Source organism: Carassius gibelio, chromosome B2, assembly GCF_023724105.1.
Source record: "Carassius gibelio isolate Cgi1373 ecotype wild population from Czech Republic chromosome B2, carGib1.2-hapl.c, whole genome shotgun sequence".
NCBI lineage: Eukaryota > Metazoa > Chordata > Actinopteri > Cypriniformes > Cyprinidae > Carassius > Carassius gibelio.
This window is the reverse complement of record NC_068397.1, coordinates 7,572,095-7,716,273: the sequence shown is the minus strand read 5'-3', so window position 1 is coordinate 7,716,273 and position 144,179 is coordinate 7,572,095. Positions and strand designations below refer to the sequence as shown.

At 38.5% G+C, this 144,179-nt stretch overlaps 5 protein-coding genes across 15 annotated transcripts in view; 3 read left to right on the top strand and 2 right to left on the bottom strand.

Moving 5' to 3' along the window:
* Positions 1-1,887: 1,887 nt before the first annotated feature.
* Positions 1,888-8,467, bottom strand: rab18b (RAB18B, member RAS oncogene family). The gene is made up of 7 exons (XM_052549398.1): positions 8,301-8,467; positions 7,625-7,680; positions 7,348-7,409; positions 7,046-7,118; positions 6,551-6,669; positions 4,498-4,564; positions 1,888-3,479 (listed from the first exon to the last, which is right to left on the bottom strand). Exons 1-7 carry the CDS (start codon positions 8,366-8,368, stop codon positions 3,307-3,309), a joined length of 618 nt encoding a protein of 205 aa, XP_052405358.1. The 5' UTR covers positions 8,369-8,467; the 3' UTR covers positions 1,888-3,306.
* A 36,078-nt stretch (positions 8,468-44,545) lies between these two features.
* On the top strand, positions 44,546-48,272 carry LOC127951224 (patched domain-containing protein 3). The gene is made up of 4 exons (XM_052549025.1): positions 44,546-45,333; positions 45,771-45,892; positions 45,981-46,126; positions 46,676-48,272. The coding sequence occupies exons 1-4, from the start codon at positions 44,614-44,616 to the stop codon at positions 48,190-48,192; spliced, it is 2,505 nt and encodes an 834-aa protein (XP_052404985.1). The 5' UTR covers positions 44,546-44,613; the 3' UTR covers positions 48,193-48,272.
* Positions 48,273-49,129: 857 nt separating this feature from the next.
* On the bottom strand, positions 49,130-57,937 carry yme1l1b (YME1-like 1b). 3 transcript variants are annotated; one of them, XM_052549023.1, is made up of 19 exons: positions 57,773-57,914; positions 56,443-56,597; positions 55,992-56,105; positions 55,635-55,815; positions 55,299-55,391; positions 55,072-55,181; positions 54,629-54,779; positions 54,313-54,396; positions 53,885-54,058; positions 53,439-53,591; positions 53,213-53,345; positions 53,068-53,130; positions 52,798-52,910; positions 52,532-52,687; positions 51,487-51,638; positions 51,183-51,309; positions 50,906-50,979; positions 50,396-50,482; positions 49,130-50,255 (listed from the first exon to the last, which is right to left on the bottom strand). In XM_052549023.1, exons 2-19 carry the CDS (start codon positions 56,458-56,460, stop codon positions 50,112-50,114), a joined length of 2,127 nt encoding a protein of 708 aa, XP_052404983.1. In that variant the 5' UTR covers positions 56,461-56,597; positions 57,773-57,914; the 3' UTR covers positions 49,130-50,111. The 3 variants fall into 3 exon arrangements, with proteins under 3 accessions (XP_052404983.1, XP_052404982.1, XP_052404984.1); XM_052549022.1 differs by lacking the exon at positions 56,443-56,597 and having other exon boundaries at positions 57,773-57,937; XM_052549024.1 differs by lacking the exon at positions 56,443-56,597 and having other exon boundaries at positions 55,323-55,391; positions 57,773-57,937.
* Positions 57,938-61,788: 3,851 nt separating this feature from the next.
* mib1 (MIB E3 ubiquitin protein ligase 1) lies at positions 61,789-115,994 on the top strand. Of its 8 annotated transcripts, none has more exons than XM_052547882.1 (22): positions 61,789-63,082; positions 64,095-64,266; positions 66,728-66,857; positions 68,692-68,796; positions 69,375-69,441; positions 71,293-71,497; positions 71,920-72,103; positions 73,545-73,689; positions 74,234-74,367; positions 77,062-77,169; positions 78,680-78,877; positions 79,376-79,527; positions 99,963-100,095; positions 101,151-101,237; positions 101,717-101,875; positions 105,680-105,861; positions 106,043-106,232; positions 106,317-106,395; positions 107,920-108,039; positions 109,907-110,065; positions 110,441-110,541; positions 114,295-115,994. In XM_052547882.1, the coding sequence occupies exons 1-22, from the start codon at positions 62,854-62,856 to the stop codon at positions 114,433-114,435; spliced, it is 3,180 nt and encodes a 1,059-aa protein (XP_052403842.1). In that variant the 5' UTR covers positions 61,789-62,853; the 3' UTR covers positions 114,436-115,994. The 8 variants fall into 8 exon arrangements, with proteins under 8 accessions (XP_052403842.1, XP_052403848.1, XP_052403846.1 ...); XM_052547888.1 differs by having other exon boundaries at positions 61,813-63,082; positions 74,201-74,367; positions 107,920-108,006; positions 109,997-110,065; XM_052547886.1 differs by having other exon boundaries at positions 61,813-63,082; positions 74,201-74,367; positions 107,920-108,006; positions 109,994-110,065.
* Positions 115,995-143,808: 27,814 nt separating this feature from the next.
* The window catches only part of gata6 (GATA binding protein 6), a 6,457-nt gene continuing 6,086 nt past the window's right edge, over positions 143,809-144,179 (top strand). Inside the window, exon 1 of one of the 2 annotated variants that reach the window (XM_052548811.1) lies at positions 143,809-143,967. The gene's annotated coding sequence lies outside the window, so the exon portion shown is untranslated. The other variant, XM_052548813.1, reaches the window with a different exon arrangement.

Below are 144,179 nucleotides of genomic sequence, written 5' to 3'. Positions count from 1 at the left end.
GGCCGGGACATCCAGCGAACCTCCTCACACAGCCTTGTTTATGTGAAGGCGAGGTCCAGGAGAGGAGGAGGAGGCCTCCATGGCGAATTATGTAGGAGGCCAAAATCATGTTGTTTGATTCGGATTAGCACATGGTTATCTTTTAGGACTGGCAGAAAGAACTGACAGGCTCAGCATACTGTTAGAATTTCCAGGCAGTTGATGTGGAACCCTTTTTCTGCCTTCGACCAGTGGCCGAAAGTCAGTAAACCCTTGCACAGCATCCCCCAACTTGAGTTGGAGGCTTCTATCATGACAACTGTCCTTCTGCAAACCATGTACTTCGTAAAAGTGTGTAGGGCCAGGGACAGCCTAAAGGGAAGGACCATATATTGATAAGCCACTCTCTCAAATGCGAATCTCAAGAATCATCTGTGACAGGGGGCTATCTGGAGGTGCAAGTAGGCATACTTCAGGTCCAGAGAAAAGAACCAGTCTCTCTCTGTTTCAGTGTAGTCATCCTGAATGACCTTTTCATGAGGGCATGATTCAGGTGTCTGAGATCAAGGATGGATCGAGGAAGCCACCATCCTTTTTGGGGATGAGTAAGTAATGGCTGTAGAAGCCTAACTCGAGTGACTAAAAGAAGAATGGAAGAGGAAGTTTCTCTCTGTACCCAAATTTGAACAGGGTGTCCTTCGACCGCCAGTCCAAAGAGACTCTTGGGAGAGACTGGAGCATCGAGGAAGGGGATCTTATCCACGTCCTTGATCTTTGTTAGCGTCAGCCACAAATGGCGCTCGAGCACCACAAGTCTGGCCATCTATCTCCTGATCACCTGAATGGTGGTCTTGGTGGCATGCAGAGCCAGGTCGGTTGTGCTCCTCAGCTGCCTGAGGGTAGGGGGTCCAGGCCAGATCTTGGCCTGAAAGACCCGGAGGATTGCCATTGGATGAAGCGCCAAAGCCATCTGTCCAGCTGAAGTGTAAGCGTGTTCAGCAAGAGCAGAAGTGGTCCTACACGGCTTGGATAGGTGAGCGGCCTTTTCTCACCAGCCGATGGCCATGGACAGCCACTGTCTCATCTAGGGGAGGTGGATTATCGTACCCTTTTTCTTCAGGCTGTTGATGTAAGTGAGGGAGGATAAAGAAGCAGTATGGAGACGGGCAGAGTAAGGAGCGCGCCACAATGGGATGTGCTCATCATGAATCTCCGAGTAGAACGGAGGTGAACGCTGATGAGGGGCCTGGCAGGAACCACTCATCCAGACAGCTGTGGGAGGGCTCCTCTGGTGGAGACCACTCTAAATCCAGTTTTTCGACTGCTTTGAAGAGGATACTTCCACTCTCTAAAAATAAAGTGATTCATGAGCGGAGAGGCATAAAGTTATTGCAATGAGAACAAATAGTTCCCGTGTACGCAGCTTCTGCATGGGATTTCCCCAAGCAGGAAAACGACTCCGTGTGGCCGTCATCGGTGTGCAAGGGAGACCCGCACGAACCGCAGTAATGGTTTGGCATTTGCAACAATGCCAAGCTCTTTTAGTATCAGATAGCAGCAGAGGAAAAGGACTGGAACTGCTGCGTCACTGATGCTGCGGAGAAGCAGGTCAGCTGTGCTGAGAGGTCCTGGCTAAAAAGCTCTGACCAAGTTCTGAGTTTTTTTTACCTGACAATCAAACATCTGTATAATCAGAGCTGATCTTTCAATGAAAGGAGAGATTGATGTCTTAGGCCTATGGTTTCATTAAATGACCCGAAATGCCACTTTAGTTTGAAAACTAGTGACATTATTTTGTTATGATTAGCAAGTCTTTTACAAGTCTTTAACAATTTACATACTAATAATTAATGTCATTTTAAACAGACATTCACACATACTTTAACAAAAGACACTTCGCTGTGGCAGTTCAGGGTATGAACAATTTTGCAAGTTAGATATTTTAATGCAAAAAGAATGCAAGATATATGACTTCTCTTGCATGATTTCTTGGTAATTTTTCACTCCATAGCAGAAAATGGCATAAAGAATAGAACATTGAAGTTGAAGGACAACAGCCAAAATGAAAGAAAGCATCTTCAAAACTGAGAATAAAGGATGTATGGAAACAGAACTGCTTTATGTGTATTTAATAAGAAATCCTAATTAGGGTGTTGGTTAGTGTATGGTTTTGTGGCTACAGGAAGTCATAAGCATTCTTCCTATGATTGAATAAATCTCTCAGCAGCAGAACAAACACACAGGAATAAGTCAAACATATTAACACTCATACATTATGACCAAGATATGTTTATAATAAAATGAAATGACCACTTCACCAATGTACCACTGGCCATTTTGACTGGCTACAATAACACACTCTCTCTACATTCACAGTGAAAGCCATTAGTGCAGACCATGTCACACATGCAGATCTAATAAATATTAAGGCATGACCAAATCTTCCATTTCAAATCACTATGTGAATAGAAATGAATATCCAGTCAGAAGACGGCTTTGTGATGAATGAACTTGAATACAGAAGTTATTTTTGGTATCCATTCACATTTATGTAGAAAACAAAATTTGAGTCAAAGGTTAAAACACAGCGGAGTAAAATGGATCATCTCATGTGTTATCCAGACAAAAGTCATCATAGATTATATTATTTAAACATGCTTAATGTATCGAGAATTTCAGAGATTATTGTGTGAATTGTGATACAGAACAGCTACTGAAGATGTATTATTTACAAAATAATATTTCAAACTCTTCAAGAAGGTAGTATCATGCCAAATATTATAAAAATAACATAAAACTAAATTTAAATAAAAAGCTGGAAATTAAAATGAGAGCAGCAGGGAATATGTTAAGAAGATGAAATGTAATACAGGTACAAAGGACATTTGATAACATCCATGTTGAATGAGTTCATCATGTGTTTCTTTTGCCCCTCCCAGTTTAGTATCCGATTGGTCTACACACATCAGGTCAAAGGCAGCACTCCCACTGAGGGGGAAACGTGCCGTTCTGCCGCGGGTGGGGTAGGGCATAATATCTGGCATATTTCAACATGCTTAGGGTGTTATCTTCAAAAGGACTTATTTTTCATAATAATGGTTTACACTGGCTACTGGTAATGTAGAACTTTGATACATGGATGGAAAATAACATGACAGAATCCTGGGACAGAATAAAACATAGTGACATAGAGTGTGCAAACTGCAAAGGTCCCTTTGACCAGCTCTAAGGGTGCAGACCATTCCCCCTCAGAGGAAGCTCTCAGTCAGAAGGAAGAAAACGGTGCTTTCCATCCCAGTTTGTGGTTCTTGGGTCGAAGTGAGGATGTTAAACCAGGGAGCAGTAACCTCCACAGGCGCCCTGACGCTGCTGTTCATGATCGGACAGCTGGACACCGTATTTCTGCATGCTGCTCTCCCAGAGCCCCGGTGTCTGCAGGATCTTTTCAACCAGTTCTTCAAAGGCACACTGAACTCCATCCCGAGTCTTTGCGCTAGCCTCTGTTAATGGAACCACATGGGTTAAGAAAGGAAGAGAGAAGGAAAAACACAGTAAGCTGACTTTTGAAGTAAACCCCCCAATAAAAACAAAAACATGTGCGATCCAGTCAGAGTCTAAGAGTACAAACATTCATTGATGAACTTGAAAAAGACACCACTGACACCACAATCAAAATCAGGAGTGCCCAAACCAGTTGCTGTAGGACGGACCACCGTCCTGCAGAGTCTAGGTAGTCCAACCCTAATTAAGCAAATTTGAACCAGCCAATTAAGGTCTTCAGATTAACTAGAAACCTCTAGACAAATATTTTAGAGCTGATTCTAGCTAAATCTGCAAGATGTTGGCCCTCCAGGAGCAGGATTGGACACCACTGACCAAAACTAAACAATCTGAAATTAACAGAATGCTATTATACCCAAAAATTTAATTTTACTAATCTGGCATGTGCTTTTGTACTAGCATATACTACCTACTGATATAAAAAATAAGACAAATATTTTCTGAAATAATATGCATTGTGTCAACTCAGCACATTGCAAGTTTTTGTAAAGAATGTGAAATCTTTTGACACTCGAGATCAAACAGGTGTTGGGGGGGTAGGTAACTACATAAATATATAAAAAATATATATATTAATTAAATCAGAAATAAGCAATCACAGAGTAGTGCTATGGCAGAAAAAGACTTATTGTCCTTATGTTCCATAATCTCATCAGGAACAAAAGTCAATGTAATGCTATTTTAAAAGCATATGTTTAATACAAACTCACTTTTTATAACTGAAAACCATTCTGACATCTGTAACTTTATTTCAAAGAGCCAGGAAAATATAAAGAAAATCCTGGCAAGACAGGATTGTCTGGACACAGGCAGACCATCATGCTCACTCACATCCTCTGATGGCTAACAGGAGACTTTGCTGCCAAAAAAACGAATTAGCTTAAGATCCAGGTAGGACTATCCAAAACATCCAATCTAACTGAAAACAAAATGAATGATGATAAAAAGGAAACATACCAATAAAAAGCATCGAGTGTTTTCGTGCAAACTTCAAGCCTTCGTTCCGGTCTACTTCAAGGTTGTCCTGAAACAGATAGGTCTTTCGAATTATACGCTGAGTCACCCCAAGACAAAGCAACTAAAAAAGTTAGTTCTAGGAAACTCCCAATGTCTGCACACATTACTTCAACACTTGTCTTTAAGGTCACATCCCATTACTTTTTTGGCAACTTTCCTTACCAAAAATACAGGAGCTCAAGTTTCTATTTAAATCGTTTGTAAATAATGGTTTCTAACTTGTTTCCATATTTTACAATAAACCAGAGGGAACTGTTTAAAATCTGCATTTTTTTTCCTTCAGAAAAAGAAAACATTTTGATTTACATTTTTTTATTCTGAATGTTTTGAGTAAAAAAAAAAAAAAAGGAAGAAACTCATGACATGCCAAATAGACCCTGGCACACAGTATTTAGTGTTTTCACGTGTCTGGAATGACTGACAGCATCCAGAGCTGAAAGTGTCTGTAAAATAATTACCAATAATCTGTTAGAAAGATTTAAGGCTTTAACTGAACATTTAACTGAAGCCAAGGACACAGTGGGACTTTATACAGAGTTCACGCTGCATGATTTTCGCCCAATTTTTCACTCACCGACAGGTTTTGCGAAATCGCGACTAATGCATCGGAGGCAAATCGGTGCTTATTCACGCGAGTGACAATCACGCAGTGTGAATTAATAAAGATGTGATCTGAGGGAATCGCCGACACCCATAAAATATTTGTCATGCTAAATATCTGGAGCTGTTGGTGATTCACAAATCACTCTGTGTGTAATGATTTCTGACTGAAAATTAAATCGGCGATGACCTACAGCCAATGACAGACCAAGATACAGGGCAGAGGGAAGTTCGGGGAGAAGTTATAGACCAGATTATAAGTATTTTATTACATATATCATCAATTATATTATATAGAAACAAGCACAAAAGTTTGCTTGACCAGCCTCAACATCAGCATAGGAACACACTTCCCTGTTCCCTGCATGTTTTTCTTTTTCTCCTTGTAGCTAGAAAACAGCTCACAGAAAATTTGCGAGCTATATATATAATTTTTTATTATCCAGTCTCATTCGAGAACTCCGGTCTGATGCACGCGGGTTCTTGCATTATTTCCTTATCACTTCTCGCGTGCGTTTTGTTTTGAAATGTACTTTGTGGACCAGTCGGAGTAGTCGGTGATTCTTCCTATTCTATTCTATTCATGCAATGTGAAACCCCCTGTCAACTATCCATCGTGCAGTGTGAACACAGCTGCAACTGAATACTACCCCATATAGTCATGCAGTGTGAAGGAAATGGTGATTCGACGAGTTTGAAAATCGTGCAGTGTGAACTCGGCATAATTAATCTCCGCCCATGTATTAAATGTACGTCCTTCAAAGCGTGCAGTTAAAACATAGCCTAATTCAGATGTGTCTCAAGTTACAAAAACATGCACATAATCATTTGATCAAAATTATTGCTAGGAACTATTTGATAGTCGCTGGATATTTGTAGAAACATGTCCCTAGCGTCCCCATTTAGTTCAACGCTCCTGAACGATCCCCTTTTCATCATTACTTTAAAATTTGAGTTTTCTGAAATTGAGGCTAGACATGAAATTCCAGACCGAACATTAGTCCTTTATGGAATAATATTCAGGACAATTTTCAAAATGAATTGCAAATTGTATTTTCAATTGCATTTTCCATATGTGGACACATAAATTGCAACAATCCAAACAAATTTGCAAATCATGCATGACTGTTTGCGTTTTCTGAATGCACAATGCCTGCTGAATTTCTGAAAATTGCCCTGAATAGTCTTCCATAATCCTTATTTGCCTAGAGATCAACAACAACAACAAAAAACCCATCTGCATTAACTAAAGTGATAACACACCTAATGTTTAAATTTCATATATACATCCCTTCAAGACATTGTTAATATAAAACAACCTTCACAGCAGAGCTATACGCCAAAACATTGTATCAAGCAGCGTTACATACAGAATAACATTAATCAAACAAACCTTGTCAATTTTGTTTCCAACAAGCATTTTCACCAGGTCATTGCGTGTACAGTACGTCTCCAGCTCATTAAGCCAGTTCTCGAGCTTTGTAAACGTGTCCCGCTTTGTAACATCATACACTAAAGAAAAAAGAAAAAAAAAGAGAAAGAAATTCAATTTTACATTCACCAACTAGTACAAGAATTTGACTGATTTTGAGAATTAATATAACGTCTTGTCTTGTAACAACATTTGGCCAACTGTAAATTCTTCTATACATATTACATGACTAATTACTAAATTAATAAGGACATTAAAAAGATACACCTCAATATGATCTGAGAGACATGAAACCCTCACGGCTATGTAGCGGTGTCTGAGACAATCATAAAATTTACTGGTCATTATAAATTATACAAAATATCTGTTTGTAGAACTCCCAACTGACCAATCAGAATCAAATATTCCAAAGAACTGTGTGATACATAAAGAAATCAAATATTCAAAAACACTAACCCAAAATGACACCCTGGGCTCCTCTGTAGTAGCTTGGTGTTAGAGTTCTGAACCTCTCCTGACCAGCCGTGTCCTAAAACAGAAGTTCAAGAGGATTTCAGCAGCTTTCTAAACATACTAGTCACTTTATTCTACAAAGCGAGATAGTGACATCTAGTGGAACAGGACAATTCTAAGAGTAGTGAAGATGATAATAATAATACACAAATAATTTAAGCATTTAAGCCACTACTACATCCATGTACTGAGTGTTGTTGAGCATTTATAAATGATTTGGATTTTTAGATTCCTATAACACTTACCCATATGGCCAGCTTTGCTCTGTTGCCATCTATTGCAACAGTTTTCACTTTAAAGTCCACACCTAAATAACCAATGAAGAATACAGAAATTGAGTATACTTTAAAATACACAAGGATTAAAGTATATTTGTTAAGGAGGTAAAACTAAATATTTCTTCGTTGCTCAGTAAGGTTTAGTTTATAAGCTCATTGGTTTTGAACATTAACTGATTACAGGCCTGTTGATAATGTCTGGTTACTACTGTACCTGTAATATATTCACAAACACATGACTCACCAATGGTCGCTGCTAATTCTGGATCGAATGTGTCATCTGTGAAGCGTAGGAGCAAACTGGGGAAATAACGGATAAATAAAAGACAATCAGCATTAAAAGGGAAAATAATTGTTCAAATTAACTCATATTTCATCACATTATTGTTTTCTCATAAAATTACACTTTCTTTTCTGTAAACATGACAACAAATCCAATGATGAAAAACACTTTCACTTAGCTGAAGCGTTAGCGTTACGTTAACTGCCACAGCACACAATGAGCAGATAGCATGACTGCTACAGAAACAGCTGCCAGCGAACTACTCTTATTAAATATTTAAAGTTATGCGACAAACACTAACAGTATACGAAGTATTAATTACGAGAATATTTTAAAAAGTCAAACTAAATGCCCATGGCTTTAAAATTATGAAGATAACAATCGACGGTGCTTAGAAGACAACACATCTGAAGGCTAAAAATACCACGAGGGGCACAATATTGCGCATTTTCTTTTGTTCTTGAGGCCAAAACAACATTTAAAAGTTAAGTTTAATGGCTGAATAGAACTGGCAAAGTCTGTGCACAGGCGACAAGCTTTGCTCGTTCAGATGAGGCTAACGCTAACATTAACAACTCATCCTACCGTACGAGAAAGACAAAACGGAAGAAGAAAAAATAGCGGATTCGGACCTCACCTTGATTTACCGACACCACTCTCACCGATAATTAAAATCTTCAAAGTCGTTAACACGTCGTCATCCATGGTCTGGTTGTTTACACTAAAGCTGGTTAGACTCGGCGTTCACTTGCTGCTGCGCTGGAACTTCCGACTGGGGCGTGACGTCACGAGAATCACGTTAGATGTTGCGTAAGAAATCCAAGCAATAATGTTGAAATACATTTTGAATGAGGTAACTATGGCTACTTTTAAATATTTCATAAATGGTTCATAAGAAGATAAGAAGTTGAATAACTACTCATGATGAGGGATTGACTGACAAAATAAAGCCCAAAACTCTCATATCTCCATCTAACATTTGATCACACTGAAAGGTGAGATAAATGTCCAAAGTCCATTGAAATAGCTTGTGTGCCCTGTTAGAACGTCGGGTTGCATTTATTTCTATAGCCCATTTTAGACATTCTACTAACTACAAGTTATCATAAATCTGTGTAAGTCGATCCTTCCCAGCATTGTTATCAGGCCTCTCCCACTCTTTGACATTACCACAAGTGCTAACTGTGCACATCCACCACAACCTGACCTTGAATTCCTCAGTGGTGACACTGCACCTATTAAAACATCTCAGTACAGCCTGCCTAACTTAACCCTCCATTAAGCTTAACAACAAACAAGGTAGTCTGGCATTGGTATAACTTAAGCATCATGCATGATCAGAAATCCATAGACTGTAAAAAAGCAGACATCACATCAAAACCTTGAAATCAGAAATTCAAGAAATGTATTTGCCTGAGTTATATTTTAAAAAAAAAATATTTATAATACAAAAATGAAAATTCAACAGATTTTGTATATGTTTGGTAAAAAAAAAATAATAATAATAATAATTAAATAAAAGGATTAAAATAACATGCTGGAATTAACATTAAACCACAAATTATGTTGTTTGAGCTTATGTTCTATTATAACAGAATAGTTAAGCAATATCACTCAAGGAAAAAAGATTACAAAAGGTCAAAGAGCCGGACTTGGGGCACCCATAGTGCAATGTATCATAAATAACAGCACTTCTGTTAAAACTTGTAAAACTTCTGTTAAAAGTTGTAACACTGGATATAACTGTACACAGAAAATGCCATTTTCACACTAAAATCATGTTAAAAGCAAGCGTAGTGTGGCTATACTTGCTTATTTTTAGGCTTAGAGATTGGTCCCATTTACAGCAGTCATAACTGCCTCAATGTCAAGCAGCAAATGCATCAAATAAAGTTTGACCATTATAATGCACTGCTTTGTTTGCTCAGTAATCCATACTTATACTATTTCATTCATAACACTATAAAAAAATTACTGTAAAATTTACTGAATTGTACTGGCAAAAAAGTTGGCAATAAAATCCTGTAAATATTATGTTAAGTGCTGTAAAATAGATTACAGTATTTTACTGCAAAGCAAATTACAGTTCATTACTGTATGTGAAATACAGTATTTTGTAGTATTTTTACAGTAACATTGAATTAAACTTGATGTTTATTTTACAGCAATATTTTGTAATTTCCCTTAAGTACAGAATTTACCTGGCAACAAAAGTTGCTAATAAAATCCTGTAAATATGATGTTGTAATAATTTAACAATGAAAATGCTGTAAAGAATAGTAAACTGTAAATAAAATACTGATATAAATGCATTATCATGAGCACTATCTTAATACATTTACAAATTAATAAAAATCAAGTCAATTATGTTGCAAATAAGTATTTATTAAAAGTGGCAGAAAGACAAGGCTTTTACTGGTTAAATACAGTTTTCAGTTTTTTTAACAGTTAAAATGTTAACACAAAAATAACATAGCATTACAAAATAACTACAAATACATGTTAAAAAAAAGCCATATTCTGAGTAGAACATTAACTTTCTATAAAAATGAAGGTCAATCAACAGAATTTGTATATGTTTGGTAAAATAAATAAATAATAATAATAATTAAATAAAAGGATTAAAATAACATGCTGGAATTAACATTAAACCACAAATTATGTTGTTTGAGCTTATGTTGTATTAAATTAAGAATATTCCTGCAAAAGACTATTTAATAAATACATACTGAAAGTCCATCAACTTTCTGAGATGAGCACACACATGAGGGTTGTCCCTCTTCTGAGACTTTTCCACTTGTTTTGCCTCTATGTATCCGTCTTGTATCCAGTGAGTGTTGTGATTCCAAGAAAACATCTGCACATAAAAACTAGCAGAATCATCAGGATAAATTTAAGTATTGAATTAAACTAGCTCAATAAAATAAATGTCAAAATGCCATTTATACAATACAATAAGCATTTACCCCTACTTAAAGGGTTAGTTCATCCAAAAAATGAAAATTATGCTGTTCCTAACATGTAAGACCTCCTTTTATCTTCGGAACACAGTTTAAGATATTTTAGATTTAGTCCGAATGTGGCTGACACTCCCTCTGAGTTCAAACAAACCAATATCCCGGATTAATGCATGCACTCAAACAGTACACTGACTGAACTGCTGTGAAGATGAACACCGAACTGAGCCAGATAACGAACAATAGACTGACTCGTTCACGAGTGAAGAACCGGTTGCATCGGTTTTCAGATCACCAGTAGTTCTTTCGGACAGTTCGATTCAATAAACCGGTTGAAGAAAACGGTTCACCGGTTCTTTTGCGCTCGACGTAATCGCGTCATTTGCGATGATTGCTCTTGATTCAAGCCTTCGGTTTACCAGCTCATAACACTAGCACAGAATCAGTTCAGAATCAATCATCAAAAGAATCAGTTCAGTTCAGACGCTCTGTGTGTCGGTCTGCTTCACGCTGAATCACACATGCATGCAGTATCATCAGCTCCTCGGTTCCCGAATCGGACGCGTCTGACAGAAACGGTTCTTCACTCGTGAACGAGTCAGTCTATTGTTCTTTATCTGGCTCGGCTCGGTGTTCATCTTCAGTTCATCTTCAGTTTGGTGAACTTAATGATTCGTTCGCGAACCGGATATCCAGACTGCTTTGATTTGAACTCTCTCTCACAACAGACACGGAAGAGAAGACAATGCTTAATAAAGTCGTCGTTTTTGCCATTTTTGGACCAAAATGTATTTTTGATGCTTCAAAAAATTCTAACTGACCCTCTGATGTCACATGGACTACTTTGATGATGTTTTTCTTAACTTTCTGGACATAGACAGTATACCGTACACACAGTTTCAATGGGGGGACTGAGAGCTCTCGGACTAAATCTAAAATATCTTAAACTGTGTTCCGAAGATAAAAGGAGGTCTTACATGTTTGGAACAGCATAAGGGTGAGTTATTAATGACATAATTTTCATTTTTGGATGAACTAACCCTTTAAAGGGTTACTCCACCCCAAAATAAAAAAATTGCCATTAATTACTTACCCCAATGTCGTTCCAAACCCCTAAAAGCTTCGTTCGTCTTCAGCACACAATTTCAGATATTTTAGATGCAACTGGGAGGTTTGTCACTGTCCCATAGACTGCCAAGTAAATACCACTGTCAAGGCCCCAAAAAGTATGAAAGACATCATCAGAATAGTCCATCTGCCATCAGTGGTTCAACCATAACATTATGAAGTGACAACAATACTTTTTGTATGCAAAGAAAACAAAAATAATGACTAACATTTAGCTCATGTATTTTCTGTCAGTGTGTGCCGTTAAGAGCTTTAATGTCGAGTACAACTACAGAATATACACGATTACTCATTTACATGTAGTTACTTATTATAGAAAGGCAGTTCGCATTGGGCTTTATGTTAAAAGTTAGGTAAACACTACTTTAAATGCTCTCAATAAGAAAATTTAACAGAATTATGCAGAATTTGGTCTAACAATTTCCAGCTTATAGGCTATTGTGACATGATTAATAATGTCACATAAAGCATGATTAATGCTTCATTTAATATCAAATGTTTGCTGAGTTATGGTACTTGTGATGCTCCTGTGGAACAATTTTTACACAATGTAGTGAGCATCCTCAGAATGTCCCACTCAGGCCTCTGGCTTTCTGATCCAAGAAGACCCATAAGGACCCCTTCATGTAACAGCACCTTCGAAGCTTGGAACCCTACCTAGAATTTTTGTATACAAAGTAAAGCCATGAATTGCTTGAGGAAAGGGAGTTTCTTAAGCTGTTTCTTGGAGGCAGTGACGGTCACAGTAAATTGAATGGAAGTGAAGGAAGGTTGCAGAAAGTACTTTGTTGTGATCGAACCACCAAACTGGAACCACTCGTTGGGGGGAGCATACAATGTCTTGTCAAATATGGGAGGTCATTTGGTTATGAGGACAGGTGAATGGACAGTTGAAAGGGACATCAGTCTTTGTGAGAAGAGAGAATGAAAACAGATCTCTGAGGCCAATGGCTGGTTAGGGTGTAAAGAACTCATTACTGATGGTCGCCAGCTTATTACCGAAAGTGATGCCAATACAGTTGGCTGTCAGAGAAGAACCCAGAGCTGGGAAGACAATAACTACTGCTCTTGACATGAAATTTTTACTAGTGTTCAGTGTTCTTACTTGTTAAACATTTCAGGAGCTCACCATTTCTCCAATTTAACAGTTCCATGCTGAGTCCAGAACACAACTACAGCGCAAATGATTTGCTAACAGATCCTGCAATATCATCAGTGGTGACTATGTCAAGGTGATGTCAATAGGGCAGAAATGTAGAGTTCTAGGATAGTAAAAATCATGTACACTGTTAGCAATTGATGTAATTTTTACAATAAATTTTACAACAACGCACTGTATTCATGTTTTTGTTGTAAATCCAAATGCATGATGGGAAATTAACGGACAGTCCTGTAAAATTATTGTAACTACACTGTAGAAGCATTTTTTTACAGCAACCGCATAGCATTGTGGGATCGCTGCTGTTTGAATTTTGAAATTACGCGGCCAACGGACGGTACCAGAAGTATTTTAACATTTTTTTGGAAGAAAGAACATGTCTCAGGTATGTAACATAAAATTTGTTTTATAAGTCTTTATATATTAATACTGGTGATCTGAGTGAGTGCTGATTGTTTCATTTGGTATAATTCAGTGTAATTGGGTGATGTTAGTTAAAATCGCGTCTTCATACTCTATCCAGATTTACATCGCAAGAACTTTACCCAGAAACTATGGACTTTGAGCTGGAACTCGGTGTGCTTCCACCGCAGCTTCCATGATCTAAATAAAGTTATGGGTAAAAAAAAAATGCCCCTCAGAAAGGCCCTGCTCGCGAGGTACTTGTTCAAAGGTAACGTTACTGAGCTTTCGGGAGTGGCAATGCAGCATTGTAATTTCAACCGCCATTTCTTTTGATAATTTTTGAAATATTACTGTCATCGTGTCATGAAAGGTATAGTGTTTTAACTATTTCAGGCGAGAATGTAGTTGTTTAAAACTCAAATATGCGGTTTATTTATAAAGACTGCGTCTATAAAAAAATGTGTTTCGCTGATGTCGGAGACGGTCAACTCCACGCGATCAGCGGGAGCTCAGTGATCATTAATCCGTCGGGAGCACTCCCAACTCGGCTAGACCTTCTGACATTTGCCGCTGGCTGTGATGTCTCTTTAGTGGTAAAGCATAAAATATAATTCGTTTTGGGTGAACCGAACAGGTAATCTTTGGTCTTTATTCAGTTAATCTTTTAATATGTTAAAATGAAAAAAAGGAAACAATAGGGTACTGTTTGGTATAATATTTTGTTTTATATTATGAAGGCCTAACGTTACACATTTCCCTTAACTTCATTTCTGCGGCTATTAATATGTTTAACGAATGAAAATGAGAACGAAAGGAGGCAGTGGTGTTTGATATCATATTTCGTCTTATTGAAATGAGGGGGGGTCGGTGGAAACGCGGCATAACTGTACCACGGTCATGAACGGTCAAGGCAGAAGGAAAAGACTGAGGGGGAACAGCTGTAGACCGTCCGCAGGATCAGCTGCACACTGAATGCTAGATGGAACATACGTTTGCTTGCTTTAAGCCCTGTAAATAATTGTCATATGGTTATATGTCAAAGAAGAAAGGAAAGGCTGTAATTCAACATAATCCTATTGCATCCTTAAAATGCCTAGTCTAAATTAGGAAAAACCATACCATAACTTTGTTTCCCACCTGATAAAATTGGTACTTTTGCCAATTCTGCCAATACTGCCACTCATGCGTGTGTAGTGAAGGGTTCTAGTGCTCTTTTAGTTATCATATTGTGTATGCATTTCAGGAGAGGCACTAAGTGCAGACAAATGGATGATGTCTTTGGAAGGGACAACTGTGATGGTGCCCCACAACAACCTTCTGAATGGAGGGCAGCGACCTTCGCTGTCTACGTGTCTGACTAACAGTATCCTAAAGAGGCCTCAAGCACTAAAGGTATGTTAAAACTGTTTGCACACTTATAAAGAAAATAGACTCTATGATATACTCTATGCATTGATGTCAAAAGACAGGTTTCCATCCAATTCCTTTGCACCTTTTAAGCGCATTCGTAGAAATTTGGCAAAGAAACCCTATAACTGGAGAGCATTTCCATCAGATCTGTTATGTAAATTAGAAATGGACAGGAGAGTATTCATGAAACGATGTGGGATCAAAACTTAAGGGGCAACTTAAAACAGCCGATAGAGTTGCAACAAATGTGCATTTATGTTGCATTTATTAGCAAGTCAATCCACATAAAAAGTTTTATTCACATTAGAATATTTTATGTGAATTTGAACCGTTTCCATTCAGGATTATTTTGTTTGTTTTCAAAATGTTAAAATGTGCATTAAAAAGCTGGATGGAGACAAAGCTAATGCTATTAAGTGTCTAATATAGAGTTGGTATTGCCCTCCAAGACATTTATGTAAACACAGAAAAGTCTGACAGACAGCAGTTTAACATTACAATTTTCATTAAGTAAATTTTGGGGGTTAAAGTCATTAGATGTGATTTTACTTTTTCCTTTCTCTTTGGAGTGTTACAAGCTCTTGGTGAATGAAGAAGATCTGTTCAGGGTGGCCATATGCACCGTTCATACGGGACACGTCCCCGTCAGGATTTTAATATTGCCTAAAACATCCAGGTCGATCGAGAGCTAAAGAGAGCAGAACAGACAGCTCTTTATGCTTTTGAAATTGCTCTCATGTGTTTGTTCGTTTGAATTGAAGCGTCACTCTTAAACACGGTTTCTTTAAAAAGGGAAACTACTTTGTTTGGCCTTCCAAAAGAGAACACGACTAGAAATCATGTTTATATCACATTTATAATGGGTTTTGACATTATAATGAAATAAACATTATATTTAAATGTTTGTCTCGTTGCTTCGGCCGGACAGGGCACAGTATGTTAAGAGGCATTACATTTCAGTCACATGATAGATAGATTGGATAGCTGGTCAATCAGAGCACACTTCGCTTTTCAGAACGATGAGCTTTGTAAAAATCAACACGTTTCAGAAGGCGAGGAGAGGAGTACCTGTAGAGGAGAAACAATAATGTGTTTTTTTAACCTTAATCCGCTTAAACATTTCATTACACCAAATACACAAAATAATGTTCTTTTTAGCAACGTCATATGACCCATTTTGCAGACACCTTTGTCCAAAGCGACATTCAATTTACAGTGCATACAGTGACATTATAAATTTAAGAAAAACAATGTAAAAGCCAATGTAATTCTAAATGTTATGTTGTTAAATGTGTTCTACATCTAATTAAATGTGTTCTAAATAACTACATCAACGTCATTTTTTTTCTACAAGCAAGTTTACTTATGTTTTTTTTTTACACAGTATTTATCATTACCTGATATGAAAACTTGTTTTCACTCTCTTTTTTTCAGAGCTTTTTGTGGAATCAATTCCAAGATGTCAGCAAAGCAGTGAAGAGACGGGGGATCAACGCACCTGTCTGCACCTTATTAAGAAGACTCCTGGGCTTTGAGTTGATGGGCTAGTATTGATGCCCACCCACACCCCACAGCTTCCCCAGTTCAAGACTGGTTGGGACCTTTTGTTATTTATTACCATCTTCCCCCTGATGATAGACTGTCTGGACGTCTGGAAGTGAGCTAGATTCTTCAGTGAAATTGTAATTTTGTTTGTATGAAGAAAAAAAGATAAAATAAGTTTGTAATATGTGATGTTGCATAGTGTGTTAATAAAAAAAAAATAATAAAAAGTTGCCATTGTTTTGGTTTTAATTTTGGAAGATGGAAAATTGCAGTATTTTATTATATTTAGAAATTACTATATATTTTGAATTACAATATTGTAATTGTCTCCTGTAAAATTACAGGAAATTCCTGGCAACTGAGTTGCAGTAAATATACAGTAAATTAAAATAAATTACAGCATTTTACTGTAATAATGCTACTTTAATCACAGTAGCACTGCTGTAAAAATACAGGACTCTATTGTATTAAAAAAACAATATATTACCTGTATATTACTTGCTGTAAATTCACGGCAATTAGTTTACAATAAATTACAATAAATTTTTAACAGTGTAGTTAGTTAATGACATATTCAAATAGAAATGGTGCACTGTAAAAAGATTACTGTGAAATTTCCAGTAACTTGATGGCAGCAGTTGGCAGTAATATATTCCACAGTATGCTGACTGTAAATTTTAATACGTAATTGACTGTAAAAAAATGTACAGTAAAAATCACATTACTTTAAGTGCAATCAGAGTAATATAATGCTGTTTAAACAGCAAATATATTTGAATATTGTTAATTAAGTGTAGTGTAAAAGGAAGTTTTTTTTGTTTTTTGTTTTACACAAAAACAACATTTATTGACTTTAAAATGTGAAAATACATAAAAATGGCATAAAATAATATTTTGTATTTTTCAGTCCGTAAACCCTTTTTATTTTGCATAAACCTTCAAATGTATATATATATATATATATATATATATATATATATATATATATATATATATATATATATATATATATATTTTATTTTATTTTTTTACTATAAAAGGTAGAAAGCTGCGTAAAAGGCTAACTTTTTTTCAATATCAGTGAGAAGAAAAATAAAAAAACATTTATATATCAATTTTCAGATTTAGACTTACATTCAAGTTTACATGCACCCCTGCAGAATCTGCAAAATGTTAATTATTTTAACAAAATAAGAGGGATCATGCAAAATGCATGTTATTTTTAATTTAGTACTGACCTGAATAAGATTTTTCAACAAAAAGACGTACTTAATGAAACAAGCAATTTTTACACATCTTTTTGTTAATCTTCATTTTGTGAAAGTCCCCAACCAAAGGCTATCTTCATGGCAAAAACTGAGGTACAATAATACAAGTTTCATAAAACAAAAACCAGGCAAACAATAATTAAGCAGTTAAATTGTATGATAAATATATTTTCTGATAAAATCTTACTAAACCAGTCTTTAGTCATGTGCTCAGTTAAACACAATCCTTCAACATTATTAAAGTGTACATTCAAGAATTTTCAATCCATTTTGTGTTGTTGCAATGTTTGTAAAATATGTAAAAGAACAATGTTTATTCTTTCTCTGATACCAAGTTTATTTTAAAGACAGCATTTTTCATTTTTATGCTGCAAAAAGTTTATTTTTGTAATTTTGTCAAAACAAGTCATTTTGCATCATCCTGCAGAGTGCTGCTCACAAATAGAAGGGGACATATAGGTACACATAACTCCATATATACTCCCATATGACCACTATATGCAACAAATGGATAATATTAGGCAGTTTTGTATGGCCATTTACAGTTGCCGTCATCTGAAGTCTTTGTGATCATTGGCATCATAAGAAGTCTTCACAAGTGAGGCTGGATCCAAACTGGAGCTGGTGTAATCTCTAGTAATGTTGAGATGGACATCCTGAGATAGAAACAAGAAATCAAAAGGAGAAAGTTTAGCATAGCTGTTCATATTATTTCAGACAAAAGATTATTTATTTCATTGCGTATAACTGGAGTGTAAGGTTATCAGATGTGTTGTGTGAATACTTGGCTAAAAATAGGTATTTTAATCTAATTTAAAAATAAAAGATTGTGTTTGAGCCCCAAACATGATAAAGAAGGCCATTTCGAAGTAAAATAGCAAATAGCTCTAGCTCCTTTAGTGGACTTTGATAAATCCTTGGTATTATCAATAGTCCAGAATTTTGTGACCTCATTAAAGACCAAGCACCATAGCTGCTGCTGCCCTCGTTTGTGCAAAAATCGGCACACTGCCACTAATGCTCTCAAAAATCAATGTTTTGATTAAGTGTTCGTGTTATCCCTTAAATGTATTATTTATAGTTGTAAATGTATTATTTATCCTCATTATTAAGAATGGACTGCACATGCCAAAGTATAATTTAAGTGGGTACACCATAGCTGTAATTTACAGTTAAAAAATATGGAGTCAGTAAGATATTTTACATCTTTGAAAAAAGTCTCTTCTGCTCACCAAGGCTGAATTTATTTGATCAAAATGAAGAAAAAAACAATAATACTGTAAAATAGTATTACAGTTTAACACCAGTTTTCTATTTGAATATATTGTAAAATGTAATTAATTTCTGTGATCTAAGCTGAATTTTAATTACACCACTCTTTTGTGTCACATGATCCTTCAGAATCATTCTAATTATATAATGATTTGCTGTTCAATAAATATTTCTGATTATTATCCATGTCTTATCACTTATCAAAAGTTAATACGTTAAATAAATGCTATACTTATTAAATAATTGTTTATTCATCAAAGAATCCTAAAAATGAAGCAGCATGGCTGTTTTTGACATTGATAATAATCAGAAATGTTTCTTGAGCAGCAAATCAGCATATTAGAATGATTTCTGAAGGATCATGTGACACTGAAGACTGGAGTAATGATGCTGAAAATTCAGCTTTAACGATTTAATTTCATACATCAAGCTGTGTTGTGCACAGAGGTGGAAAGAGTACAAAAATATTCTACTCAAGTAAAAGTACCATTACATGAATGAAATTGTACTTAAGTACAAGTAAAAGTACCAGTCTAAAAATCTACTCAAGTAAAAGTAAAAAGTAGCTTGTTTAAAATTTACTCAGAGTAAAAATTACTTAGTTACATTTTAACAGTGATGGGGAGGCAAAAATGGGACCAAGGGTGTCAGACTCAGTTCCTGGAGGGCCACAGTCCTGCACAGTTTAGATATAACCCTAATTAAACAAACCTGATCCAGCTAATTTAATCATTTAAAGTGAAGTGACATTCAGCCAAGTATGGTGACCCATACTCAGAATTTGTGCTCTGCATTTAACCCATCCGAAATGCATACACACACAGAGCAGTGAACACACACCCTATGTTTGGAATTATTTTTTGTTGTAAAAATAGAGCAAAAACAGGCAATATGGTATCTAAAACGCAAGTCTCTTAATTAACTTGTTAGTTACTCTTAGTTAACTTAATTGACCTGTTGTAATATATATATATATATATATATATATATATATATATATATATATATATATATATATATATATATATATAATCATGATGATTTTTGGAGGAAAAGACGGCATTCTTTGTTTGATTTTGATTTACTATATGAAAATTATATATGTAAATTTTCTGCCCCTATATCTTCAATTTTGTGATCAGTTTTAATGCATTTTAACAGACTGAATCACACAGTGAAAGAACGCACTGTAAATGCGCGCGCACATTGTTAAAACAACAATGATATTATAGCAGACGATATCGCACACTCCGCACCAGTCTTTTTGGCTAATTTGTGCAAAACCTCTTGCTAAAATGTCAAAGCTTCTTTTTAACCACCAATGCAACGTTGCAATTATTCAGCTTACCTCTACATGCTTGCGAAGGGTCGATGTCGAGATTTTATAAGCTGCTAGTTTGGTCTCTCTAGGTAAGCACAGCTTACACTGCATAGAGCATAAATATGGCCAGGGGTTCACTTCATTTCCTTCGAGTTCAACTTCAGAATATGACTGGGTTTCGTTTTCAGCGGTGTCTGCACCACTAACGCCTTTTTGTCCGTCTGCATCTTTCTTGTGATTTTAGCGCCAGTTTGTTCTCCTGCCCATTATTTACTGACGTAGTTTCCAGGGAGCGAATTATTATTATTATTGTTTTTATTTGTTTTACTCAGTAATTAATGTGTTTTAAAATGTTGCGAAGTACAATGCTTCAAACAAAATATACTTAAGTAAAAGTAAAATTACATATTTTAAAAATTACTTTAAAAAGCTACACAAAAAAGCTACTCAATTACAGTAACGGGAGTAAATGTAATTCGTTACTTTCCACCAACTTGTGCATAAGAGACTTACAAAAACATAAAAAATCATACCAACCCCAACAGGCAACAGGCCATCAGAACTGAAGGCTCTAAGTAACAAAACAAGCAATTTGACACAAATCCGACAATTAGTTTGCATTTCCAGTTCTATTAGAAGGAAACAAGCTAGAGCAGAGGTAAAATGCAGATAAAAGAAAGAATAATATACCATAATAACATATGTGAGCACATATAACTCTAGAGCACAAAAGCAGTCGTGGAGCACATAGCCTATATTAGCAGCAATAACCAACATTACATTGTATGGGTCAAAATGAAAGATTTTTCTTTTATGCCAAAAAATCATTAGGATATTAATTAAAGATAATGTTCCATGAAGATATTTTATAAATGTCCTACTGTAAATTTATCAAAACTTCATTTGTGATTCATAATATTCATTACTAGAAGCTACGTTATGATGCCTCACCAAAAAAGGACACGCTGATAACATATAACGCTGAAATTAATCAATGCACCGACAACTGAAATGTTACTAAAGTGTAACCATTAGCCTAAATAAGAAAAAAAGGGGGGGGGGGGGGGGGGGTACTCATTTTCACTCAATCTCCTGTTAATCTTGAGTACCTATAGAGTAGTACTGCATCCTTCATATCTCCAAAAAGTCTTTAGTTTTGTTATATTTATAAGAGAAACATAGTCTGTACCGATTTTTTTTTCGGAAAAATACAAGCGCCTGGAGGCGTGACGTGTGGGCGGAGCTAAAGAATCACAAGCACGAGTAGGCTTTTGCGTTGAGAGCGTCTGGAAGCTGTGACATTACCGTGAGGGGAAAAAAAAAACATCCAAAAGAAACCATGGCTAACTGTAAGATTCAGCCGTACATTTATGATCCAGAATCAGATCCCGAGGCTGAAACTGAACTAGAGCAGCAGCAGCAGCAACGACTACAGCAGGACGTCTCTATGTAGTATGTATTGAAACTGTATATATTTGCTTAGCTGTTTTCGAAAATGAATAAGTTCCACTTTATGTTGTCTTTTTTTCCTTTTCTTTAAAGGTGTACACGCGGAAAGTGCAGTTTGATGCCAACTGAGGTGGAAAATGTTTGCTGCCAAGAAGTAGAACCGGTTATACTTATGTATTGCAATGCATTATAATGTTTAAAGTTGTTTTTTTTTTATATAAGACTTAATATGATAGCATACAATTAGCTTACTAAGTGCACTTTAGCAATGTCTTCTTAAAATATTTTACACATTATTCCTTCACCTTCGTTTATAAACTTTTGGGATCATTATATAACATTTTAGGTATTATCTAACCAGTGTAGTGCTGTAATAGGATGTAATTACATGAATGCATAGTCCCTATGATATCTCATCATAAAATTAAAATCGCAATTAATGACAATGTAAACTACATAGCTGACATAATTAAAGGTAAGGAGACGGTTGACTCATGTGCCAACCTCTCTACAGTGTATGACAGAACATCCAGGACTGGATGCAAACTGCCTAAATGTCTATACACTTCAGAACATAAATAACATTTACAGAGCTGACTATGGCCCACTTAGAAGGAGAAGAGAGGAGGAGTGAGTAATTATGAAAAAATATCTCAGATTTTATCATTATGTAATAATACAGATCTAAAAACAATAAACTTTGTAAATTGTGTTTATTTATCTAGCAAGGTGCGCATTGTAATGAAATAAATTTAAATATCAATAATTGGAAAAATGTATTTGCAGGGACATATAAAAATATAGCATACAAATGTACAAGAAGTATTTGTTGAACATAATACAAAATGCTGCATTACAGACTATGTAACAATTCCACCACTCTGCCAGACGTTTCAGGTATCTTGCCTATCGTAGTTTTGTCAGCTGGTGCTGGGGATATCTTGGCAGACATGAGCGCGTGGTCATTCCATCATGTGTTGTCCTCCAGATTCGGCAAGAGTTTCCTGATGCTGGTGGGAATTATGTTGGCTACCGGCCACCACTAGATTGAACCTAGACACATGTCTAGCAATGAGATCCTCCTTTGTCGGCTTGTCAAACTGTTCTGATAAGGAATCTGGAATGGGTACTTTTCGTAGTTCCTCAACATAATAGGCAGGGTCTTCAAACACCTCTACAAACATGGACAAAGTCTCATCAGATCTTTGACGTATCCTGCCATAAAAAAAACTCTTATTTACTATTATTTGTTTGCTTTACTGTCTTCACAATTGGTTGCCCCTTCTTAGATTTTGGATACATTATTCGATAGACAGCTTTGCCTTCCAAGTTCATTGCCTGTTCACGATCAGCATTCTCGTTAAAATGCATTGCCACAAGATACAGCCTAGAAAGATAAAGTGAAAATTAAGTTAAAAAAAAATTACTAATAAGCACATGTACACGGTTAAAAAATAAGGTGATATATGTATTCATCAATTTTGACTTCCATTTACCCTTCTCGAGGTGCCAAACATAGTACTGTTTGATCTCTCTCTCACTCAGATATTTCTGCACCTGGGTGTGGCGATCAGTCACAATGTAATCTACTTGTAAATGGTTGGACTCTAGATGATCCAGACCTCTTCTGAGTCCTTCCTTCTCCATGTGTGCACTTCCTCCAACTTCATTGCTCTTAAAAAAAAAAAAAAAAAAATCACAATCAAAATCACCTTACCAAATGCAAAGTCACATAAAAAAACATGAAGCACTACTAAAGACTGCAAGAGAAATTTACCTGTATTAGTTGAATGTCCAGAATTTTATTGCTGTCAAGATGCAATAAAGTATAGCTGCCATATTTGGCAGAATGTCCTAAATATAGAAAACATTTGTAAGTTAATACAATACTCTGCCGAACCAAAAATATGTACATTTACATTAGTATGATTACAAAGTATTGTTAACATAGAATACATATTATTTTAAAAATCACCTGGAGAATCAGCACGCATATCGCCACTCAGTGCAATTTTGCCCAACGGTTGTAGTGACTGGAACATGGCCTGCTGATCCATCTTCCACTTGTGAAATATGGCTGGTTCAAGAAACATCCGAGCACGCATTCTGAATGATCTGAAGTGGTGAATTTGTAGATTCATAGCTCTGCAAATCTGGCAACATAGGAGAAATGGAATTATGGGTTGTTTCCTTTGTGAATTCTAAAAAACAACGTGCACATAATAATCCTAAAATACCTTATGCATTTGAATAAATGATCCACCAGTGAAATACACTGCTGCTGACATTTGCAGGTTTCCAACTGGGGTGCTTCCTTTCACAGGCTGGCTCTGCCATTTTTTGGTATATTGACAGTGTTCGCAGACCTGACAGAATGACACAAATGTCCCAAGCCGACGTCGCTGTACATTGCAGTTATTCTTGCAAAAAGGACATGTTTTAAAAAGCTCTCTGAGAGAGCTTTCGAAAACAGTGTACTTTGCATCGGTGTAATCACAAGAGATGTCCATCCCACTATAAGTAATGGCAAAGTATGGAATATTAATGATAAATTAACAACAAACTTAATGAATAACAATGTACATTTGAAAAACATTACCTTGTTTCAGAAGGCTCTGCAACAGAGTCACCAGGCTCATATAAGGAATGTTGAATTTCTGATAAATTTGTTGGAATCTCTTCCTCATCCAGCAATTCTGTCTTCGGCCTTTTAACTGGTGTTGGACCGAGTCCAGATGTTGATGCCTTTATTGGTGTAGATGACATATGCCTCCATGTTCCAACCGGTGTTGTCTCAGTACTAACACTTGTAAAGGAAACTGTTTCCTGTGTGCCTGACAGAGTAAACATTTATATTTGATTTAGGTACACCTTCATATATATATAACAGTGCCTTTAAAATGATCTATAAGGTAAAGATAGTAAGAACCGTTTCACATTATATACATACCTTTGCTCCGTACATGTCCTGTCTGTTTAGTGAAAGATAACTGTGTGGCAGCTGTCTTTTGAGATGGAAAAATAGTACACTGAATTCCTATAGATTGCATTAGTGGTTTGGCTTTCACTTCAGCAGACACAGTTGTTTTATGTTCTTTTTGACATTCCGTGTGCTTGACAGAAAGTAAGTCCTGGCTGGTAGGAACATATGTAGATGTGCTCTATAAGTAAAGAATAATTGAATAAATAAATAAACAAATAATTAAATAAATTCCAAAATGTGGTTCTTTACTGGCAACATGACTTTCAGAATAATCACCTTGCCAAACTACAATCAAATAGTAATTCCATGCAGAACAAGGATCTAAACAATACTAAGGGCTCGTTCATACAGAATGCGTTTTTGCTTAGAAAAACGTGAGATGGGCAGTGAAAAGGGGGAAAACACAAGGTCTCGAGAGTTTTTTTAAAAGTAGAAATTATTTTAATTTGAGCGCAGTGTTTTTAGAACACCATGTCATGCACTACTTTTACAACATGTGTGTGTTTACTCGTGGTTTATGAGGACATTAATTGATTTATGGATTATTGTATGTGACTTATTAGTACACAAGTGGAACCGTTTTACACATCAGACTAATATTTGCATAGAAAAACTATGGAATAGTAGCGCATTTCAATGAAGAAGCGCGCTTTGTGATTTATTATTAAATAATTTATTTTTCATTTACATTTTTTTCACACGCATTGTGTATTGTTGTTTGGAGTGGTTTAACAATAAACAAACAGAAACCTACAGTGGCCAGACCATACATCGCATGTTGTTTACTTGATGTGCTTACGCGCTGATAGCTAAGTTAACAACACAGAGATATTTGAAGCAGTTTTACTCACCGCCTGCGGTTCCAACACACGATCGTGACCCTTTTTCGTTGGAACTGCATCATCCTTAAGAAATAAACGCTTTGCAAATCTGGCGTCAAACTGGGCCTTGTTTGTAAAACAAGCATCTTCGAAATGCAGGGAACAAACAAAAACACTTGCACAACTCCATTGATGCTCTGTAGTAAAAATAAACTCCAACCACTGGTCCCTTAATGCTGTTCCTTTTGGTAATCTGTGCAGGGTTGTCTTGCCCTGGCAACCAAAAACACACTTCTTTGGGGACATTTCGCCTTTTCGCTCTGGTCAGTGAATGTATCTGCTCTGGTCTACGGGCGCGCGCGCGCTCTTCCAGGAGAAGTGCCCTTAGAACCCATATAAGGAAATTCCACTCCATCTAACGTCACACAGACCCATACTCAAAAAAAACACTTTCAGAAACAAACCAGAAGGAGTATTTTTGGAATTTTTGAAACTTTGTACATGTTAAGCATGGGAATCCAACTCTTTAACAGTGTAAAAAACCCAGTATGCATGAAATAGCATTTCACCCCCCCTTTAAGCATATGAGAGACTGATATCTAAGTTACGAGATCTGATGCCTTTTAGTCTGAGGCTGTTTCGCTGATTACCTTATTTCTTCTGACACGGTTTTGTTGAGAACTGGTGTCTTTAATCTACATGATGAACTCTGAAAGTGAAAGATGTGTAACATTAACTTCAGGAGTGAATTTTGCAAATATAACAATATATGATAAAAAATAATGAGCAACTTTACCTTTCTAAGGGTAAATGGAAAAACATAGGTGCATCTAGTTGGATAATCCAGCAGAGAAAAAAAATCCTGCTCAAAATTACTGTACTATGATTCATAGCAAAAAAACTTTTACTATTGCTGCTATTACTGCTATTGTAATTTTACCCATGATGCTTTGCAGATTTACAGCAAAATACTGTAAACATTTTCTACAGTATGAACTTGTTCATTTTACAGTAATAATGCTGTGAAAACTACAGAAATTTGTTACAGTGTATACTACTATACTATGGCCGTTAATGTCGAGTACGACAAACTGCTTCCCGTTTTGAGTGTCTCTCTTCCAGAAATTATTTGTAGGACTCCTGAGAAACGATGTGGCCATTTTTAATTTCTGCATGCCAGCTGGGTCTGTCTGCAAGTGCCTCCCAGTTGTCCAAGTTGATGGAGAAGGCCTGAAGATCCCTCTTAATGACGTCTTTAAAACGTAGTTGGGGGCAACCATGTTTGCGGGGGGGCATTTGCCAGCTAATCATATAGCAAGATTTTTGGGAGGCGGGTGTGTGACGGCTGGTGAAAGGACAGTCTGGAAACAATAGCGAGTACAGATATTTAATGAGAAGATATGATGATGGTACAAAGACACACAATGACGATGATACAGCAACACTCCAGAGGGATGGTTGTGGTGGTGAGAAGTCCAGACGGTGGTGGAAAGAAGGTGAGGTATCCGGGTGTTGACGGCGTGAGGCAGCAGGAGAGAGTAGCACAGGAACTGCGGGGAACAGAGCCGAAGGTAAGTGTCCGTGGCTGAGTGATCGTGCGGAGAGTGGATGAGGTTCTGGGGAAACACAGACATCCAACGCAAACTACACAGAAGCCAGACGGGGGTAAACACAACAACATGAAACAACGATCTCACAAACACAGGACGTGAGACAAGCCAATATATAGTGGATGAGTAATGAGTGGCAGCTGTTGCTGATACAATTAACAGAGACGCCCACAACTAATCAGTGCAGACGCGGAACACACAGAATTCACCACAAAGTGTAAACAACCCGAGATCACGGTTTACCAACCGTGACAGTACACCCCCCCCCCCCACCCCACTCTAAGAACTCCTCCTGGAGTTCCCAGAAGGGCCTACCTCCTGATTGAATTCATCAATAAGGGAGTGATCCAATATGTCCCTAGCAGGTACCCAACTCCTCTCCTCCGGACCGTAACCTTCCCAGTCCACCAGATACTGGAATCCTCGTCCCCTCCGTCTCGAGTCCAGAATGCGATTAACCGAATATGTCGGTTCCCCATCTACGAGACACGGCGGCGGGGGAACCGGAGTAGGCGGATTAATAAATGCATAAAACACGGGTTTAATTTTGGACACATGAAAGGCGGGGTGTATCCTCTTGTACGCAGGAGGTAGTTTGAGGCGGACTGTCACCGGACTAATGATCTTGGTGATAGTGAACGGGCCGATAAATTTGGGAGCTAGTTTATTAGAAACGGATCGCAATGGAATGTTACTGGTAGAAAGCCACACTCTTTGACCCACGACGTAGACGGGAGGCTTTGACCGGTGGCGATCGGCCTTGGCCTTAGTGCGCTCCCTCACCCGGAGCAGAGTCTCACGGGCTCAAACTTCAAAACAAAAACAAAATCGCGGACATCGCAAGCCATACGTGGCCACCAGAATCGTTGTCTAACCAAGCCATTAGCTCTACTTATCCCTGGGTGACAAGCCATGTTGGAACAGTGACCCCACTGGACAACTTCGGACCTTAACTCTTCCGGCACAAATAAGCGGTTCGGTGGGCAACCGGACGGAGGCGTTACCCCTTCTAAGGCCGTCTTGACCTTCGAGTCGACCTCCCATACGAGTGCTGAGACTACTAATCTCTCAGGCAAAATACACTCGGGAGTAGTGGGACGGGCGGAGGGATCAAAAAGACGTGACAAAGAATCGGGTTTAACATTTTTGGAACCCGGGCGTTACGATAGGGTAAATTCAAAACGGCCGAAAAAAAGTGCCCACCGAGCCTGCCTGGAATTGAGTCTTTTGGCAGTTCTGATGTACTCTAAATTATTGTGATCGGTCCAAACAATAAAGGGAACCCCTGAACCCTCTAACCAGTGGCGCCACTCCTCCAACGCTAATTTGACCGCCAACAACTCTCTATTGCCAATGTCATAATTACGTTTGGCAGGAGATAATCAATGAGAAAAAAACGCGCAAGGGTGTACCTTATCGTCTGAAGCAGCACGTTGGGACAACACTGCTCCTACCCCCACCTCTGATCCGTCAACCTCCACCAAGAACTGCCGTGTGGGATCAGGGGCGACAAGGATGGGAGCCGAAACAAAGCGGTTCTTGAGGTTAGAGAACGCAGCCTCAGCTGCATCAGAACACCTGAACGGAGTACTGGGGGAGGTCAAAGCTGTCAGAGGTGAGGCTAGTTGGCTGTAATTACGAATGAAACGCCGATAGAAATTGGCGAACCTGGAATGGAATACGCACTTCTCTGCCTTGACAAAAAGCCCATTCTCTAATAACCTCTGGAGCACTCGTCTGACGTGTTGAACATGTTCCTGGAGAGATGAAGAAAAAATCAGTATGTCATCCAGGTAAGCATATATAAACTGATCTACCATATCTCTCAACACGTCATTCACGAGTGCCTGAAAAACCCCGGGCGAGTTGGAGAGCCCGAACGGCATCACCAAATATTCAAAGTGCCCTCTAGGGGTATTAAAGGCAGTTTTCCATTCATCCCCCTTCCTGATGCGGACCAAATGATAAGCATTACGTAAATCCAATTTTGTTAATACAGATGCTCCCTGCAACCTCTCGAAAGCTGAAGACATGAGTGGTAACGGATAAGTATTCTTAATAGTAATGTTGTTCAGCTCTCGGTAATCAATGCAAGGTCACAGAGATCCATCCTTCCTACCCACAAAAAAGAACCCCGCCCCCGCTGGAGAAGAGGAAGGACGGATGAATCCAGAGGCTAAGGAATCAGAAATATATTTCTCCATGGCCTCCCTCTCAGGGATAGAAAGAGAGTATAACTTGCCTTTAGGTGGAGATTTACCTGACACTAAGTCTATGGCACAGTCGTAGGGACGATGCGGAGGAAGAGAAGCAGCCCGGGACTTACTGAACACTTCCTTCAGGTCCAGGTACTCAATGGGCACATTTGGCAAAGCCATGGTCTCCTTCTGAAAAACAGAAACAGGAACAACAGGACAGGCAGAAACCAGCCAAGACTCATGACAACTTTCACTCCACAATGTGACAGTGTTAGAACCCCATTCCACTCGTGGATTATGTTTGAACAACCAGGGGTGACCTAAAACAATGGGAGCAACAGGGGAGTCCATGAGGAAAAAGGAAATGGTTTCTTGATGGTTGCCAGATGTGATGAGTGTGATGGGTTCAGTATGGTGGGTGACGTGAGGCAGTTCCTGGCCGTTGAGTGCGGTGACATGGATGGGAAGAGACACAGGAAGGACGTTCAGGTGATGAGCAAGTGAAGAATCAATGAAATTACCTTCGGCTCCGGAGTCCAGAAGGGCTTGGCATTCATGATGGTGATTCTTCCACCGCAGTCTCACCGGAAGGAGGGTCGATGATGTGGGTGAGGACTTCTCAGCGGAGATCCCCCCCGATAGTAGCCTCAGGTTTACTATCGGGCTGACTCTTTTACCGGGCAAGAGTAGTTGTTATGGTCAGAGCCTCCACAGTATAAACATAGTCCTTGGGACCTCCGCCGTTCCCTCTCCCTCCGGGACAGCCGAGCTCGACCCACCTGCATGGGCTCGTGATCGTCGACAGAACCGACCGCGTTCTCTCGACTCAAGCGCCCCCTACCAGGAGAGAATGGATGTCTTGAAGGACTGTGTTGGCGGCCCAGGCGATTAAACCTGGCCTCCACCCGCAATGCCAGGTCTATGAGTTCGTTGAGAGTAGGGGGCAGCTCGAGAAGGTAGATCTCCTGCTGAACACGGTCGGATAACCCATGCAGGAATCTATCCCACTGCGCCGCCTCGTTCCACTAGCACGCTGCAGCCAGGGTACGGAACTCGATGGAATACTCGGTGACAGATGAATGTCCTTGCCGGAGTTCCGAGAGGCGATGGGCGGCCTCCCTGCCGGTCGCGGCCCTGTCAAAGACTCTCTTCATCTCATCTGATAGGAGGTGGAACGAGGCACAACACGGATGTTGATTTTCCCACACCGCCGTTCCCCATAAGGCAGCCTTGCCAGAGAGAAGTGTGAGCGTGAACGCTGTTTTGGATTCCTCCGTAGCGAAAGTGCGGGGCTGCAGAGCAAAATGCATCGAGCATTTGTTAAGGAATGTTCTACAAAAAGTTGGCTCACCAGCGTAGTTCTCCGGCGCCAGAAGTCGCAGCTCTGGCCGGAAGTGGTCCTGGGGAATCCCCGGGGGAACGGACGGCGCAGGCGGTGTGATGGGCGCATGGGGAGACGTGAGCTGATGGATCTGCTGGGTGAGCTCGGACACCTGTGCCACCAGCGCTTGGACAGCGCATCCGGTGTTCGAGATGCTCTCCTGCTGCTGATCCATCCTTTTGACGCTGTGGTGCATGAAGTCGGTGAGGGTATTGGTGCTCGCTGCTTCCATGTAGGTGAGATCGTTCTGTGACGGCTGGTGAAAGGACAGTCTGGAAACAATAGCGAGTACCAATATTTAATGAGAAGATATGATGATGGTACAAAGACACACAATGACGATGTGTCAGGGTGTCATTCATTCGATAAATATGCCCAATCCAGCGGAGGTGGCATTCACGAAGGATGGTGTACAGGTCACTGGAACCAGTTACCTCAAGTATGAAAGAGTTTGGCACGTGATCCTTCCAGCATACACCCTGTATAGAGTTAAGGCAGCGAAAATGGAAGGCGTTGAGGCGATGTTCATGCCTCCTGTATATTGTCCATGTCTCGCTTGCATATAGTAAGTTGCTAAGTACACATGCATGGTATACACAGACTTTGAGGAGCAATGAGAGGTACTTGTTGTAGACACGCTTGCTCAGTTTTCCAAACAGTGATGATGCCCTCCCAATGCGCATGTCAAGCTCTGCATCAAGGTTATTGTTGTTTAATACTGTGTAACCCAGGTAGGCAAATTTTGAACTCTTCAGAGCGAGTGCCTTCAGACTGTATGGTTGCCTTCATGCCCTCATGAAACTCAGTAACCACCTTCAGTGACTGCACACGATCACACAACTCCAACCTCTTTATTAAAGGTGCAATATGTAATTTTTCTGCTTTAAAAATAGCAGAAATCACTATATCTATGTTATATATATTTTTTAGTTTTGTGCTTACATTATTCGGACAGTTTCCATGAACTTTCAAATCCGGAGAAAATTATAGTTTAATTAGAAGACACGGCACGTTTCTTTATTTCCGTTTTGTCGCCCGTCTATGGCGTCATATAAACTTTGACCCCTCTAGTTTATTTAACTTCCTGCGGAACCCCCAAATACAAAGGTGAACAGAAGCAAAGATGAGACAAAGAAGAAAAAGTAGTAGCTAGCCTTGATCGAGACTATTATATCTTATATTTATATTGTTTATATTCATATTTATACCTCAATCAATAACTTAGTTATGGATCATGATTATGCTTTGCCTGCACGTTCTGTGAAGCGCAAACGTACGGGTGAAATAAATGACCCGAGAAGGTTTTGGGACAAGATAAGAAACAAGACACGGGTAAATATTGGAGTTGCATTTCCAAGATAGAGTTTCGTGACAAACTGAGACTACAGAGAGATACCGAACTTGTTTGAATTCTGATAAACAGGTATGCATTCAGCTAACTGTATCTATCCGTATATTTTGTGAAACGATGATGTCTTGTGTAAAACGCAGACAGACTAGCTCTCACGTATAGTATAATGTAAATCTACATTTTTTCTATATCTAGCTGGATAAAGTAGCTTCATTCGAAAAGACGTGATTGTCAAAATACTAAGTTAGAATGAATGAGGAATGATAGGGAGCGACAGAGCGTGTGTTCCAATGAACAACAACTCCCATGAGCCTACGCTCTTTCCCGACGTCATCAAAGTACATCTTATGTAATTATTTTGATTGAGTGACCCCTGGTGGCCAAAAATCCCATACTGTTCATTTAAGTTTGCGGATGACACGACTGTGGTGGGTCTCATTAGCAACAAAGATGAGACAAACTACAGGAGCGAGATGAGTCGCCTGGCCGGATGGTGCAATGACAACAATCTCTCTCTGCATGTGGAGAAGATGAAGGAGATTGTTGTTGACTTCGGGAGAGCGCACACTCACCACATTCCTCTGACCATCAACGGTACAACTGTGGAGAGCATGAGCAACACCAATTCCTGGGTGTGCACATTACAGAGGACCTCTCCTGGACCGACAACACTGCAACACTGGCCAAGACAACACATCACAACAGCGTCTCTACTTCCTCCGCAAACTGAGAAGAGCCAGAGCCCAGCTCCCCATCATGTACACCTTCTACAGAGGCACCATCGACAGCATTTTAATGAGCTGCATCACTGTGTGGTTTTGCGCCTGCATGCGTCCAGCCGAAAGACTCTGCAACGCATAGTGAGAGCAGCTGAGAAGATCATTGGTGTCTCTCTCCCCTCCCTGCAGGACATTTATGGAACCCGTCTCACCCGCAAAGCCCTCTGCATCACAGGTGATGCCACCCACCCATCCCACAGCTTCTTCAGTCTGCTTCCATCTGTGAGGAGACTGCAGAGTCTCCAGGCCAGGACCAGCAGACTGAAGGACAGCTTCATCCACCAGGCTGTCAGGAAACTGAACTCGCTCCAGAACTTGACCCCCCCCATCCCTCTTCTGCCACAGGCACCACTGAATTATGAAAATCTTTTATCTGCACTGTTTGTTCACTTCACCTGATTTGCACTCTATCTGCCATGTGCCTTGCGCTGCTTTATTTAACTTGATTTTTAATTTTATTAGATGTCTTTTTTTACATTCCCTTATTGTATAGTTGTATCTACTTTTATATTTGATCTAGATTTTTAGGCTCTACTGTTAATGTTATCTGTATGCACCGGGGGTCTGAGAGTAACACAATTTTTATTCTCTGTATGTATGTACTGTACATGTGGAAGAATTGACAATAAAGCAGACTTGACTTTGACTTGACTCAGTTACTTTGGAGGTCAGCCAAGTCTTTGTAGGATAAGGAAAATTCCAGATCGACTAACATAGTCAAAGGCCGTGGTAAAGTCAACAAACACCAAGAACAGAGGTTTATGCTGTTCAATACACTTTTCCTGTAGTTGACAAGCACAGAACACCATGTCTGCTATGGAGCGGCCAGCACGAAACCCACACTGGCTTTCAGGGAGGATACGGTCAACAAGAATTTGTATACGTAGTAGAATAGTACCAGCAAATATCTTTCCAGCAAGACTGAGCAAAAATATTCCTCTGAAGTTGTTACAGTCTGCACAGTCCCCCTTGTTCTTGTATATGGTGATTGTGTTGGCATCTCTAAGGACATGTGGGAGATATCCATTGTTCCAGCACATCACAACCAGATGATGTAGGACAGAGGCAAGAACATCACCACCTGCCTTATAAGCCTCAGGGGGGAGGCCGTCAGCTCCGCGAGAGTTGTTATTTTTCAGTGCTCTAATTGCAGATTTTACTTCCTCACATGATCTGACATGGGGGGAGTTCAGGAACAGCAGCAATTATTGCCAGTGTGTTGGCTGTGACAGGCTGAGCATAGAGAAGGCTGTAATGCTCTGCCCATCTCGCTAATTGAGATGCTAAATTAGTCAGAAGTTCACCTGATAGGGAACGGAGTGGAGAGGATTTTTTTGGGACTGGGCTTCTTTCAGACCTTCAAAGACTCCTTGGATGTTTCCAATGGATGCACTTGACTGAACACGGTCACACAGTGTGCTCCAGTAAGCCTGCATGGCTATGTGAGGGACCCGTTGTACATTGCAGAAAGCCTTCTTCAATGCTGCCTTATTTGAGAGAGTTTTATGCTGCAGGTAGGACAGTCTGGCTGAACGCTTAGAGTCAATTGCAGGTAGGAGCAGGCTGGCATGGGTTTTGAACCAGTCAGGCTGGGATCTGGATAATTTTCCAAAGATGGAGAATGCAGCCTTTGTGGTAACAGAGTGGAAGTGCTGACAGGTAGCCGAGATGTCTGCATGAGTAGGTGATGAGTCAAAGCTGGAAGCAAGTAGTTCCTGGAATGCATGCTGCGAAAAATCCAGACGAAGAGTAGGCTTGGGCCTGGTGAAATGAAACTTTCCTGGGACCATCAATGAAGAAGGGACACAAAGATTGGGGTGCTACAAAGTTCCAGTAAGCCCTGACCGTTGTCATTCATGTTGCCATATCAATGGTTTTCCAGAATGTTAGCACCCACTCTGGCATTAAAGTCACCCCTCTGCAACTTTTTCATTACAAATTTGTATTTATAAATATTTTATAATATATGACATACAAGTTTCATTAAAAAAACGCCTTTAAATTTGTAGTTAAATTTAAAACCATAAATTATTGCCTCTTAAATATGGGTTTTTATTCAAATTCAAATATTTCCCACCAGAATATATTAGAATTATTTGAGTCAAGTCAAGTCAAGTCACCTTTATTTATATAGCGTTTTAAACTAAATACATTGCGTCAAAGCAACTGAACAACATTCATTAGGAAAACAGTGTGTCAATAATGCAAAATGATAGTTAAAGGCAGTTCATCATTGAATTCAGTGATGTCATCTCTGTTCAGTTTAAATAGTGTCTGTGCATTTATTTCCAATCAAGTCAACGATATCGCTGTAGAAGAAGTGACCCCAACTAAGCAAGCCAGAGGCGACAGCGGCAAGGAACCGAAACTCCATCGGTGACAGAATGGAGAAAAAAACCTTGGGAGAAACCAGGCTCAGTTGGGGGGCCAGTTCTCCTCTGACCAGATGAAACAGGTAGTTCAATTCCAGGCTGCAGCAAAGTCAGATTGTGCAGAAGAATCACCTGTTTCCTGTGGTCTTGTCCTGGTGGTCCTCTGAGACAAGGTCTTTACAGGGGATCTGTATCTGGGGCTCTAGTTGTCCTGGTCTCCGCTGTCTTTCAGGGCAGTAGAGGTCCTTTCTAGGTGCTGATCCACCATCTGGTCTGGATACGTACTGGATCCGGCGACTGCAGTGACCCTCTGATCTGGATACAGACTGGATCTGGTGGCTACGGTGACCTCTGAATAAGAGAGAAACAGACTAATATTAGCGTAGATGCCATTCTTCTAATGATGTAGCAAGTACATCAGGTGTTATGGTAAGTGTTCCCGGTTCCGGTTTACCTAATTAATGCAGCCTAAAAATCCTTTAACTGATTTGGATATTAAAAGCATATTAGTATATTATGTGTAAACCAGGTTTGAAGAGATGGGTCTTTAATCTAGTTTTAAACTGCAAGAGTGTGTCTGCCTCCTGAACAATGTTAGGTTGGTTATTCCAGAGTTTAGGCGCCAAATAGGAAAAGGATCTGCCGCCTGCAGTTGATTTTGATATTCTAGGTATTATCAAATTTCCTGAGTTTTGAGAATGTAGCGTACGTAGAGGATTATAATGTAAAAGGAGTTCATTCAAATACTGAGGTGCTAAACCATTCAGGGCTTTATAAGTAATAAGCAATATTTTAAAATCTATATGATGTTTGATAGGGAGCCAGTGTAGCGTTGACAGGACCGGGCTAATATGGTCATACTTCCTGGTTCTAGTAAGAACTCTTGCTGCTGCATTTTGGACTAGCTGTAGTTTGTTTACTAAGCGTGCAGAACAACCACCCAATAAAGCATTACAATAATCTAACCTTGAGGTCATAAATGCATGGATTAACATTTCTGCATTTGACATTGAGAGCATAGGCCGTAATTTAGATATATTTTTGAGATGGAAAAAATACAGTTTTACAAATGCTAGAAACATGGCTTTCTAAGGAAAGATTGCGATCAAATAGCACACCTAGGTTCCTAACTGATGACGAAGAATTGACAGAGCAACCATCAAGTCTTAGACAGTGTTCTAGGTCAGCGGTCCCCAACCCCCGGGCCGCGGACCGGTACTGGTCCGTGCGGCATTTGGTACCGGGCCGCACAAGAAAGAAAAAATAACTTACATTAAAGCTGCAGTCGGTAACTTTTGGCGCTGGAGTCTGGCGGAAGAACATTGTAGCCGGAGCTACTTCTCTCTGTTTACATCTGCGGCGAGTCACGCAGGTACTGCGCTACTTTGCAGCGTTGCCGAGCCCAACCAGACTAAAATAGTCCGAATATAAACACTTTTTATTGAGAGTGGGGAGTTGTCATCATAGCACAAAGCCCCTCCCTTGAAATCACAGTCTCCGCCATGTTGGCAGAATACCGGTGGCGGAACAGGATTGTTTACATGTGTTGTTAACTCGGTAGTAGAGGAGGTTCTCGCAATTCTGCACTGTTTTACCATGCATGGAAGTTACTGCTGTGTTAAAAACTGCTCCAGTACCTCTCACGACACATATGGAAAACATAGGAACAATGGAATACAGTTTTTTTATGTTACACCAAGCGCAAAACAGCGGGATTTGGAGAAGCTCTCAAGCATCCAAAATATCGACCCATATGAGCTCCCTGCAGCAGCACAGAGACCTGGACCATTACCTCCATCTACACATATGGACATTGGGAATTATATTGTTTTTGGTTTAAGTTTCTACACAATGTAGGAGTTTAAAAGCCACAAGTCTTTGGAAAGTTACGAGGCTTTCTGCTGTGGCTGGGTCCATCTACAGCAGGTGATGAAAACAGTGTTGTACTGGTCAAAGTAAGTTTATTCACATGCGTTTTAGTGTATTGTAATTACATTGCATTTAGAATGCACTTCTTGACCAAAATGACAAAGTAATTAACTGCTACTGTTTTGTAAACACTAGATCGTAACGAGATGTTCAATGTACGAACGTTTCCATCATGTTTTGATGTAGGCTAAAGCCGTGTATGTTTAGTTATGATTTGATTTTAGCCCAATGACACATACTGTACAAGGTTTTTGTGTTGGCGGCTGCAAAGTGGACAAACCAATTCTGGGTTGGCTAGGGTAGTTAAATGTGTGATTGCAAGATATAAATATCCTGGTTAGATTAAAGCCATTAACAGCGTGAATGCAAGGTGACTTACATCGTAAACAATATAATCCCCAACATCCATATGTGTGCACAGAGGTAAATTGTTCAGGTCTCTGTGCCGCTGCAGCAAGCTCGTATGGGTCGATATTTTGGATGCCTGAGAGCTTCTCCAAACACCGCTGTTTTGCGCTTGGTGTGAGCTTGTTCCTGTAAGGTCCCCTTTCTTTCGCCTTATGTTTTTGCATTGCTTTACTTTCTTCCTTTTCTTTCTCGTATTCGTAGATCCGTCTCGATCTGTTCAGCCGACAAAATAAATGCGCAAAAATGAAAGCGCTCTGAAATGTTTAGTCGCGCCTCTGTGAAGTTCTGAAGGCATTGCCCCTGGCAACCGATAGCGTATCCTGCCATCATGGCCGATCGACTCAGACCCCTCCCAAATCGGCACATGACTCCTCACTCTCAATAGGAGTACCATAGTGATTAAAGATAAGACAAAAACACTGTTTGAAAATGGATTCATGATGTACTCGCTCATTATATATTATCCATGTTATGCACGTCTGTCACGTTCGGTGATACAGGAAACACAGGAGAGATCCAAGTGCAGGTAAGAGGTTTATTGAGGGGCAATCCAAAAGGGTAAACAGTCCAGGCAGGGTCAAAACCAGAATATCCAATAAACATGAAAAACAAAACAATAACACACGGCAAGAGCAGACTACGGATAGTATCACACATAAGACAAGGACTCAGTGACACAGACTCAGACAGACTGGGTATAAATACACATAAGGATGATGAGGGAACTGGAGAGAGGTGGGGAACAATCAATTAACTCAAACAAGGAGGAAGGTGACCAAATAAGGGAACAGGAAGTGATAAGGTGACAGACACCGTGGGAAAGGAGGACACCTAGTGGAAACCCAGGGAACACAACCCAGACACTGTGACAGTACCCCCCCTCTACGGAGCGGCTCCCAGACGCTCCATGACAGACAAAAAACAGAGACCAGGAGGGAGGCGGACAGGTGGAGGCTCAGGGGGAGGGACGAAGGGCCAGAAAAGAAAAACATGGGGAACAGGCACCAGAATGTAAACACAAAACATGGAGACCAGGAGGGAGGAGGACCGGAGGAGGTTCAGGGGGAGGGACGGAGGGCCAGACTAACAGAGGGGAACAGGGACGGGAGTGAACACACAAAACAAAAAACAAACAACAACATGAAGCCCCCCCAGGGCGGAGCAGAAGACCACCACGTCTGTGTGGTGGAGACTGGAGTCCCCCAGGGTGGAGCAGAAGACCAACACAACCGTGTGGTCAGAGCGGAAGCCCCCCAGGGCGGAGCAGAAGACCACCACGTCCTCGTGGTCGATGCCAGAGTCCCCCAGGGTGGAGCGGAAGACCACCACATCCTTGAGGTCGACGTCGGAGTCCCCCAGGGCGGAGCAGATGACCACCACGTCCCTGTGGTCGATGCCGGAGTCCCCCAGGGCGGAGCAGAAGACCACCACAACTGTGTGGTCCGGGCGGAAGCCTCCCAGGGCAGAGCAGAAGACCACCACGTCCTTGTGGTCGATACCGGATTCCCCCAGGGCGGAGCAGAAGACCACCACAACCGTGTGGTCCGGGCGGAAGCCTCCCAGGGCGGAGCAGAAGACCACCACGTCCTTGTGGTCGATGCCGGATTCCCCCAGGGCGGAGCAGAAGACCACCACACCCCTGTGGTTGAGGCCGGAGTCCCCCAGGGCGGAGCAGAAGACCACCACAGCCGTGTGGTCAAGGCGGAAGCCCTCCAGGGCGGATCAGACCTCAGTGCGGCCGGACCAGCGGAACAACGAAGCTCTGGTAATCCCCTGGTGTTCTTACTGGACTCCAGAAGATCGGCGCTGGCCTGACTCTGCTCGGGAAGATCATTGGTGACTGGCACTTGTTCATGAAGATCACCGGTGACTTGACACAGTCCTTGAAGATCAACAGTGACTTGACACAGTCCTTGAAGATCACCAGTGACTTGACACAGTCCTTGAAGATCACCAATGACTTGACTTGACTCTGAAAGGTCAATGGTGACCAGCCTTGTCTCTGGAAAGTCCATGGTACCTAGCCCTGACTCTGGAGGATCAGCGATGACTAGCCCTGACTCTGGAACATCATCGGTGACTAGCCCTGACTCTGGAAGGTCATCGGTGACTAGCCCTGACTCTGGAAGGTCATCGGTGACTAGCCCTGACTCTGGAAGGTCATCGGTGACTAGCCCTGGCTCTGGAGGGTCAGCGGTGACTAGCCCTGACTCTGGAGGATCATCGGTGACTAGCCCTGACTCTGAAGGGTCCACGAACACCTGACTCGACTCTGGAGAGTTCACTGTAACCTGACTCGTCTCTGAAGAGTTCACTGTAACCTGACTCGACTCTGGAGTGTCAACTGGAACCTGACCCGACTCTGGAGGGTCAACTGGAACCTGACCACTTTGTGCTGTGGCATTGGGCTGGCGTCCATATTAAATTTGTACTAAAAAAAGCTCTGGTAATCCCCTGGTGTTCTTACTGGACTCCAGAAGATCGGCGCTGGCCTGACTCTGCTCGGGAAGATCATTGGTGACTGGCACTTGTTCATGAAGATCACCGGTGACTTGACACAGTCCTTGAAGATCAACAGTGACTTGACACAGTCCTTGAAGATCACCAGTGACTTGACACAGTCCTTGAAGATCACCAATGACTTGACTTGACTCTGAAAGGTCAATGGTGTCCAGCCTTGTCTCTGGAAAGTCCATGGTACCTAGCCCTGACTCTGGAGGATCAGCGATGACTAGCCCTGACTCTGGAACATCATCGGTGACTAGCCCTGACTCTGGAAGGTCATCGGTGACTAGCCCTGACTCTGGAAGGTCATCGGTGACTAGCCCTGACTCTGGAAGGTCATCGGTGACTAGCCCTGGCTCTGGAGGGTCAGCGGTGACTAGCTCGACTCTGGAGAGTTCACTGGAACCTGACTCGACTCTGGAGAGTTCACTGGAACCTGACTCGACTCTGGAGGGTCAACTGGAACCTGACTCGACTCTGGAGGGTCAACTGGAACCTGACTCGACTCTGGAGGGTCAACTGGAACCTGACTCGACTCTGGAGGGTCAACTGGAACCTGACTCGACTCTGGAGGGTCAACTGGAACCTGACTCGACTCTGGAGAGTTAACTGGAACCTGACTCGACTATGGAGAGTTCACTGAAACCTGACTCTACTCTGGAGAGTTCACTGGAACCTGACTCAACTCTGGAGGGTCATCTGACCTGAATCAACTCCAGAGGGTCAGCTGTGACTGTCATCCTGTGCAGCGGCGCTGGGCAAGCAGCCATCTTGGGCCATGACTCTGGACAGGGAGCCTTCTTGGGTTGAGGTGCTGGACCAGTGGCCAATTTGGGCATTGGCGCTGGGTTAGCGGCCATCTTGTGCTGTGGTGCTGGGCTGGTGACCACCCGGTGCTATGGCACTGGGCTGGCGGCCATCTTGGGCTGTGGCGCTGGCTCAGCAGCCATGACGTGAACCGTCTTGGGAATCTTTAGGATCTTTGACAGCATCTCGAAGTAATCGAGAAATTGGTCAGCGGCCATCTTGGGCGTTAGCGCTGAGCTGGCAGCCATCTTGCACCGTAGCGCTAGACTGGTGACCACTTTGTGCTGTGGCATTGGGCTGGCGTCCATATTGCGCTGGGTTAATGGCCATCTTGTGCTGTGGCGCTGGGTTGGCGGCCGTCTTGCTTCGTGGTAATGGGTTGGCGGCCATGTTGCCTCATGGCGCTGAGCTGGCGGCCATCCTTTACTGTGGTGTGAGGCTGGCTTCCATCTTGCCTCGTGGTGCTGGGTTGGTGGCCATGCACCGCAGCGGTGCTGGGTTGGCGGCCATCTTGTGCTGTGGCGCTGGACCTGCGGCCATCATGGGCAGTGGCACTGGCTTTCTCCTTCTGCCAAGGTGAGATGGCGGCTCGGGTCCCTCCCACATGAGCCCTGGGCCATGGTGGAGAGCGATGCTGAGCTTCCTCTCGCCCACCTCCTCCTCGGCGACCTCCCCTGGTCCTGCGAAACATGACCAGGCGGGTTCCCTCAAACTGATTGCTTCTCTCCCGCTCGGTGGCTGGGGAAGAAGCGTCAACCGACATACCGCTGGATCTCAGGGTGACGGAGTCCTTCTGTCACGTTCGGTGATACGGGAAACACAGGAGAGATCCAAGTGCAGGTAAGAGGTTTATTGAGGGGCAATCCAAAAGGGTAAACAGTCCAGGCAGGGTCAAAACTAGAATATCCAATAAACATGAAAAACAAAACAAGAACACATGGCAAGAGCAGACTACGGATAGTATCACACATAAGACAAGGACTCCGTGACAGAGAGACAGACAGACCGGGTATAAATACACAGAAGGATGATGGGGGAACTGGAGACAGGTGGGGAACAATCAGTTAACTCAAACAAGGAGGAAGGTGACCAAATAAGGGAACAGGAAGTGATAAGGTGACAGACACCGTGGGAAAGGAGGACACCTAGTGGAAACCCAGGGAACACAACCCAGACACTGTTGCAACGTCAGTCAGGGTGGTGTTGGCGCGATGTTATGAGGACGCTGCTAATAAAGTTGCATACGAATACACAATGGATTCATGTTTATTATATTTACAAAATACCACCATTTTTATGCCAGTCATATCGTTTTATTTTGTTGTATTTATGCTTCACACCTTAATGCCTGGTCCGTGAAAATATTGTCTGACATTAAACCAGTCCTTGGTGCTGAAAAGGTTGGGGACCGCTGTTCTAGGTTTTTACAAGCAGAGTTTTTTTTTTTTTTGAGTAGCTTAAAATGCATGAATAGTATTTCAGGTGTTTGAAACTTTTGCCTCTTCATGTAAATTATTGTCTGTACATTGAACAGTACACTGTAACAATTTTTCAAAGACAATAAGAAATTTATTACATTTTAATTGAATTGCAAATAGCATGCAATTATCCCAAATTGTCACATTCAATTTGTATCAAGTATATTCTTTAAAAGTATATGATTTCCTTGATAAGTATTTTTTTTAAATGTATGCTAAAGTCTAATGTATCGCTGCAAAGCTCAGATCTGGTGACCAAACTCCATCTTTTTTTTCTCTCTTATTATTGACATTTGATCCCCGGACCTTTAACCTGAACACAATACAGTATGGATATTTTTGTGTCTCGCAATGTTGAGGTATGGAGTGAGTATGCATGGGACACTTTTAGAGAACCATTTCCAGTTTTTGTGCTTCTCTGACTTATTCCACTGCCATATCAACAAGGAGGATAAATGCTGCCGCTTCTTATTTAACAGAGAGATCTTTTATTTTTAACCCATCTACAAACCTTTTCCTGATTTACAAAGAAAAAAATCACAGAATCTGTAAATGTATTAATTTGTATGTATTATTTAAACACCCAGATTAATAGATTTTACATTTGGCCACATCTTTTGTTAAAAACACATGCTTTATTAGGTCCTAAAAGATGTCCATTTACGTGAGGTTTGTAATTTCTCAAGATCCCTCTCCAGTTTCTCTCAGAAGATCTCAGAATCTCTGCCAGTTTTCTAAATAGTTTTCCCATTGTTTGTAACTTCAGAGGTCCATTGTTTTACTGGGAGCTAATTGCTCCTCATTTACAGGAGGTACCTGGATCACTGCTTCAGAAAATTGTTTCCTTTCAGAAGAAGCTCAACCTTTTGATTATAGGTTTGAGGAGCAATTCTAATGGAAATAGTTACCACGATAACAAAAGACAAAGTCTAAAAAGATTCTTTGTGTCAGCACATGCACAATGTAAGAGCTCTGGAGAGATATGACCTGCTTTTTTATATTCTTTTTGTCATCACAAATTTCCATAAATTAGCAATTTACCACCAATGCAAATCACTCACTTCAAGTACAATGTCCATCATGTTAAATATGGGTTTTTATTCAAGTTAAAATATTTCCCACCATTGGTTCATCATTATCCAGATGATATTAGAATTATAATTATTTTTAGTGTTTGAAACTTTTGCCTCTTAATGTAAATCCCTGATGTGAATTAATGATGTCATGGGGTCATACAATCCCAATGAATTACTGCAATTAATGCTGAATGGCCTATATGGAAACACACACACATATATATATATATATATATATATATATATATATATATATATACAGAACAGACCAAAAGTTTGGAAATATTACTATTTTTAATGTTTTTGAAAGAAGTTTCTTTTGCTCATCAAGCCTGCATTTATTTGAGAAAAAATACATAATTTTTTTTATATTGTGATATATTATTACAATTTAAAATAATTGTTTTTAAATTTATTATACTTTAAATTATAATTTATTTCTGTGATCCAAAGCTGAATTTTTAGGCTCATTATCACATGATCCTTTAGAAATCATTCTAATATGATGATTGATTATCAAAGTTGGAAACAGTTCTGCTTCCAAAAATTTTTTTTCTTAAATATAAATATTTTGTAATAACAATATACACTACTGGTCAGTTATTTGGGGTCAGTATTTTTCTTTCTTTCTTCTTTTTAAATAAAATCAATACTTCTATTCAGCAAGGATGTGTTAAATTGATAAAAAGTGATAGTAAAGAAAATATATTAGAATATATATTATTATATATATATATTTTTTTAAATAAATGCAGTTCTTTTTAACCTTTTATTCAACAAATATATTAGACAGCAGAACTGTTTCCAACACTCATAATAAATCAGAATATTAGAATGATTTCTAAATGATCATGTGATGGATGTTACATGTGACACTGAAGGCTGGAGTAATGATGCTGAAAATTCAGCTTTGCATCACAGGAATAAACTTTTTATTATTATTTTTTCTTTAAGTATATTCAAATAGAAAACATTTTAAGTTGTAATAATATTTCACATTATTACTGTTTTTTTCTGTATTTTTGATAAAATAAATGCAGGCTTGATGAGCAGAGGAAACATCTTTCAAAAACATTAAAAATAGTAATTTTTCCAAACTTTTGGTCTGTACTGTATATACCATCATGAAGTCTTTATTTACATTTTTGTAATAAAAGCACACACAAGCACACTTATGCATGCTCCACCCCAAAAGGAGAGGGCATGCAAATACACATACAACAGGCTTTTTACAGTAACAAAATGTGGTGTTACATATTCAAATGAGGCATATATAATCCGCACGTCTCTCCCCCGCCATGTGTAGCCTACAGATCAGTGCACATCTCTACAGTAGTCATGGTGTCCTGCATCACAGACTGCATCGAAAAGCCCATCCGGCTTTGTTTTGAAAGTGTCGGTAAGTTCGTAGGGCTTCACCCGTGGTGGTTTGTCACTTTACCGCTGGCGTTGTCCGCAGGTCTCGGGGGAGGATTTTATTTTTTGAATGACCTGAAATCCAACGACATAGTGGAGCAGTTTACACCGAAAAACGGCCGCGCCAAAGTGGAGAGGCGATTCTTTCAAGAAACATTCCCACAGATTGACTCGCAATTTTCAATCATAAGACTGAACACTGATGGGGTTTTTGCATCTTTGATATTCACCTGTCAAACAAACATACTCAGTGTTGCCGCACTAGAGGAGATCATCCGCATAGATGGAGAAGTTAGAAGAATCACCGCAGTTCGTGACGCACGGCAGTTTGTGTTTTCGGATATTTGCGCATCTTTGAACGGAAGGTGCAACTCTAACGTAATGCTTGATGTTCTTGATTACAATGCCAGCAACATTGATATTGGCAACATAACGTATCCTGAGTACTGTCCTTCCAAATTCAACTGTATCCACTTGGGAAATATCATTAGTGAGGTGGAGGTGGATCACAATGGAGTTGTTCGAAGTGCCAAAGCAATGAAACTTATCTATTATCTCCAAGAGAGCAATAATACACTGGAAGATGCCTGGCTTCAGGGATTTGTAGCCTTGCTCTCTAATGTGACAACCTCTAAAACTGAAGTAGGCTATCTCTGAAATCTCTACTGAATCTGTGTATAGCCATCCTGTTTTGAATCTTCTAGTAAATTCCATTTAAATAAGAATGCTATATGAAAGACTGATTTGGTGAAATCTAAAATGAGCTCAATCACAACATTTTAGCAATTCCAGTTTTCTAAAGTATGGAACATATTGCTATTGCATAGTTTTGCACTTCATATAAGAGTGCTTAACCATTTGCATATTCAGTGTCTTCAAAATCAGCCACATTTAAGACATTATATGGCATAAAAAACCCAAAGCATTTTATCAAATGTTTTATGGTGAGCTAAATCTTTAAAATAATTGCCAAAAGGTTTGAGCATCAATACATTAGCTATTTGGGAGCCTACCTCATACTGTGATTCTTAGTCTAATCAATCTTACGTATGTGACTAAACAATAATTCTTTTTCTCAGGTGTCTTATTTCACATCCATATCAAGACAACAGGAGTTTGAGAAGAGTACCCAATCTGTCACTGAACTTTTTGCTATTGCTTATTTTCTTGCCATCTCATTTTCAATAATATCTTGCCTAAGGTTTGTGTAAAACAGATCATGAACTAAAACATTTAGATTACAGATCTGATATAAATTGTAAATAGTTATACATTATTTAATTTCACAGGTTTGACAACGTGAGGAACAAAGCATGGGTGGCTTCTCTTGGAGTTTTCTCCACTGCACAAGCAGTGCTGTCCGGCTTTGGGTTGCTGTTACTCATAAAGGTGCCATTTGTTATTACTGTGGCATCTTCTCCGTTCCTTATTCTTGGTAAGATACTGTATCTTAGATCATGTTTATTTACTGTTTTGAACTGATTCAGACCTACAATTGTTACAGGATCTGCAAATCTGATTCACAGGTTATAGATTTTCTAATAAAAATAAATAAATGACTGATAGTGATGTAAGCTCCACTGCATAGAACAGAAATAAATCGGTCCCTAAACTGAAGTGTTACATAAATAACTAATCCCATTCTAAAGTTTTGCTGCTCTATATTTTATATTGCAGCCCCAAAATAGTTAATATTTAGAATATTTAATGTACTGAAATAATTTCAACATTTCAGATTTACATAATATACATATATATTTTGAGACATTGACAGATTTCCAATGCCATATAGAATAGACAGCTGTTTATATGATGGGTTGTTTTCTAAAAATGGATATGTGCTGGATTAAGGAGGTGACCCATCTTACCCCACACACTGTAGGTTTGCATTGGATAAACAGGTCAAAATGCACAAAGAGCACTACATTCCATGTTCTCCACAACTGACAGGTTTTAATTTCAATATGTGAAATTGTTTTTTTAGGAATCGGTATTGATGACATGTTTATCATGATCTCTAGCTGGCAACGGACCAACATCCAAGACACAGTGCCAAAACGCATGGCTGATACCTACAGGGAGGCAGCCGTTTCCATTACTATCACCACCCTGACTGATGTGCTAGCCTTTTACCTCAGCTACGGTAACCCTTTCGGCTCGGTTCAGTCTTTCTGTCTTTATGCAGGCACAGCTGTCTTGTTCTGCTACTTCTATAACATCACTTTCTTTGGAGCTTGTTTGGCTCTGAATGGAAGAAGAGAGGGGGCAAACAGACACTGGTTAACTTGCATGAAGGTCCCAGAAGAAGTCCCACCAGGACGGTCTAAAGTCTATACTCTCTGTTGCGTTGGAGGATCTTACGACCGTAACACCGGTACTGAGGAAGAGCACCCAATGACACTGTTCTTCAGGAAGTATTATGGACCATTTTTGACAACAGTTTGGAGTCAAGCTTTAGTCATTTTGATTTACTTAACGTACATTGCTGTTAGTGTTTATGGTTGCCTGCAACTTAAGCAAGGCATTGATCTCAGGAACCTAGCACTTGATAAATCATACATCATCCAGTACTATGAAGCTGAAAAGACATACTTTGATTATTATGGTCCGAATGTAATGTTAGCGATCAACGGCACATTTCCGTATTGGGAGGAGAGCAAACGCCATCAACTGGAGTCGTGTTTTGAACAGTTTCAGGAATTGGATTTTGTCAAGAACTTGTCGACATCTTGGCTTCATTCTTTCGAAAAGTATGCAGAGGAACACAGTATAAACATCAGCTCAGAAGGTCAGTTTAAAATACATCTTTATGAGTTCCTGGACCGCCAACCAATGCTCAAACAGGATGTCAACATAACCAATAACGACATAGCTGCTTCACGTCTGTTTCTTCAGACAGTTGTTCAGAATTCAAACGAGAAGAGCATACTGAACTCACTACGGAGGACAGCAGAAAGCTGCCCATGTCCACTGTTGGTCTACCATCCAGCGTTTATATACCATGATCAGTATACAGTAATAGGGCATGTCACTCTTCAGACCATCTCTGTGGCAACCCTAGTAATGCTGCTCATCTCCCTTGTGCTGATTCCAAATCCTCTTTGTGCCTTGTGGGTTGCTTTTGCCATCGCTTCAGTCATTTTGGGAGTCACCGGTTTTATGGCACTGCTAGACGTAAGTCTTGATTCAATCTCCATGATAAACCTGGTCATTAGCATCGGTTTTTCTGTGGACTTCTCTGCTCATATCTCCTACACGTTTGTGTCCAGTACCAAGCCCGATGTGAATGAAAGAGTTGTGGAGGCAATGACACACCTGGGCTACCCCATACTTCAGGGGGCTCTGTCTACAATTGTGGGTGTGGTTGTGCTTTCAGCTTCCAGTAGCTACATATTCAGAACCTTTTTCACCATTGTGTTCCTAGTCATTACTTTTGGGCTGCTTCATGGCATTGCTTTTATTCCAGTATTTCTAACTTTCTTTGGATTTTGCCACAAATGATGGCAGCATTGAATTCGAATATCAAACTTCTGCTTTTTCTTCATCATATCCCATCTCTTCTTTAATATACTTGTAAAATTAAAATTGTATTAAAGTAAGAAAAAAATGAATTTCTTGTGGTTACTTTTAAAGCACTTAGAAGCATGTTCAAAGTATAGTGAAGACAGATTTTCAAATGTTTTCAACATATTATCCTAGAAATGTGCAAAATGAAATCGTAGTTGAAATTCACAGTGAATGATTGCAGTAACATGTGGACTGTCATTTGATATGGCAACATTTTTATTAAACCCGAGTGATTTCTGTTCTTCCACTGAAAGTCTGTTTACCATATTTGATGTTATTATATATGTGCTTTTATCAGCGTTAATACGTGAATAAAGCCTATGTTAATTAAACTGCTCAATTAAAGCAGATTTACTTTACCATCTATTTATGAACCATTTGTCAAAATGTTGTGTGAATGGACTTTAAAATGGAGGGACAGGAATCTGGGATTTCTTTAAAAATATCTTTATTTGTGTTTCAAAGATGAACGAAAGTCTTGACACATCAGAAGTGTGAGCTCTTGATGTGTAGCGCCGTCCAAAAAGAAAACGGTGTCATTTTAACCGTGGGGCTTCTAGAGGAAAGCTAATTATTTCAAAGCAAAGAGACATAACTGGGTGAAAATCCTCAAACTTATAATTTGGGCAACCATCTAGAACTTGGCACAAGCATTTAGTTTAGACTTGTTTACTTGTATAATGGTAATGTTCTCGCAATGCAGAAGTTATCACAGTCCATGAAAATAACAATTCTGCAGAGTTATGTTTCCTTTATTCTGTTCAGCTCCCATTCATTATTTAATGTGCAACAGCTTCAAAAGAATTTTTTTTTTTAATTACAAACCAGGTCGAACTAAAATCTAAAATGAATCTAATACACTTATATACAATGTCCTTGATTTTAATTTTATTAATTATAAATATATACTGTATATACACACAACTAAAACGAGCTTGGGTAAAAGGCAAACATACATGAATGCAAGGTAAAATCATAGATGTAGAGCTACTGTACATGAATAAATAATGTGTAGAATAAAGCTGAACAAACAGAGTATAATAACCACTGGAACATGCGAAATGCAGATCTAATATCAAATTTAAATGAATATCACATTGTAGTTTCCCTTTTGTTTTATGATTGCCATTTATGATCAAACTGATGCAAGAGAGTAAGCATTTAAACCTATAAGATGGAACATGTAATATTCCAGATGGTATAAAAATAGTCTTGTGAAATAGAGCTCAAACTACACAAGTTTATTGATTACTGAGCCACTTGGAATTTCTTAGCACACTGGGGTTCTGGTGTATTTACTTACTGTGACGATTAAGGTATTTTGAAGCAGCATTGTTCACAAGCAGACAATAAATGCATCACAAAAATAATTCAAATGTCCCAGCACTAAAGTGCTTTGAAACATTCCAGATTAAAAAAACAAAAAACCTTCCCTTCTATTTCTCAAAGGCCACCATGCAACATATGCTCAGCCTGGCTCAGACAACTCTGTCAGAAACAGTGAACAGCAATTTGTTCCTTCCTTAATAGTAAACTGGACTGTTGCTTACAGCTTAATGATTTATTCAAAATCAGCTCCACTACAAATAAGGCAGCACCTACAGTCAATGGGCCAGAAAAACACTGAAATAGATAGTAAATGAGTTCAAAAACCATTAACAATTTCTTTGGAAGAAAATCCCAAGCATGTAAAACTGAAACATTTTTAGAGATCTGGCTCAGGGAGAAAAAGAAAAAAAAACTCTTTACCAATGGGGATTGTTGGCCTACCAAGCTCTTGGTTGCATATGTACATTCATGTCTTTTAGGGTTCCATTGTCCTTTCCCTGTTGCCTGAAGGTCCTGGTGAGCCCTCATCTGCTGGCTATTGTCTTTCCCTCCAAGACCAGCTGGATCTCTTTGGCATCCAATGTCTCATACCGCAGCAAAGCTTCAGCAAGATTTTTGTGTTCCTTAGAACGAGACTTCAGGAGCACTTTAGCACGCTCGTAGGAATCCTAGGAGATTTCAAACAAAATATTTGAGCCAAAAATGAAGGGGGAAATAGTAGCTGGTATCAAGAAATGTTAACAGCAGGCTGTTGAGTGCTTAAAAATGTACTGATTTGAGGACTGAATTAGATCAGAACAAAGTTTACCCTCAGAAGTGTCCTGACTTCATGTTCAATGGCTGCCTGAGTTTCTGGGCTCTGCTTGGTGAGGTCAGTATATGTCATGACACCCAACTATTAACAAAAAAGAACGACAGACATCAGTCAATAGCTCTGAAAAGAAAAAATATTTATAGAACTATTTTTTAAAACCTAGGGAGCTGCCTTGCTTTCTATTGTCATGAAAACAACAGATGCAAAATTGTCTACTTAATACATTTTAGTTTTACTACATTTGGAAAAAAAATAAGTCAATTATTTGACTTAGGAAATAACATGCAATTTATGTCATACCATTTATTTCCTGCTTAATATTTTTCCTTGGACAACAAAGTCTTTATGCATGAAAATATGCAACAGTTAATGACATTTGGCATCAATAAATTTGAAGGCAACCAACTCCTTCAAAACCAAAGTAAATAAATAAAATCTAAAATTAACATTCATCTATATTACATATATCCAGATAGCAAAAATAATTTGCTAAATATGACAAACCTTTTCACACATGCCAAATCTGGTCACCATCATTTTAGCTATTTTTGTAGCACTGTCAAAATCACTTGATGCTCCTGAGTAAAAACAACAAACAATTCCACAGATGAACAGAAATAAGTGATAAGCATCACTGTGCAGTATTTCCTGTTCATGAATTGTCTTCTCGCATGTACAATAAACACACTTACAGCAAGGTCACTCTATAATATAGTAATCATAAATACAAAAACATACTTAATGACACTGCAACCCCAGAACAAACAGGACTGCAACATACCAGTAGTGATATTCTCACTGCCGAAGATGAGCTCCTCAGCCACTCGGCCGCCCATGCTGACGTCCATCTGGGCCAGAAGTTGAGAACGAGTTTCACTCCAGCGGTCATTCTCTGGGAGCATGGACACCTTAAGAGAGAAAAACAAAAATACTGGCACTAAATCAAGGCAGACTGTTTCACACTTGAAAAATAAACATTTATCTCCAAAAAAAATTCTAACGCTGACTTTACAGTTTCAACCTAAAGAGAAGAGATTAGCCCTTTCAAAGTTTCAACTCTTCTAATCAATTAAAAATGTACTCACATGACCCAGAGTGGGGCCTCTCGGCATAATGGTGGCTTTATTTATGGGCATGGCATCTTTGGTGTAGTATGCAATAATAGCATGGCCTGACTCATGGTAAGCTGTGATCTCTTTATTCTTCTTGTCAATCTCTGCGCTCCTGCGTTCCGGCCCTGCAGAAAGGCAAAGGCAATTTCAGCCACTGAAAACATTCAACTGAAACAGCAGAAAAATGAAATTGCAGTTTCACCCAAAATGGATTTAATGGGCCAAAAATGAGTGCTTCTCTAATGGTGTCAGCAACTTTTTCATAAACAATGTAAATAAGCTGCAACAGGTAAACATGTCAGCATGGACAGACTTCTTCAGGACCAAAACTGATACTAGAATAGCAATGTGTGACCCTGGACCACAAAACTAGTCATAAGGGTCTTTTTTTTTTTTGTTGAGATTTATACATCACCTGAAAGCTGAATGAATTAGTTTTCTGTGGATGTATGGTTTGTTGCGATAGGATAATGTTTTGCTATATTTACAGATAAACAACTATTTGAAAATCTGGAATCTGAAGGTGCATAAAATCGAAATACTGAGAAAATCACCTTTTAAGTTGTCCAAATGTGGTTCTAAGCAACACATTTGACTTAAGCTTTGATAAATTTACCGTAGGAAATTTACTTAATATCTTCATGGAACATGATCATAATAATTTTTGGCATAAAAGAAAAATTGATAATTATGATCCATATAACGTATTGTTGGCTATTGCCACAAATATACCCATGCAACTTACATGACCCTGGACCAAAAATACTGTCATATGTAAAATTTGTTTGGCTGAAATATCAATGTCTATGATACCTATGCACACTACGATAGTATATGACACCCTGAACAGAATACTGAGTTCAGTTGCCCAAATGTAATTATTTAAACTTTATTTTTGGTTTTGGCATTTCTAGAAAAAAATATTTCCGGTGAACTATGGAAAAATGTAATTATCTGAAATTTAGGGGTAAATGTGACTAATATGAGCAACACAATTTCTTCAGTTAGAGGTACCTACCCATCAGTATTTTGTCCTTAGCGAACTCCAACTCCTTCATGGTCACCATGTCTTTGCCATCCACAGCTGCCTTTAGTGCAGCCTGATTAACTAGATTCTCCAGCTCGGCTCCAGAGAACCCCACTGTTCCTCGGGCAATGACCTCTGCCTCCACAGCTAATGTCCAGAAAATACAATAATCCTTAACAACAATTACTTCACTTCCCGTAAAGGAACCTTTTTTTACCTCACAACATTAAGAAATGAGTCTTTCACAGACCACTTACCACTGTCTACTTTAATTTTTTTAAGGTACCACTTGAGGATTTCAGTGCGGCCTTTCACGTCTGGTCTGGGGACTGTGACCTGCATATCAAAACGGCCTGGCCGGATCAGAGCGCTGAGGAACAAGATTCAGATTTTCTGACCAATCACACACATTATACTGACAGAAGACTTTCACAAACTCACAATAACACATATATCTTATTATATTTGAGCATATTGTAAAACAAGCAGTCTTCAGTCTTTAGATGTTCGAAAAGAAATATACATACTTATCCAAAGCTTCAGGGAAGTTTGTTGCTCCGATTATGATGACACCTTCATTTGGCTTAAACCTGCACATGTTAAAAACCAAAAGTTAGTGAAGGAAACTCAAGCACAGACCACAATGAAGTCAGTCTGAGTAGCACAGCTCACCCATCCATCTCTGCTAGAAGCTGATTGATTGTCTGTCTAGAATAGGGGTGCATGGGGGACTCAATCCTCTTTCCTCCAACACTATCCAGCTCATCAATGAAGATAACACAAGGAGCATTAGCTTTAGCTTCCCCTAGAAAGCAAATGCAGGAGAACTGCTTTAATACATGCATTCATTCACTATTTGTAGAATTAAGATTTGGCTCTATGCAAGCTAGGCACTCACTGAAAAGGTTTCGGATTCGGCTAGCACCAACACCAACAAACATCTCATCAAACTCTGAGCCAGATGCGTAGTAGAATGGCACATCTGCCTCTCCGGCCACAGCACGGGCCAACAGGGTCTTTCCTGTTCCTGGAGGCCCAACCAACAAGATTCCTATGAAAAAAATTAATTAATTAGTTTAAATATGGACTTCTGTAATGGTGTCTTTTTTTTATCCTTTTTTAAGCTCTAGACATGTGGTCACTATGAACTACTATTAAATGGTAAAGAAGGTAGATGTAGTTGTAATTATTTTTCATAAATCTATTCCACAGATTAAAAAATTAAATTAAAAATCATACAGGTTTGCTAAAATTTGACGATGAGCAAACAACAGTAGAATTGAAATGTAACTATTAATTTGAATGGTTCTGGCTTGGAGCCTTTCAGCAAAAGTGTGTTCTTACCTTTAGGCAGCTTTCCTCCCAAAGCAGTGAACTTCTGTGGGTTCCGGAGGAACTCCACCACTTCCTGTAGCTCATTCTTAGCCTCCTCCACACCCTTCACATGCTCAAAGGTGACGTTCTTCATCTGGACAGGGTCCACTGCTGAGTCCAGGCCTGAAGTGGTTCGGAATCGCACTGTTCGGAAAGGTTACATGATAGTTCACACTCCAAACACACACACACACACACACACACACAAAGCTCTCGCAAAGCCACAAAAGGGGCATGAAAGGGGCAAGACCGCCTAGAGAGCATTAATGGTTTTCAATCCAAGCAAAGACTTATACTAATAATAAAAATTTGATATTCACACAAGTAGACATGACACAGGGCATAATCTATACTGAATTTAGGGAGACAAATCCTAAATCCTAACAAATAATATTTACCTGATAAGAAAGGTGTTTTTGAGAGTCCATATAACCCCACCAGCAAAAGCACCAATAGTATCAGTCGTGTCCTCCTTAATGATTCTGTTGGAAATGACAATATGATTATTTGATTTTTTTTTAAATACAATAATAAAGTGAGAAAGGAAACAATTACATCAGGTTGAGAAACATTCTGCATTCAATAGACCTCAGTCAGGGCAAAAGCAAGGCTGGCTTGTCTGTGAGAGACAGACTTACGGTATTTACAGTACTGTATGAAGGTCACACAAATGGTTTTATGGAGCTTTTGTCTACTGAAAGCCTTAAAGCTTGCCTTGGGTTCTCTGTGTTAGTGCCTGTGCTTTTAGGAATCCCTCTGCAAAACCAGTCTTAAAAGCATCATGCTGACCATCAGGAATGTTCTTGTTTTTAAGGAGCTTGTCCAGTGTTTCAACATCTGGCCCTTTGTCTCGTGTAAGGAAACCCTGATGGACAAAACCATAAATAACATTAAAATGGACAAACAAACCTTAAAACATAGTTATTTAGATAGTTTATATAATGTTTTCTGTGGGCTATTGAACAATAAACTTGCACAAAAATGCACATGCACTTAAGAAAACAAATTACTCCCAGGTTTCAGTTCTGTAATTCATTCAAATGCAATCAAAATGCTAGTGAACCATCTCTTTTTGTTGTAATAATCTAAGTACAGTAAATAAACACTACATTAGGGTAATCATTTAAAAGAAAGCACTGTATTGCTGTGTGGGTGACCTTCATAAATGATGGTGTAAATCCCTCAGGCTCCCCTGAAGTCTCAAAGCCTCCCTGTAGACGGCGTGTTCTGGACTTCAGGGTTTTAAAGCCACGATTTGGAACCATCACTGAGGGGAGGAAAAAAAAAGGATTAACATTTGATGAACATCAGCTGGAAAAAAACACAGATCATGTCAAATGAAGTTGCGTGTGACAAGTGAATAATAAAATACTGTACACTTAACATGGCAAATATTTGAGATCTGTACATAGTGTTTGAAGAGGTGACTTGTTCTGCTTGGAGAACACAGGAGTGACACCACCCAATCTTGAAAACCCTGAACAGGAAAAGCAGAAATTAAACAGGTAACACATCTGACAAATTCAGCCGTACAGTATGAGAAATCTGCACAATCAATTAATATAATAATCAAGATCACAGTGATGGATAACTGCAGCAATTCAAAGTTATTGAGTGAACTGTTGAACTGTGCATAAACGCAAATAAAAACTATTGGTAACTATTTCTGTCACAGGCTCAGGTATCAAGGAAATGAAGGGGAATGTATTTTTTGCCTCACCATGTTTGTTGTGAAAGAACGAATCTGAGGAAAGATGGGAAGTCCTCCAGATATTTGGCACAGTCCTCAGTTGTGAGAGCGACTCCTGCTGAGTAACACAGGGCAGAAGCTTCTGCACCAGCTCATCTAGCTGGCCGACCCCGAGATCTGTCAATCCTAAATCCCGGAGGATCAGCGATGGCTTCCCAGCACACCACCACAGAATCAGAATTTAAAGAGGAAAAACACGGTTAGGATTCAGATGAGCATCATTCATCTAAAAGCTGCTAACGCTCAACTGCTCAATTTTATAACTACATTTGCAATAAATGACTAGAGGAGACAAAGGGAGGGTATAGTATTCATCAGTGTGATTACCTCTGTGCAGTTCAGTTCTTGTTCTGATGCGTTCTCTCTGTGTTTGTGATTGATGCTCACTGAACCCTTCAGAGAGTGCAGGGCATTGATCAGGTGACTCAGCTGGACTGTTACCTGGGGAAATAAACAGGCAAACCAAGTTTTCTTCTTTTCTGTCTTGAGAATTACATTTTTATAACAGCTTTAATTTGAACATTCAACCAATATTGGGGTGTTTTCTCAAAATTTGAAATTCCACAATGTAAATAATGCATCAATGAGTATTTTTTGATTGTGTGAAAACGATTTATACATTTCTCAACAAAAAAAAGAAAAAAAAAGTTATTGCACTCATTCATCAAGGGAAAGAGGCAATAGTATCAGTAAGACAGACTAAAATGTCTGAGAAATATTGGACATTTGTGATATGGGGGGAAATCACTTATGAAAAATATTTGAACTTCCCACGAACCTGGGGTGCTATCTTCATACCTCGCTAACTCAGTTAGCTGGATTTGATTGGTGACCAGATTTTGCATGATCTTGGATTGGTTGGTTCTTTGAAGCTCATCCTGAAGCTGCTGTTGTAGCAACAGGTCTGTGAGCTCAAACCGGCTCGGGAGAAGGCTTATTTCATGTAAACAGGATTAGATTGCATCTTTTTAAGCAGAATTTATATTTGAAAGCTGTTGGCTACCACCGCTACTTTATTACTAGAGTATCCTACTGATTCCAGGGACAATAATTTTAAATAATAATAATTTAAAAATTGATTTAAAGATAATTTGATAATTTTGTGTAGTCTTTAATATTATATACACAGCCAGTTTTACTCATTGAAAGATTCATTCGTTATAAAATAAATGACTTCATAATTGTATTAGAGTGTAACACAGAGATAACGTGTTTTTCGTCATGCAGTAATTTGAGTGATGACAGCTACTGTATTATAGGAGAGGATTGATGGAGTGCAGGAGATGCAGATAACATGATCTTAACCCTTAAAAACTTTAATTAATGATGTCACGTAACACATCTGTTCAAATATCAAATTAAATTTGAAATATGAATTGTTAATTACTACACTGAAATAAAAAAGTAAAGCCTGTACAAATAGTCGTGAATTATAAATGGGAATCATTTAAAAAATAATAATAATAATAATAAAAACGCACATTTCATTCATCTATTATAAAATGTATGAAGTTTTGTTCTCTTGGATGTTTCTTTATAAAAGTCCAGAAATGTGTCAAGTTTTTTGTCAAGTGTCCTTTTTAATTATATGATGTCATTACGTTGCCGCCAGCCAATCGCTGCATTGCTGATCGATGTTTCGTGTGCCGATACATAACTCCCTTTAAAAACACCCATGAACGCGCAATTATCTCAGATAACTCTATCCAGCCATACTAATCATCAACAGCAGGACAGATCCTGCTTAGCTGGATGTAATAAACGACGGACGAAGAACGGACCCTTGGGCCCTCATTTCTCAACAGATGTGCAAGCACAGTTTCACGCAAAGTGAAGCATGTTTTACATTGGTATCAACGCAAATCAATGTCTTAAAACAGCATTTTTTTAAAACACAAATCGTCAATTACACTGCAATCAAGTGAGCTATTACGAGGACGACTAGACTAGTAACATGAAATTGCCTTTTCTTCATTATTTTTCAAAAAAACTATTCGTTTATATCTTAAGTCCTGCTTCTTATTCTTGTTACATATGCTAGCTAACCAGCTAGCCTGCGCATGTTAAATTATGAAACCCGCTGTCCTATATAGACAGTGATTTGATACCTGTGGCTGAAGGGAAGAAGAAAGAGAAAACATTTCCAATTAGCTGCTGACAATTTCTTGAAGACAACGGGAGTTTATTGATTTGGAGTTACATGTAATGCCCTCCACCGGTGTCCTCTTCCGCTCAACTAGCCTCGCTGACACTGCGAAGATTCATTAACATAACGTTCTACAACATCCGGCTAAGAGGAAGACAAAATAAAGGTCCTCAACATTTCTGTCAGCCAGGTGTAAATACTGCCATCTTACTGCATGTCAAATATTTTTACATTTATATTTCCAAACTAACGCAAAATAAAAAATATAATATAATATAATATATGGTAATAATAATGGTAAAGTATAATATATTAAAAAGTAAAACAGTGTAATTGAAAATGGATGACAATAGAGTATATAATGAAATTACAAGTAAAGTCAAAAGTAAATAAATACATAAATAATTATAATAATAATGTGATGAGAAATAACAATAATAAATTGTGCTGGACACTGACCAGAATAAGTTTGCTCACTGTTTCTCATATTGTGACTGAAGTGTATAAAACATATAATCCTTATACTTTAGTAAAAATTAAAGGTACAATTAAAGTAGCCCATTAGAAAAACACTTAATTAACAGTATCAACAAAGCTAATATTACAACTTTTATAAATAATAGGACAGTTGATTGTATCAATGAGTCTAGCTGAGTTGTAGGTTGGGAAGTACTTTTCAAATATTAGAATATGTACGAGTTGAAGGGTACTTTAGGCTAAAATGCATCATTTACATGAGCGGTGTAGTAGAGGTGTATTATCATTATGTATGTGTATTATCGGTATAATACAAACTTTAAGTAAACCAATTGCTTTGCAAAATGGTTCACCGTTTTGAAGCACTTGAATCACTGCACGCCGATGACGCCTGCTGGTCAAAACTGTGAAAACAACAAATATATATATTAGGGCCGGGACTTTAACGCGTTAATTGAGATTAATTAATTACACAAAAAATAACGCGTTAACTAAGATTAATTAATTACAGAAAAAAAATTCCCGCATTTTTAATAACTTATTTTTGCACCGCGGAACGTTTCTCACTGGATGAGTTTCGGCGGGACCGATTATACTGAAGCACCAACTAGCGTTCGCATATCACCGCAGCACATCAAGTCTCAAGTATCACCTCAACGCAAAACATATAGCAGCTAGCGTGGAATTTACACTTTATGTTGAACTATGTATTATTTTGTTGGTGCAACAGTTTATGTTGAACTCTTTATTGTTTTGGCCAAGGTTATTGAGAGTTGGACTTAGTATGTTATGGCCTCTGAAGCAACAGAGAGATGTTTTCTAATAGTCAGTGTTTCCAATATACACCTATAAGCTTCCTGAATTTCTGAAATGTACTATTTCTAAATTGTTTCTAAATATGCTATTGCTAAACTTCATGGCAAAAATTGCACTGGTCTGCTAGACTTGGTTGAACAAAAATAAACAATATTTTTTTGCTTAAGCTTATGTATTCAGTCATTATTCAATGGTATACTATAAATCCATGTGAAAAAAAAATACTTCTCACTGTTCTCAGGTCAAATATTTATATGCGATTAAAATGCGATTAATTTCGATTAATTAATTACAAAGCCTCTAATTAATTAGATTTTTTTTTTTTATCGAGTCCCGGCCCTAATATATATATATATATATATATATATATATATATATATATATATATATTGTTTTCTCAGGCTGAAGAAAGACACTTAGCTGGCTAGCCAGGTAAATTTCAGTTTAGATTGCACCAATCCTGGGTTTTAGGTATATGTAAGTGGCTTGGCTTTTAGCAGCATTCATTGGCATAGTAACTTACACTCCACGGCTAACCCGCTCTGGTGCAGGTTAAGTTCTGGGTTAGAGATCTCAAACTGAAGTTGAACCCATCAGATGGGAGCAAAGTGACAATGTCTGGCTTTAATGATAATTACTTAAAGTTAAAGTTACTTAAAGTTATTTTACATTATTTATATAATTATTATATGATTTATATTATTATTAATCCATTACTCACAAGCAATTTTATTTTAAGTTATTATAAATAATTTAATTTAAATTCATATTAATGTATATAGATCCTGTAATATGAATGATCTGTATATCAATAGATAACACTATTTTAAAAATGATTACATGTGGCCTTACATTGTTCGAGTCTCAATCGCTATATATTTTCAAATGTACAAATTAACTTAACAAGTTTCACTTGTGACTGCACAGATAGAGCAAGAGGTTTGGGTTTGTTAACTCAAAAACTAATCCTGTAACTCTGAATTTGTTCAGCTGCTATCATGGCTGGGAGATTGGGATCTAGCACTATATAACCAGCACTCACTTCCACCCTCAATAACCCCTGAGCATGGCACAGAACCCCCAACTGAAAATAGAAAACCACACCCTCTATTCAATACTCAGTTTTAGCTGGGAATACGGCACTACACTGAAATAAAGTAAGCAGCAATTTCTGGTTCACGCAGACTTTAAATGCTGAGCACAAATTCCGAATATGGGTCACTTTCACTTGTGCTCTGACTGAGCTCCATTCTGTCTCAGAGGGGAGAGGGCTGTAGCCATGCACTTTGTAAAGGTTCACATTGCCAGAGAAAGTCCGAATGGAAGGACAGTATATTGGAAAGTGACCCCTTTGAACGTGAATCTCAAGAATGGTTGGTGATAAGGGGCTATTTGGCTATGAATGCAAGCATCCATCTGGGCAGAGATGAGCAGTGATGGCCTCTTCACAGGGAAGAAGCTTGTCATAACCTCTTTGTGAAGTGAAGGCAGAAAAGTTAATCTGGGCTGAGTAGAAAGCGCACCACAACTTGGTAAGTTCTTCATGAACGTCCAGAAAGAATGGTGCAGGTCCATGGCAGGTGGCTTGCTGGTGCCCTTACAGGAACCATTCACTGATGCAGCTGTGGGAAGGCTCTTATGGGGGTTACCATTCTAAGCCAAGCTCTTCAAAGGCCTTTGAGAGGATGTGGTTTAGCTTGCTGTCCACACTGGGCCTGACTTCACCTGGTTTCTTTTGGCAAAAGGGGCCAGGGTCCTCTGTGGAGCACAACCATTCCTCCACATCAGAAGCCATCAGAAACATCCTCCTTGGATCCTCCAAAAGAGACCAGACTGCTTGCTCCTGTTGAGAGGCCCTGATCTTCATGGCAGAAGAGAACTAGGAAATCCTCTCACTGTAGGAAAGTGTGGGGGATGTGGGATGTGTGCTGGTGTGAACTCACTCGAACCCATTTGTTTAGTCCTCTGACTCTGACCCTGTTTTGTCTCTTAGGAGGAAGGAAATGGGAGAGCACAAGGGCTGGGATACTTTCTCATGCTCAGTGAGAACAGTCCACCCAAGTGAGTTGGTCGATATAAATAAGTTGTAAAAAATAGATAATAATAATAATAATAAAGACATAGTATAACACTGAAGTCTAAATGGTCCTCTCAGTGCTGCAGAACCTTTTCACTACTTTTAATACTTTGAGAAGAATTGGAGGTCTAAGCCTTCAGAAATTAAACATAAATAAATATATTTTTAAGAGATTTTTTAACCATCTTTGTTCATTTTTAATAATGAATAGTTTGTCTTAATATATAATATTAAAAATGTTTCATACAGAACATACAACCTGACCCAGCACTCACCTAATTCTATTCTATTCTATTCCTTTAATTCATTAATTTAAAAAAACGTTCCTATGTGTACTGTGCTAGACTAAGACTTGTCACAGGCAGCTCGTTGGTCTGATTGCTTTTAATATTCTTATTTTGATAAAAGCTTTTACTAAATGATTAAATGTAAATGCAAATAAAATATTATTTGAGTATATAATGTATGTATAAATGTATATAATTCATGACAAATATTGAGATACATAGTAAAGATTAGGCGTGATACAATACAATCAGACTTCCATTATTTTGTCGGTGGGTTCTGCTCACTTTAAATCCTGGAGTGACGTCATTTTACGCCACGGAAACTGCTTGGATCCCACACAGTCCCACCTCCGCTGGCTCGAGCTCTGATTGACAATAATGGCGACGCGTTCGTCTCGAGTTGCACCTCAATAAAACATTACTCGAGACCGTTTTTTCACAAATTCGTTGATATTACCTGGGCTTAAAGGATATCGGTCAGAAATTATCTCCGAATCTATTTTGGCAAGGAATTATAAAGTTCTGCTGGTGGAATTCTTGGGAAAGCACTAACAAAGGTCTCCACATCCGTGGCGAAGTGGCTGCTGTTTACAGACGCGAGCGTGCATTTGTTTCGGGCGTGAAGAACTGCGATTATTTCATCTACAGCCATTCATTCAGCTATTACACTGCATTCATTAAAAACCGGGACGCCTTGCTGAAACTGGCTCACTTGCACGGGCAGCTTGGGCTGCTTTTTGCAGAAGCTTTTCACGAACAGCAGCTCGCGCAGACATTGTGAATCGCGTCACGCAAAGTTGGACCATCTGTTGATCGCACAGCAAAGTTCGCAAACCTTTTTTACATCTCGCGATAAAAACGACGGTGTTTTTTTCTAAATCGAAAGTTTTTGTTGCTATTTTGCTAACGTCAAGTAACAGCTTACAACTTTATTAGGGCTAGCTATAATAGCTGGTTAGCCTAGACTTGCTAACTGGCCTTTGCTAAAAACCAACCCTTAGATCCTGGAACGTAACGCTTGCCAAAACTACCACACAATTGTTTCCAGAATAAAGGGTAATTACAACCTAAATTAGCTTTCTCTACTCCGTAAGATATATTTCACTAAAACTACTTAACGTTACATTTTGTTTGTTGCTAACTTGCACAGTTTTTAATACTTCAGTTAATATATATCCAGTCTCCAGGATATCAATAGACAATTAATTGTATGACTTCAGAAAACTAGATCCCTTTACTTGTCCGTACAGCTAAATTGCCCTCCTTCACCTGCCGTTGACCCAGATGCAAGTTAAGACAAGACGAATCGGTTAATTTAAAACCAAGTTTTCTGAGCTGGCTTGACGGCTAGCTAAAAGTATATCTTATCGCAACATTTGCTCGTAAATGACCACCGGTAGGAATAACCGAGTCATGATGGAAGGAGTTGGTGCTCGAGTTATCCGCGGGCCTGACTGGAAGTGGGGAAAACAGGACGGAGGAGAAGGGCACCTCGGCACCGTCAGGAGTTTTGAGAGCCCGGAGGAAGTAGTGGTAGTGTGGGATAACGGTACCGCCGCCAATTACCGCTGCTCCGGGGCTTATGACGTGAGGATTCTCGACAGTGCGCCCACAGGTGAGACAGACTTTAACCTTGTGTGATATCAGTGCATCTGTCACCTGATCTAAACAAGACCGAGCTTGTTCATGTCGAACATACATTTGGTTATAATTTAAAACAGAAGTGTAGTGACATAAAGCCAAGTATGGTGACCCATACTCAGAATTCGTGCTCTGCATTTAACCCAATCAAAGTGCACACACACAGCAGTGAACACACACCGTGAATACACACCTGGAGCAGTGGGCAGCCATTTATGCCGTGACGCCCGGGGTTCCCAGGGCAGTTGGGGGTTAGGTGCATTGCTCAAGGGCACCTAAGTCATGGTATTGCCCGCCGAGACTCGAACCCACAACCCCAGGGTTTGGAGTCAAACTCTAACCACTAGGCCAAGACATCTCCACAAAACATTAGGATTGATAAAATAACATTAATTACTGAACATCACCTAATGAACCTTAAAAAAATAAAAAAAACACACAAAAAGTTCAGGTCATGAAATTTTAATATGTGTATATGTGACCCTGGATCACAAAACCAGTCATAAGGGTCAATTGAGATTTATATATCATCTGAAAGCTGATAAATAATGCTTTCCAGTAATGTAACAGTTATAATTTGTTAGGATAGGGCAATATAAATATCAATACTGTGATAAAACTGTTTTAAAATCTGGAATCTGAGGGAGCAAAAAAAAAAAATTCTATATATTGGGAATTCACCTTGGCAGTGCATATTACTAATCAAAAATTAAGTTTTGATATTTTTACAGCATATCTTCATGGAACATGATCTTTACTTAATGAATTTGGCATAAAAGAAAAATAAATTATTTTGACCCATACAGTGTATTGTTGGCTACAACTCCATTATTGTTATAATGCTACAAATATGCCTGTGCTGCTTATGTTTATGTGTATATCCGTCTATATAGAGAGATAGCTAGAGAAATATAACAAACTTTAGTTGAAGCAGTGCAGGGGGACATCAACTCCTGTGTCTCATGCGTGTAATTACCATGTTACAGGAATCAAGCATGATGGCACCATGTGTGACACCTGTCGGCAGCAGCCCATCATTGGGATCCGATGGAAATGTGCCGAGTGCACCAACTATGACCTGTGCACCACCTGTTACCATGGTGATAAGCACCACCTGCGCCACAGGTTCTACCGCATCACCACTCCTGGAAGTGAGAGGTGAGTTTCCTCCCTGTGGTCTTGACTCCTTGGCATTATTCCCCTCTCTGGGTAAGGTGGTTCTCTGGCCAGTTTCAGACCCATCATGCAACATTTCCTTCAGTTATGGGCTGTTGTTGCCTGGCGACAGGTGGACCACTCCTCTGCTGCCTGGAGCTCAGTGGGAATAGCTGACTTTAATAGTACGGAGCAGTTTGCATCATCAGTCACCATGTCCATCAGTGTGGACGATTTCTGTCTAAATACAAGCTACTTTAGATTTGATTTGCATTTCGATTTGATTTTAAAGCTGGCCCACTGGTCTTGTTTTATCTGGTTTTTAATTTGAGGGATATTGCACTTTGTCACATCTACCTGTGCCTAGTTTGTACATACATTGAAATTTATTTGGAATTCCTGTGTTTAGCAATCCATGATCTTATTACTACTTTGTTTACTCAAATAAACATTGGTCATTTATTTCTGCTCTGTACATAAAGGCTTAATGTATATCATACTTTTGTATAGTATATAATGAAAATTTGGTTAAATCTGGACCCTAGTTTCTTACATGCGGTTTTTTTTTTTTTTTTTTTTTTGCATTTCTTGCTTCCTGTTGCTCCAGTCTGTTGAATTATCAGTGATGCAACATGTTTGATGAAGATGCTGTATAGGATCTAATTGGCCCCTTTCTGTGTGAATTTTGTGTTACTCTATAATATTTACTTGCCGGCTGTTCTATAGCAATATAATTAGCAACTGACTTTATGACAGATAAATGACTGCCAGCCTGAATATCCAGTCCAATTGATGCCCTGATAAGCCTTGTTGTTATCCACTGTTTTGTTCTTCAAACTTAGTAAACTGTTTGTTGATAACTTAGTACACATTATGGTAAAAGGGTGTTATGGCAGAGAGGCTATTGACTGGAGTTTCGTTCATTTTGTTCCTGAAACAAGCCAGTGATCTTGAATAATGCAAGTGTTGGATCAGACTCTGCGGTAGACCACATCAACAAATAAACTTGGAAATTTGGATTAATCATCCAGAAGCAAACCATCTCAGAATGCAGTATGGTGGATGTTTTTAGAAAGAGGAATAATTGTTTAAAATAGGGCTTGATTCTTCTGACATTGGCACACTTCTCTGTTTCGTTTTCTCTATTAAATACAGAGACTAAATATATGCGGCCAATGTTAACTTTATTTAAAGACCCAACATCAATTACCCATTTTCCTTGCTGTCAGTTATTTGTCAATGTTTATTACATTTAAACTGTCTAACTCTTTGATACTTGGGTGGATCTTTCCTTGTAATTTCACTATTTTTTTTGTCTCAATTGTCTTGCTTGGCTGTCTTCTTAATATAAAATGGGGTTTTTCTTTCACTGAAGTATATGCAAAGATGCATCAATGTTCGTTGAATTGTCTATAGGTTGAAAGTCTGTCATGATCATAAAACAGGAAGTATGTGCTCTTCTATTTCTGCTTCATATGATCTGAGGTTAATGTGGGTCTTACCAAAATATATTAGACATGTTTACTAGTTATACATGAATTGTTAATACAGCTGGTCTCGTTTACCTACTGAACTTTCTTGAAAATAGAGCTGCTGTTTTGTTTTTGGAGTTGCGTTCCGTTCCTTTTTTCTGGCTTGAGTAACGTCTCCTTCGCTGACTCCATATGGTAAGGCTATTAAGAAGTCTAGCAGTTGTTTAGCCGTCTCTTGTGGCATCCACCCATAACTGCCCTTAACATGAGCTCAAAGAAACAATAGGTCAGCTCAACAGCTGGTCTCCTTTTAACTAAGTGTGACTCTATTTCCCTAGTGAGAATGGTTAGTGAAGTACAACAAAGACAGTGATGAAGCCAGGCCTTTTTCCCTTGGCAGCTGCTGTCTCCTGCTGTGGTTTCCAGCTGCTTTAGGGTGCACATGATCATTTTATGCACAATTCTTTTATTTGTATTTGTTTGCAAGTCTCTTTAGCGTTTTAAAGATTTTTTTTTTACAGAAGTTTGCAATCTCAAGCACAGCCTGCATGACATTAATATATTTTGGGAATGTCATGTTTTGTATTGAGATAAGCGGTTAGTTAGAGGTGCACAGAGAAGAGAAATGAGCACATGTCAGCAAAGCTGGAGGATCAGAAACTGACTGCTGTGGTTCAGCATGGGGCAGCTTCCAGATGGGAGACGAGCTTCTCCAATTGAAACAAACAATAAGTGATTTTTAAAAAATGATCCAGGATTATCCTTTTTATTCTGCAGGTTAACCTTTGTGTTTCAAAGAAAATGGAGCTAAACAATATAAATGATGGAAAAGCCTACTGTGGGATCATGTTTGTTAGCTACAGTATTTCAGGAAGCTACTTCTCCATTTCTTATATTTAGCAATCATTTTTAATATGACCTTTTCTTTTTGAAAAACTTATACTTTCATGTTCCAAAGCATATCATCTGAAATTGCTTTTGTGTTCGCACAGAGTTCTTTTGGAATCTCGACGCAAGTCAAAGAAGATCACCGCCCGGGGCATCTTTGCAGGAGGTCGGGTGGTGCGAGGGGTGGATTGGCAGTGGGAGGATCAGGATGGAGGGAATGGAAGAAGAGGGAAGGTAATGCCTCGACATGTTTGGTTATGCTCACTTTTCTTTACTCATCATTTATCAGATGAAAAACACTCCTCTATCACGTAGATAAAGCTATGGGAATGAGCTTTCATGTTCACTGAAGCAAAATTAGATGGCGCCAAGGCATTATTATTTCACATGTATTCATTTAACTTACGTCATGCAACATCCATCCTACATTAGCAGTAACTTAAAGGAATAGTTCACTTTCAGAATGAAAATTCTCTCATCATTTACTTATCTCCTACTTGTTCCAAACCTGTATGAGTTTCTCTTTTCTGTTAAACACAAAAGAAGATATTTTGAAAAATGTTGGGATCTGAACAGTGAATGAGCACCAATGACTTCCATAGTATCGTTTATAGTTTCGGTTCCAAACATTTTTCAAAATATAAATAAACAAACTCATACAGGTTTGGAACAAGTAGGTGGGTGAGTAAATGTTGACAGAAATTTCTTTCTGAAAGTGAACTATTCCTTTAAAAAGTGCTGTGAAACAGTAACAGTGAAAATTGCCTTTTAACAACATTATATACAAACCTTTTAAAGCTACATTATTATTAACTGGCATTATTAAAAATATAATACACGTTAGCACCATAATTTCAAATAGGGCCTAGAACACAAGTGCAAAGACTGCTGGTTTGATTACAGTTTTTTTATACCCCAATTATGCGACACTAGATATCTATTGACATTTATTGTATTCTGGTGTTGTATGAGGCTAATCACTGTTCATGTTTAGCCTTTAGCCAGATTGATTTATTTAGTGCTCTGTTGCTGAAGAAAAAGAAATCACTGCTACTCTTTTGCTTATTGACTTACCTGCAAAACCAAATAGGGCACAGCATTTTAAAAATGTATTTAAATGTTATCCTACTAAGAAACTATTTTTGTATACTTTAAGTCAGTTTGCTGTTCTCGAATCTTTCCCATAAGTTCTGCACCGGTATTTTTAATGCCGTGATTTGAGCGAAAAGTGATGCCGGAGGGTACTGTACAAGTCAACTATTCATTTGGTCTTTGAATTATCTGAGGCCACTCCAGTTAAGTGTATTTAAAGAGTGCTTTCAAGCACACTTCTTTCAGAGAGAGCGCCTACTTCGACCTAAACATTGAGTTTGACCGCTAAATCTGCCAGTCGTAGTTAAAGCAGCATTCTGCCACTCCGATCGGCATGTCTGGTGGGAAAACATTCACGTTTGCTGCTTGTTCACTGATTTTACCTTTACAAATCTTGTTTATTGTGTGACTGGAATTACATATGGTACATTGTTATAGAGGAAATCTTATCATGTTTGATACTGGATTATTAACACAGTTGATCTTTGAATTGTTACTGTTTCAAGCTGAAAGTTTAAAGTTGGCTTTAAATGAAAATTCAATTTCAGTTAATCTAAATTTATTTTCTAAATGCAGCTAATAGATCTTAATGTAAACATTTATATTGTGCATGTGTTTCCATAAAAAGAAAAAAAAGTTTGGCATTTAACTGCCGCTAATTTTGCTTTGTGTTACTACCGTTTCCTCTAGACTTTAAAGACTCTGACTAACTATATACATACCATTCAGTGGCAAACATTTTATTATTTTTTTTTTTTTTTGCAAAGGACTGACCTTTAAGATGTTAATTAGTTTTTCTAATGTAATATTTTTTTGTTTCACACAAGGCTTATTGGGATGTCTACGGTCCTTAAACTCCTGTACCCTTGAATGTTGTGTTTGTTAGCTGAATAAATCTGACTGTAGAGTGCTTTAGTTATGTGACTAAAGTGAAAGATGTTCATTAAGTCTCCCTCACCATCCTTCTATGTTTCAGGTGACGGAGATCCAGGACTGGAGTGCTGCCAGCCCCCACAGCGCAGCCTACGTCCTCTGGGACAACGGGGCCAAGAACCTCTACCGAGTGGGATTCGAGGGCATGGTGAGCCACCCCCATCACTATGCACATACACAAAAGACTGCAGTTTACTGGCCTTTGTGTTGCTACCCACCCCCTTCTACACGCACTGCACCACACACAGACAAGTCATCCTATATGCTGGCCTTCTTTATAAGAGCCATGTGCAGGGCAGCCATTGTGAGGGGCAGCTGGATGAGCTATCTGCATGATAAAAGAAGTCTGTTCCCTTTCTGTCTCTTCACAAGAGAGTGATATTCAACATGAAGACCAAAGGCAAAGAGAGCAGGGGGTGTGGTCTGCAGAAAGCGTGCCTCAGTTATTGAAGCGCTAAGCTGCTCACTCATTGGCTGTTAGAAATTCTGCGACATCTGAATTTCAGCCAATCGTTTTATGGTTGGGCGACGGCTTTTGTCTGTGATTGTAATATATCCGGAGGGTGTGCGCAGCCATCTGCCACTGGAATTATTAATTAGATTTGGATCAAATGCAGAAAGCTGTATCAGAGACTGTTACAATGTTTAGACTTTGTGTTTGGGGATTAAAAAAACATTATTTGTAACACATCTGTTATTACTAATTGTCTTTTTTCTGTTTTTTAGTCAGATTTGAAGTGTGTGCAAGATGCCAAAGGAGGCACTTTTTACAGGGACCACTGTCCAGTGTTGGGTAAGCTTTCCAGATGTGTCATACTAGTAGGCTTATAATATTTAACATGAATGTATTTGATTTATAAAGGGGTTTAAGCATCGTAGGTCAAGTGGTCATTGCATCCTAATTGTATGAGTGTATTGTATGAGATGCCTCCACTAGGTGTCAGCAGAAGATGGTATGGTGAGGCTCATCTTCAAATATGACAAATTCCTGTTTAAAAGCTCTTTTGGCCACAGTCCATAATTGACTCCTTGCTATCCAAGCCAATACCGTTAGGTTCTAAACAAGAATGGTCAATTTAAATGCTCTTGAAACCTTAAGAAATGGTCCTATGCCAAGTTTACCGCTCCATAATCACTGAGCAAGGGCTATATATTGAAGTTGATTTAACTCTAAATGCACTGTAATGCAGACAAATGCATACAAGGCTTAAGTCAAGCATATTGAAGGTGTTTGTGGTTGATATAAAAAATATACAACATACATTAAAGTACTGGAAAACCATTGGTAATAGTTGTGTTTATGAAGAGGTACTTGAAAAATGTTTTAAATTGGCTTTAAGGCAATATATGAAACCAGGCCTGACAGTAAGGACTTGGTTTGAAAGTCTTGTCAGTTTAAACAATCAAGCAATGTTCAGCCATTCAAGTCCAAAAAAAAAAGAGCCAAAGAAAATTCAGTTTGGTACTCGCAAGCTTTTTGTGTGCGGGTGAGCTAAAACGTCACCCGAAAGCGCAGCTTCAAATAATATAAATTATCCATCCACCAAGGTTTTGAGAAAATAAAACCAGAAAGCTTTGGAAAAGTCATGGAAATCTATTTCACAATTCTGTATATAATAGAATTATGTTTAATCAGGTCCTGAATTTGGATGCAGTATTGCACATACATAGCATTCCTGGAGATTTTGACTTTAAAATAAGGGAAATAGCTGGAAAACATTTATTTTATATAGCGTGTATGTTAGACGAGTAAATAAATCCACACACACCATCAGATCAAATCAGTCATTTGGAAACCGCGTGAGTGATACACCTGTACCGTGTCCGTTCTCTTTGACCTTCTCTTCAGATAGGAGCATCTGTTGCTGCACGCTGTGATACAAGACTTTAGCTCATGTTTTGATAAAATTGACAATTGCCACTTGCCCAATCATCACAAATTTGCCATTCGGTACTCGCGTGCTCCAGAGGCACTTTTCTGTGCCCTCACAGGCACATCCAAAGCACGTGCTGCGGTTAAGTTGAGTTTGTTGCGCTTAAGTGGCCAAATACACACAAAATGACATAAAAATTTTAGTCCTTTTGTCTTAAGTTAATGTAAACAGTTGTGAAAAAACGCATGTTTATCAGTATTGGATTTGTGAAATAGCTCTTGTGACAGCAGCAGCCTAATAAAGCTGTGCCATCAGTCCCTAATGTTAATCAAACAATGAAAGACAGAGAAAATCCCTCACTGCTGTTGAATAACTTTTTTATGTTAATTCACAGTTTATTCAATTTCTGTAGCCTATTTAAAACACAATCATATTTTAGATTTTTTTTTTAAATATTTACATCATTAATGATTTATCTTATCCATTTTTGTATTACCCATCCGAACCGTGGGTTATCCACAGCGCATATTACTGCCATCTGCGCATCACTAGCGCACAGAGACCCTCAGTTCATGTGGACACCAAATTTAGTTCTCTTTCTTGTCTTCTTGCACTATTGCTTGTTTGTTTTTGTTTACTTATTTCATTACTGAGTGTTTGGATTTAAAAATTATTAGCGGAATAGAATATGTTGTTCTCAAGATGATAATGATCACGAGAAGGCATTCTATTCTAGATCTTCTCAATTTTTAACCTGTGACTTTCTGTAGGTGAGCAGAATGGGAACAGGAATCCAGGAGGCCTGCAGATTGGAGACTTGGTCAACATCGATTTGGACCTGGAAATCGTTCAGTCGCTGCAGCATGGGCACGGAGGCTGGACTGATGGCATGTTCGAAACACTCACCACCACAGGCACTGTGTGCGGCATTGATGAAGACCATGACATCGTTGTGCAGTATCCGAGTGGAAACAGGTCAGTCACACGTTATATATTAGCTTAAATGTTGTTGTTGTTGTCTTCACAATTATGACAAATCATTATACACATTAACGTTGATTAATATTATATACATAAAAAAATTTCAACTTTGGATGTAATCAGTCTACAAATCCAAAAGAAGCTGTGTTCCTGAATGTGTATCAAGACCTAAATTGATGTTACAAAAGACCATGCAATTCTCATTATTCCTCTTAGTAGTACAAAAACGGTTTAAACAAAACCACAAAGCAAGCAGTTTAACAATATTAACCCCGTAAAGCCTGACATTTGAAACAAAAGTTAAAGAAAATTATAATTTTATTTTTTTTAATGTAACAATTTTAACTTTTGTTGTTGAATGTCTGTGTCTTAACCTTTGTGCTGAATTGAACACATAAGCTTTCTGTGTGTTCTAGGTGGACATTTAACCCAGCGGTGCTCACAAAAGCAAACGTTGTACGTAGTGGAGAAGTGGCGGCTGGTGCTGAGGGAGGCAGCTCTCAGTTCATGGTGGGAGACTTGGTCCAGATCTGCTATGACATTGACCGCATCAAACTACTCCAGAGAGGACATGGAGAGTGGGCTGAAGCAATGCTGCCAGTGAGCATCACCTAACACATCCTTAAAGCAATAGAAAATTCTGTTGTCATTTACTTACCCTCATGTCGTTCAAATCCATATGGCTACACTTTATTTTAATAGTCCACTTCTAGACATTTATAGCCATTCTACTAACTATAAGTAGCTTTGCAACACTGTGTGAACTAACTGATTAAATTGAAACTACATATCAACTAATTCTCATTAGAGTATTAGTAGACTTTTACTTTAGGTTATAGTGTCTGCTGGGCACCATCAAAATAAAGTGTTAGCATATATTAAGCAGACAGTCTGCTAATACTCTAATGACTGCTAGTTATTATAATGTCTAAAGTGGACTATCAAAGTAAAGTGTAACCACATATGTTTTTATAATAGAAGTCAACAGTTCCCAAAACCGTTTGGTTATCAACATTCTTCAAAATATCTTTTTAGATTGAATATAATACAGGTTTGCAACAATGTGTGGTTAAATAAATGACAGAATTAACATTTTTGACTGAACTATGCCTTTAAAGATTACATGATTCTGTGAATGATTAGATGAATATTACACTTTGGCTGTTATACCAACATGGATATTTTTGATTTATTTTATTTAGTAAGAGAGCAGATGGAAAAATGAGAGAGAGAGGGAGAGACGGGGGAACAGGATCAGAAAATTAGCTGGTTTTAAAGTGGATTCGACATTCGGTTACCATTATGACACGAAGCACTAGGCCAGAGCTCTGTAATGATTTTGTTATTTCATAGTACAGTGTAATGGATTTATCTAATCAAATAATTGCTTTTTTCCATACTAAGACATCTGGCTCTTGTAGTCTGTACACGAAAATCTAGAGACTAATCGAAAGCACCCAGGGTGCTTGAGTTTAAAGTAGATGATGAGGATTCACTTGCAGCCACTGGCAAGCTTCTTCCAATAGCACAGTTGTTTTATTTTATCTACTGGCTGTTTCAAGGTAAAGCAGTGGATGAGATGCTAAGAGTGGCACTGAGTCAGTGTGATTGGTTTATATTCCTGGGATCTCCCTCTTTTTGATGTCCTCGATGGACACATCTTAACAGAATTCCAATAGCTTCAGTTATGAGCAGTATATATGAGATATGGTCCTGCAAGTCTAGGAGCCTTTGGGTATTCTCTTTTTAAATGAACCAATCTCAATTTTAAAAGCCAGACCTTACACTTATTGATTTTCCTCTCCGACGACCACATCTCTCTATCTCTTTCTCTCTCTCTCTCTCTCTCCCCCTTCACAGTACTTAGGATGTTGGCCTCACAGGGGTGCTTGTACCTGTGTTGGTAATATGCAGTTTGCACACAAACTTGTCTAGCATTCCAGCAGTTTGAGAGCTTAGAGGAAAGGGAAATGGGTTAAATGCATTAGAGATGGTTTTAGGACAGTCACAGCCTCATATGCCCATGTTTTCTCTTGTGCAGACCCTTGGGAAGGTGGGAAGAGTGCAACAGATTTACTCTGACAGTGACCTCAAAGTCGAGGTTTGCGGGACATCCTGGACATACAATCCAGCCGCTGTCACTAAAGTGGCTCCCGGTGGATCTGCTGTTACTAATGCCTCTGGAGGTAATGCATACACACACACACACACACACACACACACACACACAGGGGGATATGTGGTTTATGGGGATAGCACAAACTGTATTAAGGCACTTCACTTATTGCCATGCACACCATTTGTGTTATTTTATAGTTTTAGTGACTTATACAATTTGATAGCGTGACATTTTACTTCCACGTTTAAATTATTAATTTCAATTAGGGCTGCACATCATTGGAAAAAACTGACATTGTGAAGTTTTGTTTTTCTGTTATATACTTTGCAATTTTCACCAGAAGACTTGAAAAGCTCTTTTTTTGAAAATAATACTAATTTTAGAATGATTGGGAATGAGTTTGTAGGGAAGTGCCTCTGATTTCAGTTCTATTTTGTTATATCACGCAGTATATTGTGGCATTAATTGATTTGCCAGAAGGAGAAAATGTCCTATATTTCAGTAGTGCTCACAGTCAACCACAGACAAGCATCAATCTGTTTCTCATCAGTCTTTGTGTACTCTGTGTGACACTATAGCAGTGTTGACAGAGAGTCCTTCTATGCCTGCAGAGCGCCTGTCTCAGCTCCTCAAGAAGCTTTTTGAGACACAGGAGTCTGGAGACATTAATGAAGAGCTGGTGAAGGCCGCGGCCAATGGTGACCTAGCCAAAGTAGAGGACATCCTGAAGAGACCTGATGTAGACGTGAGAATAAAGTTTTATCATCACACACACTAGGGCTGTCACTTTTGTGACAAAATCATTTTTCGATTTTTAAGACATACGTGTTCATTGAATCGATTTGTAAAATCGATTTTCCACGTCTAAAAAAGACGTTTCCTTTTTCAACGTCAAATAACTGACGAACGTAAGGAGAGCACTGGAAACGCACAAGTCAGCAATATTTCTTATTTATTGGCATATGCAAAGGGAATGGCTGCCATAACAAAAGAAAAACATCACTGCAGGCCTGGCTGCATTTATGACTTAGGCAATTCAAAAATCTCCAAGATTATTTTAAATAATGATTCAATCAATTTCAAACAACTGTTGAAAATGAAACTTTAAATGGACTTGAGAACAGGCCATGTGTGTTTTTTTTATATTTATTAATGAACGTAACCGACACTTAGGCTAGGCGGCATTAGGCATGCATGAAACACGCAAAAAGGCTTGCGGGACATTACAAATTTATTAGACAGGAAAACAAGTCGATCAACATTTTCGGGGTCCAGAGCAGAGCGTTTTTTATTCACTATATGTACAGCTGTTGATAAGACGCGCTCCGACCGCAATGATGTCCCAGGGATACTCAGGTACAGCTGTGCAAGGTGGGGGTATTACTGCCAATTTTCCACCACAAAAGCCGGTCGCTGTCAGCTTGCAATGGTCCTTTTCATAACTCAGAATCTCCTGTAACTAGATGCGCGCATGAGGCGAATTCATGTCTACCGCGCCGCGAGACCTCCAGATGCGTGTAATCGCGCCTTTACATTGACTTATCATTGAAATTAATCGCGTAAGACGCTCTATTCGCGTTTGGTGTCAACGCAGCATAAGAGGACACTTTCGATGTCACTGGGTCTTATAGGCGTGTAAAATTGCTGGTATTTTCTGTCTAGCTTTCGCAAAGGTTACTGCACTTTCGGAATTCTTTATTTTCTTTTTCTGCTTGGTTGTGAGTTTTGTTACATCTATATTTTTTAATTGTTTAATTATTTTAAAGTTAATAGTGTACATATTTGGTTAAAATCGATTCCCTATTTTCATTTTCGAAACTTTTTTTTTGGTTGGTCCGATCAATTGTGCAATCGATTTTCGAACTAAAAGTGACAGCCCTAACACACACATACGCACGCGTGCGCACTGTACTAAATTTGCACGTCCACAAAAACCTCAGCAGATTTCCAAAGAATTCTCATTATTCATAAAGTTCTAGACATCCCCTACATATTTATGATATTTTGGTCAAATGGTATAAATTAATATTTTGGCTAATGATTATTTGCTGTCAATATGAGTGAGATATTTTCAGTTTAATTTTTTTCCACAGTCCAACTCGCCAAATCAAAGAATAGTTAAAGACTTAAAAAGTCCTTGTTACAAGACACTATTTGATTTGATCAAATAGGTAGCAGTTCTTCCATTTTTGAAAGTGCCAAGTCAGAAAGAAGAAACTTATGCAAGTAGTACTTTGATCAAGTAACGTAATGGTTCTAATTTGTAGCAAGACTTCTTTGAACTGCTGCACCTTTTGGTTCTAACTGGAGTCTCACAGATCAGATCAAAAGCACCATCAAAGAATGATGGCTGCTCTATATATGTATGAGATTTCCTTTGCTCAATTTTTTTTTTTACTCCTATGAGCCTCAAACTCTCAGTTTATGGAATATGGAACTGCTTCAGTCTAATCTCTAACATTCTGAAAGTATTCAACAGTCATTCGTATGAAGACATGGGCACGTAAATCGTTTTATTTAAGACTGAACAAAATGATCGAGGAATTTTAATCGGAAAGGTTCATCTGTAGATGAGGCTAAAACAATTGTTTCATTTAAGTATTTTGAAAGGAGTTGAAGAACATTGCTTCTGTACATTTTTAAAATGGACTATTGTGGTCTCGCCACAATAACAATGGGGAACTGTTTGAATACACCAGTGACTGCACAGCAAGTCGATTGAAAGGAAATGAGAAGGAAGTTGATCCAAATTTTGTTTGGAATAGAGAGACTAGACAGTGGAATGCATTGCACAAAGATCATGTGATATAGCAATGATATTTGGTATTAGCATTATTCCCACAGTCCTGGAAGACTTGGAAATGTCGGGGAATTTTAAAATTGTGACTTGAGTGTTTCTTTTGGATTTTAATTTCTGTGTGTGTAATTTGTTGTTTTATTATTAAATAATTGTATAATCTCATGATTTTTAAAAAGCCTTGTTATCATAAATGAATAGAAATGCCTGGTTTGCATTAGATTTGTCACTTTGCCTGATGGAGACTTTACATCTATATACATTTTATCAGTTTGAGTCTTCTTTTCCCCCACTTTTTCGATTTGTGTTGGTGCCTGGACTGGCCCGGTGCCCTGCCGCCCCTCACTGAAGTAATTGCTTGTAGCACAGAGCGAGAGGAAGGGAAGTCAAATTGGCTAGGGTGACTGGCCAAATGATATGCTCGGCAGGACGAGACATGTCCTGCAAATACACCAGGGGCTCCAGCATTAATATTCATGCCTTTGCACACTGGTTTAACTTACCGCAATGCTGCAGATCACAAATAGACACTTGTGTATACGCTTATAAATGTGTGCACAAACCCATTTTAAAGAATGACACACACATGGAATCTGAGATGCAAATAGCATGATGCGATCATCTCTGTCTTTTTGTTTCCAGGTGAACGGGCAGTGTGCAGGACATACTGCCATGCAGGCAGCCAGCCAAAATGGCCATGTGGACGTCCTCAAACTGCTGCTGAAACACAATGTGGACCTGGAGGCTGAGGTATATCTTGTATCCTGCTCCTACACCACCTCTTGTAACTTTTGGCTGTTTTCCCCCCTGGAGTTTATTGTGTTTGGAACAGGGCAAACCATAATGTTGTGGCTTGACTACTGACCTTAAACTGCCTTTTTTTTTCTTTTTTTTTTTCAGATACCTCTAGCAGAAGTTTTTGTTGTAAGAGAGATCTTATGGAGCTAGTTAGCTTATTGAATCGAGTGAAATGTTTCCTGGTTTATTTTTAATGGAACAGGAATGCAAACTTGTCTCTTTTTGGGCCAAAATTATAATATCTAATCCAAAATATATCATTTGTGTAGATCCAGTGAATCCAATTTTTGAAACTGGTTGGAGTGTCAACAAATGAGAAGCTTGGGTGGTTTTCCCCTCAAAATAAAATTATAAAAATGATTTAATTTTTAATTTAATTTAACCATTTTCTGTAAAATAAATGTATTATTATTAAATTCTGTAATTATTTCACATTATGATATTATAAGCAAAGTAACATTTATTTATTCGGTGAATTGTAATAATTTAATGAAATAAATATTTTGATTTAATTACTAGATTTTTTTAACCAGTTCGAGTGTCAATAAAATAGTGTGTGTATGTATATAGATATATATATATATATATTTTTTTTTTTTCAAAATACAATTACAAAATAAACTTTGGCAAAATTTTTGAATGCAAAGAAATACAGACAGACTGTTTTACTAAAATATATTTATTAAATACTCAATATTTTTTTTATTAATATTATTACTATAGTAATATTGTATGTATTTTTAATAAATAGTTATAATTGAATAAAATATATATTTTAAATAATATTATTTTATTAAAATAACAATTTAAAAAATATAGTAATTATAGTAATAATAATAATATTGCCCCTGACACCCACATCTTTGCTACCTTCTTCGCCAATGGGGAGCTTGCATCCCTAAAATTAAATACTCGTGGCAATATAGCATAATATCCAAGTATGATATTTAGTTTAAAGATAGGAGCGGTTTAACCCATGGGAGTAGTCTTCCAAGAAACTTGCAGTAATAAAATTTACACTCACATTGTTGAAATAGGAATGCAAAGTCAAATATATTTGTAAAGATGAGGCTTAAAGTGCTTCAGAGGCATATTGAGGTAACGTTAAGTTAATGTTGGCAATGCAGTCAGCACATCTATTGTAAATATTAAATATTTAACACATTGAAATCTTTAATGGAATATTGTGGTCCAGTGGAGAAAACAGACTGGACGCCTTGCCACTGTCAGCCGGAGGAACAGATAGATTATTAGGTGAAGTCTAACATCTGACTAATTAACCAGAAGATTTGCATCGTTATAAGGCTGTTGCTTCAGTAATCACTGTGTCCATAAACATCCCTCAGTTGTTCATTTTTCTAGGCCAGTTATAGTTCTAAAAGCTTTAGAGTCAGACAGTGGAATCAGACTGTGATGTGTTTAAATGAGGATTCTGACAGTGACTGACGTGTGACTCTTTCAGGATAAGGATGGAGACCGAGCTGTCCATCATGCATCCTTCGGGGATGAGGGTTCTGTCATCGAGGTGCTCCATCGAGGCGGGGCTGACCTGAATGCCAGAAACAAACGCAGACAGACGCCTCTGCACATCGCTGTCAACAAGGGCCATCTACAGGTGGTGAAGACTTTGCTTGACTTTGGCTGCCACCCAAGTCTGCAGGTGAACTATCTGTCTAAGTGTTTCAGTCACTGGTGTCTCAGAGCCTCTCGGTTCCTGGCTTCTTATTGCTTTTATTGACACTTTTGGTCACACTTTCTAAGCTACTGCTAGTAGTTAGCGATTAGCTTCTTGTTATTATTATACACTACCGGTCAAACTTTTGAAATAATTATGATTTGTTTTTAATGCATTTGAAAGAGTCTCTTATCCTCCTTAAGGCTGCATGTATTTGATTAAAAAAACAAAACAAAAAACAATCCAGTAAGATATTAATATTGTGAAATATCATTACAATAAAAAATAAAATTTCAATGAAAAATTTCCATGTAATGCCAGCATTTAGTATTATACTTGCTAAGCATTTGTATAATTTAGTATATTTATGCCTGTTCTGTGGTAACAGATCAAATCCCATCACACCCTTAGAAAATACTGTTGCGTTCAGTAGAAAAAGCTGCACATAGTACGGAGCGTGTAACTTAATGCTGCCCCCTGCAGGACTCAGAGGGGGACACACCTCTGCATGATGCCATCAGCAAGAAGAGGGATGACATGCTCTCTGTGCTCCAGGAAGCAGGTGCAGATGTCACCATTACCAACAATAATGGATTCAACGCACTTCACCATGCAGCTCTGCGAGGGAACCCCAGGTATGGCTACGTTCAGTTTGCATGTGTCATAATTTGGGTTGAATTAAGCTTGTGATTAATGAGAAATAAGCATTTCTGAATTTATTGAATGGTTTAATTTCATATTTGGGGCCTGTGCAGAGCAAATTGGAGACTCATGAAGTCAAAATCATTTATTTTTTTGAACTGCTGCACATTTACCGTTGTTTCTTCATGAATGGTGATGCCCACTTGCATACAAACCTAATCTACAGTAGGCTCTCGGATTGCATCTAGGCCAGTGCGATTAATCAAAATGAAATTGCAATTAGGCAAAAGCTGCAATTATCATGCGTATCTTTCAGTGAAGCACGATTTTATGATCAGTAGACATCTCCATCCGAAGGCCAGAGGATGCTGTAACTCCAAACATACCCCACAGAAGAAAGAAAATTCACGTCTTTACATGTCTTCGTTCCAGTTATCCATATCCCTTCTAGCCACAACCCTGGAACCATGTGCTTTACCTTTCTTTTGTGGTCATATTTGGTATTGAAGCATGAGAGCGCTCTCTGTCCTGAGGATGGACATTTACTACTGATCACAGAACTGTTCTTCACTAAAAATTGCAAGCCCTAATTGCATCCATTTAGTTAAAGGAAAACGCCACTGTTTTTCCATATTCCACCATGTTCTTCACTCAATCATGTTACTGTGCCGAGGTCAAAGTGCTGAGAAGTGCTCTTCCGCCATACGTTATAGTCATCATTTTTATCCGCTTAAGAAATCGTCACTGTTTAAGTTCAAAAACTTTAGTTTATTTAGGTTCAAAAATGCTTCCACAGTACGTTCAGCACAATCACACAATCTCAGCCATATTCTCAAAACTATCTTTTTCAATGACTTCATAATACATTCATACATTCAATATTTTGATCACTGGCATTTTATTCACCACACCCAGCATCCGATGGCAGTGACATTTATATCTCATTGCGTATAGTTATTGATCTGCAGTAAAGCCATTTAAACCAGTAAAATGTTTGGTGATGATATTGGTTTGTTTTATGCCTGTTATAATTATCAGTGAAATGTCACGTCATCATTGTGTATTAAACAGTGCCACCTTGAGGGAAAAAAGATGCATTGCATCTATTGAGTCATCAGATATGTAAATATTGTTGCGCAGAAAAAAAATACTTACACATTTACATACCTCGGGTCTCTAGCGCCCTATACAATTTTCATAAATTTTTTTATCAGAAAACCGCATTCTTTATATTTATAAAACTAAGAAAGTTTGTTTAAGTTAAAAAAAATTAAGGAGGGAGATGGTAGAGAATGATGTCCCAGGTCGCAAAAGACCCGAGGTATGCATTTAAGGGTTAATATAAAAAGTGTCCAAGAATAAATAAAATATAAAATTGTGTTAATGCCTTAACCAGGTTAACCAATTATTTATGTCATTCATTAAAGGGAAAATTAATCCATGATTTACTCACCCTCAAGTGAATTGATGCATTTATGTAAGAAAAACATCCATATTTAAAACGTTATAAACTGCAATCTCTAGCTTCCGCTAATTCTTGTATATGTGTTCCTGTGAGAGTGGCGTTCCAGCGAATGACTTACGTCATAGGTGTGGCATCAATTCACTTCAGAATGCCTTTATTAATCCCCCTCTCCCTTTTTTAAGATGGATGGATGCACTTTATTGGACTTCAAAATCTCAGCACCCATTCACTGCCATTATAAAGCACGGAAGAGCCAGGACATTTTTTATATAACTCTATTCTATTCATCTGAAAGAAGAAAGTCAAATACACATAGGATGGCTTAAGGATGAGTAAATCATAGGGCCATTTCTAATTTTTGTGCCGTAGAAAATTGGTGTATAAGTTACAAATGCCTCAATGAAATGATCAATCCCCCAATGGCAACATGGGGTTCCTTTTTATTGACTGTGGATGAAGAACTGCGCCGAGTTTTTATTTACGGCTCGTTTGTTCAGTAGAGCCTTGCTTGGGAGCAGAACCTGTCCCTTCACCATCAGAAAGTCCTAGAGATATATAGCTCTCCTCCAGCTCATCATTTACTTGTATTTCTTGCATGAGCTCCCACCGCTGCAGTCATCTTTGCGCAGCACTCTATCTTTCCTGTGCTGAAGCTTTTCAGTCCAGTCCTGTTGTGCAGACTTGAGTATGCATTTACTGGGTCTGAAGGCTTGTGCTAAGCTTGGGTCTTTTTTCAGTATGTGGTTAGGTCATGAAAAACTTGTTGGTTGGCTGATTTAAAATATTTAATCTCCTGTCGATTGCATAAACATAGTAACTATGCCTTAAGAACTAACTAGTAATTAACCAAGTGGCAATCAGTCTTACTTTTTTGCACTTAAAACAGTAAGTCGTACCCTTACTTCACTTGCACCATTTTAACCAGTTCGATTTTATTATGGAAACATCATAGAGCAGGGAAAACCGTTTGAATTTTTTCTTCCTTGCACATTTTCCTAAAGTCATTAAAACATGGCATCTCTCAACTGGTGTTCTTTAATAATGGCTGTTGTAAGTACAGTTGTAACCTTATCCAGGAATTTTAAACAGCCAGACGAATCAAACAAACCTGTTGGACTGTCCAAAAACATTCTTGGTATGCATATGCACTTTATTCTTTCAAAGGTTTTTTTTTTTTTTTTTTTTTTTTTTTTACTCCTTGAAATATGTTAATCTGAAAAAGAAATAGAAAAAAAAACGTATGCATTCTGGCCTTTTCTGTCTATTTATTTTAAAGATTTTATTAAACATTCCCCATGTTTATCTATACATTGCAAATTTGCGTCTTGGTTGGGTATGTTGAAAGAGTTCATAAGTTTTTTTTTTTTTCTTCTGTGTTTATGACAGTCCCAGGCTGAGAGCAAGACTGGTTCCTCTCAGTGGCTCTCTGGATGGCTGCTGGAAGGCAGTTGTGCTCCAGCGCTGTAAACAGTACGATTAATAGCCCATGACTCATAACAGAGTCCACAAACAGGCCCTGCAGAGGCTGCCGCTGCACAGTCTCTATTACTACTGTGCAAATGGGTCAACTTGTTTGTTAACCGCCACATGGACTCTGCTGTGTGCTGCTCTACAGCGGACTAGTCCAAGCCTTAACCAGCAGTCACATCCAGCGCTGCTAGTGGAAATGGTATCATACCATTAATTGATGCATTTCATTAGCTCTGTACTTGTACTCTGCATAATGACAATAAAGTTGAATCTAATCTAATCTAATAGGAAAAGAGAACAGTACTTAGGAAAATGATTGGTCGATGAGGTGTTTTATATTTATAGAGAAACCGTTGAATATGAAAGCGAATGATCAATACAGATTATTATTGGCTGTTTGTGCCTCTGCTGTATTTTCAGGTGAATTGGCAGTTTTCTGCTTGATTTTAGGCCACTCAGTAGATTTATTTATAGAAATTACCCTGGACCATAGATTAGTCTGTCTTTTTTTCAATTGATGGTAGTTAACACAATTTAAATGCTTTTTTATTGGAATTTAAATATTCTTTTGTGATAATGTAAGTTTTTGGGTCAATAAATTTTTTTATTTTTTTATCTTAAAATCCTTTAAAAATGCCACACAGTGACTTGAATAGACATCCATGAGCAAGTCTTAATTCTGTATTTAAAATAGTTTCGAAATTTTTAGGAGATGTGCAAGTCAAAAATGGTAGGATGATGTTTCGATCTTATCACAATGAAAACAAAAATCATTATTAAAAGAATCAGGGATGAGATCTTTCATATTTATATCGCTTTCCATATTATCAAACCTAAGAATGTGAGGTGGGAGACTTTAGGGAAGATTTACATTTTTAAATAAACCTTTATTGCCAAGCAAACTTCAAAATGCTGTGATTTCAAATATATTTTAATGCGTTGCATTCTGAAGGCACTGCATGAGGTAGTGGCACCATTGAGCAGGTGGTGTGGGGTATACCCTTAGCATCCCAGCCAGTCCAAAATGAATCATCAGTACTCACCAACACAGCCTTCTGACCCTGGTTGAGATGCTAAGGACAACACAGCTGCTAGATATATGTTAGTTACTCAAAGTTTTTTTTATGAATTCTAACTATGTATGCCGGCTGGAGTTTCTGAATATACAGTTTAACGTGCTGCATGTTTTCATTTCTGCAGTTGCTTTGAGATTAGGTCACTTATAAAATGCATTTTGAAAATGCTACTTGCTGCTACCATCAAATTTTTAATGACGCTCATTTATAAAATGTTGTCAGCAAAAGAGAAGCTTTAAGGTCTCCCTGCAGTTTTCCACCAAAATAAAAATAAATTAAGCCATAAACATTAGTATTGTAATTTTACTGGTGGTGTTCGGTTAATGGGTTCCTTCCTTTTAGCTCTAAGCTGATCACAGGCCTGAGAATGAAATTATTGTGAAGAAACCAAGTAGTTAGAGGCTTAATATTATACTATTATTTCTTAGTGGAAAAAATAACTGCTTTAGTGCCTACTTTTTTTATTTTATATGGTGTGACTATGCAGAAATCTATAATATTTTACTGTTTCAGTTATGACTTGGACATAGCAAGATCACTTGAATTAATTGATATAAATTAATCATTCATGATATTTATTAAAAAAAAAAAAAGTACATTCACAAGTATTTAAGCTGTAAGAATAATGTTATTGCTTGGTTCCGCAACACTTTTTTATTTATTTAATAAATTTAACCATTAAATGTAACATTTTATTGAAAATGGTAGAACAGTTTTTAAAAACATAAAAAACAACCCAAATAAACAATAAGAATTTTTTTCCATATATTTTCCAAATATATATTTATTTATTTATAGCTCATTTCATTTGTTACACACAGGACAATCATTGAAAAGAGTCTTCGTTTAACCAAACTTTAGTAGAAAAAGTGACCAGTTACAGCAGTTAAAACACAAACCATTTATATATTTATAACCTAAAATCTTGATGTAAAAATATAATGGATTTATTAACTATCTCTATATATGATATGAATAGAGGTGCAGCTCAGGTTCAGCATGACAGATCTGTGTAATTATTTGTAAAATTATGATGCAGCGTTGGGATCCATGTGACTGAAGGAAGGATGTTGCTCTGATGCAGAGAAGAGGGAGGTTCAAACCACAAGCCTGCGCTGCGTCAGTGTGCCAGGGGGCCATAATTGGTGGACTCTTTGTGTATGATTAGTGTGTACAACCCCCCACACTCAGAAGCATCTGGTTTTTATCTCCACTCCCCTGTATGCAGGCTGAGAAGGTTTACTGAGAAGCACGCAGGCTACCGTTCCCGATTGACACAGTGAGCTTGTGCTGCAACTCTTCTTCTCCCCTCTCACTCAACTTACTTTTGCTCTCCGTTTCCATGTGTACTCAGATATTCAGTTCTGGATGTCAGTCAGCTGTTTTAGCCCAATTGAACACAATTTAACAAATGATGACGAATGCATTTATATCTTAACCCACTTTTTCTATTAAGTTATATTTTCAGCTTGTAGAAAAGGCAATCACAATACTTTGTAATAACATTTATTTAAAAAAAAAAAAACAACTTGTGAATTTTAATCTTTTAATTTAATCTCAGTTCCTGCGAAAGCAAAAACATGCAAGATAGAAACCGCTCAAGTTGTCATCAAAGCATAGCTACAGCTGGTTGAAGGGGACCAAATCCATTGAAGAGGTGATTTGGTTCCATTTTACCAGCTTTAGCAAAGCATTGTGGTTTGCTGTTAATGAGACTGATAAAAAACTGCTTATTTGACCCTGTTTAAGCAGCAAAACTTTGTAAAACATGACATGAAATGTCGCTTGGGCTCATTTCAGATTGCGGATCCTCTTTAAATATCCAAAAATGTTTCATTGCTCTCCAAAGCTTTTCTTTCTCTTTGTTAAAAAAGAGAAATGTTCTCAGCGAAATAGATAATAATCCATCGTGGTGCACTCGAGTCAAGTGTCCACAAGCCTTGTAGCAATTACAACAGCTGATGGATGAAGCCTGTCGAGGGCAGAGTGTCGCTTGGGCAATCCGGATGTCAGCATGTGCTGCTGTCTGTAGTTGTCACTTTCTCAGTTTGAAAAAGATTCAGTCATACTTGGTTAAATTGTTGGGTTAATTTGCCCACTTAATCCAATAAGGGAGTGTGGGTTAAGAGACTGCTCGCGTGGTACTGTTGAAATGACTAATAAAGATATTTGTACTACATGTCAGTCACAGTCCGAGGCAGAAGCAACTCCACAAAACAATTCAGTGATGCACAGTGAGCACGTGTTGTTTTGTACAATACAGTCGACTGTCCATCAGTTTAGATGGAACTAAAAGCCTCTTTAACTCCTTAGCAGGTGGCCAGCTGAGAGTTTAAGCATAAGGGGTCATTGCTGCTCAATATGGCGCTCATTAAAGTGGGGTCAGTAAAGTGCTATTTACACCACGGATCCCCCTCCCTGCGCTACACAGACACTCGCTTGCGGCATTCTGGACAAAGTTCGGCCCCCAAATACACTGGCCATAAGAGGGCAAAAGCCAGGGACAGCAGCTGAACATTTGATAATGTCAGCATCTGCTGTGGGTGTCACTCAGTCTGGGGTTAAGGGCGAGAAAGAGGGAACACAGCCACACGACTGACAGGAGCGAACCCTACAGCAAGTGGTACACAGAAATGGAAAGAGCACAGCCCTACAGAGGACAGACGGGAGTGTCTGACATTCAGAAAAATGGGCCACAAGCTCTCCCAGGCTCCAGTCATGACCAAAAATGCTTAGTGTATCTTTGCACACAATGCATACTTTTCATTTTTCTTGATCTGTAGCACGACTGAGCAAAGATTGTATTGATGCTCTGACCTTAATCATCAGCATAAATCAAATATTACCTCTGTAGATATATATGACATGGTGTTTCGGCCCAGGTAAGCAATCAAACCCCTTAAAGTATAACTGTCGTCTATTATATTCGACCGTTTTCATCACCTGTTGAACAGCTTACAAGTTCAACATTGTATAATACATTTGTTCTACTCTACTGTTTTCACAATGATTCTTTCTGCACATCAGTAGACCAAAAATGAAAAAGAGTTCCTCTTCTGAAGGCTCCCATTTACCTTTTGTCGAGGACAATTGGAATCAGCTGACAGGCAGGCCCACCTCTGATCCTGCATTGTCACTTTTCCATGCTCTAATCTGACTACTGTGGTCCAGCAAAGAATTTGGCAAGCCTAGCAAACATAAACAATGGGGGCAGATACGGGTGGCAGGGTGAAACAGACAACGGTACTACAATGTGAGAGAAGCTTCCTTTTAATAGCCAAGCTCTGCTCACCTTTATAGAACTGTTACCTTAGCAGCTTCCCTGTAGAAAGTTCTAACTTTTAAGGGACCAAAAAAAAAAAAGTGAAATTGTACTAAACTTATCCTCTCTAGGCAAATTTAAAAGGATTAAGGTATTAATGGTTCTGGTGCACGTCACTCCTGCAGAAACAGGATCTTAGTTCCAGCTGGCCACAATTCAAAGCTTAGAATGCAGCAAACTCTCCAATAATGAAAGGAGCTTCTGTTCCTATGGCGATGTCTCGGGCCGTTATTGGAACTTTTTAGGTAGCAGTGACTGAACTATTTCTGTCACCAAGAAAGTGGGCACTACAACCCGTTATTTTAATGTTAGTCTACCTGCAGAAAGAACTATAGCATGGCCAATCTTAATCAGAATTAACTATCTAACAATTGCTGAATTAGAGAGAGGCGAGGTGGACTGCTGGTGAAGCCACCGAAAGAGCAGCAACTTCTCTCAGAATCCACTGCTGCAGTAAGTTTCTGCACCCCAGTTACAAAATCCATCACACTGTTTCCATGTATCCATATTCAGTGATGCAGAGACTCATAGCACATTTTATAAACTGAGGATCAGCACCTGACCAAGAATACATACTTCTTTACATTCCATAGCTGTCATATGTTCATATGGGCACATAAAGAAGTATGTACACCAGGTAGGCAGCCCCAGACACAGCTGAGTTTCCTTACCTTCTCTGATATGATGTTTGGTTAACAGGGCTCTTATTTAAACAAGACGCTTTTAATAATGTCAGTAGATCAGTTTTTTTTACCATCCTGTAGAATGCAGTGGATTATACGTAAGGTGACTTTCACAGATTCTTTAGGTCACGCTTTTTTTCTTTTGTCTTATCCCAACAGTGTTCCCTGTATGTGTTACACGTATTGGGGTTCGCTCGGTTTTATATCTTCTGTTGACCTTGGCTGTCCTCGAGAGAATGTGGGGTATCCGTCGGGAATCTGGAAAAGAGTTGTGCCTAGAAAGTTTGTCTCTTTCTGAAATCTGAAAAAATATGTTGTTGAAAAAAAAGAGGAAGTTGTTCTTGTGTTGTCCCTGGTCTTCTTGTTGTCCACGAAAGTTCAAAGGACTCCGTAGGGGGGAAAAAAAGACACATTTCTAGTGTAAAAGTCTTGAACATGATATGCATCTCCTTTCCACCCGTTTTCCATCTGCTTGTCCGTTGTTTAACTACATTCTCAGTTGTATGTCAGACTGGTTGCTGAGGTCCAAAAATGAGGTTGATCCAAGTGGAACAGGAAGCTATTGTGAGCAGGATTTGGGCTTTAGTCACACAGACCAGGCCAGAGGTCACATGCAAGAGCTAATGCCCACTCAGCAATAGTGATTTATAACTAGGGTGCTGATTCTCCTCTCCCATTTCTTTTTTCTTCTTTTTTTAACCCCCCCCCCCCCAGAGTTAACCTGGGTGTGTTTATTCTAGAAGCTTCTCTAGAACCTTGAGTGCTGTGTGCTAGAGATCAATAAGGGTTTGCATGGCAACATGAAATGTTCAGTAGCTCTCTAATGAATCTTTGCTCCAACTCAACACATTCCACAAGTCAACACCGCCCTGTCTCATCCCCCTCCTCTCCGGAGCCTATCCAATACCAGGCCAAAAGAAGAGGTGCAGGGGTGGAAACATAACAGAAGGACACTTAGACTATAGCTATTCTGGGCAGGGGTGGAAATCCTGGATGAGTTTGTGGTGCATGACGGGGTTAGATATGATGGCGAGGTATGGCTGGACCCTTGTGGCGCCACAGTGTTTGTAAAGATTTAGGGATGAGTGTGTTGAGAGGGGGAGATGGCACTGCAGCACTACAGCCCTGCCCCTGCCTAGTGATTGGAAAGCATGCAGAAAGACAGAGAGAAACTGGGTTACTATGCTGAGTGTTGTGGGTTCACTCATTGACAAACATATCCAGCAGCCACCGAACTGCCCTCCCAGGAGAATTAATATGCCAGCACATCTGATTTTACATCAATATTGATTCACCCCCCATCTGGCCTGAAACTTACGTTCCACTGTGACACCAATGGCTAACATACACCTGCCCCCTCGCTGTCTTAAAACACCAAACATGGCTCCAGTAATTATGGCTGGCCACTGGAAAATTGAGAGTTGGCAAAGCGTGTGACCCTTCAGATAGTTGTATTCCGTCTGAAAGTGCCTCAGAGTGAAAAGATCCAAGATAAAATCTGCACGTTTCAGGGACACTGAGTTTCTGAGTCCGTCTTTTAGATGTCTACGGTGCTGCAGGTAATGAACCAGAGAGTGCTGTGCTGCAGCAGCCTGCCGCCTGACCAGCACTGGAAAAGCAAGAGACACGGAGAGAGTGAGGTAGGGCACAAGAGCGAGTGAGTGAGCGAGGTGGAAACCGTATTCTAGCGAGCAAGCAAGCAAATCCATACAGATGACAGCAACTTTTCCCCGTTCCACCTACACCTGCCTGTTCGACCCCTTCACACATCCCTGCCATTTTCCTTGCGGGGGGAATCACTTACATTATTTCACAAGGTGTTCCCAGAGAAGTAGTTTTTGTCATCATGCTGCTTCAGAGCTGTAAATTCCACTCCCTCCAAGCGACCACACCGCAGCTGACCGGCCATGCGCTTAACCCCCAGTGCATCCGGAACGGAGTCGAAAAAAGCAGAGACGTCAGTGCAGACCAGCCGGCATGGAGGGCAAACTCCTGTCCGGAGCGAGGAAGGCACAGGGAGCATATATTACCTGTCAGCTCAGTTTCCTCCGCTCTCCGCTCCTCCCTCTTTCTTCTCTCCTGTGTATGAAGAGCCATAATGACCTCCGGAGTTCTCCAGCTGCTGCAGCCATCGCATGCCCAACTCGCTGATTCAGCTTCTCTGACGAAGAGGGGGGTGTGGGTGGGGATATAGTGAACGAGTGTTGTGGAAAAGGAACAAGAGTGTTAAAGCGGGAGGGGTGGAGCTGGGTGAAGAAAGCATACATTTAGGCAGGGATAGACATCATGCTGACACGAGGAGCTGTCGCTGCTGCTCTAAAAACAGGCAGAAAAAACTGCAGCACTTTCACCCCCTCCTCCCTCCCCTCTCTAACATGTGCATTCTCAGTGAATTCTGTGAAGATGTGCATGACTGCTCGAGATCTCTCTAGCGCTTTTTAGTGCTTGGCTAGTTTATTTCTGATCGACATCATTTGAAAACCGCAGTTTTATCCCTCAAGCCGCTGCCATCTGTAATGATTTTTTTTTTTGTACTTCACAAGCAAATGTATAAATAGCCATTTTAATTTGAAAACTTAAGTGCATCAACAGCCTGTCAAGTATGCAGATTGTTGCTTATCTGAAGCTTGCAGATAACTTTTTGTTTTAAACCGTTTTAACTTCTCTTGGTAAAACCTAAGGTGACTGGAGGCGACTTATCGATTATCGGCCCATCTGATTTCAGAGACCCGTCATTGGTGTCCTTGAAAGTGAACGAAAAGCCACTAGCCACAAAAGGAGCCAGCTGTTGCACCTTAGAATGCTAAATCATTAGCACTTTTTAGCAGGAGAAGCATTTTAGAAGCAGCTCCTCTTTGGTATCTCGCTCAACTCCCTGTGACCATATTTAGTCAACCAGTGCAAAAAATACCCCCCTCCCCCTCCTTGCGCCAAGGCAGCTGTCCCCCCTACAAGCTCTGGGAAGTCTCCCATCCAGCGTTCCACCTATCGATTGTGTGTCCAGCAAGGCAAGTAGCTAGCCTGTGTTAGCGCAGCACCAGCTATCTGGCCTGCTATTCGTTGAGTTATTTTTAGTAGCGCCAAATAAAGTGGTCTCTCGTGGATCCACTTTTATTTCCCTCACTCGTTTCCCCTCCCCTGGTTTTCTAACACCCAACCTCTCCACCCCCTACTCCAACTTTCCATCTAAACAGCCCCCATCCTGCTCTCAGTTCTCTTTTAAATAGTGCCAGAACATGCTGCATATGGTAGATCTTGCCTCTCGTTGTCACTATACTTAGTAACATACGCAGTTACGTGAGGGGGAGCGAATAGTGTTTGAAGGTTTATGAAAAGTCTGTAGAGTACTAGAGTGCAATTTGGATCAAACATGTTACGGTATTTCAAAGGACACTAGCTTAGAATCTGTCTGCAGCTGTCGAACTCTTATTGAGCATATGAATTATCTTGGTTCTAGGACACGCCAGGATTTCTCCAGGGGTTCAAGTTTGTTCTTCCCTCTTGAGCTTTTCATTAATTTTCAAGAGTTCAGGCTTCCCGAGGCACAAATACAGTAATGTTTAATTACGAGGTCCCATCATTCAATGTGGAGAGCTGGTTTTAGCTAGCAATGTCCTCTGTCATCTCATGGCTTTGTCCTCCACTGCTGCATCTCTCTACCTGCAGTAACAATGCTTCCTCTGCAGTTCGCCCGCCCCCACATGGAGATAATTACTGTGCTCAAGGCAATATCTAATGTCTCAAAAGTAATGTTTTCACATCGTTTAGTGTAATGTCTCTGTTAAATAATGTAAATCTCTAGTTGGTAATTGTCCTGAGGCTTCTCCTCTCCCACCTTTTAATAGCTTGCGGAAGTGTTGGGGAAACCTTTGAGGATTGCAAAAATAGGTTTCTAACTTGCATTAGATTACTAAAAAAACATCTTTGGAAAAGATGTAAAATCCTTAAGATTGTGTAATGCTTGCAAGAGTCTTTTATTATTGTGAAGTACAATTCAATTAATATGTCCACAGTCTAACGTATTGGCATTCAAATGTTCTCTGTATTTATGTGCATTACGAAAATTGACTATTTGCCAGGTGTAATGCACTCTGATTAATGCATCAGCTCGAGGCCCAACCCTTAGCCAAACAGCACCTTAAAAAGAGACACATTTTAAAGTTCATGGGGCTGCTAAAACTAGCAGTCAGTGAACCACTTATTCAAGAAAATGTAAAAACATCAACCCCAAACATAAGACCTTCTAAAATTAATCTTCAGAGAAAGCCATACCTCTTCAAAATGAAAATATAGCTGTTTTTGCTTAAGTTTTGAGAGTGGGACTTTAATAAGCTTTGCAGTGACAGACATTATTTTGATGCATGTGATGTGAATGGAGGCTCTCATCAGAATGAATACCTGGGCTTAACGTCTCCATCAGTGAGGGGAATCTATTGGTCTGGTAAGCCCTTTTTTTCATGTCAGTTGTCTCTTGATTTAAATTCCACTCACTCGATTACAGAGAAAGCGTTCCTTGCATATACCATACAAATGCACCATCTAATTTCCTCCTTTAGGTCATAAATTGTGAATGTTTAGTTGAGCCGGTTATTGATCAGAGAAAGCAGGGCCAATAATGAATGACTTTTGTTTTATTTTACTTCTCTTCTGCAGTTTAAAACAAATTGGGGGGAAAAAAAGCTATTGAAGCTGTGTCCATCACAGAGGTTTTTTTTTTTTAATGAACAAATCTCACTTATGCCATACTGAAATGTGTAACGTTTTGCTACAGTTCACTGCAAATGTTGCACAGCTAAAATTTCCAGACACGAGAACTTTGACTCAGAGTAGCTTCATCCTGACAGTTAGTGCTTTGACCGGGTGCACCACCCGTGGGTAATTCTCTGTAGTTTTGAAAGTAGTCCCGGAAGTGCTGAGTTCAGGTACCCCTGTAACAGGAGATCTCATCAATCACACCAGTACCTGACTGACGGAATGGTAATAAGTATTGAGTTAAGGAGTGGTTTTAATTACTATGGGCCTTGGGGTTTGGGCAAAAAGACAAATTACTTTTTTAATGTTATTTGTCTGATTAGTTATGGCACAGCTCTTAAGTCTAGATGGGATTAATTACATACAACAGACCTGTCTAGAGAGCAAGATTTAATTTCTTAATTGCAGCAACTTTAAGGCAGGTGGATGAATCAAGACATTTGGTTTTGTTCTTCAGGTTAAAAACACCCTAAACACACCCTCCATATTCAGTGTACTTGATAAAAACACTAGATCCTTCACCCTGTTTTTTTTTTTCTTGGGTCTATTTCTCTCTCCCCTGATCCTCAGCCCTTTAAGCATTCCATCATGGAGTGGGTAAAGCTGCTGAGCGGCAGACGGCATAAAAGTGATTTATGAAGGGCCGAACTGAGTGCAGTTGGGGGAAGCCTGTGGCAGCCGGTCTCTCGGCTCTTGGCCATTGTTCCACTCAGCCCCACTGCGGCTGTACCACTGCTCTCCTCTGATCTCTCACCTCAGGGGCTGTTTACAACACAGTGTTTTCAGCCAAAAATGGAAAGCTTTTTATTTTCGTTTACATGACCATGGCGTTTTAGGGACTGAAAATGCATATTTTCAAAGTGCACGTTTTTGAAAGCGGCCCCGTTATCATTTCCGTGTAAACACCCAATATGGAAATCTTTGAATACGGTGACACAATGAATACGTATATGCGTGTGCATAGTATTTGTTAGGCATTTAGACATGCACAAGTATGTGTCGCAAGCATGAACAAAACATACAAAACAATGGCAGAGTACATAGTATAGTTTGCTCATTCTTCTTTAGCAAAATGTGGATTTACTTCACCAGTATTACAACCAACAGTGGAGACGCATCATATACATCATAAAATCGTCACTTCCCTACAGGTACTGTTTACTAAGATGACAGCGCCAACTACTGTCCTGGCATATGTAATAGTGTTTTTGGCCGTTTTCGCGGATATGTGTAAATGTGAATCATTTTGAAAACGTTTTAAAAACGCAAGGGAAAGACTTTTCATTTTTTTATTACACCATTGTTATGTAAACGTATCTTCAGCTCCAAATCCCCCTACACACGTACTGTAATCCCTAACGGTAGAGACACCCAACAATATCAGCAGCATTGGATAACTGGTTTGGAAGCAATTTTTTGCCAATTTTTTTTTGGTGTAAATATTTTAATTGGTGATACTAATAGCTGAGTACTTGCACTGCCTGAGAATATTGCTTAATAGTCTCATACAAGTGTTTTTTTTTTATTATTTCTTACCAGAAAGGTAAGAGTTTTAGAGTAAAATGAACAAACAGGAATTACTGAACAGGTAAAAATAATAATAATAATAGTGATCCATTTAATTGAGCCAATAGCCTCAATGGCACTACTCTGAAAGTATTGCTGCGCTTCATCCAACCGAAGTTAGAATCTCGTTCATGGTCCTTGTTGATCGTGCCTTGCTTTCTGTCTCCTCCTTTGTTTCCTTTACACTATCTCACTGTCATGTCCAAAAAGCCATAAAAAAGTATGGCCTCCTCCTTTTTATTCAATTTACAAATTAATTTACAACATTAAGTTTAAAATACAATTTGTAACACGAGCTGGTCTGATCTTCCAGGAAATGTCAGTTTAATGTCTTGTCTTTGCATGGTTGTCATGTTTGTAAACAAAGAGTGACTTCACTGTGTAGTTTTTATTAAGACAGGAATGGTGGCTAGCCATGTCATATTAATAACGTAAATTGTCTGGAAGGGTTTCAAAATGTCTAAATCTTTATATTCCACTTTTCCACAAATCACCTACAGAACGATCTGCTGGTGTCATTGCTACCAAAAATGGAAAACTATTTGGACAATGCACATTTCAACCTTTCCCCCACATGCATATGTCCACCTCCACTGGGGTAAAGGACTGTAATCAATCAAGCCAAACTATCCAAGGACAAACTGACACAAGCCAAACTGCCTTTTGCCCAATCAAACCACTTGTTCTTGTTCTGGGGGTTGGCCAAGTCATTATCCTGAGCCAGTAGTTGGTGGTAGGAGACATGACTGTGGATGATATCATGAGTAGCAGTAAGGGAGGTGTGTATAGAAAGTCAGTGAAGCAATAGAATGGAATAATTAATGGTACTTTATCGCATTTAGTATATTACTATATATTTACTGTAGCTATATATACACACACACACATATATATATATATATATATATATATATATATATATATATATATATATATATATATATATATATATATATATATATATATATATATATATATATTTATGTAATTTATATATATTTATGTAATTTATATTTTTAATTAAGGAAAAAGAAAACTTAAGATTCAGATAAGAATTTCAGATTTAATTTCATTTATTAAGTCATGGTTATATAATGCAAATGTCCATCAAAATTACCCATGTCATGTTAAATACAGTTCCTGTAATAAAAAAAGTTAACACTTTAGATAGGGATCATATTCACTATTTACTAAGAGCCTTCTCTCAATAAACTGCTATTTTGCTGCTTATTAATAGTAAGGTAGTCATCAATTTTAGGTATAACGTGATCTATATTGTCATGCAAGAATAAGGCATTAGAATGAGCTTCGGTAGTACTAATAAACAGATAATATGAAAGTAATGTGACATGGCCAAGTATGGTGACCCATACTCGGAATTAGTGCTCTGCATTTGTCCCATCCAAACTGCACACACACAGCAGTGAACACACACCAAGGACCAGTGGTCAGCCATTGTTTTGCTGCGGTGCCCGGTGGGCAGTTGGGGGTTTGGTGCCTTGCTCAAGGTCACCACAGTCGTGCTATTGAAGGTGAGGGAGAGTGCTGTACATTCACTCCCCCCTCCTACAATCCCTGGCTTGGCAAGACCTATAGATATTTTACTTGGCAAGACCTATAGATATTTTAAATGGGTTTCGTGACCGTAATAATTGAGCAAGCAGTAAATAGAACCCCAATGCAGATCATCAAATCAACCTGTCAGCAATGCATCATACTGCTGTTAATGGGAATCTTAACTTCAAGTACACCCAACTGTATCCTTAATACATTCTTATTAGACATCTGTCTGCTGGCTGGCTTGTTAGTTTAGTGTTGTTTTTTTGCTGCTTGTTTCTGAAGAGCATGTACACCAGCTGAGCTACTTTGGTGGATTTAATTTACCCACCTCAAGTAAACCGTTTGGGGTTGGAGTGATTTAAAGCCTAAGATTTATAGCAGTGATGTCTACCATTCCCCTTAGTCAGCTACCAATCGAAGAATTTTCCTTCACTACACAAAGAAAAAACAATTGTTCAGTGTTAACTCAGTCAAATGTCATTTTCCCCTTTATTATGCTTTTTAGATCCCTGGAGGTATTTTCATTGAATGTTTTTTGATACATAACACCTGTATATTATACATGGTCTAGGTGAAATATAGGTTTTGTGTTCAAAATAAAATGTTTCGCTTGTTTCTTTATTTTTGTAGCTTGCAAATCACATTATTTGTTGCCATGTGAGTGCAGCATTATTTTGGATTTGGAAGTTGTTGTTTTTTTAAATTTTTTTAATATGCCTCTAGAAACCGTATAGGTAATTAGGTCATGAATATTACTATGCCAATGGGTCTCGTCGACAGATAATTTGCGCCAGACCTGTAAAATTAAGCAAATGAAAGTTTGTAATGTTTTCTGCAACACCTTTTCCCTCACATTTTCACAATCTTTTGCTATATCAGATTCTTCAGTTACAACCAGTGTAAAAATTCAGTAGTTGACCACACTTTTAATGCTAATGGATTTTTATCACAACCATATGTCCAATAAAGACAAAGTTGCAAGAAAGTCACTTTACAGAAAGCATTATTCAAGCTGAACTTAATAACAAACACTTCTTCACTCTGAATGCAGATTAACTTTCAGTCTTGATTGTTCTTAATTTTCAATTACTCAGTCTCATTTCAGCCATTGTTCATTCTGTTTATTCTTTCAAGCAAGATCCATTGTCATTATTATACACATTAGGCTATTCATTATAATCATGTTTGGTATGGCTTACATAAAGATCAGGAAAAATGTATCACTCCGCTTGTACAGCCACACTCAATTTTTATGTGTGTGGAGTGCTCATTTTTATGAGCTTTAGCCCTATTCGGACGGGACTAGTTTTACAGGGGTCGTTAGAGAAATCTGCGTTTCACAGACGAACTTGGTGATTTTAATCCCGTCCGAATCTGCCACTTCTGTGTTTTTCTCACACAACCTCTGTGATAATTCCAGAGCAAATTACCTACCGTTTTTCAGCAAACTCAGTGATCCTCTGAGAAAACTAATCCCGTCCGAATGCGAATGTCTGTGATTGCCGGTGATATTTTATTTCACAACGCGTTCCTTGTGTGTTTTGGCCAACGTGAATTACCGTAGATGCTTTTACCGCGCGGATGTTTGATAGATTTGCTTAGTGGCCAATAAATAATAATAAAAAAATAATACAAATAATAAAATCAAGAGCAAGATTGCGTAAACTGTTAATACCGGCTATTGTAATATCAGCATCAGGTAATTACTCACGTTCATTTATGTACTCAGTTACATAATGTTTTAATTACATTTAATTAAAAAAAAGGAAAACAAGTTAAACTAAAGGAACCACACATTAACATGGTTTTGTTATACTAGCCATTTAGTATTTATTGTGTAATAATACTAAGGCAGTCATTCTGAATGAATGCAATGCACGCATACAGAGCGCGTGATCTCTGTCGCCCAGATGCACAAATCAGACCCTCCCACCTCTGTAATAAACACGGAGATGTTAGTCCCGTCCGAATTGGTACATGAAAATCACAGACGTCAGGTAGTAAGAATCGAAACTCAAACGTAGTTTAGAAAACTAGCCCCGTCTGAATAGTGCTTTAGTGTCAGTTTTCTCACCCATTGTGTATAACAAGAACACCATGCTAACTTCACAACTTAAGAGTCTTGATCGTACAACGTGGTGCTTATTCCTGTGTTCCCAGAGTCGACTGGTTTTATCTTATCCAGGTCTATAATATAGTTCCTTCACTCTTTGCTACATGAAAAGATTGGAGTGCTTAACTCTACTCCTTTTGTACTACTGTAAGGTAGTTTTTTGCCTTTTCCTTCCTAGTAACAGTGAGCTTCAGGCCTGTGACAAATTACCATGTGGCTACCAGAGACAACAGGCCTCGTCTGCATGCTCCTGAGGGATCTTTGTATCTCACAGGGTGACCCAGTTCCATCTTGCTTCTCCTTCACCTTACCTCTCTCGCCTGTCTTTACCTCTCTTTCACTTTTACATTTGCCCCTATGTTCATACAGCTACTTCAGCCTCATTGCTTCTTCAGAGCCTTGTTCTTCGCCTCTTACATGGAGACTTTTACCTACTTTAAGTTGATTATCGAGACCCTATAAAGATGTGCCACCAATAACAAACATTCATCATCTCAGTTACCCTTTGCTCACAGTGGAACAAATCATTTCCAGGAAGGAATTGCAAGGGGTTTGAGCCACAGATTTAATATTTTTAGTGTTGTTTGAACTCCGCCTCAACAAAAAAAGTTGACTGCAATGCAGTAGTGCCAGCGAGCTGCATTAATATTAATGCCTGCCCATTTCCACCACCGTGGCAGGCAGCCTGTCAATCTACGCTTGCCACTCACAATGCAAGCGCCTTACTGCCACTGATCTATCGCATTCTTGCCAATACAAGAATGTATTGTATGCCAATGGCATACCATTTTCTATATTGGCTACTACTTTCCTGTAGTGTGGATGTCTGTACCAGTGCAGTTTAAATGATGTTCATGGGTGTTGCAGGATATATCGAAACCTTGGTGTTCTTTGTGTGATCATTTTAAATTTCTTCACTCTGTTGATGATCACATGTTCTTGAATTTATGCATCAGTTGTACATAATGTAAGGGTCATATCCACACGCCTCCATGAGCAGTGCAGGTGTAAAGATGTAACTGGGCTGTGCGTGTGTGCATGCCGTATGCACTGCAGTAGAGCTGCTTTGCTGCACAGCGCTCCAAATGTGTACTGAGCTGATGCTCTTTCTCGTCACTACCTAAGTAACTAGAGACTGGCTTTGGGTTTACCAGAATCCACCCTGCAGCAAAAAGCAGCCCTTATGAGGCTAGAAATTACATTCATATTTTTTTTTTCCTCTCTCATCCTTTAGATGCATCCTCATTTATTTCTGCTCATTTTACCACTGATAGTTTAACACCCTTAACACTTAAAAACATTTGAGAATACTAACCCTGCATTTCTTCTTGAGTACAGTAAATACCCAGATCAGCACTACGTAAAGTGATATTTCATTGATTCCTCATGAACTGATGAGATGGCTTGGGTATGTCAGTTTTCCTGGGGATTGAATGGGTGGCTAGGCCCTTTTGATGTCACTAGGTAGGGCTGCACGATGTGTCGTTTAAGCATCGATATCGCGATCTACGAATCCACGATAGTCACATCGCAGGATGTGCGATGTAGGCTGTAGTAGTTGATCCGTTATTCATTAACTGTACGGGGCAGCTGCTCCCCGGCCCTTGACGAATGTGATTCGCGGATTAATTGCACAGCTTAACCATCATAGAGTGAAAGTTTATCATTGACAGGACTGAAAAACACATGCAAGTTTAACAGGGCAGAGAGAGAGAGAGCGCGCGAGAGCGAGAGAGAGAGCACAGAGAGAGCGCGAGCGAGAGAGCGCAGAGAGAGAGAGCGTGAGAGAGAGAGCATGCGAGAGAGAGAGCGCTTATTAATCAATTGACACGATGGTGTCGATGTTTAAATCATTTAAAATGAGAATGTAAGTGTGCTCACCCCATTTTTGTTTGTAAGAAAAAATAAGATTAGATTTAATATCGCAGAAAAATAATGTCATTTTTCCCCCAAAATCGTGCAGCCCTATCACTAGGGCTCTGTGGTCTTAATTGTATCTGCTTTATACATGTTTACATTCATGTGCATTTATTTAAAATGTTCATTTTCACTACTCAATATACTGGACCGATAAAGCAGCCAGTATGTAGCTAATTGATCAATGTACTGTAATTTTTTCGATTTTTGTAGACATCAAGTCAGCGTTCAACAAGAATTATCTGTTGAAAAGCCATGCGCTCTCACACTACACATCAGATCTCGATTTAAAAATTTTGTTCAATTGCTCTTTTACCCTTTATTGCTCTATTACCGCGTTACCCTTATTTAGTACTCTAGTGTTTCTTTTACTTCCTCGATTTCAGTGCCCTTCATGTGATTTTCATAGCCTCACCAATTTTTTATAAGCCTGCTCGCTTATTAAATGTTTATTAGTTCATCTTTTCAGTTGCTGAAATTTGTATTCTCATATTTGTTTTGCAGTGCCATGCGTGTGCTGCTCTCCAAACTGCCACGACCATGGATAGTGGATGAGAAAAAGGATGATGGTTACACCGCACTTCACCTGGCTGCCCTCAACAACCACGTGGAGGTGGCAGAGCTCCTAGTCCACCAGGTCAGCAGTTCCAACATGCACACTCACACATTAAACCACAGAAGTACTCCTGCAGGTTATTCAGTCCACTAGAATGGTGAAAGAATCAAGTGCCTGTGCAGATAATAATTCAGGTGGATAATTGGTGCAGTTTATGTCATGAGGCACCCAGAAGAGCTGAGAAAGTAGCCCAGCTTTCATTGTACTAGGTGCACTGTACAGTCACAATGAGCCTTAAGGTAGAGAATATAATGTTATTTGGGGATGTTTCATATAGATAACCCTTTAAAACAAAATTATATACAACTCTTTATTGAATTTTGAAGGGGAATTCACATTTGAATTTTAGGAAGTAGAAATCCAAATAAGTGGCATTTCCCGTCATTACACTTTAACTAACTGTTGGGTGGGGCTAGTTTAATTCAATGCAAATAGGATGCAATGCATTGCAAGAACACAGTGGTCCCGAGCTGAACGGTTTAAAACATGCAGGATACTTCTGTTCTGCTAATGCAAATTTGGCCAAACTGGTTCAGTGCATTGCCTTCACACACTACTGTTGCTCAGCGTTATGTCGCGGCACAGTAACATCGTTATTGCAACATTCCAGCAGAGTTGTGAGAATGGTGCACTGGCTCAGGGCAGCCCTTTGTCAACTACCTGCCATGATGGAAGAGAGGGAGAGACAAAGAAAAGGTTCACACCAGCGACTTAAGCCTCAGCCTACGAACCACAATAGAGCTGCACTGCAGTAGTGCAGAGAGATGTTGCTATGGGGTTTCAGTCAGGGAATATCTGAATACAAATCACCATTAGCTCCCATTTCCTAACACAACCTATGGGGCTAGAGGGCATGCTCATGAGCAGCCATTTATTTTCAGTAGTTGAAGAGAGACTTTGCACTGACTTTAACTGAACCTCAGTTACAAACAAAAATGTTTGTGATATGTAAATACTCACAATCACTTTTTTGTGATCCTTTGTAAGGCATTATATCATGTATCTATAAAAATGTAAATATAACAGTGGCTAAAGTCAAAAGCATTTATTCTTTCTCTGTGTTGCTTTTTCCATAGGGAAGTGCCAATTTGGACATACAGAACGTTAACCAGCAGACGGCACTGCACCTTGCTGTAGAACGTCAGCACACACAGATAGTGCGAGTGAGTGGTTCTTTCTTCCCCTGTTTTTTTTTTTCTCATTTCTTTTCAGTGTTTTACATCTGCAGTACCACCCCTCACCAAGTGTTCTGGTTTCCTACTTAACACAAACGCATTGATGAAGCAATGTAGCTAAGTGCTTTAGCTAAAGATTTAAATGCACTGACTTCTGCAGATTAATCCCCTCCAACTGAATTAATTTAGTCCTGAGCAATCTGGACTACGCCAGGAGAGGTATGGGAAGCGGGGGTGGAAAAGGGGAATCAGTGGGAGCTAAACCACCATCTTGTGGTCATATAAGAGCAATGCAACTCTCCTCTTTTCAAAGCATCTGTATTGGCATAGTCAATTGAGAAGGATTCTCAAGTAATAACCAAACAAACCTGCATATTGTGTCACACACATTACACTTTGTGTTATTTTTTATTCATATAAATGCATGAGAACACACTGGTTAAATTCCATCCTCTGTTTCTGTCCAGCTCTTGGTGCGAGCTGAGGCAAAGTTGGACGTGCAAGACAAGGACGGAGACACACCACTGCACGAGGCCCTGCGTCACCACACTCTGTCCCAGCTCCGCCAACTTCAGGACATGCAGGACGTCAGCAAAGTTGAGCCCTGGGAGCCCTCCAAAAATACAGTATGTACAGAGAAGTATATGAACAGTACAAGTGTTCTCAATAACAGCTTGAAGTTAACAATGTCATGCAGTAAACACTTCGCAAATATCGCAAAAGCAGTTGCAGTCACAAATACTGGATTGATCACAGAAACAGTTTACTAGTTTAAATAATTTGTTTTAATAAAAAAAGTAAAGTTTTTTTATAATGATTTGATGGCATGATCCTCTCCACACTTTTAGCGTCACGGAAATCATAGGACCCTACAGATACATTGTCATGCTGTATACATCTCTGCAGTTTAAGCATCCTAAAGGAAACATCCAACTACCGTTCCATGCAACAAACATTTTAATTTTATGAAACATGATTTACTCAGAGACCTAAGTGTGATCATGAGCATTAAAGGGTTAGTTGTTCCAAACCCGTAAGACCTCCGTTCATTTTCGGATATCAGTTTAAGATATTTTAGATTTAGTCCGAGAGCTTTCTGTCCCTGCATTAAAAATGTATGTACGGTATACTGTCCATGTCCAGAAAGGTTCGCAAACGAATCATTTGATTTAACCGGATCTTCTTGAACCATTTCACCAAATCGAACTGAATCGTTTGAAACTGTTCGCGTATCCAATAAGCATTAATCCACAAATGATTTAAGCTGTTAACTTTTTTAATGTGGTTTACACTCTATGTGCGCTATGTGTGCCGGTTTGCTTCACGCTGAATCACGCATACGCAGTATCATCAGCTCCTCGGTTTTGAATCAGACGCATCTGACAGAAACAGTTCTTGACTCGAGAACGAGTTAATCTTTCGTTCGTTATCTGGCTCGGCTCGGTGTTCATCTTCAGTTCTCTCTTCACATCAGTTCAGTCAGTGTACTGTTTGAGTACATGAATTACTCTGGGATATTGGTTTGTTTTAACTCAGAGGGAGTGTCAGCCACATTAAAAAAGTTAACAGCTTAAGTCATTTGTGGATTAATGCTTATTGGAGCCTCGAACCATTTCTACTGATTCAGTTAGATTTGGTGAACTGGTTCAAGAAGATCCGGTTACATCGAGTGATTCGTTCGCAATCCGGATAACACTAAACTGCAGTGCTGTGAATGCGCTCACAACAGACCTGGAAGAGAAGGCAATGCTGAATAAAGTCATCGTTTTTGCTATTTTTGGACCAAAATGAATTTTCGATTCATCAAAAAATTCTAACTGACCCTCTGATGTCACATGGACTACTTTGAAGATGTATTTATTATTAGCTTTCTAACCATGAACAGTATACCGTACATACATTTTCAATGGAGGGACAGAACGCTCTCTGACTAAATCTAAAATATCATCTTGTTCCGAAGATGAACGGAAGTCTTACGGGTTTGGAACGAAATGAGGGTTAAATCATTAATAACAATTTTAATATTTGGGTGAACTAACCCTTTAACCATATTCCAGACCACTTGACTGCAGTTTCCTGAATGTGCAAAACCATTTTCACACCACCCAAAAAATTTGAACATTTAAGTCAAACAATGACACAGATACCAAAAAAAGAGCTGTAAGTAACAAGTAGTAAAACACTGAGACAGTGGAGATACTCTGAAAATGTAAGTGCTTTTTTCAGGCTCGAACGTGTGTTAACAATGATAGATCATACTCCGCTTTAAGAGCCATTTCCCTGCTGTCACATGAGTAACTTGCCCAATGAGCCACAGTTCCACTGCAGTCCAGTGTCCTATATACTGCACAATCTTTCTGGAGAGACATTCTCCACTGATTATACCATCGCCTTTCTTGGGATTGCATATATTTGTGGAAAATTGAGTAGGGAGGAGAGAAAGCAGAAAGAAGACAGCTTTGGCAAACAGCAGCCTTATCAAGACATTTACAGTCAAATTACCAAGCCTAAGAACTCTTATCAGAGCAGGTTTAAAATGCAATGAATACCATGTTCTCAGGTAAATGATCCCACTTGTGACTCTGTATTGAGAGTGAACACACAGAACATCAGTAAGAAAAGCTAGCTGTGGTGTGTGTATCGACAATCTCACAGGCCGACGATAGGACAATAAGAAAATTTAGCATATCGCCAACACTAATGACCAATAGTTTAAAAGTAGTCTATGACTCCCAGGTTTTCTAAAGCCTTACCTTGTATGAGGAACAGACTGAATCTGACTGATAATTTCACTTTCAGTTGAGCTGTTAACCACTTTGTAGAGATTATAAATCAGATCAACAGCTTCACAGAAAATATAACCAGTTAACTGTAAAAATTGACACACTGCCAAGTATGGTGACCCGTCCAAAGTGCACACACACAGCAGTGAACAAACACACACTATGAACACACACCCAGAGCAGTGGGCAGCCCTTTATGCTGCGACGCCCGGGGAGCAGTTGGTGGTTCAGTGCCTTTGTCAAGGGCACCTAAGTCGTGGTATTGCTGGCCCGAGACTTGAACCCACAACCTTAGGGTTAGGAGTCAAACTCTCTAACCATTAGGCCACGACATATCATTTTGTGTTTTTTTGTGTTTTTTTTTTGTAGAAAGATCATAAAAATGAGGGACGGGGGTATATATGTAAACCCTTCAAACATGGAACAGTTAACGGATCAAATCAGAACAACTGATCTGCAGCTGGTGTTATACTTGAATCCTTTCCATCAGTGCCAGTGTTTCATAACACTAATCTGTGACCTCCCATCCGCACAGCCTTTCTTTATCTTCATTAGCACATTATGCTATCAATATACTCTGGATCAGCTGTCAGAAACTCTTACCATAACGTCTGACACCAGACGGACTGACGATCGTTGTCCCGTGCACCCTATCTTTTACAGCCTTTGTAGCTGATCTTACTCCTGACCCCAGCCCTGCAAGTTCACATAATCGCCCCTCCACGACTGTCGTAAATCAAGCGTTGTGTGACAGGAGGCTGCTTCCAGGCCAGCAGTCAGCCATTTATTAACACAAACAGTGTGGCAAATCTCTCTCCCTATCAAGCCATCACACTTACCACATGCAGCAGATGGAGAGTTGGCGCGTCCATTTAAAACACTCCAATGAAGTAATCAGTATGCCCACATTAGGTATTAGCTCATTTAGGTCTATAGCATTTCATCACTACAGATTATACTGTTATACCAACATTACATCATGGGCTCTTGTGTTTCTTTACACAAAAGCCAATTAATGATTATTTTAGTCATGTTTATTAAGACAAGCATCACTGTAAATGTTGCAGTTTAATCAAAGTCTTCCGAAGAGACATGATTGCTTTTGAACTCAAATGTGCCTGTGCATGAGAACAAATTAAGTTTGTCCTCTCGTGTTTTGCAAGCACCCAAGTAGATCTGTTGTTGCATGTAAAGCAAGTACTACCATATTTGATGAGCTCTGCATATGTGCAGTGATCAGTGTATTTATGTGAATAAAGGCCTAAATGAAAACCGCTCATTATATAAAGCAATCATGTCTCTTCAGAAGTCCTGGATTAAACTGCTCGATTCGTACAGATTATGTTTACTATATGGCTTCAACAATTCAAAGCATCAAAGTTTTGATTGCGTAGGATTTCGATGGAAGGGTATAAATCTCTGAGGATTCAATCAAAAGATTTTCATCCGGTGATGAAACGAAAACAGTGTGTTAAGTAGAAATCAAACACTTTCATTAGATATGGTAGTGGTCTGATGATAGGGACTATTTTAACTAGCCTTATATATTGCATAATTAATTAAACTTCAACATGGGTAATTGTGGCTTTCATTGATAATCTGTATAAATTTGGTGTATTTGACTGTTTTTGTGGTGAATCTTCACAGTTAATTATGGGATTGGGCACTCAAGGGGCTGAGAAGAAGAGTGCAGCTTCTATTGCTTGCTTCCTGGCGGCCAATGGAGCTGAGCTCACCATCCGTAACAAGAAGGGCCAGTCTCCTCTGGACCTGTGCCCCGACCCCAGCCTCTGCAAGGCCCTTGCTAAATGCCACAAAGACAAGACTAGGTATGCACATCTGCCCAAACAGTAGGGCATCTATAGAAGCTTGTACTACAGACATTTGAAATTGACTTGATGTGTTTCCTGCTATTTATTAACTATTATTTTTACTATTCACACGTTAATTTTCTATCTCTGTATATCTTAATGATTTTGTTCTCTCCCCATCTTCCTCTCTTGTCCTCAGTGGGCAGGTTGGCTCCCGTAGCCCGTCTCTAAACAGTAATAATGAGACTCTTGAGGAATGCATGGTGTGCTCGGATATGAAAAGGGACACGCTTTTTGGTCCCTGCGGTCATATATCTACCTGCTCTCTCTGCTCGCCTCGTGTCAAGAAGTGTCTCATTTGTAAGGAACAGGTCCAGTCCAGAACCAAGGTACAGAAACCCACCTCACTAGTTTCATTGGCCATGCATATATCCTCATGTGTCGTAGTGAAAACTTATTTTTCTCATTCACAGATTGAGGAGTGTGTGGTTTGCTCTGATAAAAAGGCAGCAGTGCTTTTCCAACCCTGTGGTCACATGTGCGCCTGTGAGAGTAAGTCACACCACACCTCTTCTCTCATCACCCCATGTGAGTGTCTCTCATCCAGCCAAAAATGCTCTTTCTGTCATCTATCTTGTGAGAATATCACACATCACATGACTGATACAGATTCTGACATCTAGGTGTTCACACACTGGATGACTTAAATATGGGTGAATCTCTTAAAATTGTGTAGAGCATGACCTGGTCATATGTGTCTCTATAGGACCGTTTTAATAATTGTTAGAATATTTTTTGACATATAAGCAAAATTAGTATTGTTGTAACGCAAGATTGTATCATTTTTATTACGTAAAATGAAAACAGAAAACGATTTTTCAGATGTATGCATTAATGATGATAGTATTTGTTGTATTTCCTTAATGGTGATATTAAAGTTAAAAAAACAAATCATTGTTCTATTTATAATATCACTGAAAATGCAAATAAGATCTACACTGCTATTATCACTATGCTATATATGTTAACTGAGCCAGTGACATTTGAAAATCATGTATGTTTGGTGCAGTTACAGTAGTTACAAAGCTGCAGTTTAGGGTCAGCAATATATTTGAAATAATACAACTTTTTTTAATGTCAATATCTGGCAACACTGCATTGCCGGCACTTAAACTGACAATAATTAAAAAAGCCCATGACAAGTTTATTGCTAACAGGACACCACGTTCAATAGGGCAAACCAAAAACAATTAAAAATCTTCATATTATCTGTCAGAAACATTATCAACGCTGTCAAAAACAATAGCATTTAACACTAGTACACGGATCAGTAGAACAAGTAGGTTACAGAATGAAGTGAAATATGATGAAGTGATGAAGTCTATGCCATGATGAAGTGTATGCCATGTCATTCAGTATTCAGTAGTTACATTTTCACAAATCATCCTAAAGACATTCGAAAGAGCACTACACAGTTTTATCAGCTATATAGCCATGGTTTTTAACAAAAACTATAACGGTGAAAACATCTTTCTTATAGCACAATTCTTTAACACCCATCCCCCTGTCAAGAACCATCACTTATTTAAACAGAACGTATGACCTCATCAAACCGGAGATGATTCAGACGCGCGTTTTAACTTCACTTCAGTGCCAGATGCGACTCAAATATATATAAATATATATATATATATATATATTTACACCGTATTTTTCGGACTATAAGTCGCACTGGACTATAAGTCGCATTTATTTCGAACCAAGAACCAAGAGAAAACATTACCGTCTACAGCCGCGAGAGGGCGCTCTATGCTGCTTAGTGTAGACTACAGGATCAATGAGCAGCATAGAGCGCCCTCTCGCGGCTGGAGACGGTAATGTTTTCTCTCGGTTCATTACTCTTGGTTCATGTCAAATTAATTTTAACGCACCTGACTATAAGTCGCAGGACCAGCCAAACTATGAAAAAAAGTGACTTATAGTCCGGAAAATACGGTATATATATAGAGGAGACAGATATAGGATTAGAAGTTAACACTGTACCTCATGTGTTTGCATATGTGTGTGTTCCTGCAGACTGTGCCAGCCTGATGAAAAAGTGTGTACAGTGTCGGGCCGTGGTGGAGCGCCGCACTCCTTTTGTTATGTGCTGTGGAGGGAAAGGTATGGAGGATGCCACTGATGATGAGGACCTTAGTGAGTGAACTTCCACACGTTCCCGTTTTTTTAATTTCTCTTTCCTCTCTCTGCCTTGGTTCTCATGTCTCTCATGTCTAATATTTATGTTGGCTTTAGTTGGTGCTTCTCTGTTTCTATTGCCCATGCACTTTTCTCTCCCCATTGTTATGACTAATCTGTTATTTCCCAAATGTGTTTTCATGACTCAAATCAGACATGTAGCCCCTCCTCTTAATGCATAATATCAACACCCTGGAATGAGCTTTCTAACTGCTCTGGAATGTCTTCTTAACATGCATTACAAGTTATAAGGATTTTTAGGATCTCACTCCACACACAGACGAGTGAAAATGAATTCCGGAGTTCATATTTCACAGAACACATCTAATATTTCTATAATTGGACACGTAAAAGGGGCTATCCAAGATTTCTTTTAGTCCCATATTATTTTGAGTTGTGATTCACCGCTCTGTTACAACATCGTTCCTTTTGTATGTGATCATGACACTGCCTATGTTCTTTATGTTGGTTTAGTTTGAGTTCAAAGGGATACTGGTGTAAGTTCACTTTTTTTTTTTTTTTTACAGTGTTTATTTATAGAGAGGAGGATCTGTTTCTTTTTAGCCTCGCTTAGATGTCTAACACATCCATCCACGCTGACATCTCTGCTGACCTACAGACATGCTGATCCACACAAACACACACACACTCACACTCGGTCCAGTCAACAGAGGAATGTAGCCTTTAGCTCTTATCTCAGTCTGTCTTTAGTGCCTGAGCTCTGTTTGTTGTAAGGCGCCACTTTTCCACACACACAAAACCAAAGCAGCATCCCGTGTAGACCTAACACACTCCCCCCTCTTTCTCCATGTAGACGGAGCAATGAGAGAGAAATGCCACCATAGATGGGATTCTCTTCTGCTTCGGTCACTTTAAAGCACTTTAGTACCCACAATACAAGAGGCTCCTCACTCTGAAAGAGGACGTGATAAACTGGCATCTGAAGGCTGTGGTCAATCACATGGACCTAGAACTTTAGTTCCACGGAGGAGAACTTGAATATGAACACAGGAAACATCCACTAATGATGCTGTCAGACAGATTGTACATCATTTTTGGAAAATAAGATTGGGGGACTGTTAAATGACCTAGTGGAAATGATCCAGTCTTGTTAGTCGACCCCTGAGGCCAAGAAATGTCTCTCACTATGCCGCCATAAATTTCCCCCTTAGTGAATATCCGTCTAATTTTTTCCCAACTTGTCGGGCTTAAAATTAACCAGTCTGTCGTCTTCTTTCATACTAATCCATCATAAAAATCTCCATTTCAGGCCTCTCAACACTTGTGGCCTCTAAAACCTTTGCTGTAAATGTTTTTTTTAAAAATGTTTTTTCACTGAAGGAAAACTGTCAAATTAGGGATGCACGCTATATTAATACCATATTGCTTATTGGTGGTTATTGGAGATTTTTAAATTTCAAAACTGTATGTAATAGATACGTATAGGGAGGGTGTTGATGGCACACATGCTTTTGGTGTGAGAGACCCAGGTTCAAATCCACTGTGAGACACCAATGTGTCCCTGAGCAAGACACTTAACCCCTAGTTGCTCCAGAGGCATGTGACCTCTGATGTATATAGCAATTGTAAGTCGCTTTGGATAAAAGCATCAGCTAAATGAATAATCTAATGTAATGTATTTGTGGGCTTATTAATATGAGCCAGAATTTTAATATCAGTGCATCCCTACTTAAAAGTCGTCACTTCTGCAGCTGTTATTCATGGATACCTTGTTGAACAAGGCCTCCCTTCCACAACAGCTATGTCAAAAACTTACATTAACTTGCTCTTCCCTTTGCTCCCTCTTAATAATATTTATAACTAGAATATGCCACAGACCAGACTGGATTGACCCCCAAGCCAACAGCAGGGGTGCATGCATTACATAACAATGTGACTGGTTGCTTCTCAGCAGGGAGCTCTAACTCTGTGGCAGGGGGGTCGCAGGATCTTCTCCAGCCCAACAATCTGGCACTAAGTTGGTGTAAGTATTCTATTCCTCACCCCAAGTTCTTTCTGCCTCAACTCCTTCCTGCTCCTATGGGCTTAAAGTCCATATCTCCACCCCAGCATACGTCATTCTCTGGCCTGCAATACACAAATAGGAGAGGCCATCAAGTGTGACTATAGGCCTGCTTGTGGCCTGCTGCGATTCAGTGCTGCGTGTTGATTCCGCAACATGGTTCCCCATATAAACCATGTTATGTGTCAGAACAGGCACAGAACGTCTAGAATCATCAAGTAATTCCTCTGTAAATATTTGACGAGTTAGAAGGCCCAGGGCTCCAAATTCACTGACTGCATGAATGGCTATCGAACTGGAGATACTTTTCTCAGTGCTCTCTGCTTTGCCTTTCAGCCAGCGGAAATATCCCTGCCATGCAGCGGGATAAAGACAACACTAATGTCAATGCAGATGTACAGAAGCTACAGCAGCAGCTGCAGGATATCAAAGAGCAGGTGAGCATTGCAGTTTATATGTAGAGGTGTAACGATTCCCTGGAATTTCAAATTCTCATGACATGTTTGCATGGATGTGATTTTTACATAATTGTTTTTGGTCGATAATTATTCAAAATGCTAAAAATGGAATGAATTGCATTTCTGTAATTATTTATTCAATATTTTTTAATATATGATCATTAGTAACATGCACAAATTAATACAGATGAGTGCAGCATCTTTTGCACACCTCAAAATTATTCACACAGTTGGTTAAGTCTTAAAGGTCCATTAAGTCTTAAAGTGACAGCAGCCTAATATACAGTTTTGTTCAAAATAATAGCAGTACAATGTGACTAACAAGAATAATAAAGTTTTTTCGTATATTTTTTTATTGCTACGTGGCAAACAAGTTACCAGTAGGTTCAGTAGATTCTCAGAAAACAAATGAGACCCAGCATTCATGATATGCACGCTCTTAAGGCTGTGCAATTGGGCAATTAGTTGAATTAGTTGAAAGGGGTGTGTTCAAAAAAATAGCAGTGTGGCATTCAATCACTGAGGTCATCAATTTTGTGAAGAAACAGGTGTGAATTAGGTGGCCCCTATTTAAGGATGAAGCCAACACTTGTTGAACATGCATTTGAAAGCTGAGGAAAATGGGTCGTTCAAGACATTGTTCAGAAGAACAGCGTACTTTGATTAAAAAGTTGATTAGAGAGGGGAAAACCTATAAAGAGGTGCAAAAAATGATAGGCTGTTCAGCTAAAATGATCTCCAATGCCTTAAAATGGAGAGCAAAACCAGAGAGACGTGGAAGAAAACGGAAGACAACCATCAAAATGGATAGAAGAATAACCAGAATGGCAAAGGCTCAGCCAATGATCACCTCCAGGATGATCAAAGACAGTCTGGAGTTACCTGTAAGTACTGTGACAGTTAGAAGACGTCTGTGTGAAGCTAATCTATTTTCAAGAATCCCCCGCAAAGTCCCTCTGTTAAAAAAAAGGCATGTGCAGAAGAGGTTACAATTTGCCAAAGAACAAATCAACTGGCCTAAAGAGAAATGGAGGAACATTTTTGTGGACTGATGAGAGTAAAATTGTTCTTTTTGGGTCCAAGGGCCCCAGGCAGTTTGTGAGACGACCCCCAAACTCTGAATTCAAGCCACAGTACACAGTGAAGACAGTGAAGCATGGAGGTGCAAGCATCATGATATGGGCATGTTTCTCCTACTATGGTGTTGGGCCTATTTATCGCATACCAGGGATCATGGATCAGTTTGCATATGTTAAAATACTTGAAGAGGTCATGTTGCCCTATGCTGAAGAGGACATGCCCTTGAAATGGTTGTTTCAACAAGACAATGACCCAAAACACACTAGTAAACGGGCAAAGTCTTGGTTCCAAACCAACAAAATTAATGTTATGGAGTGGCCAGCCCAATCTCCAGACCTTAATCCAATTGAGAACTTGTGGGGTGATATCAAAAATGCTGTTTCTGAAGCAAAACCAAGAAATGTGAATGAATTGTGGAATGTTGTTAAAGAATCATGGAGTGGAATAACAGCTGAGAGGTGCCACAAGTTGGTTGACTCCATGCCACACAGATGTCAAGCAGTTTTAAAAAACTGTGGTCATACAACTAAATATTAGTTTAGTGATTCACAGGATTGCTAAATCCCAGAAAAAAAAAATGTTTGTACAAAATAGTTTTGAGTTTGTACAGTCAAAGGTAGACACTGCTATTTTTTTGAACACACCCCTTTCAACTAATTGCCCAATTGCACAGCCTTAAGAGCGTGCATATCATGAATGCTGGGTCTTGTTTGTTTTCTGACAATCTACTGAACCTACTGGTAACTTGTTTGCCACGTAGCAATAAAAAATATACTAAAAACCTTGATTATTCTGGTTAGTCACATTGTACTGCTATTATTTTGAACAAAACTGTACCTGCTGCTGCCTACTATATGTTCTTAAAGGGTTAGTTCACCCAAAAATCTAAATTATGTCATAAATGACTCCTCGTGTCGTTCCAAACCCTTAAGACCTCTGTTCATCTTCGGAACACAGTTTAAGATATTTTAGATTTAGTCCAAGAGCTCTCAGTCCCTCCATTGAAACTGTGTGTATGGTATACTGTCCATGTCCAGAAAGCTAATAAAAACATCTTCAAAGTAGTCCATGTGACATCAGAGCGTCAGTTAGAATTTTTTGAAGCATCGAAAATAAATTTGGGTCCAAAAATAGCAAAACTACGACTTTTATTCAGCATTGTCTTCTCTTCCGGGTCTGTTGTGAACCGAATCATTTTAAAGGGTTCGTGTCTCCAATATGCATTAATCCACAAATGATTTAAGCTGTTGAGTTTTTTAATGTGGCTGACACTCCCTCTGAGTTAAAACAAACCAATATCCCAGAGTAATTCATTTACTCAAACAGTACACTGACTGAACTGCTGTGAAGAGAGAACTGAAGATGAACACAGAGCCGAGCCAGATAACGAACAAAAGATTGACTCGTTCTCGAGTCAAGAACCGTTTCTGTCAGATGCGTCCGATTCGAGAACCGAGGTGCTGATTATACTGCGCATGTGTGATTCAGCGTGAAGCAGACCGACACACAGAGCATCTGAACTGAACTGATTCTTTTGATGATTGATTCTGAACTGATTCTGTGCTGATGTTATGAGCGCGGGTAAACCGAAGGCTTGAATCAAGGGCAATCATCGCCAATGACACCATTATTTCGAGCGCAAAAGACCCGGTGAACCGTTTTCTTCAACCGGTTTATTGAATCGAACTGTCCGAAAGAAATACTGGTGATCCGAAAACCGATGCAACCGGTTCTCGACTCGTGAACGAGTCAATCTTTTGTTCATTATCTGGCTCGGCTCGGTGTTCATCTTCAGTTCTCTCTTCACAGCAGTTCAGTCGGTGTACTGTTTGAGTACATGAATTACTCTGGGATATTGGTTTGTTTGAACTCAGAGGGAGTGTCAGCCACATTAAAAAAGTTAACAGCTTAAGTCATTTGTGGATTAATGCTTGGAGACGCGAACCATTACAAATGATTCTGTTCGATTTGGTGAACTGGTTCAAGAAGATCCGATTACATCGAATGATTCGTTCGTGAACCGGTTAACACTAAACAGCTGTGTTTTTAACTCGCTCACAACAGACACGGAAGAGAAGACGATGGCGAAAAAAGTTGTAGTTTTTGCTATTTTTGGACCAAAATGTATTTCCGATGCTTCAAAAAATTCTAACTGACCCTCTGATGTCACATGGACTACTTTGAAGATGTTTTTCTTACCTTTCTGGACATGGACGGAATACCGTACACACAGCTTCAATGGAGGGACTGAGAACTCTCGGACTAAATCTAAAATATCTTAAACTGTGTTCCAAAGATGAGGTCTCACTGGTTTGGAACGACATGAGGGTGAGTCATTAATGACATAATTTAGATTTTTGGCTGAACTAACCCTTTAACATTAATCAAACAAAAGGCAATCAATTGCAGTTTAATAAGAATCAGTGGTTGTTTAATTGATTAAAGTGAAGGCTATTCAGTGTTTTTTATTTCCATATTATATGTTATTTCAGTAGAACTGTTAGACTGACCTATTGAATTAAAAAATGTAGAATTTTCATGAATCAAATCAATTTACTGTCTTACTAAAACAAACCCCTAATTCTAATAGTTTTTTTGCATATTCAGTTTTATGCGGTAATTGCTCATTTAACATGTTTGCCTTCCACTCAGACTATGTGCCCCGTGTGTCTGGATCGCATAAAGAATATGATCTTCATGTGCGGTCATGGCACTTGTCAGCTCTGTGGAGACAGAATGAGCGAGTGCCCCATTTGCCGCAAGGCCATCGAACGTCGCATCCTACTTTACTAGAGCGCCGGGCCATGGCAACATCCTTGTTTTCCAGCCACAGAGTGTGCTGCTGCTCTCATAAGCACCTTTCCTGTATCCGCAAGGCTCTCTGTGTCCACGCTAAGCTAAGATTCATCAGTGTTATATCATCTTTATTTGATCTTTTAGGCTCGATATTTGTTCAGTTAACTTCAGTTTTCTTGGATTATGTTCAACAAGAAGAGGAAGAATCTTGCTTAACTACTACATCTTGGCGTTTTGTTCATGCAAGTGCCCACTTTTTTCTGCCTCAAGCAGTTCAGCAACACCTGTAAGACATGAACTGGCACAGTCAGGGTCTGCTAATGTTTCATCTTTTATTATGTCAGTGTATTATGCTCATATATCCTGATGCAAACAGTTGTGTCTACAGTTATGATACAGCATGGTGAGATGTAGAACATGACCGAACTCTGTCCCACTAAATCTTTGGAAATTTGTTTTAAAATCTGATTCTGTGTGAAGTAGCATTCAGTTTTAAATGTTCAAGTGTAAATGTAAAGCATCTGCATTTACTGGCAGAAGAAAGTTTGTCGTGCTCAACGAGTGAAATAAAAAATTCACCTTTTAGCAGTACTGTTAGTATAACGTTGCATGTTCCTCTCTTGAATTGCTGATGTACTACATACAGTATGTACACTGAGTATTATTGTGACACCCATGTTGATCGGCTCGTCATCTGATCAATGCAGATGCAAATGATCCTTGTCTTTAAAAGGATATTCATTTATTATACAACCAACATTATTGGATTGTTCTCCAGCAGTCCTACTTTTACTTTATGCACCATATTGTCTTGCCAGATATTTAATGCAAAAAATATCTGAATAGAAATTGCTGGTCTTGTGCCATTCTTCCAAGAACATGAAAACATTTCATTACCTTTTGGGAAAAAGGTGCTGTTTATCTTTACCATACTAGTTAATTTATGTATTTTGTCCTTTTTCTTCTAAATTTGAAAGAATTGGAATGCACCTGTTAGCTGTAGTTGTTAAATGGGGCCTTGCTCATGAACACCTGACCAAAAATAATTTGCAGTTGAGGACTGTTCATCAAAATAGTCTTACGTGAGCAATTTGACAATTTTTTTTCTTTTTTTTTTTTTTTCTGTAGCCCGTTCCCATCATGGAGGAGGTCTAAAGTTACATCTACAGTTGTTTCATTTCAGTGTGACTCAACATTTTTACTGGAAGCAAAAGTAGTTTCATACTTTACCTTTTAAAGATTTGTATCTCACATATTTTATGGTCTTTCTTTTCCAGTATTAGTCTTCTTGTGATCATTTTAGCATTAAAAACTAGATGCACTAATATACCTTAATGGTAGACTTGTATTGTCATGGTTACTCAAACAGTCTGTTTTGTACCTTATTTTCAGTATGCAAAGAACTGCCCTGGTTTAAGAAACACATTTTTTTCTTTTGTTATTGAATAAATGTTTAATGTATGATGTGCAACGTTTATCATAGGAGAAATTCTTTTTGCCCTGTATTGCAATTTGCTTTGAAAATGCATTGCCGAATAAAGATCTTACAAAATGGAGTGGAGTACTTTATGCCTTTTTGTTTCAAGACTCGAGTCACTTCAAATGATCAAAATGAAGAATCCAGAACTTCATGTTGGGTTTTCCTGATTAGATATTATTGCAATTCCCTGAGACGATCCTTCACAACAGAATAGAATAATGAAAGGTAGTCTGTCGACTAGGGTCTTGTGCATTTGAAATAATCCAATTGGACTAAATGAGCCAATGTGGTCATGTTTGAAATAATTAGAAGATAAAACTCAACCCATCCAAAGGGCAGCACGACACATCTCTTGAGCCTTGATGTGGTCGTTACTTAGAGCTTTTACATCCAGTGTATCGACCAATACATTCATAACTACGACTTCTCATCTACTTGTGGTGCCGTGGCCTCTTTCTGGGGAAGATCCATAAACCACTCTGCTAGCTCCAAAGTTTCTTCCAAAAACCGGCGGATCCTTGATTCTGGCAGAGTGCATTAATGGTGATTTGTAACATCTGAAATTTCATTCTTGGACCTCATCTTCCTGTAAATTTCCCCTGTGCCGCACAAGTGTGTTTTGAGCTGTGCTGCATCAGCGAACAAGTCATCGGAGCGTTTTGGGTTGAGAAAATAATTTAATGGGGCCGATTAGAGAAATGGGCCTCGTGGGATCTGCTGGCCATCTGTCATCCACAAGCATGTGGTCATTGCATCACAGAACAGTGTCTGTTTTGTTTAGTATGTGGAATTGTATTGACACATATGAGGTGGAATTTAATCTGACTTGCAAAAGTTTGTAAAAATATGATTATTATTATTTGAATTTATTTAAATGTAATTGTCAGCAGCTGTTACTCCAGTTTTCAATGTAACATGATCCTTCTAAAGCATTTCTTATTCTTATCCATGTTGAAAACTCTTATGCAGCTAAACGTTTTTATGGAAACTACAGAAGGCAAGGCAAGTTTTACATTGCACATTTCATACACAATGGTAATTCAAAGTACTTTACATAAAATAAAACAATATAATTAAAAAAAAATCGATTTAAGAGGTTTAAAATAAATTTAAAACTTAAGTTTAGAAAATAATTAATATGATATATATAGTGCAATCAGTTCGGACATTTCTCATCAATAAATCCACAGCTAAACATAAGTTTTGAGTCTGCATTTAAATGTGACTAATTTTTTTGTACATCTGATCTCTTCTGGAAGCTGATTCCAACTGCGGGCAGCATAATAACTAAAAGCGGACTCCCCTTGTTTTGTGTAACTGACTCGATCCTAATGATCTGATTGGTCTGTTAGGTTTATATTCAGTGAACATATCTGCTATGTATTTTGGGCCTAGGCCATTGAATGATTTATAAATGAGTAAAAGTACTTTAAAATCAATCCTAAATATAAATGGAAGCCAATAAGGACCTGAGGATTGGGGAGATGTGCTCATATTTTCTGGTTCTAGTCAGAATCCTGCAGCAGTGTTCTGGATGAGCTGCAGCTGTCGTCTTGTGAAGGCCAGTGAGTAAATCTGGGTATCATCAGCATAGCAGTAATGGGAAATTTGGTTATTTCTCATTTTTGACTTAATGGGAGCATATATAGGCTAAACAAGAGTGGTGCAAGAATTGAGCCTTGTGGAACTCCATGTCATGGACGTCCACTTAGACTTATGTTCTCCTATGCTCACATAATAACCTTTCCCTTCTAAGTATGACCTGAACCATTTGTGTACCATCACAGAAAAGCCCGACCCAGTTTTCACTGACCAGCAGTGACTGTAGAAGTATGTTATGATCGACAGTGCCAAACACAGCTCTGAGATATAGTAGTACAAGAACTGATATTTTGCCAGAATCAGAATTTAAGTGAACACCATGTATTATCTTAATGAGAGCTGTCTCCGTGCTGTGATGCAGTCAGAAACCAGATTGAAAATTGTCCAGGTATCTATTTGAGTTTAAGTATTTGTTCAGCTGATTAAAGACCTTTTCAATAATCTTGCTTATAAAAACAAAGTTTTCATACTGGTCTATATTTGCTCGCTATAGTGTTAAAAAGATAGCTCTTTTTCAGGAAGAGTTTAACAACTGCAGCTTTCAGGGAGTTTGGAAAAGTCCCAGAAAGAAGTGAGGTGTTCACTTCTAAGAGATCTGCTTCTAAACAGTTAAGCACCCTTTTGAAAAAAAATATGTTGGAAGTGCGTCAAGATAGCAGGTTGATGATTTGGGGTGTTGTACTATTTATTCCAAAATTTGTATAATTTTTTTTAAAGCAAACAGTATCTTATTTTTTATATTGCGGTTGAATCTCTCTGACCTCTGCATAAGTTGAGGATGTGCTTATTTCCTTCCTGATTTTACTGATCCTCTCAAAAAAGAAGGATGCAAACTCATTGCATTTGCTGTCAGAGAGCATTTCACTGGGAATCTGACTTGGTGGGGTATATCAGTCTCTCAAAAATAGCAAAAAGAGTACGAGTGTTATCTGTTACTGTTTAGAAGGTTTGAGAAGAATGTCTCTCTAACTGTGGCTGCTTTCACACTGAAAGCAAGAAGGAAAAGGTCTTCATAGATCCTATAGTGAATTACAAGTTTTGTCTACCTCCACAGATTTTCTGCATTGTCTTTTCAAAGTCTGAACTGCTGTTGATTTTCTGAAAGCTGATTTCTGTCTGCCAGCTATGTCATCAATTACATTTTAAACTTTTGAGTTAAAGGAATCAAGAAGATCTACAAAGTATGCAGAAATGCTTGGTGTTAGAGATATAGCCTCCATAAATAGCACACTATTAACAGTCTTGCAGACACTCATTGAGGCTGTTTCATTGAGGACCGTTTCGCTGCAGCTGGCATACTTTATGGCATTGCATTTGGTCTCAACAGCAGTATTAGTTTGATGCATAACGGGCCACAGATTATGGTTCTGCCATATGGCTTGAGAAGGCCTTATACTTTCTATCACGTGATAAAACAGAAATAGACAAAGCTACAGGCACACTGCGTTCCCGCTTGTTCTGTAAACATTTGTGAATGTTGCTGCTAGTATAGTGGGGACCCAACATACAGGTGCTGGTCATATAATTAGAATATCATCAAAAAATTCATTCATTTCACTAATTCCATTCAAAAAGTGAAATTTTTGTATTATATTCATTCATTACACACAAACTGATATATTGTCTGATATATTGTCAGATATTTATTTCTTTTTTATAATTTTGATAATTATAACTGACAACTAAGGAAAATTCCAAATTCAGTATATCAGAAAATTTGAATATTGTGAAAAGGTTCAATATTGAAGACACCTGATGCCACATCCTAATAAGCTAATTAACTAAAAACACCTGCAAAGGCCTTTAAATGGTCTCTCAGTCTAGGGTACACAATCATGGGGAAGACTGCTGACTTGACAGTTGTCCAAAAGACGACCATTGACACCTTGTACAAGGAGGGCAAGGCACAAAAGGTCGTTGCAAAAGAGGCTGGCTGTTCACAGAGCTCTGTGTCCAAGCACATTGAGAGGTAAAGGGAAGGAAAAGCAATAGGGATAACCGCACCCTGGAGAGGATTGTGAAACAAAACCCATTTAAAAATGTGGGGGAGATTCACAAAGAGTGGACTGCAGCTGGAGTCAGTGCTTCAAGAACCACTACGCACAGACGTATGCAAGACATGGGTTTCAGCTGTCGCATTCCTTGTGTCAAGCCACTCTTGAACAACAGACAGTCTCAGAAGCGTCTTTCTTCAAAAAGGACTGGACTGCTGCTGAGTGGTCCAAAGTTATGTTCTCTGATGAAAGTAAATTTAGCATTTCCTTTGGATATCAGGGTCCCAGAGTCTGGAAGAAGAGAGGAGAGGCACACAATCCACATTGCTTGAGGTCCAGTTTAAAGTTCCACAGTCAGTGATGGTTTAAGGGGGCCATGTCATCTGCTGGTGTTGGTCCACTGTGTTTTCTGAGGTCCAAGGTCAACACAGCCGTATACCAGGAACTTTTAGAGCACTTCATGCTTCCCGCTGCTGACCAACTTTATGGAGATGCAGATTTCATTTTCCAACAGGACATGGTACCTGTACACAGTGCCAAAGCTACCAGTACCTGGTTTAAGGACCATGGTATCCCTGTTTTTAATTGGCCAGCAAACTCGCCTGACCTTAACCCTATAGAAAATCTATGGGGTATTGGGAAGAGGAGAATGCAATTTGCCAGACCCAACAATGCAGAAGAGCTGAAGGCCACTATCAGAGCAACCTGGGCTCTCATAACACCTGAGTAGTGCCACAGACTGATTGACTCCATGCCACCCCACACTGCTGCAGTAATTCAGGCAAAAGGAGCCCAACTAAGTATTGAGTGCTGTACATGCTCATACTTTTCATGTTCATACTTTTCAGTTGGCCAAGATTTCTAAAAAACCTTTCTTTGTATTGGTCTTAGGTAATGTTCAAATTTTCTGAGATACTGAATTTGGGATTTTCCTTAGTTGTCAGTTAGAATCATCAAAATTAAAAGAAATAAACATTTGAAAATATGTCAGTCTGTTTGTAATGAATGCATATAGTATACAAGTTTCACTTTTTGAATGGAATTAGTGAAATCAACTTTTTGATGATATTCTAATTATATGACCAGCACATGTAAATCACTGAGAGCTGCTATCAGTTGTTTTTAGTTCACCTACAGCAGATGGAGGGTTTGGGCCTTGGCGTTGTGACAGCGGTACACAGCGGTTCAGTACTTTATTTTCAGGGTTCTTTGATAAATAATAAGTTTAACAAATTATTTGTAATGGAATTATAATTGTCTTCATTGTCACTTTTGTTCAGTTCTTTGCTGAGTAAAACATTAATTTTATTGGGGGGAAAATACTGACCTTTGAATAGTAGCATAATTCCTGCATCAAAATCAAAATAAATAACAGCAAAATGTTAAAATGTAAAAAAATAAAATAAAATAATAATAATAATAAACTGAGCTTTATAAAAAGATTGTTTTTTTTTCTTTCTCTCTTCACTGAACGAGCCAGCACCTCTGCAATTAGACTATTCCAAATTGACTATTATATGACTGATGAGATTTTATTTATGCATTATCATTCGGAAATCATTCTAATATGCTGATTTGGTGATCAATAATAATGCTTATTCATATTTGATGTTTTTTCAGTATTCATTGATGAATTAAATACTCAATGAACAGCATGTTCTGTAAATAGACATCTTTATTATAAAACATGTATTTTTGCCACTTTTCTTCATGCGTCTTTGCTGAAAAAATATATATAATGTATATATTAATTTCTTTTTGTTCTCACTCCAAACTTTTGTTTGATTTTGTAATGTATTGTATCACAACAAAAATATTAAGCAGCAAAAACTATTTTGATAATTGAAGATAAAAAATTCTAAAACTGTTAGAATGAAGATCATGTGACACTAAAGACTGGAGTAATGCTTATAATTTGGCTTTGCAATAATTTTTATTTTATTAAAATATAACATTTACATATTTTATGTCTTTGTAATAATATTTCACATTATTACTGTTTTTACTGTAAATGCAGCTTTATTTTTCTTTTTTTTTTAACTTCCTTTAAAAATCTTCCAAACTTTTAGTCACTCGTATGGATCAGTCTACCGACTTCGATAAATTGAAGAAAAATAAATAAATAAATAACAATATTTCCCAGTTTTATCATATGCTTCTCACTGTATATGATTTCTTTGTTCTGATTATATGAGTATTGTGTGCACAGTTTCCAAGATTAAAGTGATAGTCCTAATTTTATTTATTTTTTGTCAGTAAAGGGTTCATATGATGCTTTTTTTTTAAAGATTATTATTTGGTTTAAAAGAATGTTAACATGCTTTAATGTTCAAAAAACACATTATTTTTTAAAATACTGCACATTATTGTAGGTCCTCAATGCCCAGTCTCTCTCAAACATGTAGTTTATTTTACAAAGTCCCTCCTTCTGACAAGCACGTTCTGCTCTGATTGGCCAGCTGACCCAGTGCATTGTGATTGGCCGAACATGGCAAGCACTTGTCGGAAATGTAACAATCCCCTTTCCATAACCGCAAGCTTCATCTTTCAAAATAAATGTAAGGACAGTTAATAATGTCCTCTATTTTACCATAAGTTCAAGCCCAAAAAGGGGAACAGGGTGGTGAGACAGACACAGTGATGAAGCTTGTATGTGTTTGCAATACACAAGCTACACTTAATGGGCCTTTCACACAGGACACGGTATGCGCAGCACTGCGCTATAAAACCCATTCATTTCAATGGCTTGCACCACACCAAGGACGTTTTGCTGCTGCGTCGACCAAAGCGCAAGCACAGCGGGGCGCACACTTAAAGGGGGGGTGAAATGCTCGTTTTCACTCAATATCCTGTTAATCTTGAGTACCTATAGAGTAGTACTGCACCCTTCATAACTCCAAAAAGTCTTTATTTTTATTATATTTATAAGAGAAAGATAGTCTGTACCGATTTTTCCCGGAAAAACACGAGCGCCTAGAGGCGTGATGTGTGGGCGGAGCTAAAGAATCACGAGCGCCAGTAGGCTTTTGAGTTGAGAGCGTTTGGAAGCTGTGACACAGATCCAGAGGCTGAAATTTAACAAGAGCAGCATCAGCAAAGGCGTCTCTATGTGGTATTTACTGAAACTGTATATATTTGCTTAGCGGTTTTGGAAAATGACTAAGTTCCACTTTATGTCGTCTTTTTTTTATTTATTTTTTTAAGCTGTACATGTGGAAAGTGCAGTTTGATGACAACATCGCATGTTGTTTACTTGATGTGCTTACGCGCCGATAGCTAAGTTAACAACACAGAGATATTTGAAGCAGTTTTACTCACCGCCTGCGGTTCCAACACACGATCGTGACCCTTTTTCGTTGCGACTGCATCATCCTTAAGAAATAAACGATGTGCAAATCCGGTGTCAAACTGGGCCTTGTTTGTAAAACAAGCATCTTCGAAATGCAGGGAACAAACAAAAACACTTGCACAACTCTGTTGATGCTCTGTAAAAATAAACTCCATCCACTGGTCCCTTAATGCTGTTTCTCTCTTTTGGTAATCTGTGCAGGGTTGTCTTGCCCTGGCAACCAAAAACACACTTTTTTTGGTGACTTTTCGCGATGCTCTCGCTCTGATCAGTGAAATGTTTGTGCTCAGCCTCACTATATGGGAGCGCGCGCTCTTCCGGCAGAAGTGCCTTAGGACCCATATAAGGAAATTCCGCTCCATCTAACGTCACACAGAGCCATACTCGAAAAAAACTTTCCGAAACTTGTGACAAACCGGAAGAGGTTTTTTTGGAACAAAAATACTCCTTCAAACGTACAACTTAATTTTTGAAACTTTGTCCATGTTTAGCATGGGAATTCAACTCTTTAACAGTGTAAAAAAACTCAGTATGGATGAAATAGCATTTCACCCCCCCCTTTAAGCTGACTCCACTGTGTGATCCTCTTTCTCTCTTACACACAACACACAAACTCTGCATTTGAACATGCAATACGTTGCATGTTCAAACATTGTCATTACAAAGTCAGAATTACCTCCTCTCCAAGGTTCACGAAACTGTCGTCCATAAAATGCGTTGATGTTCTGTTGTAAGTAATTTTAAAGATTCCTAGAAGGCCAGAAGATTCAGATTTAGAAGGCCAAATAAAGTGCTTTTGCTTTTCGCCAAGATACACACAGTATCTCCCTGTCATGGCTGCTTCAACACTAAACTGTGTTACTGAAACCATGCCTTCTTTCTTTGCGTGAACATTTCAGCGGCATAATGCAAATTTTCCACACAGTGATGTAGACATGTGGGGGTGTGTTTGAATGAGCCATTTTAGGGGGAGAGTCTTAACCTTGGTAAAGAATATCTCTTTGGATTTGAGACTTTAATCTTTACAGAAACTTTACAGATCTTACAGAGGACTATTCTGACAACGCCTTTCACACTTTTCTGAGCTTTGACAGTGTAACTTACTAGGCAGTCTATGGGACACTCACAAGCCTCTTAGTTTTCATGCGAATTATCTTAAATTGTTTTCCGAAGACAAAGATTTTACGGGTTTGGAATGACATGGGGGAATGTGATTACTGACAAAAAGTTTTGTCACTAATCTGACAAATTCTGGGGTGGAGTATCCCTTTAAGGGGCTCTGCACATTTTTCCCAACTCTCCACTACATTGCAGTGTTGTGTGTTAGCAGAGACGGTGCTGTAGAACAGAAGATTTAGGAAGCAGTTATCTTCTCAGTGGTTACCAGGCCTTCAGTTTGTGACGGAGTGAATGCTGGGGCCCGTCACTCAGACACAGACGGAGTCTCCCGCTGAGAGTGACTGACAACAGGTACGAGAGCCAGATAGATGACTAACAGCTTCAGGGGAACCGGGCTCCTCGCTTTATCTTTCCAGAGATCACACCTCTGCTACAGACAGCTGTTACAGAGAGAGGTGTCAGAGAGATTGATTGTGATCCTGAAGTGGAAAGTGTCAGAAACCACCACAAGGTGGCAGTGCCCGCTCTCCCCACATATATTAGAGCCACTGCTTGTCTGGCTCTGTCTAACGACTTGGAGATGAAATCCATTGTCCCATCTACTTAATATGCTAATCTGATGTCCATTATTTTATGAATAGAAAGAGCAATGTTAATAAAAAAATTATAACTGTAAAATTATAAATGTCTTTACTGGAGCTTTTGATAAACTTAATGAAACTTTATTATCTTTTCTATAGACAAAACTTTTTTTAAGGTTAAATTATATATGTGTGTGTGTGTATGTATATATATATATATATATATATATATATATATATATATATATATATATGTATAATTTAACCTTAAAAATATCATAAAAAGATCCATGTTTGGACTGAATTAACCAATCCATCAGTTACTAATAAACTAATCTACCTGAAAACATGTCAGATGATTTTGTTTAAAGACATTAGACTTGTTAATAATATAGGCCCATAGAAAAATGACTAATTACCCAATAAATATCTATATTTATATTTTTGAAAACATCAGATTCTTGACAACAAATACAACAACAACAACAAATTATACAAAATTATAAATTATAAAAAAGATACTTGTTTGGACTGAATGAATCAATACATCAGCTAATAATCTACTTGAAAATGTGTCAAAGTTTCAGGCAGCATTTTGTATTGTTAATAATATAGGCCATTAGAAATATTATTTTCTCTTAAAGACATACAAATTATCCCGAAAAAGATCCGATAGTTATGATATTTTATTTAATTGATTTCCTTTCTTTCTACTTTTGGATGAATATAAACAACAAATTCTCGACAGACAAAAAAATAAATAAAAAAAGAGACAAAACCGGTTCTAAAAGGATCTTTATTTACAGTGAATGAACCTATATATCACATCAGCTAGCAATAAATGAATACCTGAGAACACGTTCCAGAGCCACACCTGCTTCAGGCAGCGTCTGGTGCCTGTTTTTTGCAAGACATTGATCCTTGTGTCTGAAGGTCCTCACACGTCACCTCGCTCATGGCAGCGGGGGATATTTATGGCATGGCATGGGCAAAGGCCGTTAGGTCTGGACAGGCTCTTCTGGGTGTGCTGAGAGCGTAGGCCACACGGCTCTGGAGTTCGAACCCTAGAGACGCCACCCAACCCCTTGCTGTTAAATCATAAAGAGGCCATGTTTTCTCCTCCCTTCGCTGTCTCAGGACTCTGATTCTGCGATTTGTTGTGCAGATACAGGTCGGCCAAATGTGTCTGCCTCACCTCTGCTCAAGACACGCAACACCAAAAGATTAAATAGTCAAAAAGATATGCTGAATAAACAAGCTGTATAGTAGTACTGCTGACCTGTTCCCCATTCACAGTTTGATCACTGGATTTCACAAGCGCCTCGCTTGCAACCACATGCACAAACACCTTTAACTGATACACTCGTGCCAGCTTCAGGAAGGACCCTTTTCTTAAATCTGTCCAGCATTCCTTTGAAATTGTATGTCTTGTCAATACAATGATAACGCATAGCATTTTATGGCATTTTGATGCAAAGCTGGCTATTTTTACTCAAGCAATTGGCTTGATTTTATGTTTTTGTCAACACAATGTATTAATGAATTACTACATTACTTCTTTTTGCTTCTTTTTGAATTTTTATATAGTGCTCGCTATCTTCACCCATGTACTTCTCTCTTTCTCTCTCTCTCTCTCTCTCTCTCTCTCTCTTTGTGTGTGTGTGTGTGTGTGTTTATGCCGGCATAATATTACCATATTTTAATGCACAACTATTTAGTGTCTTTTTAGGTAAACTGCAATTATATAAGTAAATAAAGAATAAATAAATATAAAATCTGTGAATTACATTATTAAAATTGTTTACCTTTTTAGATAAGGCTCACTTTATTTTACCTCATGAAATAATTCTAGAATGTATTATTCATGCAAAAGTTTAAGCTGTTCATATTTACCTCATTTTTGTTACTGTTTCATCAAGGTTTAATTTTTGCTGTCACAGATTCAGTAGCGGTGAGCTGTTGAGGGAGGCGAGGTGAAGTAGTGTCCACTCACGCATTCATAAATTCTGCCCACTTCTGAGGTCAGCGGGAGTACAATACATACTTCTTTGTTTTCTATGGAATATGACTCACCACAAAGCAAACTAGAATAGTTATGCATTAATATTACTCAACTATTTGCGTATTTTTCACATGATTTTTTCACTGTCTCATAGGTATTTGTTGGCCAAAAGAGGTCACTCCCCACACCCACACTATACATGCACACAGAATGTATTATTTTATTTTGTTTGGTTTTATTTTATTTATTTTGGTGCTATATTTTAATGAATAACACTTAATAAATGATCAATGTAAATTAATGTTTAAATGTTAAGGTTGTTGGTGCTGTCTTGGCCAGGATTCCCTCGAAGATATGTTGTATCTCAGTGGGATATTTTCCTGGTTAAATAAAGGAAATACTAATAATAAAAATAAAAATATTGGTGCCAGTTTTTATGCCAAAAATTGCTTTTCCAATCATTTTTTTTTTTCAAATTTTTTTTTCTATGTAATAACAAAAAAACATTTAAGTGTATTAGTATCTTTATCATGGAAATACCTTTGCACACTGAGCATCTCAAGCAATGGCAGAATCTGAACTCAGCAAATGAACTGTAGTAGAAGATTTTGTTGTCGCCGGGGATGCCGTGAGAAATCGAGTCAGTGTTCTTATCAATGGGCCTCGACATGAGCTGGAGCCTCCAGGCCGCATTTACAGTGCAAATGTTATCGTTCCAATGACACTTTAAACAGTCTTTATCAATATATAGTCATTCAAGGTTTATGAGCTTTGATAAAAAAAATACCACTAGCTTAGCAGGGTCATGCTAACCCTCACTCACTTCCACTGTGGTCCACACGAGCTTCTGATGATCGCCACAAATAAAGACACATTTGCCCAGCAAGACATAACATTCACTGATTTGATTGAAGAAAAGAGGAAAACAAGAGCAAAACAAGAAAAACATATGGACTTCTGACGCGAGGGGGTGAGCGATAATGCGCCTCCAGCAGAATCTTATCATTCTATTATCTTTAAAACGCCGGGTTATCATAATTGCTTACTTAATAATTCTATAAAACCTCCTTGAGCTCAACCTTTGGCTGGGTAGTAAACTGGTGGAAGTACTTTTGATTTCTAGATTGGAGACGATACTTGTTTGTTCACCGAACAGCATGTCATTCATCAAAACTTCCTCTCAACTCTCCTCCATTTTTTTTTCCGACTCGGTGTACATGCTGTAATCACGTAGACGATACTTTAGACAGTGATAAGCTGCGATATTAGTGACTCAACATGATATATTTAGCTCTGTGCACTAGCAAATGCTTAGCCGCTGTGACATCTCACAGACTTTTCCTATTTTTTTATTTATTTCCTATTTATTTTATTTTATTTAGTAAAAACACATATATATATCTTTCCCTGAATGCATAATTTTTTTTCTGTATTCAATTAAAGAGGAAAAAAGAACATTAATGTAAAAGTGAAATGGTAATGAAAGCATAAACATAGCAGAACTTCTTTAACATAGCAGCATTTTACGATCTAAAATGTGGTGAGAGCATGGACAATGCTGAGTGCTGGAATATTTGTGCATCATCTATTGATTTGGGGTTCAACCCCGGGCTGTAAAAGAGAGATAACACAGTTAGCCATTAACTTCTGTTAGGGGTCACTCTGCAAGTTTCACATAGGTCCACAGAAAAGAAGAAGCAAAAAAAAAAAAAAGATGGACTCTGGAATATTGATTTCTACTCTACAAATTCTTTCACCCTAAAAGAAAAGAAAAGAAGAAAACTTGGCTTGGCTTTTTCTACTTCTGTGGCTAGATAGTGCCCCTGCATTCCAGTCTACTCCCTTCAAGGCTGCTGGCATTTGGCTAGCAACACCTGACAGATGCACTTTTGTTTTGGTTCTCGTCTGAAAGGTCTTTGTATTCCTTCTGAACCCTCTTTTGTGTAAAGAGACCTTGCAGAGAGTATCTTCTAAAAGTTTAACAAGTGAGTGTTTCATTTTTTTTGTAGCGCTGAGCTTAGCACATTAAGGCTACGTTTACTCGACAATGATGTATAGTCAAAAACGGAAAAGTTTTTTTCCCTTGCGTTTTTTAAAAGTTTCATGTAATGTGTACACGACAACGTTTTCAAAATAATGATCGTTTACACATATCCGCAAAAACGCTGTATTATGTATGCCAGGCCAGTAGTTGGCGCTTGTCACCTTCTTAGTAAACAGTACCTGTAGGGAAGTGACAATTATATGATGTACATCAGTGGTCACCAATCTCAGTCCTGGAGGGATGCTGTCCTGCAGAGTTCGAGGTTCGAGATTGGTGACCCCTGATGTACGTATATGATGCGTCTCCACTGATGGTTAAATTAAATGAATGCATTTAGCAGATGCTTTTATCCAAAGCAACTTACATTGCATTCAAGCTAACAATTTTCTCTTAACATGTGCTGCCTGGGATTCGAATCCCCAACCTTGCGCTTGCTAACACAGTGCTTTACCACTTGAGCTACAGGAACACATGGTTGAAATATTTGCGAAGTAAATCCACACTTTGCTGAAGAAATGTTAGCAAACTCTTTGTTTGTTTGTTTGCACTTGCCTTTAAAATCGATGCACTGCGCATGTCAACATACCTAACACATGCTTAAAAAAATAAAAATAAAAAACACGTTCTACGCACGCACATGGCCTCACTTTTTTCAAATATTCCTGTATTGGGTGTTTACGTACACAGAAACAATAATGGTAGCGTTATCAAAAACTTGCACTTTGAAACCCGCTTTCCAAAATATGCGTTTTCAGTCCCCAAAACGTCATTGCCTTGTAAACGAACAGGCAAAACGCTTAACGCTTGTAAACATCCCCTTCGAATGTATCACTTCAGTCATTAAATCAAGGGAATAACACTTTGATTACAGTATATGGTTAAACTTTGACTAATTATAAATACAGATTTTTTTTAAATTTAATTTATAAAAAATTAGTAATTTATTAAATATGTTTTAAAGAAATTCATATTCAAAATTTATTTTCTGTTATATTACTGACACTAGCTTTTTAACATCAACACTGCTAAACTACATTAAGTCAACACTGAATTGACTTGAACAGAATAATGACACTAAAGCTTTCTGTAGAGCTGCTAATGGCTGAAATTTACTTGTTTCATAATTGAGAAACTTTACAAGTCTGACATTGTTATTGAACTAAACTGAATCAACACAGAACTGACTTGAGCTGAATAATGACACTAGACCATTTTGAGGGATCTAAACTAAAAATCTAATGCAACGGTCTCAATGTGTTTCCGTTTTTACATTTAAATTTACAATGATATCTCACGACCAATTGATACATATTTTACAGTGCTGGCTAATTCGTAAGAATTCATATAGCCTCACTCGTACAATTTTGTAGAATTTGTCTAGACGCCAGTGATGGGTATGTTTAGAGGGCGGAGGTAGATGTAGGCCATTCGTACAAATTCATACGAATTGTGAAACTTGTAAAATAAGTACCATTTAGCAAAAATAATTTGTGAGGTCGTACAAATGTGTTTGTGAGTATGTACGAATTGCTGTGACTTCTGCAAATCCAAAAACGTCCACCTTTTGATAAAAACAAAAACCAAAACAAAAAAACAACTGTGTTCATGTTGGTTAGAACTAACTCACCTCATCTTACCATTTTGAAATAGTTTGACGACAAGCAGGGAATTTTCACGGGTCAGTGACATCACCACATTGAAATGGTTTATTATCATCTGCTGAGCTGCTATACAGCTTTGTATTACTGTTCATTACTGCTTTGACACAATCTGTACTGTTTAAAAAAATAAGTAAATACTACTTGAATTAAATTAAATATCTGGAATTACATAGTAATTTTAACATTTTTCTATTTTACATTATTAAAAATGTACATTATACAATTATTTTCCTGTTTTTGCATTCTTTCTAAGCAAGTGTACAGTTGTAAATGTAGTTCATTGGTGATTCATGAGAAGTTTAGGCAACTTGTTACTAATGTCAAGGTTACTGAACCGCCTGGGAATGAAACACCTGGTCACAGTGCTTCTGGTCTCAGTGACTGTGCCTGTCTGTTGGGCCACAGTTCGTATGGTTAGACGGGAAAATAGTTGAGAATCTAGCTGTCACCTACGGCTGTTGCTCCTTTCTGTTTCTTTTAAAATCATGTCCTTCAAAAACACCCCATTTTTCCATTCAAGCAAACAAACCATATTTAGGTTGATTTAGCCTTGGGTTGCATTATGCTAGTTTGCATTAACATTGCAGCATGTTAATACCCAACAATGATTTTATTTGTTAGACAGGAGATATATATAATTTGAATGAACTGCTGAAACTATAACCGTAATTCCTGACCTTACTGTGTTTGAGCTCATGGTAGCTGATAAGAAAATGAAGCCACTGCATTGGCTGTGTGTGTGTGTGTGTGTGTGTGTATGTTTCAGCTTTGGAAACAATGAAGTTGCTGCTGCTGCTCAGATAATGTGATTATATGTGACTTTATCGAGAGCCAGTGTGACATAAAAGGACAAAGACAACTTCTGAAGGTCAAGGGAAACTGCATCTCAGAGTAGACAAAGAAAAATGTCTCTTCAGACTCTCCAAAAGAACACCAGTGCTGTGAATCTATAACATTAATTTCTTAAGCATTTGTGTGACATGAACTGAGGTTAATTTACTTTGACAAATTCAATTTGTAGTTGCAGTTTGTAAAGTGACCAGAGCATTGTGATTCTGTATTACAGTTATATATTGTGTACTTTACTTTATAGACTTTTGTCATAGTTTTCCAGATGCAATAAGGTTTATTCAGGGCTGTCAGTAGAAGTGAGAAAAAAAGAGTTTATTACATTTGAAATATGGATATTTATCTTACAAAAATGCATGGATTTGCTACAGGAGGCCTTTATTCACCCCCCCGGAACTGTGTGAGGGATGTTTTATTACAGATGTGTGCACTTTATTTAACATCTTCTGAACTGTTGATAACCAACACCCGCTTACCCCCATTGAAAGGCTTGGAGGGGCCAGGACAAATTTTAATATAACTGACTGGATTCATCTGAAAGAAGAAAGTCTCATACATCTAGGATGCTTTGAGGGTGAGTAAAACACAGGCTAATTTAAATTTTTTCGTGAACTTACCCTATAAGAATGGAAGGGGTCATTTACCTTCATGTTGTCATTGTCAAAATGCTTTCTTTGCACTTGAGGACTGTGTATAAAATTAGCAAATTGTACTAGATATATAAAATTAAATGTAATTTCCCAATTGTACAATATATTCCAGAGTTTAAAAAAACCTTTGGAACAGTAAGATAGAATATGCCTTTAACACAGATTTATCAATAAGCAGATTTAGCTGAGCGTTTTACCCATAATGCAGTCCTGCAGTTCAAGAGTTCTGTTTACACTGTGCATACATGTCCATGCTGTTCTAAGACCCACTACATTCATACAAAACTTCTAGACTATATTTAGATCCAATATTTACCTCATTAGAGCTGTCAAAAAATGTAATCAGAATTTTGAACCAATCCAATGTGATTCTTATAGGTCTTGACACACACACACACACTATATATATATATATATATATATATATATATATATATATATATATATATATATATATATATATATAGTGTGTGTGTGTGTGTGTGTGTGTAATGACTCCAAAATATGATGAAATATGATAAAATACATTAAATAAATTTTATGATAAAATATAAATAATTTCTAATAGAATCCCGTACAGTTTTCTTTCCTGAAATCTTTTAGGATATGTGTTCCTGTAGCTCAATTGGTATAGTACTGTGGTATCAAGCACAAGGTTGGGGATAGATTCCCTGGGAACACAAGATATGTAAAAATTGATAGCTTGAATGCACTATAAGTTGATTTGGATAAAGGCGTCTGCTAAATGCATAAATTAAATTTTTAATTAAAGTTAATTTTAAATGTAGGATATATTGACAAATACATAATTCAGCTTTCGGTGGTTCACACAAAAATTATTCTGTCATCATTCACTCACTCTCATGACATTCCAAACCCGTTTGACTTTCTCTCTTCTTCATAACACGTAAGAAGATATTATGATGATTTTTTTTTTTTTTTTATGAAAATTAGTGGGTTTTAGTGCTGTTTTGGATGCTATTGAATTTCATTGTATGTATAAATATGTATTCCATAAAAAAATAGTCAAACATATTATTTTCTGGGTGAACCATCACTTTAAAGACCAGTTCTTCAGTTCTATTTCAAGCCCACACATCAACTGCTAGTAAAAGTCATCTTCCACCAATTAACAATCACACAGCGGTATTTTCAAGCAAAGAGCTCCACTGTTGAGTTGATAAGAACAGTGGCTCGTCAGGTAGAGATGACCTGGTCAGCAGTGTGTGTGTGTGTGTGTGTGTGTTTGTCACAACAGGAGACGGAGCCTTTGGGTCATCAGGAGGTTATCCTGACCCATGTTTGAGTCCCGCTGGCAGTGTTTGTCAAAGCACCGAGGCAGGAGTCACACAGAAAGGCAAGCAGGGGTGCACGGGGTTGTTGGTGGGGGTGAGGGGGGGTCTAAAAGCTTACTGAAGGTGTCTGTCAAGGATGGCGCTGCTCACCCTCTGCCTGGAGCCACAAGGCCATTATGGGGGAGCGGGAGAGATAGATAGTCTTTAATCGTTTTCCTCTGACCCTGGCAAGGGAGGCGGTGCCGTAACTCCTTACCTTTTGGCTAAACAGTTGCACCTGAATGCTCATAAAAGCCTTATTTATACCAATAAAATCTCCACTCCCCGTCTGAAAATTCCATATCCGTCGTCGACAAACAACCCCACCCTCAACAGACTCAGATTCACTTTGCATTTATGTGTTTACCCTCATGTATACTCTTTTTTGGGTTTCTCATAGACCACTTTGCGATCAGCACCATCAGGCCCGCGTCAGTTCAACTTTGTTAGGGGGCCGCAAATCTGGGACCCGGTTAAATATTAACACGCCCATATAATCATGTTACTTATTGACACCTCATGTTCTTGAAAGATGCATGGCGACCTGGGCCTTGTCCCCTACAGGTGTTGTCTTATCTGTAGACAATGTTTCAAATGTCTTGAGAACATACTGCCATCCGTTGTAGCTTCTTCAGTCCCCCGACCTGGCTCGGTCTCTCCACAGCTTCTCGCTCCATGGCCCACGAAGAGTTTAATGTGCTATTGGATTCCATTTTGTTTTTAGGTTTTCAAGGGACAGAATAATTTTTTAAAACCCATTTTATCAGAAACATACGTATGATGTTGACATTCAAACCAATGCTGTCAACCGATTAATCGCGATTAATAAACGATTATTTGTTAACAATGTTTTCTTTTACAAAATATATCTGGGTGTACTGTGTATATTTATTATGCATATATGAATACACACATGCACGTATATTTAATAAAAATGTGTTATGTTTATATATTAAATATATTTATATGTAATATAAATTATATGAATATAAATCTATAAGTACATGTTAATATTTTCTAAATATTTACTGTATGAGTGTGTACATACATAATAAATATAGCACAGAACACGCACATATATTATGTAATCAAAAACCTTTATTTGGAAGGGATTATTTGCGATTAATAGATTGACGGCACTAAGTTAATCTCATATTTTATACAGTATACGAGTAAACAACCTCTCAACACTTATATGCACTTTTCAAATCAACTATTAAAAAAAATAAAAATAAAAACACATGAATAAATATTCAATTTTGGTGTATTAGACTCTCACCAAAAACAAGCATAAGTAAGAGTGATACTTGCTAAGATTGTTAAAAGAATTGTGTTCCAGTTCCATAGATGTATTTGACCGATGTTTTGGTTTCAACTCGTGTACTAAAAGACTATGGCAGCATCACATATTGTTTTCTCAGGCTGCTTGGGGTGAGTGTTACATTTGCTTATCCAGTGAGCCCTTTGTCTGTTAATGGTGGGGGTGCTTTACACAATGGTAACAGGGAGAGTGAGCGCTCTCCAGCCCGTGCCCTTTGAATTCCACTGTTGGCTTGGCTTGCAGACCAAAGGTAAACACACAGGTACGTGGAACTGCTGCTCACTACAAGCAAGCCGATTGTTCCTAGACATGGTGTTTGAATTGAACAAGGTGAGAATGTCTGGTCAACAGCTCAGGATCTCTCTATCAACAGGATAATGTGATCCGTCTTCTAAAGAACACATGGAGACATGGGGACATTGTGAAACGGCAAAAAATGAAACTTCGTTAGGAGTCCCGATTCATGTTTTGCTTTGGTTCAGATGACAAAACTTTGAAAGGAGTCTTAGATAAAGGTTCATACCAAAAATCGTGCATGGTTGCAAATATATCAGAAACAGCTTTGTCCCCAGGTATGTTTGCACACCCGAGGAATTTACTTTAGTGACTGTTAAATGTTAAATGTGTTGGAGCTGTGGCTTTAGCTGCCCAATGTGCTTTAATATATCAAAATGTAAAAAGTCGTATCAGAACATTTCCACTTATGATTAGATAGTGTTAAAGATGACGTATAAGAACACCCAATCTAATCCTTCATACATCATCTTAGCATCTCAATTTGAATGATCAAGCCAGAGTAGGTCACAACAAAGCAGATAAGACACCTCTAGCCGTCTCCTATATTCTCCATGCATATCTTGTTTTTGAAATCTTCTTATCCGAGGTTTAGAGAACCCCTGCTTCTTTCTTCAGACTTCTCATTCAGTCTGCATCTTGTTGTTCTCCCCAAACATGAATCTCCAATGGGACCAGGCCTCGCAGCTATGCCTCAGCCTATCAAAACAAATAGGCCTCAAAGGCTGACAAGGGGGAGAAATGGAGAGAGTTTAGGGCATTAGGGGGTCATCGACGGGGAGGGAGGAGTAGATCCTGCTGGTTCCTCGTTAACTCTTTGGGGACTTTGACTGACAGCTGTCATGATGCTGATCCTATAGGAAAGTCACCACTGCTGCACAAAGTATAATTTGCATTATTTAAAAAATATTTTTTCCCTTAAACATTGAATTTGTAATTTAATGATTAATATTTGTACTATTATATAAAACATATTTCAAGACTCTTGCAGTTCTTTGTTCAGGAAGAAACACCTGAGCAATGTCTTCTGTTGGTGAACATCACAACTCCACACATGCTACCGGGAGCAATGTTTAGAGGAGTGAAGAATTGAACCTCAAACATTTTCACCTCCATGAACATGGATCCCCAGAGTTCTCCCAACAATCACGAACCAATAGCATTTCAAAGGTGTTTAACACCCAATGCAAAGCTTTCAGGGAAAAGCCATTTTGAACCAACATAATGAACCCCAAAGCTCCTTATAAGTTTTGGCCATCATATGTTTAATGATTTGTAAACAAAAAAATATATTTATGCTCTTAATAAGAGAATAATGAGAGGATCTCTTAAAAATACCCCAAAATTTGGTCATTTACTTGTACATGTTGTTCCAAATTGCACTCAATAATGACTTTATTTACTTTAATAATGACTATGATCATATCTTAGCTAACAGCTGGTGCAAACTTTTGGTCAGATTTTTTATTTTTGATGTATATATATATATATATATATATGTAAAAGTAAAAAAAAAGTCACATAAAAAGAACAATACTTACCCTTTTAATTTAAAAAAGGAAAATTCACCCAAATATTTGCTCACCCTAATGTTATTTCAAATTGTCTTCAAGCACCAAATTTTAAACAAGCATGCAATATAAACATGCATGAATGAAATGATTTCCGCCAAATGTTGACCTGCATATGGTTTTGGTCACATGGTTTCAAACTTGTGAAATATATAATGCACGACTGATATGTACAAGTTTGTCTTTTCTTCTCCATTTCAAGTGCTTTAGCAGCTCAAGGTAACTGATGCATGGTGTGGAAAAGAACGTTCTGTTCCACTTTCCATTTGTTTTGTGTGAAAATGTTTTTGCTTTTATATTCTACCCTACCTCAATCAGTGTACGTGCTAAAATCAAGGTATTGATTTTAAAAAGTACCGTGCTTTAAAGAGTGACAGTTCTAGCAGTCTGCATACGTGCTGTAGAGACATTACATGGAAGTGCTGTATATCTGTCTGCAGCACAGAACTCTGATCTCCCACGCCTCTCTAAACCACTTCACAATGTTAGCATTATGTACAGCAGATCTGCCTGATACGACTCCCTTTCTGAAGTTCCGCTTCTTCAAGACCTTGGACAAAAACAAAACCCAGCAGCACTGCAGCCTGGGCACTTTTTTTTGTGAAATAGGACAGAGAAAGAGAAAACCAGAACAGAAATTAAAAACCAATCAGTGTGAGATATTAGAAGGAGTGACACATCATTTTTAGTGTTATAAAGTATTACATCTTTCATTCTCTCTTTCTTTTTTCCAAAGCAGGGAGCAGATCCAGACTCACTTAAACAGTAGTCCTTCTCTAGTGCCTGGTACAGCACTGAAACTTAAAGAATGATCTCCATTTGACTGTTTGATGACCTGATAAAAACATAATTGAGAATGCAGAATGCTTATGTATTTTCTGCCTAAACAAACCCTGGTCGTACCACAGAAACTAAGCTCAACAACTCTGTTGTATGTACGTTTTCAAACATGAGGAGCATGTCTAAGTTCACGGCAGTAAGAAGACAACACCAGGATTGTGTGTTTAAAAGGAGGTCACGAGGATAAGATGAATTTGTACAGGAGAAACAGTGCCGTATCATGGTGGCCATTTTTCTCGGGCCCTCAGTCATTGGAGCAGAGGGAGATCTTATCGTAGCTAAAGTGCACAGCTTTGTTTGCCAGACAAAGAAATGGAAAGAAAACTGTCTGAGGCATGGCAACATTTTTCCATGTACACTGGAAAAAGGGGGAAAAAAAAGAAAGATAACCTGAAAAAATTTAATTAACTGGTTTTATTCAAATATAAAATATCATTTAATGTTGTAAATGTTCATTTGTACCATCAAAAATAATTTTTATGGGTTAAACCAGGTATAAATAAATACATTTGTGAAGGGTAAAGTCAGTATAAAAAAAAATGAAAGGTCTCAAAGCAATCCTCTTTAACCAGTTGGTTGTCACATTATATAAAAATGTAGTTATTAACCAGGCAAATTTTTCAGTATGGACTATTACTATTAATATTGAACTATTAGGCTCTCTGTGAGATTGCTCCTTTGAAACAGCATAATAATAATAATAATAATAACAAAAAATTGTATTTGAAAATAATGTAAGAGCATAGGTACAGTAGATACAAAATTAACGATTAACAGTAAGACACACACACATATACAGAGAGAGAGAGAGAGAGAGAGAGAGAGAGAGAATCCGAATCCAAACAGTTTTCCATGGGCTGTTAAGCAGTGAAGAGCCAATAGATGACCTATGAAAGATGAGCTAGGATTCCAGATAAGAGTCCCAGTCATTAAGCGTTTGATTCAAGTGTTTAAGAAACTATTAGAGCTGCATGATAGCTGATGGGGCCTGTCTATTCTCTATATACCCCTGACTTAATGATGACTGTTTTCAGAAAGAGGTCTGTTGATTAACAATTCAAGATAAAACTACTACTATGACTAGAATTTAACATCAGAGAATATTATTAGGAGAAGTACATGCATTTTATTAGGAACAGCAACAAAACACTATAACACAAAATAATATATGAACTATTAAATATTATTACATATTGTTCATATTATCAATAATAGCATCCTCATCATCCTAGGAAAAGCCATTTGGGGAATGGATGGATGGATAGAGCTGTACATGTTGATTACACCAGATTTAATGATGACTCTTCATGTAGAGGTCTCTTTGTGTTTAATTGATTTCTATAATAATGATAATAAATACTTATTAAATAATATTTTTAAATTGTGAATATAATAATAAATTGAATTAAAAACATTAATCAAATATTATGTAAAAATAGCAACAAACACGAATACACAATAAAATAAAATAAAATAAAATAAAATTATTGCCATTGTTGAATACATATCACAATGATGACAAAAAAAAAAAAAAATTAATAGATGGGTGGTGTTGGGGCAGTGGATAAGACACATGCATTTGGTGTGAAAGACCCGGGTTTGAATCCACTGTGAGACACAAACGTGTCCATGGGCAAGACACTTAACCCCTAGTTGCTCCAGAGGCATGTGACCTCTGATGTATATAGCAATTGTAAATCACTTAAGCATCAGCTAAATGAATACATTTAATATTTTTTTTAATATACTGGTACAATATCAGTTATTTACATAAATAATCAAGTTTAGTATCATTAAAAACACTGACATTATTTTTGACAAGTTCATTTGCTGTATTGTGTTTGATTCTATCCTTTGAAAACGGATTACTTGGATTCAGTTGGGTTCTGGGGCATCTTGCCCATTCATAAGAACAGTGTGAGCAAGATGTTCTCACACCACCCTGTGCTACATTTCAGTGTGTGCTTGACCGTTGAACTCTTCATGAGGACCTCGGAGTGAAATCGATATTGTTTAGCCACTGTGTGCCTGTGTGTCTATACCCACTACTACCGCTGCCCTCCAAAAATAAAATGCAATGAAGCTAACGTTCTTGGGGCCAAGTTGTTTTTTTCCATACACCATCCAATCAGCCTCCATCCTGCTGGGATGTGGCTGTGTTTTGTCTAGGGGGGAAGGTCAGCTTTGTGGTACAGACTGTGGCTTTCCCTGAATCAGCTGTTTTAGTGGCAGTGGACGCTATCTGCTGTCTACTCTGCCTCTTGCTCAGGCCTGAGATCTGGGCAGTCAGGCCTGTTTGTGTGACTGAGGGACATTGCACGCAGGGGTCACGTTAATTGCGGTCATGTACTTCAAGATTGTTGGAGTATATTTTACAAGAAAAGATTAGTAAACTGTCCACTTTTCTAATCTCACATTGAATTCAATGTGTTACTTCCTGTTTCTTTGTAATTATTTGCGATATTTACTAACAATTTTGAAGTGGCATTTGTTTTTCTAAAGTAAATTCTACTGATTTTTCTCTCCTGCTCAGTACAGTTTTTCATATTGAAGCCATTGAGATGTAACTTCACTATGCTCACACACACTTCACTTTTATTTTAATAGCATTAAAGGAATAGCTCCTTCCTAGAATCCAAACCCATATTGTTTTATCATAAAGCGAAAAAAGACATTTTGAATCATTACCTTTCCATGCAATCCAAAATGGAGACTTTTTAAAATTACAAAAAGCACCATAGAAGGAAAGAAAGAAAAAAAAGGTCCATACATCTATTTCAATTCCTCTGAAGCTTTGTTTGATGGAAAGACCTAAATTAAATTTGTTATAATCTACCTAGACAGATCAATGAATGAATCATTCAAAGCAACTGAGTGAACAGAATCAATTATTTAGTGCATTTTTTTTTAGTATTTTAATTTTTTCAGAAAAGTATTTTTATTTTTTCAAAAAATTATTTTTATTTTTTCAAAAAAGCATTTACATTTTTTCAAAAAAGCATTTACATTTTTTCAAAAAATTATTTTACTTTTTTTCAGTTGTTGCATACCTGCAAAATAGTACTTTTTGTTTGTCACCGAGAGCTAGAAGAGTTTGAATAGAGCACTTTTACAATGTTTTTTTTTTTTTTTTTTATGCAAAATGTTCTGTTTTAAGGAAGAAAGCTAGTAGCTTTGGAATGACATAATAATTAATAAATAAACGATAACAGAAAAGGAACTAACCCTTTAGTTGCATATTAGATATAGTAGCAATTTGATTTAAAAACCATAGTAACAATACAATTTAAAAACCATGTGTAATATTTATATATGATTTTTTTTATATAAAACAGAAAATGATATAGGTTGCAATCATTTGAAATTATTTAATGTGATTTAAAATTATTTACATTCACTATTAGACAAACCTGCCAAAGGACTCAAAAGACATACAACATTGTTCTTTTGAACTTCCTCTGCAGTGCTTCTGTATTTCTACTGAATTCCTCATATGATGAGAGCAAGAGCGGGAGAATAGAGTTGTTACAGTAGTGAATCGCATGACTCCTGCAGGGTGTGACTGAAGATCTGTGAGAAGGCTGTTAACACGTTTACTATCGAGGCCTCTCCCACTCGCCCCCATATATATACTCACACACACACAAAGGTTGCTTTTACACCTTCTTGTTTAATCATCTACTATTGCAAACAGCATATATGCCTCTGACTGTCCTCGCAATAGATGACAGTATCTGACGTTTAGTTCAAGTGGAGAAGACAGTGCCAGGCATAAAACCATAACATTTGCTGTAAACCATGAGTAAATAGGTCAGACTTTAATGTAAAGGGAAGGCGAGTGAATTACTCAGATGTAAGATGCACACAAGTGTTCTATTTTGTATGGGGGAAAAATAAGTTTTATTTAACCAACAACTTCCAGTGTCAGCCTGAAAGTCTTGAGATCTTAAAGCTTTTAACATTTAATTCATAGCCTACATGCGAACATAAATTGATCAATTGGGTGATTCATATTTATTTCTTTATTTCATTTTTTTCTTGTGGGACACTAAGCAATCTGGTGACATAATGTCCACAATGACTAGTCCTCCAGGGAATGACTAGTCTTCCAGTCTTTCGGCCAACACCCTGTCTTACAATATGTCACCGAGGTAATGAGTATTGATCACTTCATTATCATTCATGCGGCAACAACTTTAGTTATGTACAACACAGAGCAAACGAATCTAGCAGTGATTGGTCTACAAGAAACATTGTTTGAAGCAACCTGATGAGCCTTGAGCCAATATCTAATATGACCTTGACCAATCGCCCACATTTTTCCTTTACTCCGCTGAAGCTGTCAAATCAAAAAGAGATAATCTTATGGCATCGCTCAATTATGAGTTCAATTATGATTTTTTTGTTTTTTGTTTTTTTTATAAAAAGCAAGCAAGTTCAATTATTCTGTGGTTGTAATTATCCAAAGTGTAGAAAATTGTCTTGTTATACCAGTTATACCAACAACAAAACACAGACGAATAATAATAATAATAATAATAATAATAATAATAATAATAATAATAATAATAATAATAATAATAATTATTATTATTATTATTATTATTATTATTATTAGTGTAAAATTCAAATGATAATTCTGTCGCTAAAATCTGTTGGCTTAAGAGACCATATTTGCACAGACATCGTGTCCCTATTGTGTTCGTTGAGTTCGTTTTACATTGTGGGGTCAAAGTACACGGAGGCAGCCTGATAAAGACTCTCTTTGTAGTGGCCTGGCATGCAATAAATAGACTAGTATAAGATGTTTTATATATACTGTAGGAAAGCATTTATTCCCGTAATTAGTTGTACGGCTGTGGTTTCGATACGTGTATTAATTATTATTGTTATTATTATTTGTTCATTTTAATTGACGGTGATGTTCAATTTTCTTTCCATATTTCACTGAAAAGCAATGGTAACTGCGATAGATGCCTAATATGTGTGACAACTGCTCATAACTCTGAAATAGCCTACATTTCACCCATGCTCGCAATATTTCATGTAATCAAAGAGAGGCTTTATTATCTCGCTTTATTTCACTTTAGGGCTTTTAGTTCACTATAGGCCTTCTTTTAAATATGTGATTTTGCGTCTTAAAAAAATGGTTAACAACAATGCGATTTTTTCATTGTAGCCTATTTGTTTTTTACAGTTTAGTGCGCTTATTTCCTAATTATCACAGATGCATATTTATTTTAAATATCTTTAATTCTAAACCAGAAGTTCAGTTTTCGTCCTAAAAAATAAATTGTTGTTAGGTTTTTCTCAATGAAAGAAAGCAGACGATTTAATTTCACTGTGTGTTTGATTATTACTATGAGACACACACATCATGGCAGAGCCGCTCATCTGTCAGATAACTGCAGGACATATTCACACGTGCTCCTAAACTGTCTCATAGCGATAACTATGAAGCCATGAAAAACAAAAACATCTATATTTATTATAATGTTATATTGTACAGTCATTTATTTCTCATATAGTGACAAAATATATATATATTTATTTAAATAATAACCCCTGTGCATAATAAGAAATACACTTTCTTAAATACATCAACAAAAACGTTTTTTTTTCTTGCAAAACATTTTTACAATGGCTTCAGATACCTGTTCTGAAATTATTTATTAATGTATTATTATAACTATCGTTAATATAACAGATAAATAAATATTACATTTTTTTAATTATGACATGCGTGGGTGTTTAAATCGATTGTGCAATAACGAATCACAACTCAAATAATACAATATTTCACTGTTATCGAATAAACTGAACGACAAAAGAGTCACAGACCCTCACGACTTTCAAATGATTAATCTAATTGGCGACCTCCAATCCTTGATCAGGTCACAATACAATGTATATTCTGCTTGAATGAATTATCTGCCGTTCAAAGTGAAGCACTCAGTAATGCCTGTTGCCCGCTGGGTGTTTGTGTAGGATCTCTTATGGATGCCCCATCGTCTTAGATGAACTAATTAGCAACGACCCTGATTCGCATAGCACAGACAAAGTTCAACATCAAAACAAATAGAAGAGTAAGTGATTTCATCATTCCGTTTCGTTATTACCCTCCTATTATTATTATTAATATAAAAACAAATCACAATTAAAATACAACATAAAACGGGTTACCAAGAGCTTATTATCATTCCGATTTGGATACATATTTTGGTAATCGAAAAGGCTTTTTTTTCTCGCTTACATTTTCAAACTGTAACATAGTGTGTATTTTTGGCAGTATTATTATTATTATTTTATTTTAAGAACTGCTATAAATTAAATCGACAATTTATGTCAGCAAATTAGGCTGGCACCACTTATGAACTGCTTATAAATTATTGCTTTAAGTTAGGCTACAATTTCAACCAACTTGCACTTGTCCTTTATAGAAAAAAAAAAAATTATATATATATATATATATATATATATATATATATATATATATATATATATATATATATATATATATATATATAGTCCGCTGAGCCAAACAATTTGTTCTGTCCCTTTGAGAAAATGTAGTTGGAATTATAAGACCCTCATTTTCCATTCGACATCAAGGACATCGGAACTAAGTGAGGTGGAAAGTGAAGAGCAGCACCCCTATCGAGCAGATGTGTTTGCTCAAGCTGGAATCCAATCAGAGGCTCTGAGCTCAGGAGGCACCTCCTCTCTTAAACATCGTCACGAGTGAACAGAGAACTTTCATTCCTAATAGTTCTCCAAGTCCTGAAACCACACAACCGCTGGATCCTGCGAACACCGACTTATGGCAAACCACCAATAGGTCAGTGGAGACTTTTTTCTTCTCACATAGTCTTGTCTTGATTATAAATGTCTTCTCCTGCTTTTGTCAAACTTGTCTTGGTTTTGAGTTTGGAGCCAGCTGAGAAGAGCCTAAATCATTTCGGGTATTGTTTTTTTCTTCTTCTTTACCCTGCCTCTCTCTCTTATCTTTTGTGGGTCTTATCAAGTGGTTATCTCTTTTCTGCAAAGACA

Coding starts and splice junctions, on each gene's coding strand:
- rab18b (XM_052549398.1), bottom strand. CDS start 8,368: ATGGATGACGACGTGTTAACGACTTTGAAGATTTTAATTATCGGTGAG. Junction 7,410..7,624: donor AGAATTAGCAGCGACCATTG/GTGAGTCATGTG, acceptor TTGGTTATTTAG/GTGTGGACTTTAAAGTGAAA. Junction 3,480..4,497: donor ACACTCGATGCTTTTTATTG/GTATGTTTCCTT, acceptor TTCCATTAACAG/AGGCTAGCGCAAAGACTCGG.
- LOC127951224 (XM_052549025.1), top strand. CDS start 44,614: ATGGTGTCCTGCATCACAGACTGCATCGAAAAGCCCATCCGGCTTTGT. Junction 45,334..45,770: donor TGACAACCTCTAAAACTGAA/GTAGGCTATCTC, acceptor TCTTTTTCTCAG/GTGTCTTATTTCACATCCAT. Junction 45,893..45,980: donor TCAATAATATCTTGCCTAAG/GTTTGTGTAAAA, acceptor TTAATTTCACAG/GTTTGACAACGTGAGGAACA.
- yme1l1b (XM_052549022.1), bottom strand. CDS start 57,805: ATGTTTTCTCTTTCTTCTTCCCTTCAGCCACAG. Junction 54,780..55,071: donor TTACACCATCATTTATGAAG/GTCACCCACACA, acceptor TTTGTCCATCAG/GGTTTCCTTACACGAGACAA. Junction 51,310..51,486: donor GAGGCCCCACTCTGGGTCAT/GTGAGTACATTT, acceptor TTCTCTCTTAAG/GTGTCCATGCTCCCAGAGAA.
- mib1 (XM_052547881.1), top strand. CDS start 62,854: ATGACCACCGGTAGGAATAACCGAGTCATGATGGAAGGAGTTGGTGCT. Junction 68,797..69,374: donor GAGTGGGATTCGAGGGCATG/GTGAGCCACCCC, acceptor TCTGTTTTTTAG/TCAGATTTGAAGTGTGTGCA. Junction 78,878..79,375: donor GCTGCCACCCAAGTCTGCAG/GTGAACTATCTG, acceptor TGCCCCCTGCAG/GACTCAGAGGGGGACACACC.